Source organism: Pseudophryne corroboree, chromosome 3 (assembly GCF_028390025.1).
Source record: "Pseudophryne corroboree isolate aPseCor3 chromosome 3, aPseCor3.hap2, whole genome shotgun sequence".
Lineage (NCBI taxonomy): Eukaryota > Metazoa > Chordata > Amphibia > Anura > Myobatrachidae > Pseudophryne > Pseudophryne corroboree.
Window position 1 is genome coordinate 66,138,443 of NC_086446.1, and position 144,179 is coordinate 66,282,621.

At 48.0% G+C, this 144,179-nt stretch overlaps 1 protein-coding gene across 1 annotated transcript; it reads right to left on the reverse strand.

The window, feature by feature from the left end:
* Positions 1 to 18,553: 18,553 nt before the first annotated feature.
* Positions 18,554 to 107,614, reverse strand: LOC135054747 (gastrula zinc finger protein XlCGF26.1-like). Its single transcript, XM_063958052.1, has 3 exons — positions 107,447 to 107,614; positions 55,724 to 55,832; positions 18,554 to 24,821 (listed from the first exon to the last, which is right to left on the reverse strand). The coding sequence occupies exon 3, from the start codon at positions 24,675 to 24,677 to the stop codon at positions 22,935 to 22,937; it is 1,743 nt and encodes a 580-aa protein (XP_063814122.1). The 5' UTR covers positions 24,678 to 24,821; positions 55,724 to 55,832; positions 107,447 to 107,614; the 3' UTR covers positions 18,554 to 22,934.
* Positions 107,615 to 144,179: the final 36,565 nt, after the last annotated feature.

The following is a 144,179-nucleotide window of genomic DNA, read 5'->3' on the forward strand; positions in this document are numbered from 1 at the left end:
ACGGCTCGGTCCCAGTAAAAGAATCCGAGGTGCTGACCCCAGCGGGGTTCCCGAAGGTCACTGCCCCGGGTGGGGTTCAGAAAGTCACTGCCCCGGGTGGGGTTCAGAAAGTCACTGCCCCGGGTGGGGTTCAGAAAGTCTCTGCCCCGGGTGGGGTTCAGAAAGTCACTGCCCCGGGTGGGGTTCAGAAAGTCACTGCCCCAGGTGGGGTTCAGAGAGTCTCAGCCTCGAGTAAGGTCAATAGTGACCAGGTCCTAGCAAAGCACTCTAGTCAGTCAGATGGGAAGGAAACAGATCCTGACTCTGTTGATATCTCAACATCCATAATCTTTGATGGGGACTTAGTCCAATTTCTGGCGCTTTACAAACACTATTACATCATTATGTTGTCTAGACCATTTTTGGGCATCACTTCAGAGAACCTAGTGCTCTATCTGATATATTCTTTTAGAGAAGAGCCTTTTGAGTGGGCGACCAGCCTAATGAAAGCTGAAGATCCCATTCTTCAGGATCCCCCAGCATTCAGTGATGCAGTTATTAAAAGATATGGTTCCAAAGAAATTGGTTCAGGTTCCTCTAAGTCACCCGTCTTGTCTGCTGAGAGTCCACCAAATACTGAAAACTCGGCACAAGAGTCTCAGCCCATTGTTTTGACTGCAGGATGTGCTTTTCTGTCTTCTTCTAATAGTAGTACTTTGCCTGAAAGTTTAGCTCCCAAGGTTAAGAAACCAATCTCTGATTTGAATCCAGCCTTGGGAGGTACCACCAGTTCAGACAATGTTTGGGGAATTACCTTGGTCAGACCTCAAGAGCTTTGTAAAAAGAAGAAGAAAAAGAAATAATTATTGATTGTTGCCTTGATATAAAAAAAAAAAAGATTTTTTTATTTCCTTGTCTTGTGTCCAGTGGCCACCGTTAAGGGGGGGGGCACCGTTACAAGCTGTTGCCACAGCTTGTTTCTGTTAGACCAGTGTGTCAGTTTTTTTTGTGTGTATCCCTTGTTTTGAAAGTCTGAATTTTGGGGTCCTTTGACCCCTCCTCAAGGGCGGGGGGGTAATGTTATGATCCACGGCTGTGGCTCATTCCTATTTTTGCATTTTGGTTATGTATTTTATGTTATACTTCTGTTTATGTTCCCCGTGAGTGTCATGGGGTGCTCGGAGCTCACCCTTAAGGAGAGGATACTGTTATGAACCACAGGTAGTGGTTCATTCCTATTTTATGTTTATAGTTCTCTTGCAGGCCAGGATTTCCGTTTGCTCTGGTTTAGAAGATTATTGTTTGCTGTCAGTGGTGAGTCTGTGTAATTGCAGCCTGTTTCCATGTGGTTGGTCTCACCTGTCGATTCCTGTGTCAGTTCCTGTGTCGGTTCCTGTGTCGATTCCCGTGTCAGTTCCTGTGTCGGTTCCTGTGTCGATTCCTGTGTCAGTTCCTGTGTCTGATCCCGTGTCCTGCCGTGAAGCGTTCCTGTCCAGAAGTCCTGTGGCTTTGCCTGTGCCTGGTCGAGTTTCTAGCTTCTTGGTGTCCACCGGTCTGTCGTTTGGGATTCTGCCAGTCCTCCAGTTCTGAGAGTCTGTGTCGGCAGCATTTGGGGTTCCTGTCCGTTTGCCAGTATTTGTACCGGTTCCGTGAGTAGCGGCTCTGCCGCATCCGTCGGCCTAGGCCGCTGTATTCCTTGGTTATATCTGTCACTGGTGTTTTGCAGAGGGTTCTGCTTATGCTGTCACCACCAGTACACAAAGGTATTGTGTCGGCGTGTGGACAGCATTTTCTTTGTTGTTCTATTCCTTTGGCGGCAAGCCGCACATACATTTAGTTTTAGGCTAGTCAGTAGCCCCTGGCTTTGGTTGTTTCAGTTAGAGGGCCCCTTGTTATTACCCTGTCTCAGTTCACGCTTTGTCTCCCTTTAAGACCTGCGGGGGCATCGGAGTTGGGCAGACCTAATCCGCCCTTCAAACGCGGCTGCCATGGGCCCAAGAAACCATAGTCCTGCAAGCGTGAATTGACAACACGGGTAGAACAACGGAGGTAGGGTGCCAGGGGCTATTCCCGGTCCATTTCACCAAATCCAGTATTACGTCCTGGTGCTCTGGACTCGCTTCATAACATCTCCCTTATTCTGAGCACCAGGAACCTAACAGTGTGGAAGGGACAAGAACAACAAACAATGTGTAGTATCTTCTACATCTAATTGGAATTTTCTATCTATGGAACTGTTCTCATATGTACACACACCCGAATTGATCCACACACGTGTTAGGTCATTAATTGTGCACCATTGCATAAAGGACCCTCCACCGATCTTTAAAACAGGTTTGCGTACCCCCAACTCACACAGTAATCAGTGGGGTGACTTCTATAAAGGTATCTTTATGGTGGTTCAAAAAATGTCTTATGGGCGTACCCCAACTCACAGGTAGGTAAGCAACATAATTCCCATCAAGGTATCTTTACTGTGTCCTTACATGCAACAGATTTGACAGCAGAAACCAAGAAGCTTGTAGTCTCCAAAAAAAGTTTTAACAATTTATTAGTTCCTCAAGGGAACATATGAAGCATTACCAACAACACGTAGATGTGATGGTGGAACAATTCCATAAAAATCAAATGTTTAAAAATTACCACAAAAAATTACAAAAATTACATCAAACATAGTAAAGTCCGTCACTGTTAAAAAATAGGGCTACTCACACAGCAGTCTGCCGACGCATATCGGTCCTTAGACCTTTGTCAAGACATCACATCTTGACAAAGATGTCTTGACAAAGGTCTAAGGACCGAAATCAAGATAAAAGATTGGTGGAGGGTCCTTTATGCAATGGTGCACAATTAATGACCTAACACGTGTGTGGATCAATTCGGGTGTGTGTACATATGAGAACAGTTCCATAGATAGAAAATTCCAATTAGATGTAGAAGATACTACACATTGTTTGTTGTTCTTGTCCCTTCCACACGAGGTGACCCTGAGACAGGAGCGCACATCAGGAACCAGACCTTGGAATAAGAGGGAAAAGAAACCTTGATAGGAGTTCATATTTCCATAGTCGTGTGAGTTGGGGTACGATACCCAGGTTTATGTCTTAGATATTGAGACTGTGAATATCCAGATTGCGTGTTTAGAAGAACAAAGATACCTTGATGTATTTTACATACCCACTAGCAGCATGAGTGGGGGTACGCCAAATATAAAACTTTCACCCATTTGAATAGGAAAGTGACTTAATATTGTCAATATTTGTTTCCGTTTCATGCGCTTAATGAAATTATCGATCCTATCCTATTTTTATCTTCTGAATACAATGGGGTTGTATGCTCTCCACTGATTGGTTGGAGGGATGGTCGTTTACAGTACAGGAGGTCATTGGTCGGTTTGAAGAGATGGGCGATGCCTTGATCCAGGGGTGTGTACAGCTGGTCAGCTCTGGATTCCCACCGCATACCAAGTACATAATAAACACAAATATACCTTTAATCTGCCTTTGCGAATAACTATTCGCAACGACATGCGATCTTCTCCAAACCAACACCGGATTATTACTCATAATTATCCGAACACGTAGATACCATGCATGATGCTCTGATCAGTTACTGTCCCCTCGCATACTGTAAAGGTGTATAATTCCCTTGTTGTGCCTTGTAAATAAGTAAAAGTTGCATGAGGGGAAAGGGGAGACTATGTGTAATGTGTGTACTAAGTTTGGGAAATATGTAATGTGTGACAGATATTTCCATGTTCATTAGGTTACTTTGTTATGTCATCTCCAGGCAACATGATCCTACACATGAAATGACCAACCATTCTCAAGATACACACAAATATATATATATATATATATATATATGTATGTGTGTTTCCCTGCTATTATATCTATCTTTCAAAGGTTTTCTAGACTGCAGGCTGCCAGTAGTTAATAATTTGCAACCGCAGGCTTGTGTGTATCTATTGGGATATTTGTCTCCCATTGTTCTGGCCCCCACCAAACGATGTCTTGTTTGGTTTGTGTTTGTATTTCTTCACAGACCAGGGGGTCTGTTCAAATATTGGAGTGAACAAGACATTGTGTTGGAAGGATGTGCATGTTTGGTTAGATTAGTGTGTGTGTGAACAGTGACTCGACACAGGCTGGGCACTGTGGCATGTGTCTGTAATCATTTTCCATTGCAAGTAAGAATCTTTCTGTAATTGCTCATACCATGCTCGTACGCGCACTCCCGTGGGAGGCGATTGTACGCAATTTGCGAGTATGCGCACGCACGGCAGACAGTACATGCATGGATGCCATCTGTGTGGTGTTTGCATGTGGTGTGTATATTGCAATATTTTTCGACTTCGACAATTTCCTTTAACTCCTTCATCATCTCATGGACGACACTGGTGAGCACCCCCATTTGGTCCTGACCAGCTTGCGACTGTTACATGGCGGTTCCTCTGGAGACACAGGGTTCAGCCATCGGACTTAATTGTGAGTCTCCATACACTTCACTCTCAAGTGGCCCCGACAGTTTCATACTCGACATCTGTGTTTTGATTAAGGGCTAAGATGTCCATCATCGCCTCTGAAAAAGTGCAGACAGGGTTTTGACACCACCGCATACACAACTGGGCTCTTGTTGCTTACCCTCTAGCTCCTTCTATAAGCAAATTTATCATGGTCTCATCTGTTTCCTCGGTCTCTTTTGGATCTCTGACCTGTATCACCCGCATGGCCTCTTGTAGCCCCAATGCAAACTCTCGTAGGGACTCATGTGGTTGTTGCTTCCGGGCATACAGACGACCCTTTAACTCTGCAATTGTCTGTAAGTTTAAGATACCGGCCAACTTATTCAAGATGCAGTCAGCGGTCTTTCACTCATTATCAGACCAGAATCTTACTTCCCGTAATGCTGCACCTTTTAGTTGCCCGATGACAACCTCCGCTTTTTGTTCCTCGTTAAGTGGGTACAGCCTGAACATAGATCTTCATTTTTCTTTAAATTTTTTAAAAGAACTTGTTCCAACCGTTTTAGTATCTCCCGAGTATATGGGAAGCCACGGGGCCCCGAAATAAGGCATCGTGATCGGTGCAGCCTGTGATGACGCAGCTGGTGGTGACTGGCATGGTGAAGCGGGTAACCTCCTTCGGACAGTAGTTGATGCAGGCGTCTGAGGTTCCTCTGGTTCCGACATCCTGAATCCTGTTTGTGGACACCAAGTTGTAATGGGTAAGTATGAGGTGATATGTCAATGCAGATGTAGATGTTGTGGACGTACTTGGATTTGTCACCCAGAATCACCACTTGGACCAGATCTACTGCTGGAACCCTAGGCAGAAAGGCAAGGAACCCCAACCACAGAGGACCCAACACATACAGTTAGTCACCACACGTTAGGACGGTGACATAAAGATTTATTATTCAGGATCAGAATGGTCACTGCTGTTAAATGAATTAGTTAAGAGGCAAAAGCAATTCACAATAGGAAGCAAGTAATGCAAACTCGGATATACAGTGGTATTGCAAACATCAGCATGAAGTTTCCTTAAATAGGCATGAGACCACAAAATACTGTTCACATTTACACTAAGACATTAATCCTGTGAAGTGACCTTAAATATCCACTGGGTGGCAGTCTAACCCTTCCCAAGCTGCAAGTTGTTTAACTAATGCTTGTACCTAGTTCAGAGTTCAAGTTCAGAAGCAGTGGATATACTAGAGTTCAGAAGCGTAAAAGCTATATTAATTGCAGGCTCAAAGATAGCAGGTCAAGGTAGTTGCTGGCAGTCAATAAGCATTACGTAAGATTAAGTCAGGTAGTTTAGAGATAAAGCCGAGAATACCATTCAATTCAGTTGCTCCTATAAAGAGATGGGCATGCAGCTAGTTTACTACACAGGCAGGCGAGAGATGTCTGTTAATAGCAGATGAATAGCAAAGAGTGTCGCAGTTCAGTTCACAGCACTTTCCTCATAAGACAAACATAAAAGGGTCAGCTGATAAGCAGAAGACAGCGTGTATTCAAACAGCGAAAGCAAAGCCATGAAAGTTCTTGGGGTGTGCCGATAAGCTGGCCTGTATCATAAAAATAAGATTTTACTCACCGGTAAATCCATTTCTCGTAGTCCGTAGTGGATGCTGGGAACTCCGTAAGGACCATGGGGAATAGCGGCTCCGCAGGAGACTGGGCACAACTAAAGAAAGCTTTAGGACTACCTGGTGTGCACTGGCTCCTCCCACTATGACCCTCCTCCAGACCTCAGTTAGGATACTGTGCCCGGAAGAGCTGACACAATAAGGAAGGATTTTGAATCCCGGGTAAGACTCATACCAGCCACACCAATCACACCGTATAACTCGTGATATTATACCCAGTTAACAGTATGAAATATAACTGAGCCTCACTAACAGATGGCTCATAACAATAACCCTTTAGTTAGGCAATAACTATATACAAGTATTGCAGACAATCCGCACTTGGGATGGGCACCCAGCATCCACTACGGACTACGAGAAATAGATTTACCGGTGAGTAAAATCTTATTTTCTCTGACGTCCTAGTGGATGCTGGGAACTCCTTAAGGACCATGGGGATTATACCAAAGCTCCCAAACGGGCGGGAGAGTGTGGATGACTCTGCAGCACCGAATGAGCAAACTCAAGGTCCTCCTCAGCCAGGGTATCAAACTTGCAGACTTTTTCAAAAATGTTTGGACCCGACCAAGTAACAGCTCGGCAAAGTTTTAAAGCCGAGACCCCTCGGGCAGCCGCCCAAGAAGAGCCCACTTTCCTCGTGGAATGGGCTTTTACAGATTTAGGGTGCGGCAGTCTAGCCGCAGAATGTGCAAGTTGAATCGTGCTACAGATCCAGCGAGCAATAGTCTGCTTAGAAGCAGGAGCATCCAGCTTGTTGGGTGCATACAGGATAAATAGCGAGTCAGTTTTCCTGACTCCAGCCGTCCTGGAAACATATATTTTCAGGGCCCTGACTACGTCCAGTAACTTGGAGTCCTCCAAGTCCCACGTAGCCGCAGGCACCACAATAGGTTGGTTCACATGAAAAGCTGATACCACCTTAGGAAGGAATTGGGAACGAGTCCTCAATTCCGCCCTATCCATATGAAAATCAGATAAGGGCTTTTGCATGACAAAACCGCCAATTCTGATACACGCCTGGCCGACGCCAAGGCCAACAGCATGACCACTTTCCACGTGAGGTATTTTAGCTCCACGGATTTAAGTGGCTCAACCCAATGCGACTTCAGGAAATCCAACACCACGTTGAGATCCCACAGTGCCACTAGAGGCACAAACGGGGGCTGAATATGCAGCACTCCGTTAACAAAAGTCTGAACTTCAGGCAGTGAAGCCAGTTCTTTTTGGAAGAAAATGTACAGAGCCGAAATCTGGACCTTAATGGAACCCAATTTTAGGCCCGTAGTCAGTCCTGACTGTAGGAAGTGCAGAAATCGACCCAGTTGAAATTCCTCCGTTGGGGCCTTCCTGGCCTCACACCAAGCAACATATTTTTTGCCATATGCGGTGATAATATTTTGCGATCACATCTTTCCTAGCCTTAATCAGCGTAGGAATGACTTCCTCCGGAATGCCTTTTTCCTTTAGGATCCGGTGTTCAACCGCCATGCCGTCAAACACAGCCGTGGTAAGTCTTGGAACAGGCAGGGCCCCTGCTGCAGCAGGTCCTGTCTGAGCGGCAGAGGCCATGGGTCCTCTGAGATCATTTCTTGAAGTTCTGGGTACCAAGCTCTTCTTGGCCAATCCGGAACCACGAGTTCTTAGAATTCTCAGTACCTTGGGTATGAGAGGCAAAGGAAGGAACACATACACCGACTGGTGCACCCACGGTGTTACTAGAGCGTCCGCAGCTATCGCCTGAGGGTCCCTTGACCTGGCGCAATACCTTTTTAGCTTTTTGTTGAGGCGGGACACCATCATGTCACCTGTGGCCTTTCCCAACGGTGTACAATCTTTTTGAAGACTTCTGGATGAAGTCCCCACTCTCCCGGGTGGAGGTCGTGCCTGCTGAGAAAGTCTGCTTCCCAGTTGTCCACTCCGGGAATGAACACTGCTGACAGTGCTAACACATGATTTTCCGCCCATCGGAAAATCCTTGTGGCTTCTGCCATCACCATCCTGCTTCTTGTGCCGCCCTGCTGGTTTACATGGGCGACCGCCGTGATGTTGTCTGAATGGATCAGCACCGGCTGGTGTTGAAGCAGGGGTCTAGCCTGACTTAGGGCATTGTGAATGGCCCTTAGTCCCAGAATATTTATGTGTAGGGGAGTCTCCTGACTTGACCATAGTCCTTGGAAGTTTCTTCCCTGTGTGACTGCCCCCCAGCCTCGAAGGCTGGCATCCGTGGTCACCAGGACCCACTCCTGTATTCCGAATCTGCGGCCCTCTAGAAGATGAGCACTCTGCAGCCGCCACAGCAGAGACACCCTGGTCCTTGGAGACAGGGTTATCAGCCGATGCATCTGAAGATGCGATCCCGACCACTTGTCCAAGAGGTCCCACTGAAAGATTCTTGCATGGAACCTGCTGAATGGAATTGCTTCGTAGGAAGCTACCATTTTTCCCAGGACTCGCGTGCAGTGATGCACCGACACCTGTTTTGGTTTCAGGAGATCTCTGACTAGAGATGACAACTCCTTGGCTTTCTCCTCCGGGAGAAACACCCTTTTCTGGTCTGTGTCCAGAACCATCCCCAGGAAAAGTAGACGTGTCGTAGGAACCAGCTGTGACTTTGGAATATTCAGAATCCAACCGTGCTGTTGTAGCACCTCCCGAGATAGTGCTACCCCGACCAACAACTGCTCCCTGGACCTCGCCTTTATAAGGAGATCGTCCAAGTACGGGATAATTAAAACTCCCTTTTTTCGAAGGAGTATCATCATTTCGGCCATTACCTTGGTAAATATCCTCGGTGCCGTGGACAGACCAAACGGCAACATCTGGAATTGGTAATGACAGTCCTGTACCACAAATCTGAGGTACTCCTGGTGAGGAGGGTAAATGGGGACATGTAGGTAAGCATCCTTGATGTCCAGTGATACCATGTAATCCCCTTCCTCCAGGCTTGAAATAACCGCCCTGAGCGATTCCATCTTGATATATAGGTGTTCAAGGATTTCAAATTTAAAATGGGTCTCACCGAACCGTCCGTGAGACCCAAACATTGTGGAATAGTAACCCCTTCCTTCCTTGTTGAAGGAGGGGTACCTTGACTATCACCTGCTGAGAATACAGCTTGTGAATTGCCTCTAGCACTGCCTCCCTGTCTGAGGGAGTTGTTGGCAAGGCAGATTTGAGGAAACGGCGAGGGGGAGACGTCTCGAATTCCAGCTTGTACCCCTGAGATACCACTTGTAGAATCCAGGGATCCACCCGTGAGCGAGCCCACTGATCGCTGAAGTTCTTGAGACGGGCCCCCACCGCACCTGGCTCCGCCTGTGGAGCCCAAGCGTCATGCGGTGGACTTAGAGGAAGCGGGGGAGGACTTTTGTTCCTGGGAACTGACTGTATTTTGCAGCTTTTTCCCTCTACCTCTGCCTCTGGGCAGAAAGGACGCGCCTCTAACCCGCTTGCCTTTCTGGGTCCGAAAGGACTGTACCTGATAATACGGTGCTTTCTTTGTAAACCCCTCCTGGCAGAAATGGACATTGCACTTATTTTAGATGCCAGCAGGCAAATATCACTCTGTGCATCTCTCATGTATAAGACTGCGTCTTTAATATGCTCTATGGTTAGCAATATAGTGTCCCTGTCTAAGGTATCAATATTTTCTGACAGGGAATCTGACCACGCAGCTGCAGCACTGCACATCCATGCTGAAGCAATAGCTGGTCTCAGTATAATACCTGAGTGTGTATAAACAGACTTCAGGATAGCCTCCTGCTTCCTATCAGCAGGTTCCTTTAGGGCGGCCGTGTCCGGAGACGGTAGTGCCACCTTCTTTGACAGGCGTGTGAGCGCTTTATCCACCCTAGGGGATGTCTCCCAACGTGACCTATCCTCTGGCGGGAAAGGGTACGCCATTAGCAACTTTTTAGAAATTACCAGTTTCTTATCGGGGGAAGCCCACGCTTCTTTACACACTTCATTTAATTCATCAGAAGGGGGAAAAACCACTGGTAGTTTTTTCTCCCCAAACATAATACCACATTTTTCATTGCCGTAATCATGTAACGGGTGGCTCTATTGGAATGTACACTAGTCTCATCCTCGTCGACACTGGAGTCAGTATCCGTGTCGACATCTGTGTCTGCCATCTGAGGTAGCGGGCGTTTTAGAGCCCCTGATGGCTTTTGAGACGCCTGGGCAGGCACGAGCTGAGAAGCCGGCTGTCCCACATCTGCTATGTCGTCAAATCTTTTATGTAAAGAATTGACACTGTCACGTAATTCCTTCCACAAGTCCATCCATTCAGGTGTCGACCCCGCAGGGGGTGACATCACATTTATCGGCACCTGCTCCGCCTCCACATAAGCCTCCTCATCAAACATGTCGACACAGCCGTACCGACACACCGCACACACACAGGGAATGCTTTGATTGAGGACAGGACCCCACAAAGCCCTTTGGGGAGACAGAGAGAGAGTATGCCAGCACACACCAGAGCGCTATATAAAACAGGGATACACACTACACAGTGAATTTTCCCCTATAGCTGCTTATATAACACAGATTGCGCCTAAATTGAGTGCCCCCCCTCTCTTTTTTACCCTATGTAGTCTGGAACTGCAGGGGAGAGCCTGGGGAGCGATCCTTCCAGCGGAGCTGTGAGGGAAAATGGCGCCAGTGTGCTGAGGGAGATAGCCCCGCCCCTTTTTTGGCTGACTTCTCCCGCTTTTTTATATGTATATCTGGCAGGGGTATTTTACACATATATAGTCTCTATGACTATATTATGTGTTAATTTGCCAAGTAAGGTACTTATATTGCAGCCCATGGCGCCCCCCCCCCCCCCCAGCGCCCTGCACCCATCAGTGACCGGAGTGTGAGGTGTGCATGGGGAGCAATGGCGCACAGCTGCAGTGCTGTGCGCTACCTTAATGAAGACCGAAGTCTTCTGCCGCCGATTTCCAGGAACGTCTTCTTGCTTCTGGCTCTGCTAGGGGGACGGCGGCGCGGCTCCGGGACCGGACGACCGAGGCTGGGCCTGTGTTCGATCCCTCTGGAGCTAATGGTGTCCAGTAGCCTAGAAGCCCAAGCTAGCTGCAAGCAGGTAGGTTCGCTTCTCTCCCCTAGGTCCCTCGTAGCAGTGAGTCTGTTGCCAGCAGATCTCACTGAAAATAAAAAACCTAAATATTACTTTCTTTCTAAGAGCTCAGGAGAGCCCCTAGTGTGCATCCAGCTCGGCCGGGCACAAAATTCTAACTGAGATCTGGAGGAGGGTCATAGAGGGAGGAGCCAGTGCACACCAGGTAGTCCTAAAGCTTTCTTTAGTTGTGCCCAGTCTCCTGCGGAGCCGCTATTCCCCATGGTCCTTACGGAGTCCCCAGCATCCACTTAGGACGTTAGAGAAACTTTCTCATTATAATAGATTTTAATAATAAATGGGTATATATACTAAATGTATACATTAGGTCTGCCTCCCTAATATTATACACACCTTTTAGATATTACTTGAAGTGATTGAAGTAACTTCCTGTTACATGTGTTACTAATCCTCCTCATTAAGAAGGGTATATAAACCCCTATCTCCTATTGCATGGTATCCTTTGATAAAGCTGCAATCTTTTGGGGAGCAGTGAAACGCGTCAGGACCCCCCCCCCCCCCCCCCCCCTTCTGCACCACTTCAGTTTTTCAAGACCGCAATCCAGTGTCTGAACCAACCCTGGATCCACCACCAACCCCCTGCTCATCATAAAGAGGACAACTACAGCAATCACCATCCAAATGAGGACATCAATTTCCAATATGGAATCATCCGCATGGAAGCCTTTCCACCTCTAATACGGTGATCGGTAAATATCTAACAACCGAACTGTGCTAATTTATGAGCAATCCTCTGAGGGACTTGTGGACTTACCTGGGTATACATTCAGGAACAGACACTCATTGGTCTAAATATACAGATGTGTATGAACTGATTAAGATGCATGCATTTTACTACCAGTTAATTCTGAGCAGAGAATAATATCAATTGGTTTACTTGTTTTTTAATAAATTGACAAAGAATTTTAATATTGTTTATTTCAATCACTTCAACTGTAGCGCTGCCCATTCCATATATTTCTTTCCTCAGCGGGAACCGTCTGTTCAGTTTGAAATGGCGGGCGGCGGTGTTCAGCTCCGGCTTCCTTCCCCTCAGCGGCGGTTCCGCTCTCCACAGCGCACACCCTTCGCGCCCGCTTCTCATCACACATTGGCGCGAACCCCACCACCTGGATTCCCGCTCTGCTCCAGCCAATCCATGCTGTCAGCCTTCCCACTCTCATCTCAGTGACAGGTAAGCTCCAGGGTCCTAGTGCCTGCCAGGTTCGGATCGTGGTGCTGCTAACATCGCCCTGTCCAAGTCAAGGAGAGGCACCAACCCTCCTTGGGGTCACCAAACTAGCCAGTGAATGAGACTCCATCAAGATTACTTAAGGGGCTCAATTAATGAGTTATAGTACCTGCATGCATATATGACCCCCCAAACGTCCGTATAACAGGGATCCATTTTGAGTGTCACAGCTACTCGCCAGGTACAAAAGAATTGCAGCCATGCGATGCTTTTGTACCTGTGCGGGGGGGGTGGGGGTGGAGGGCCTGACATGCGGGGCGGACTAGGGTAAATGCGGGACATGTCAGAGTAAATGATCATAGCTGTGCCGATATTTTGGGACTATGCGTTTTATTATTCTGTATTTCGATAGGCAAGCTGTGTTTCCGGCTACGGAATCGGGGGTTAAGCGATTCTACAGTAAATGGGGCGTCTACATTAAGATTTTGGACCAATCTACTCAATCTAAGATTTTGCAGGTGTTCAACACTACTACCTGGTTTTTATACCGCCATGTTACTCAAACTGTTATGGACACTCCCTGTGCTGTTTAATCTACCCTGCCACTGTTTCCTTATTTCCATGTGGGCTTGTGATTTGGATTTATAGAAGGTCTCCTTGATATCACCGCCTGTCTAAATCACCCCCCCCCCCTTTTTTTTTTGTTCAATTTTTCTTGCATCCTAGAGGATACTAGGGTCCACAGTAGTACCATGGGGTATAGACGGGTCCACTAGGAGCCTTGGGCACTTTAAGAAATCAGTAGTTTGCACTGGCTCCTCTCTCTATGCCCCTCCTCTCAGACTCAGTTTAGAAAATGTGCCCGGAGGAGTCGGTCACGCTTAGGGAAGCTCCTGAAGAGTTTTCTGCATTTATTTTCTATTTGTTGTTTTCAGGCAGGTCTGCTTGGCACCAGACTGCCTGCTTCGTGGGACTTGGGGGGATACGGCCCAACTTCCTAAAGAGTTAATGGTCCCGTTTCTCCACTGACAGGACACTGAGCTCCTGAGGGAGTCATTCGCAAGCCCCAACTCGGCGAGTGTACCCTCCCGCAGCAGACCGCCACCCCTAACAGAGCCAGAAGATAGAAGAGTGGTGAGTATAGCGCTGGCGTCCCGGTTAGCAGGTTGCCGGTGGGAATGGCGGCACAAGGGTAGGAGTGCGCTCTGAGTGCAGGCTGCGCTCCAGGGGGCTCAGAGGACATACACAGACGTGTGTACCGCTGTGAGGGGCGCGCTGAGCCACCAATGCATACCCACACTGGCTATCATAACTAACAAGGGTTTTAACCGTCTGTTAGACATAAAAATTACCTCAGGCCAGTATAAAAATAGCGGGAAGCCAAGCGCCATTAAGGGGGCGGGGCTTCACTATGAGCGGATCCATCAGCTCACCAGCGCCATATTCCCTCTGCAGCTTACACGGACAGGAAACACAGGGAAGCGCAGCTCCTCCACAAGGACTCCACGTCTCCTCAGCGGTACCAGGGGGTCTTAGAAGGGGGGGGTTAGGGGGGAGGTTTGTAGTATACTAAGCCCTATTAAGGGACTAAGTGACACCCAGCTAAGTTACTTGGCTACAGGTGCGTGGGGTGGCTGGCTCCAATCTCTGTGTCTCCCTGAGGGCTCTGTGTGGGTTAAAATGTGTTTTCAGCTCCTGTGTGTCCCTTCACGTTACCATGTCCAGGGACTGTGTTTCCTGCACAGCTGAGTGTCTTTTCTCCCCCTGGAGACTCACTACCCTGTACTCAGGATAGTACTCATTCTCAAGCTAGTGGGGCAGAACCCCCATGGTTAGCTTCCATTAAAGGGATGATATCTAATATTTCTACTAAATTATCCCATAATGAGAAAGAGACGCAATTCTTAAGACAGTCTATGGATGACCTGGTAAATAGAGATTCAGTTCCCATACCAGCGTCTCAAACCCCCGCCATTTGCCCACAAAAGTATACTCTGGCCCAGCTCATGCAGGATGATACTGATGATGATACATCAGATCCAGAGGGTGAAGTGGATGCGAGTGGGGGGGATGCTGTCTTGTCACAGGGAATACAGGCCCTGATAGAGGCTATCATAAATGTCCTGCACATTCCTGACAGGACAGCGGAGGTAGAAGAGGAATCTTATTTTAATGTAAAAAAGAAATCCTCGGCTACTTTTCCTGCATCAAAGGAATTGAATGCCCTGTTTGAAGAAACTTAGGCTAACCCTGACAAAAAATTTCAGATCCCTACATCCTTTCCCTTTCCTCTGGATGATAGAAAGAAATGGGAAAACCCGCCGATTGTGGACGCATCGGTATCTAGGTTGTTACGTAAGATAGTCTTACCTGTCCCTGGGGCAGCATCCTTAAAGGACACAGCTGACCGCAAGATTGAGAACACTCTGAAATCGTTATACACTGCTGCGGGGGTGTCTCAGAGACCCACTATTGCTTGCGCATGGATCACTAAAGCCATTGCAAAGTGGTCAGGTACCCTAATTGACGAACTGGATACCTTACCCAGGGGGGAGATAAATTTACTCCTGCAGCATATTCAAGACTCTGCTAACTCTATGGTTGAGGCCATAAAGGAAATTGGTTTGCTTAACGCACGCACCACTGCCATGGCGGTGTCAGCACTCAGGGGCTTGTGGCTAGGCCAGTCGATTACGGATGCGGATTCCAGGAAAGGCATGGAAAACCTACCATTCACAGGTTAGGTCCTTTTAGGAGATAAACTGGATAAGTGGATATCCAAGGCTATGGCGGGTAAGTCTACGTACCTTTCTTCTGCAGCACCCCCAGCTAGGATGGCCTACCCTGCAGTCCTTTCGGACAGCGAAATTCAAAGGCAAATCCAAAGGTTCTTCTACTGCCTTCAAGGGTAATAGAGCTCGGTTACGTTATTTCAGTCACGTTTGGGCAACTTCTTGCCAGGATCCCTGGGTCACAGACCTTATCACCCAGGGATACAGACTGGAGTTTCAGGAACTCCCACCTCATAGATTCTTCAAATCAGGCTTACCAGCTTTTCCAGAAGCAAGTATGACTTTACAGGCAGCAATTCAAAAACTGGTACAGACTCAGGTCATTGTCCCAGTTCCACTTCAACTACAAAACTAGGGTTATTACTCAAACCTGCTTGTGGTACCGAAACCGGACGGTTTGGTAAGGCCCATTCTAAACCTCAAATACCTGAACCCGTATTTAAGGGTGTTCAAGATGGCGTCTCTGAGAGCGGTGATCTCAGGTCTGGAGGAAGGGGAATTCCTGGTGTCTCTGGATATCAAGGATGCGTACCTTCATATTCCGATTTGGCCACCTCATCAGGCTTATCTAAGGTTTGCACTACAGGACTGTCACTACCAGGTTCAGGCCCTGCCATTTGGCCTCTCCACGGCACCAAGGATATTCACCAAAGTAATGGCAGAGATTGTTTCTCCTCTGCAAGCAGGGAATGAACATAATACCGCACCTGGACGAGCTGCTGATAACAGCGCCTTCCAGGGAGAGGTTGTTGGACAGCATTGCCCTCTCAACCCAACTACTTCAGGAACCAACACGGAGGCTTCCGTTTCTGGAGATGATACTGGATACGGAGGAACAGAAGGTATTCCTTCCGTTGGAAAAGGCATTGATAATCCAGTCGATGGTGCGGGATGTCCTAAAACCAGCCCGGATATCGATGCATCTATGCATTCGCCTTCTGGGGAAGATGGTCGCCTCTTACGAGGCTCCTCAGTATGGAAGATTTCATGCGAGGCTCTTTCAGCTGGACAATTGGTCCAGATCACATCTTGACATGCACTAGAGCACAGGTTCTCAAACTAGGTCCTCAGGACCCCACACAGTGCATGTTTTACCGGGAAAAGGGAAAAGGTTCAAATTCTCATTGCTCCGGATTGGCCAAGAAGGGCCTGGTACGCGGATCTACTGGAGATGATCCTAGAGGACCCGTGGGCACTACCTCTTCGAGAGGATCTTCTACAACAAGGGCCGTTCATCTATCAAGACTTACCACAGTTACGTTTGACGGCACAGTAGTTGAGCGTCAGATTTTAGCCCGGAAAGGCATTCCGAACAAGGTCATTCCAACCCTGACACAAGCCAGGAAAGGGGTAACGTCTAAACATTAAAATGGAAAAAATGTCTTGTGGTGTGAAAATAGGAAATGTCCTGCTGTGGAATTTCAACTGGGATGTTTTCTCCTTTTTCTGCAGATGGGTGTGGATGTGGGTCTACGTTTGGGCTCCTTGAAAGTCCAGATTTCGGCCTTATCCATTTTCTTCCAGAAACAATTGGCTTCCCTCCCATAGGTTCAGACATTCTTGATGGGGGTTCTGCACATCCAACAGCCCTTTGTGCCTCACACGGCACCTTGGGATCTGATCATGGTGTTGCAGTTTCTACAATCGGAATGGTTTGAGCCTTTACAGGAGGTGGACATGAAGTTTCTTACGTGGAAGAACGTTACACTATTGGCCATAGCTTCTGCAAGGCATGTGTCCGAACTAGGGCGTTGTCTCACAAATGCCCCTATTTGATTTTTCATGAAGATAGAGCTGAACTCAGAACTCGTCAGCAATTTCTTCCTAATGTGGTGTCTGAGCTTCATATCAACCAACCTATTGTGGTTCCGGTGCTTACTGACACCTCTGCTACCTCAAAGTCCTTGGATGTTGTGAGGGCTTTGAAGATCTACGTGAAGCGGACAGCTCGTCACAGAAAATATGACTCACTGTTTGTTCTCTATGATCCCAAGAAAATTGGGTGTCCTGCTTCAAAGCAGTATATTACTCGCTGGATCAGGCTTACTATCCAGCATGCTTATTCATCGGCAGGATTGCCGGTCCCTAACATACAGGCCCACTCTACTAGGTCGTGGGTTCTACCGGGGCGGCTGTCCGGGGTGTCTCGGATTTGCAACTCTGCCGAGCATCTACTTGGTCAGGTTCGAACACGTTTGTTAAGTTCTACAAGTTCGATACTTAAGCCTCTGAGGACCTTCAGTTTGGTCAATCTGTTCTGCAGGAATCTCAGCACTCTCCCACCCAGTTTGGGAGCTTTGGTACTTCCCCATGGTACTAATGTGGACCCCAGTATCCTCTAGAACACAAGAGAAAATAGGATTTTAAATGACCTACCGGTAAATCCTTTTCTCGTAGTCCGTAGGGGATACTGGGCGCCCGCCCAGTGCTTCGTGTTTCCTGCATTGTTACTTCGTTAAGTAATGTTGTTGGTTCAGCTGTTGCTGTTCAGTTTTGGTTAGCATGGCTTTCCTCGTTTGTGTGTGCTGGTTCGAATCTCACCACTGTTCTGTCACATCCTTCCTCAGGATATGTCCGTCTCCACGGGCACAGTTTCTAGACTGAGTCTGGTAGGAGGGGCATAGAGGGAGGAGCCAGTGCACATTATTGATTTCATAAAGTGCCCAAGGCTCCTAGTGGACCCGTCTATACCCCATGGTACTAATGTGGACCCCAGTATCCTCTATGGACTACGAGAAAAGGATTTACCGGTAGGTAATTAAAATCCTATTTCTACCCTTAGACCTCTGACAACAATTCCGGATATGTTACTGAAAATGAACTCATTTTTATTTCTCTTAATGCTCACCTATGCTATTGTGTCCATGTTTTGAATACTTATTGAATGACATGAGTGTTTTTCTTTCTGGCTCATAATGTTTTATGATGACCCATTTGCGCTCATTGCATTGTTGTTCATGCTTCTACACATTTTCTGTATTTCATGCCCTGTACGTTTCTATTGTGATTCTGTTCCCTGTTTTCTTGCAGCAAAAAAATCAATAAATAGATTTTTTTAAAATTTTTAAAAGCTTAAAAAAAGCATCAGATTGAATTTTAGTATCACTTGTTCCCTAAAAGTATTATTAATTTATTTTGAATGTAAAATATTTCCGGCAATGAGTATGTATAGACGATGTCTATTGACTGTTTGTTAATATCGCCTTCGCTATCCCTTTGTTCCCCCCGATTTTTTTTAAATTTGTTGTGCAGAGAAAATTAATAAAAAATATTGTTGATAAAAAAAGGAAAAAAAAGAAATACAATATCTAGTCAGATTTCATAATATACAATTTAATATATGGAACAATTTATAAAGTGATCAAACGTGATCGTTACAATGCATGTATAGTACGCTGCAAGCCACATAATTCTAACGTCAATTAAAAATGATCCAATCTTATTAATATTCCTGCTGACATTAGACTAATCTAATCTTGCTTCTCGTTGGTTTGGACTTCATAGGCACCTGATGAAATAATACATATACTGCCGGGTTTTACATCTAGTGGCTGGCTTAGACATTTTGGCCAGGGTATTATGAAGTCCGAGTTCCGCGAACATGCGGGACGCCGGCCAATATCGGATGTTTTTTTAAAGTGGCAATCATTTACAAGGCATGGTTTTGCCTTGTAAATGATTGCTCCTTTAAAAAAAATGTCCACCGAACTCGGACTTAACTACATCCCACCCCTTATGTCTGCGTCAATTCAAATGAAATGATAAATTTAACAAGAAGTGGCTAGTAACGCGCCATGTTTAATATACTGTATTTACAAAAATGAAACTAAACAATTAACAATATTTAAATTGAATTAAACATGGTTTGTTTGTTTTTGGTAAACATTTAAAAAAGGCACAAATTTCTCGACATCCAAGATTTGCAATTTAAAACATTATAATTCACATTTACAGCCGTATGCCATAACTTTCAAAGCAATAGAATAAAAATTGATTCCATGTAAAATATTTTTGCGCAGGCAAGCTCAATATAGCAACTCTAATATGTATTATAATAACTGAAGCGTATGTGTGTGTGTATATACTTATAAGGTTTTAATATATAGCAATTAAGTATTGTCAGCGTAACCTTATCACCCATATTCATGGTGGTGTCGGCATCAGTCATTGGGCCTAATTCAGATGTGGCTGTTGATGTGATGGCTGTCGCTATCTTTTGACGTTCGCACCTGCGACTATATGCAAATATGGGCAGAAGCCAACCTGAGCACAGGGATACCCACTGCTGCCGCATCATTTCCTTTCCGACAGCATACAACTGCTGATACATCGGTACCATCATCACAAATCGGGTCATCACATGACCATGACATTACTCGACCACTACCAAACGCTATCTACCTGTCACTCACGCTGTCTACCTGTCAGTCACCTTGCAGCTAATTCATCGGTGCGACCGCCATCGCAATTCAAATCACATGTTGATGTTTACGTATATTTCTATAACAAGAACATATCACATCTATCCCTGTGTGATGACAGCCCATTGATGTATCAAAAAAAACACATGAAGTGATGGAAAAGGTTGAAAAATAACAAGATATTATGACAAATGGGGTCATTCAGCTCGCATCGTGATACCAGCGTATTTTTTGCGTCCTGCGCATGCGCCCGCAAATAATGCGGGTGACCCGCAGTAATTGTGAATGCATCTGCCTGATTGACAGGCAACTGGGTTCGCGGAGCAGCAAAACGCTCTGGGGGCGGAGCTTAACCAGAGGGGGCGTGGTGTCATCACACGCAGCCGCTCTGAACTAAAAAATGTCTACGGCTCTCCTGCCGTCACAGCCAGGATGCGCCGGTAGGAGGCATCCACAATTTCAGCGATCACGCTGTAATTGTAGCACGATCGCAATTTCAGCGTGATCGCAGTGGGTGGACTGCATGCTGGGCAGCCCCCAGCATGCGATTCAAAGGATTGAAAATTCTGCTAAAAAGCAGAATTTGAAATCCTTACTGAATAACCCCCAATATCCACAAAAACAGCACAAAGACATATTCCACATACCTCCATAGCATCATCATTTTTGCTCAGGAAAAAAAATAGAGTAGGGAATGCAGGGGTCTATTTACTAAGCTTTGGATGGGGATTGTTATGACCCACCAGGCGGGAAGCGTCAGGCGCAGGTCCCGGTCATTGCCAGGCGACCAGGATGTTGCATCCCTTCCGGCCCCCTGGACAGTCTCTCCCCGACGCCTGGCACGACGGGGATCCTAGAAACTGGGACGCTGGACACAGACGGCGTTCCTGGTTGCTGGAAATGGGGGAGCAGGCCCAGTGGAGTAGTCTAAACGTGCAGCAGCACATCCTTTAGGAAATCATAGTTTCTCCTGGTCCTCAGCTGGTGATTGATCAAGCTACCCTCTATATAATCCTTGCTGGCCACCCCCTCTGTGCTGGTTATAGTTTACCCTGTTACGAATCTTGGTCAATATCCTCTGGATACTCTGCCGGAATCCCTGCCTGTCAGTGTCCAGTATCTTGTCCTGCCTGCCATACCAAGGTCTAGTGTGGCGTTTTCCATCTGCCAACTCTAGCTCCCCAGCTTGGAGCTTGCATACTAGTGTTCACGCTAGGCTGTTTTAGCAGGGCGCTGCGCCCTGCCCAATTTTTTACGGGCAAAATCCGCCCTGCCCTTTCTGCGGGGCACTGCTAAAACAGCCGCCCTCCCAGGGTGTAAAGATGCAGTCGCATCCATTCACGCCGTCGGAGAGAGCTTGGGGGAATCCCAGCACCTCCGTAGGTGCTGGGCACGCCCCCAACAGTGACGCCGCTGGCCGCCCACGCCCCCTATAGCAACGTCTGTGGGCCGCACCACCCACTTTAGTGATGTTGCATGGCCACGCCTCCATTTCAGGTGCGCGCTCACGCATATGCCCCTGTAGTCTGATGCCTTGCCCTCTACAATTTCTAGAGGGAACACTACATACCACCCACACTATACACCTGCCCTGACGGAGGTTATTCCAGCTCGTGCCTCATATCTTGGGCAGCCGCGTACCCCACTCCAAGTTCCTACTCAGTGCAACTTGGGGTCTTCTGTCTATTGGGTGAGCTCCTACTGCTGGAGGTATCAAGTACCGGTGTGCGTGACAAGCACTAAGGGAACAGCAGGGGGGGGGGGGGGGGGGTTGCTCATTGTGAAAACCCTCTTGAGAGCTCTAAGAGACAGAGTCTCACCCCAATATTACTGGAAGTTCCCCACAAACGTCTTTTAAGTCCAAGTATCTCAACATCTATCAAGTCCAAGTGTTTGCACGCTCATCAAGTCCAAGAACCACAATTCTAAGCAAGTCCATGCTTCCTAACTGCAAGTCCAAGTTCCCAACAGTGATAAAGTGGACAGATATAAAGTACCGACCAATCAGCTCCTAACTCATTTTTCAAACACAGCCTGTAACATGGCAGTTTGGAGCTGATTGGCTAGTACTTTATCTCTGTCCAAGGCTTAGTAAATAGACCCCACTGTCTCAATATAGACACATATAGGAACTCCAACCATAGCTCCAGGAACATCCACATACCAGACAGTCCTTATTCCTCCCACTTGTGGTGCCCGGATGATGGCTCCACTAACCAAAGAACAATTTCTGTGGTTATCAGGCTTTTATTCTCTTTAGAAAATAGACCTTTGTCATCACAGTGATCAATTATGGCCTCACGTTTCTCTGGGAACCTTGTTGTATATATCAGATATTGCTAGTAGGGAGGTTTATGGACCATATATTCCATTACAAGTCCATAAGAATTTACCATCAATTAACCTTTTGAGCACAGTCAATGTCCTCCTACACTCTTAGGCAATTTTGGGTGATACCAAAATCGACCATAAATCCTGTAAAGTGATGAGTGGATATTATCTTGGGAGATGGATAGTAACGGAAAAAATAACAAAACAAACAAAATACAATTTTTTAACCAGAAACACAACTGATGCAAGCTCATCCCATTTTAGAATATGAGATGTGAATGCATCACTCATCTCAGGAAAAACATTATGCACAAGGGCCCTCATTCCGAGTTGTTCGCTCGCAAGCTGCTTTTAGCAGCTTTGCACACGCTAAGCCGCCGCCGCCTACTGGGAGTGAATCTTAGCATAGTAAAATTGCGAACGAAAGATTATCAAAATTGTGAATAGACACTTCTTAGCGGTTTCTGAGTAGCTCCACACTTACTCGGCATCTGCGATCAGTTCAGTGCTTGTCGTTCCTGGTTTGACGTCACAAACACACCCAGCGTTCGCCCAGACACTCCCCCGTTTCTCCAGCCACTCCCGCGTCTTTCCCAGAAACGGTAGCGTTTTTTCGCACACGCCCATAAAACGACCAGTTTCCGCCCAGAAACACCCACTTCCTGTCAATCACATTACGATCACCAGAACGAAGAAAAAACCTCGTAATGCCGTGAGTAAAATACCTAAATGCATAGCAAATTTACTTGGCGCAGTCGCACTGCGGACATTGCGCATGCGCATTAGCGACTAATCGCTCCGTTGCGAGCAAAAAATAACGAGCGAACAACTCGGAATGAGGGCCAAGATGTGCTCTTTAGCTAAAAATATTTTCCCTTTCAAAACAAAGTTTCCAGTTTAGATGCGTGTGAATGTTTCACAAGATTTAACTTCTCTCAGCATTATAACGACTTCACACCTGTGTGACTTTTCTCATGTTTAACAAGATAAGCTCTCTGTCTAAAACCTTTCCCACATTTGGCACATGAAAATGGCTTCTCTCCTGTATGAATTTTCTCATGTAGAGAAAGCGATGATTTTTGTGTAAAACATTTCCCACACTCAGCACATGGAAATGGCTTCTCACCTGTGTGACTTCTCTTGTGTGAAGTAAGAGTCTTTTTCTCTGAAAAACATTTCCCACACTCAGCACATGAAAATGGCTTCTCACCAGTGTGAATTCTCTCATGTCCATTAAGACCTGACTTATGTCTAAAACTTTTCCCACATTCGGTACATGAAAATGGTCTCTCGCCTGTGTGAATTCTCTCGTGTGTACAAAGAACAGTTCTGTCTGCAAAACATTTCCCACACTCGGCACATGAATATGGCTTTTCACCTGTGTGAATTCTCTTGTGTTTAGTGAGTTTTGATTTCTCTGTAAAACATTTCCCACACTCAGCACATGCAAATGGTTTCTCGCCCGTATGAGTTCTCTTATGTACAAGAAGATGTGATTTGTCTCTAAAACATTTCTCACACTCAGAACATGAAAATGGCCTCTCACCTGTGTGAAGTCTCTCATGTATAACAAGAGCTGTTTTCCTTGCAAAACATTTCTCACACTTAGCACATGAAAATCGCTTCTCACCTGTGTGACTTCTCTGATGTTCAACAACTTCTGATTTTGTTGCAAAACATTTCCCACACTCAGAGCATGGAAATGGCTTCTCACCCGTGTGATATTTCATATGTCTATCCAGATCTGATTTGTCTCTTACACTTTTCCCACACTCAGAACATGAAAATACTCTCTCTCCTGTGTGAAGTCTCTCATGTTTACGAAGATGTGATTTGTCTCTAAAACATTTATCACACTCAGTACATGAAAATGGCTTCTCACCTGTGTGAAGTCTTGCATGTAAAATAAGAGCTGATTTGTCTCTGCAACTTTTCCCACATTCAGAACATGAAAATGGCTGCTGACCTGTGTGATTTCTCTCATGTACAGCAAGATGTGATTTATGGTTAAAACGTTTCCCGCACTCAGAGCATGAAAATGGCCTCTCACCTGTATGACTTCTCATATGTATAGCAAGATGTGCTTTCTGTGTAAAACATTTCCTACACTCAGAGCATGAAAATGGCTTCTCACCCGTGTGAGTTCTCTCATGTTTAACAAGCTCTGCTTTGTCTCTAAAACATTTACCACACTCGGCACATGAAAATGGCTTCTCACCTGTGTGAACTGTTTGATGTTTAAGAAGAACTGACTTGGCAGTAAAACATATTCCACACTCAGAGCATCGAAATGGCTTCTCACCTGTGTGATTTCTCTCATGTACAACAAGAAGTGATTTCTGTGTAAAACATTTCCCACACTCAGTACATGAATATGGTTTCTCACCTGTGTGAGTTCTCTTATGTATAACAAGAGTTGATTTGTCTCTAAATCCTTTCTCACACTCGGAACATGAAAATGGCATCACACCTGTGTGAATTCTTTGATGTGCCACAAGAATGGATTTGGTTGTAAAACATTTTTCACACTCAGAACACGATAATGACTTCTTGCTTCTATTAGCTGGTTGATGGCCAATAACCTTTGTGCTCTGTGTAGAACACGTGGCTTCCCTATTATTGGGAAATAAACAATCTACTCCAAGACCTGTGCCGATATCGGCGTTATCAGGAGAACATGACATGTCAGAAGGTTCAGATGATATAACTGTATGCTGGAGAGCTGGATGGCTACTTAAAGCGACAGGGATTTCTTCTGGAGAATCTCGTCTGGTGAATTTATTTCAGAGTCTGGAGATTAAATTAGATATTCTTGCGATATATTTCTTCTATTACATCCATCAGGAATATATAAAAAAAAATAAAAAAAAAATTTGTTACTAAGAGATGCATTTAAATAAAAAAATAGGATTTTAATACCTACCGGTAAATCCTTTTCTCTTAGTCCGTAGAGGATGCTGGGGACTCCAAAAGGACCATGGGGTATAGACGGGATCGGCAGGAGACATGGGCACACTATAAGACTTTGAATGGGTGTGAACTGGCTCCTCCCTCTATACCCCTCCTCCAGACCTCAGTTATAGGAACTGTGCCCAGAGGAGACTAACATTTCGAGGAAAAGGATTTTGTTAAACTAAGGGTGAGATACATACCAGCTCACACCACACCACACCACACCACACCGTACAACATGGCATTTAATTAAACCCAGTTAACAGTGTGAACTAAAACAGATCAGCAACAGCCTGACCCTTACCAAACACAACCTTTATGTAACTTAAGCAATAACTATATACAAGTACTGCAGATAGAGTCCGCACTGGGACGGGCGCCCAGCATCCTCTACGGACTAAGAGAAAAGGATTTACCGGTAGGTATTAAAATCCTATTTTCTCCTTCGTCCTAGAGCAGGGCTGGACAAACCGGTCCTCGAGATCTACTAACAGTTCATGTTTTCCAGGCCTCCTGGAGATCTGTAGAATTGTCAGTTAGGAATGAATGCAGCACATCTTAATTAGTAATGACTACACCTGTGCACCAGCTAGGTGGTCTGGAAAATGTGTACTGTTGGTAGATCTCGAGGACTGGTTTTGCCAGCCCTGTCCTAGAGGATGCTGGGGGCTCCAAAAAGACCATGGGGTTTATACCAAAGCTCCAAACCGGGCGGGTCCTCATCAGCCAGGGTATCAAACTTGTAGAACTTTGCAAAAGTGTTTGACCCCGACCAAGTAGCTGCTCGGCAAAGCTGTAATGCTGAGACACCTCGGGCAGCCACCCAAGATGAGCCCACCTTCCTAGTGGAATGGGCTTTCACTGATTTCGGTAACGGCAATCCAGCCGTAGAATGAGCCTGCGAAATCGTATTACAGATTCAGCGCACAATAGTCAGCTTAGAAGCAGGAGCGCCAACCTTGTTGGCCGCATATAGGACAAACAGCGTCTCTGTTTTTCTCACCCGAGCCGTTCTGGCTACATAAATTTTCAAAGCTCTGACCACATCAAGAGACTTTGAATCAGCCAAGGCTTCAGTAGCCACAGGCACCACAATAGGTTGGTTCACATGAAACCACCTTCGGTAGAAAATGTTGACGAGTTCTCAACTCCGCTCTATCCTCATGGAAGATTAGATAGGGGCTTTTGTAAGACCAAACCGCCAATTCGGACACCCGCCTTGTGGACGCCAAGGCCAATAGCATGCCCACTTTCCAAGTGAGAAATTTCAACTCAACCGTTTGTAAAGGTTCAAACCAATGTGACGTAAGGAACTGTAACACCACGTTAAGGTCCCATGGAGCCACTGGGGGCACAAATGGAGGTTGTATGTGTAGTACGCCTTTCACGAACGTCTGAACTTCAGGAAGCGAGGCCAATTCCCTTTGAAAGGAAATTGACAAGGCCGAAACCTGCACTTTAATGGAGCCTTCAGGCCCGCATCCACACCTGCTTGCAAAAAATGGAGAAACCGTCCCAGGTGAAACTCTTCTGTAGGAGCCTTCTTGGATTCACACCAAGACACACATTTTCTCCAGATACGGTGATAATGCTTCGCCGTTACCTCCTTTCTAGCCTTAAGTAGGGTGGGGAATACCCTTCCTAGCTAGGATTTGGCGTTCAACCGCCATGCCGTCAAACGCAACCGCGGTAAGTCCTGGAACACGCACGGTCCTTGCTGTAACAGATCCTTTCTTAGAGGAAGAGGCCAAGGATCTCCTGTGAGTAATTCCTGAAAATCCGGATACCAGGCCCTCCGAGGCCAATCTGGAACAATAAGTATCGCCTGAACCCTTGTTCTTCTCACGATCCTTATCACCTTTGGGATGAGTGGAAGTGGAGGGAACACATAGACCGACTGAAACACCCACGGTGTCACCAGAGCGTCCACTGCTACTGCTTGAGTGCCCCTTGACCTGGAACAATATGTCTGAAGCTTCTTGTTGAGGCGAGACGCCATCATGTCTATTTGAGGAATTCCCCAACGACTTGTCACTTCTGCAAAAACCTCTTGATGAAGACCCCACTTTCCTGGGTGGAGATCGTGTCTGAGGAGGAAGTCTGCTTCCCAGTTGTCCACGCCTGGAATGAAGACCGCTGACAGGGCGATTGCATGTTTTTCCGCCCAGCGAAGGATCTTGGTGGCCTCTGCCATCGCCGCTCTGCTCTTTGTTCCGCCCTGGCGGTTTATGTGCGCCATGGCTGTTATGTTGTCCGACTGAATCAGGACGGGCAGGTCGCGAAGATGTTCCGCTTGTAGCAGGCCGTTGTAGATGGCCCTTAATTCCAGAATGTTTATGTGCAGACAAGCTTCCTGGCTTGACCATTTTCCCTGGAAATTTTTTCCCTGTGTGACTGCTCCCCAACCTCGGAGACTCGCGTCCGTGGTCACCAGAATCCAATCTTGGATGCCGAACCTGCGACCCTCTAGAAGGTGAGAACTTTGGAGCCACCACAGGAGAGAAACCCTGGTCCCGGGGGACAGTTATTTTCCGGTGCATCTGCAGATGGGACCGCCGACCACTTGTCCAGTAGGTCCCACTGAAACGTTCTTGCATGGAACCTGCCAAACGGAATGGCCTCGTAGGCCGCCACCATTTTCCCCAGCACTCGAGTGCATTGATGAATCGACACTCTTGGCGGTTTCAGAAGTTCCTTGACCATGTTCTGGATTTCCTGAGCTTTTTCCAACGGGAGAAAAATCCTCTGCAGTTCCGTGTCCAGAATCATGCACAAAAACGACAACCGAGTTGTCGGAATCAACTGCAACTTTGGCAAATTCAGGAGCCAGCCATGCTGTTGCAGCACCCGCAGTGAGAGCGCAACGTTTTTTAGTAACAGCTCCTGTGTTCTCGCCTTTATCAGGAGATCGTCCAAGTACGGGATAATTGTGACCCCTTGCTTGCGCAGGAGCACCATCATTTCCGCCATTACCTTTGTGAAAATCCTCGGGGCCGTGGAAAGACCAAACGGCAACGTCTGAAATTGGTAGAGACAATCCTGAACAGCGAACCTCAGGTACGCCTGATGAGGAGGATAAATGGGGACATGTAGGTAAGCATCCTTTATGTCGACTGACACCATAAAATCCCCCCCCCCTCCAGACTGGAGATCACCGCTCGGAGAGATTCCATCTTGAATTTGAAACTTTTCAAATACACATTGAGGGATTTTAAATTCAGAATCGGTCTGACCGAGCCGTCCGGCTTCGGGACCACGAACAGGCTTGAATAAAACCCTTCTCCCCGCTGTGACGGGGGAACTTCGACAATGACTCGCTGCTAACACAGCTTTTGTATCGCCGTACACACTACCTCTCTTTCCGGAAGAGAAGCTGGCAAGGCCGATTTGAAAAATTGGCGTGGAGGCACGTCTTGAAACGCCAGCTTTTATCCTTGGTTCACAATTTTCAGCCCCCAAGGATCCAGGCCCGAGAGAACCCAGAGCTGACTGAAGAGTTGAAGACGCGCTCCCACCGTTGCGGACTCCCGAGGGGGAGCCCCAGCGTCATGCGGTGGATTTGGTAGAAGCCGGGGAAGACTTCTGCTCCTGGGAGCCTGCCACAGCCGGCGATCTTTTTCCTCTACCCTTACCTCTTGCCGCAAGGAAAGATGACCCACGTCCTTTCCGGAATTTCTGCGACCGAAAGGACTGCATCTGATATGGGGGCGTTTTCTTTTGCTGTGGAGGAACAAAAGGCAAAAAAGAGGACTTACCCGCGGTAGCTGTAGAAACCAGGTCTGCGAGGCCTTCACCAAACAAAACTCCACCCTTGTAGGGGAGAGCCTCCATAGCCTTCTTAGAATCAGCATCAGCATTCAACTGATGAGTCCACAACGCCCTTCTAGGCGAGACCGCCATGGCATTGGCTCTTGATCCCAAAAGGCCAATATCTCTCGCCGTCTCTTTTAGATAGACTGCAGCGTCCCTGATATGACCCAGTGTCAAAAGCACGCTATCCCGATCCAGGGTATCTATATCCGATAACAAGTTATTGTCAAAGTCATAAAAATATCTCTATGCACACTGCCATATTTGCACCTCATACTGGTCCGCGCTGCCCATGCGTACGCTCTCCCGTGTGTGCGCATACTCACAGTCGCGGGCACCCGCAGGCGCACGGTATGCGTATTTACGGTAGAGTTTATGTAATCGTAGCGTGCGACTCATTCGTTACATATTTTCACTAATAATGTATTTTGTAGATCATGGTCCCTTTGATAGATTCTGAAAGTTTGGTTAACATAGCATGTTCCTGAACAGAGAGATCCCTCTTTGTATTGTACGAAGGGTCTAACAGGGGTCATACAGTGGTGTTTGGTACCGATCGGAAGAGTATTTAAATAGCAATATTCCGGTGTTGGTGTGGAGCGGATTAATCGCTCGTGCGAATAGTTATGGACATAAGAAGTTTATGTCCATTTACTATTATTTGTTCTTACTTAGTCATGCGGCGGGAAACCCAGTATCCCACCCACCTGAACAGTTGGAAACAGTCACAGCCCACCTGTATGAATCAACCTATGACCTTTTGTTATAATGCGAAGCCGAATTCCTGTGTCCAATGAACAATGAGATTGTAGGGACCATTGAATTGTATTGTGTGTGGAGCATAAATAAGACAAGCCTGTGGCATCCAGCACTCACTTCTCTTCAAACGGTTCTCATTGCTGATAATCGGGAGCTGGATGTCCAGAGGCGCTTGCGATCGTTTCCCCTTGTGCGTAAGTTTTCTCCGCAATCATATTGTCTTGATGTTATTGTGAGCCATTTCTCTCTCTCTCTCTCTCTTCTATTTCTCCCGTATTTTTCCCTTAATTGTATTGTATTGTATTTCCTGTGTAGTTATCTGGTTAGTTAGTCTATGTTATATTGTAGTGTATGCTTTGTACTGTGATTCTTTTGCAAGTATAATAGTCATAATACATATAATAGGTTTTGGACCCTAAGCCCAGGTATCTGTGTATTTCTTATAGTGTTAAGTATTCCCTGAGCGTCGGTGACGCTCAAGCAGCTTTGTAGTTAACCAGGTTACACCAGGTTGCACTTACACTCTGTCACCACACTAAGGTTTACTGTATATTTCGTTGTTAAAGGTATAGATATAAAGGTTTAACGTTATAAGCGTCTGCACCGCTGGTGATCTCCTCGTGGTCCCGAGCGTCCGCTACGCTATAGCGAATCATTACGTTAGTCGGCAGCCAATAGCGTGCCTGCCTGTGATCTCTGGGCCGTAAGCGAACGTGACGCTTGAGCGTCTCGACTACGGTTGAGCGATCGTTACGCAACTTGCGTACCCTTACGGTACTTCTTACGTAGATAGCGTACAGTGTTCTTAGACCTCTTAAAGTGTTTTATATACGATAAATATTTAGCTTTATCAATTGGGGGCCGTCCAGTCCTTCACATATCTGCACTAGGTAATATCAGCAGACATTATCCATCAGCAAAGGGCGGGAGGTTGTATCCCTCGTAGTGCTGACGGGATAAGCGTCTGCTTCGCTTAGGTAAAGGGTGCTGAAGGAATCCGGGAACCGGAGGTAAGAGCAAAACGCTAGTGTCTTTTAAAACTGTTTATTTTTCTGTCTTGCGTACACACGCACGCACACATATATATCTGCATTTCTTTTCCATTTGTGTATTTTCGTATATCACTCTCCTGTTTGCCAGGTTTATAGTTGATAAACGTGCTAAAAGAGATTTGCCGTTATTTCATAGTTTAAGAATAGAGGTAATATAGTTAAAGTGTAGACAAACACACAGTTTTTGCCTGGGAGATAAGGCGAAGTCAGTGTGGTGTGTGGTAGATGATCAAGGATCATCTACATTGATAAAAGTATAAATTGTGTTACGGTGGATCTTTGCTTTGCGTACACGTGTCTCTAACAAAGACTTGCGTACGCAATCCAAAGGCCGACGCACGCAGCGTATATTACGCAACGGAGCGTCTGGGTACGCCCACGTAACTCAAACAACAGGCGATAAGTAGAGCAACACGGTAAATAACGCAAAGCGATAAATAGCACAAATTGATTTCAGCTTTCCAAAACTTAGTTTAAATACCTTACTTTACTGCAACACCTCTGGGGAGAGCTATCAGACTACGGGAAATGATTTTTTTTCTGATCAGAAAACTATAAGAATGATAGTGGGTTGAAAACGGTATGAGTGTATTGAATCCCGCTTTGTGGACTTTGTGGTCTATGTGATAAAACGGTATTAAATCCCGCTTTGTGGACCTTGTGATCTGTGTGATCTATGAGCACGGCCTGAAGTGAAAACGTGCAACAGAGTGTGATAAAGTTTTCGTTGCGTTACGCTCTGGCTGTTTTGGAGCACAGTAGGGAGACTCCAATGATCCTACCATTTATGGGCAACAAGTGTCTATAAGTGGTACGATTGGACCGCACGGTTGTATGTGTGACCAATAACGCAACGTGATATGAGGTCGTATATCTTGCCCTCATACGTGTTGTAGGGAGCACATGCAAGCGTGATTTGTGTAAAGAAAAAGGAAGGGAATTTTCTCAGGAAAATCTCTAAAGATAGGGCCTGCAACGGCTACACGTGTCTGCTAGAAGGCGGACCGGAGATACCCGGAGCAGAAGAAGTTCAGTGGAAGAGCGTTAAGGATTTCCAACGAAGTTCTGTGTTTGGTGCATTTTAGGAAGTTTTTCTGTGTTAGAAAGGTCCACAATGGCAGCCAAGTGCACAATACAGAGACGGTCGGAGGTCAGGATTCAGACTCCAGAGGCTTGCAGACCCCGAGGGTCTGCTCGGTTAGTAATGTGGAGGAGGTATGGTCCCCACACTGAGACCTTTTGTGATGAATGGACACGAATGACTGCGGGGGATAAGGCACCATTTCCCGGGATAGGTAGTTTTGACTTAGAGGTGTTGCATAATTTAAGGCGGAGGATCGGTCTCATAAAATCCTGGAAACAACGAGTTAAAAATGATGATTGTTTGCAGATATGGCTACAGGAAAGTGATATGCAGAGAAATGTAACTTACATACCTAACTTTCATCTTGAGAGGAGAGACATGGCAAGGGAGAGAATTATGGTTGCGGAGAAAGGCACAATGGGGTGTGATAAAAATGCACTTAGTAACTGTGTTAAGAATGAAAGTGTAAAATGTAATAAGGTTTATAAAAATGAAAGTGTTAAATGTACAACTATTAACCCATGCAAGTCGCACCCCATGTTAAACTTTCCTCAGGAACACCAACAAGAAAGCGAGCCCAGAACGATGTTGGCACCTTTTCCAGCAGCCATCACACAAGACATCCAGGTGGACACGACCAAATCGGTAAAGACTGTAATCAAACCCCCTAACGGAGGGTCAGGTGAGGTCGTGTCCACAGGTACGTATGGTATTATACATTACGCACAAACAAATGTACCTCATATTGTAGAATCAATTCAGAATGACGTTACTGGACTTAATCCTGTCAGGGTAATTGCAGTACCAAATGGGAAAACTGACTCTTCAGGAGTCACCCCCGTCAGGAACATCGCCATGTACTGCCCTTTTTCCCGAACAGAATTAAGAACAATTCTGTCTGAATTTCCTGATCCCAGGAAAGACTTAGTTGCTTGTCAAAGATACATTAGAGTGCTAGGACACACTGCAGAGCCAAATAACAAAGATTGGAGGACAGTTTTGAGGGCATGTTTACCCCCCGATGTTGATTCATTGAAATTTATCGCTGATTGTAAGCTAGATGAGGAAGTGCCACTAACAAACGAGTATAACCAAGATAATGTAAAAAGAATCAATCTACAGTTGAAAGAATATTTTCCTACAGTAGTAAAGTGGAATAAAATCTTTACAATAAAACAAAAAGAAGGTGAATCCGCATCAGAGTATTTTCACCGGGCTCTGCAGGATATGGCTAGGTACACTGGTATAGATGACATTGAAACTAATGTACACCACAGAGAGGTAGCTGTGTCCGTATTAATGAACAACTTAAAAGACACACTAAAAATTAGGGTACAAACTTCCATACCACATTGGAGAGGTATCTCGGTGGCGGCATTAAGAGAGTCCGCTATCGAGCATGACCGAAATATCCAAAGAACCAGGGAAGCGCAGGGAGAGCGGTTGATGGCACTGAACATCCAAGCACTAGAGGATGCATCAAGTCGACCGGAATCCCAGGCCCCTAGCACATGGAGAAAGCCAAGGATTTGTTATCATTGTAGAAGAGAAGGGCATTATGCCAGCAACTGTAATAACCCACATAAAGTCAGACCCCCTAGACCAAGAAATGAGCAAAATTATAACACACACCATTATAATCAGAGATCAGACAGGAAGAATTTTGGCCCACACCCATGAGATATAGTCAGGAAAGGTGATTATTAGGACTGATGGTAAGCCTGAGGTAACGGTTAATAAATTGGGAGGTCATTCACTAAAGACACAGGAATGACCGGGTGAAAAGTTGTAAATGTATCTGTGAAATGTTTCTTTTTCTATCCCCATCTCTGACGATTATTGGTAAGAATTCAAACATTGCATATCCGCTTGGTCCTTGCAGAAGTCTACCAAACCCCAGCATGACCTATCCGCCACAATGTATTCTGGCCAGATACAGACAGTGGAGTAATGCAGGTGCTGGTGGGGAGGGACTGCTCAAGGAAACCATTTGACACGTAGATATGACATCCTGATAATCTGACAATGTTTTCTTAATGCTGACAATGTTTTAAAAATGCTTTGTTTCTCTTTTCCTATTGATGGTTATTGTCGAGTTATGTAAAATATATATGCATATGAATTGTTCTCTATCTCTTTTGTTTTTTTTTTCGTTTTCTCTCTCTTCTCACTCATGTTTTCATGGTTTAAAGATGGTATGTCACCCCTCAGTTGGACCAATGGTAATGCCAGATTTTTGCTCCTTACAGAAAGATCGCTGGTTAGGAAGGAATATTGCATCACCAGAATGTTCGTTTGGAAGACTGAGAGATAGCACCTTTGAGATGACAGCAGAACAAGAAGAACTACAAGACTAGAGAACTTATTATCGTAACAAGTTCTCTCCCCCACAAACTGTTTTCTTATACCCCCTTTACAAATTTCTTCTTTTCTCCTCCTGTAAGATGGACTTGCCCCAAGAGACTGTGATATGGATTTTCATGTTGACCCTGATGTTGACCAGAGCAGTCTGTTTCGGTGAGAGTACCAGTGAGGTCGAGAAAGGATCCAGAAAGGTTCTGATGACTGAGACGGAGGTGTAAAATAAGAATTTACTTACCGATAATTCTATTTCTCGGAGTCCGTAGTGGATGCTGGGGTTCCTGAAAGGACCATGGGGAATAGCGGCTCCGCAGGAGACAGGGCACAAAAGTAAAGCTTTTCGATCAGGTGGTGTGCACTGGCTCCTCCCCCTATGACCCTCCTCCAAGCCAGTTAGGTACTGTGCCCGGACGAGCGTACACAATAAGGGAGGAATTTTGAATCCCGGGTAAGACTCATACCAGCCACACCAATCACACCGTACAACTTGTGATCTAAACCCAGTTAACAGTATGATAACAGCGGAGCCTCTGAAAAGATGGCTCACAACAATAATAACCCGATTTTTGTAACTATGTACAAGTATTGCAGATAATCCGCACTTGGGATGGGCGCCCAGCATCCACTACGGACTCCGAGAAATAGAATTATCGGTAAGTAAATTCTTATTTTCTCTATCGTCCTAGTGGATGCTGGGGTTCCTGAAAGGACCATGGGGATTATACCAAAGCTCCCAAACGGGCGGGAGAGTGCGGATGACTCTGCAGCACCGAATGAGAGAACTCCAGGTCCTCCTTAGCCAGGGTATCAAATTTGTAGAATTTAGCAAACGTGTTTGCCCCTGACCAAGTAGCTGCTCGGCAAAGTTGTAAAGCCGAGACCCCTCGGGCAGCCGCCCAAGATGAGCCCACCTTCCTTGTGGAATGGGCCTTTACATATTTTGGCTGTGGCAGGCCTGCCACAGAATGTGCAAGCTGAATTGTATTACACATCCAACTAGCAATAGTCTGCTTAGAAGCAAGAGCACCCAGTTTGTTGGGTGCATACAGGATAACAGCAAGTCAGTTTTCCTGACTCCAGCCGTCCTGGAACATATTTTCAGGGCCCTGACAACATCTAGCAACTTGGAGTCCTCCAAGTCCCTAGTAGGTGCAAGGCACCACAATAAGCTGGTTCAGGTGAAACACTGACACCACCTTAGGGAGAGAACTGGGGACGAGTCCGCAGCTCTGCCCTGTCCGAATGGACAAACAGATATGGGCTTTTTTGAGAAAAAACCACCAATTTGACACTCGCCTGGTCCAGGCCAGGGCCAAGAGCATGGTCACTTTTCATGTGAGATGCTTCAAAACCACAGATTTGACTGGTTTTAAACCAATGTGATTTGAGGAATCCCAGAACTACGTTGAGATCCCACAGTGCCACTGGAGGCACAAAAGGGGGTTGTATATGCAATACTCCCTAGACAAACTTCTGGACTTCAGGAACTGAAGCCAATTCTTTCTGGAAGAAAATCGACAGGGCCGAAATTTGAACCTTAATGGACCCCAATTTGAGGCCCATAGACACTCCTGTTTGCAGGAAATGCAGGAAACGACCGAGTTGAAATTTTTTTGTGGGGCCTTCCTGGCCTCACACCACGCAACATATTTTCGCCACATGTGGTGATAATGTTGTGCGGTCACCTCCTTTCTGGCTTTGACCAGGGTAGGAATGACCTCTTCCGGAATGCCTTTTTCCCTTAGGATCCGGCTTTCCACCGCCATGCCGACAAACGCAGCTGCGGTAAGTCTTGGAACAGACATGGTACTTGCTGAAGCAAGTCCCTTCTTAGGGGCAGAGGCCATAAGACCTCTGTAAGCATCTCTTGAAGTTCCGGGTACCAAGTCCTTCTTGGCCAATCCGGAGCCATGAGTATAGTTCTTACTCCTCTACGTCTTATAATTCTCAGCACCTTAGGTATGAGAAGCAGAGGAGGGAATACATACACCGACTGGTACACCCACGGTGTTACCAGAACGTCCACAGCTATTGCCTGAGGGTCTCTTGACCTGGCGCAATACCTGTCCCGTTTTTTGTTCAGACGGGACGCCATCATGTCCACCTTTGGTATTTCCCAACGGTTTACAATCATGTGGAAAAAACTTCCCGATGAAGTTTCCACTCTCCCGGGTGGAGGTCGTGCCTGCTGAGGAAGTCTGCTTCCCAGTTTCCATTCCCGGGAGGAAACACTGCTGACAGTGCTATCACATGATTTTCCGCCCAGCGAAAAGTCCTTGCAGTTTTTGCCATTGCCCTCCTGCTTCTTGTGTCGCCCTGTCTGTTTACGTGGGCGACTGCCGTGATGTTTTTCCCACTGGATCAATACCGGCTGACCTTGAAGCAGAGGTCTTGCTAAGCTTAGAGCATTATAAATTTACCCTTAGCTCCAGTATATTTATGTGGAGAAAAGTCTCCAGACTTGATCACACTCCCTGGAAATTTTTTCCTTGTGTGACTGCTCCCCAGCCTCTCGGGCTGGGCTCCGTGGTCACCAGCATCCAATCCTGAATGCCGAATCTGCGGCCCTCTAGAAGATGAGCACTCTATAACCACCACAGGAGAGACACCCTTGTCCTTGGATATAGGGTTATCCGCTGATGCATCTGAAGATGCGATCCGGACCATTTGTCCAGCAGATCCCACTGAAAAATTCTTGCGTGAAATCTGCCGAATGGAATTGCTTCGTAGGAAGCCACCATTTTTACCAGGACCCTTGTGCAATGATGCACTGTTTTTAGGAGGTTCCTGACTAGCTCGGATAACTCCCTGGCTTTCTCTTCCGGGAGAAACACCTTTTTCTGGACTGTGTCCAGAATCATCCCTAGGCACAGCAGACGTGTCGTCGGGATCAGCTGCGATTTTGGAATATTTAGAATCCACCCGTGCTGTTGTAGCAGTATCCGAGATAGTGCTACTCCGACCTCCAACTGTTCCCTGGACTATGCCCTTATCAGGAGATCGTCCAAGTAAGGGATAATTAAGACGCCTTTTCTTCGAAGAAGAATCATCATTTCGGCCATTACCTTGGTAAAGACCCGGGGTGCCGTGGACAATCCAAACGGCAGCGTCTGAAACTGATAGTGACAGTTCTGCACCACGAACCTGAGGTACCCTTAGTGAGAAGGGCAAATTTGGGACATAGAGGTAAGCATCCCTGATGTCCCAGGACACTATATAGTCCCTTTTTTTCCTGGTTCGTTATCACTGTTCTGAGTGACTCCATCTTGATTTGAACCTTTGTAAGTGTTCAACAAAAATTTTTAGAATAAGTCTCACCTAGCCTTCTGGCTTCAGTACCACAATATAGTGTGGAATAATACCCCTTTTCTTGTAGTAGGAGGGGTAATTTAATTATCACCTGCTGGGAATACAGCTTGTGAATTTTTTTCCCATACTGCCTCCTTGTCGGAGGGAGACCTTGGTAAAGCAGACTTCAGGAGCCTGCGAAGGGGAAACGTCTCGACATTCCAATCTGTACCCCTGGGATACTACTTGTAGGATCCAGGGGTCCTGTACGGTCTCAGCGCCATGCTGAGAACTTGTCAGAAGCGGTGGAACGCTTCTGTTCCTGGGAATGGGCTGCCTGCTGCAGTCTTCTTCCCTTTCCTCTATCCCTGGGCAGATATGATCTTATAGGGACGAGAGGACTGAGGCTGAAAAGACGGTGTCTTTTTCTGCAGAGATGTGACTTAGGGTAAAAAACGGTGGATTTTCCAGCAGTTGCCGTGGCCACCAGGTCCGATGGACCGACCCCAAATAACTCCTCTTCCTTTATACGGCAATACACCTTTGTGCCGTTTGGAATCTGCATCACCTGACCACTGTCGTGTCCATAACATCTTCTGGCAGTTATGGACATCGCATTTACTCATGATGCCAGAGTGCAAATATCCCTCTGTGCATCTCGCATATATAGAAATGCATCCTTTAAATGCTCTATAGTCAATAAAATACTGTCCCTGTCAAGGGTATTAATATTTTTAGTCAGGGAATCCGACCAAGCCACCCCAGCTCTGCACATCCAGGCTGAGGCGATCGCTGGTCGCAGTATAACACCAGTATGTGTGTATATACTTTTTATGATATTTTCCAGCCTCCTGTCAGCTGGTCCTTGAGGACGGCCCTATCTATAGACGGTACCGCCACTTGTTTTGATAAGCGTGTGAGCGCCTTATCCACCTTAAGGGGTGTTTCCCAACGCGCCCTAACTTCTGGCGGGAAAGGGTATACCGCCCATAATTTTCTATCGGGGGGAACCCACGCATCATCACACACTTTATTTAATTTATCTGATTCAGGAAAAACTATGGTAGTTTTTTCACATCCCACATAATACCCTCTTTTTGTGGTACTTGTAGTATCAGAAATATGTAACACCTCCTTCATTGCCTTTAACGTGTGGCCCTAATAAGGAATACGTTTGTTTATTCACCGTCGACACTGGATTCAGTGTCCCTGTCTGTGTCTGTGTCGACCGACTAAAGTAAACGGGCGTTTTAAAACCCCTGACGGTGTTTTTGAGACGTCTGGACCGGTACTAATTGTTTGTCGGCCGTCTCATGTCGTCAACCGACCTTGCAGCGTGTTGACATTATCACGTAATTTCCTAAATAAGCCATCCATTCCGGTGTCGACTCCCTAGAGAGTGACATCACCATTACAGGCAATTGCTCCGCCTCCTCACCAACATCGTCCTCCTACATGTCGACACACACGTACCGACACACAGCACACACACAGGGAATGCTCTGATAGAGGACAGGACCCACTAGCCCTTTGGAGAGACAGAGGGAGAGTTTGCCAGCACACACCAAAAACGCTATAATTATATAGGGACAACCTTATATAAGTGTTTTCCTTTATAGCATCTTAATATATAAGCATATCGCCAAATTAGTGCCCCCCCTCTCTGTTTTAACCCTGTTTCTGTAGTGCAGTGCAGGGGAGAGCCTGGGAGCCTTCCCTCCAGCCTTTCTGTGAGGGAAAATGGCGCTGTGTGCTGAGGAGATAGGCCCCGCCCCTTTTTCGGCGGCCTCGTCTCCCGCTCTTAACGGATTCTGGCAGGGGTTAAATATCTCCATATAGCCTCCGGAGGCTATATGTGAGGTATTTTTAGCCAAAATAGGTATTCATTTGCCTCCCAGGGCGCCCCCCTCCCAGCGCCCTGCACCCTCAGTGACTGCCGTGTGAAGTGTGCTGAGAGGAAAATGGCGCACAGCTGCAGTGCTGTGCGCTACCTTTAGAAGACTGAGGAGTCTTCTGCCGCCGATTCTGGACCTCTTCTTACTTCAGCATCTGCAAGGGGGCTGGCGGCAAGGCTCCGGTGACCATCCAGGCTGTACCTGTGATCGTCCCTCTGGAGCTGATGTCCAGTAGCCAAGAAGCCAATCCATCCTGCACGCAGGTGAGTTCACTTCTTCTCCCCTAAGTCCCTCGTTGCAGTGATCCTGTTGCCAGCAGGACTCACTGTAAAATAAAAAACCTAAGCTAAACTTTTCTAAGCAGCTCTTTAGGAGAGCCACCTAGATTGCACCCTTCTCGGCCGGGCACAAAAATCTAACTGGCTTGGAGGAGGGTCATAGGGGGAGGAGCCAGTGCACACCACCTGATCGAAAAGCTTTACTTTTGTGCCCTGTCTCCTGCGGAGCCGCTATTCCCCATGGTCCTTTCAGGAACCCCAGCATCCACTAGGACGATAGAGAAATTTCCAATAGCAACCCAATCACCAAGCAAAGGCGAGTACCGGAAACGATCCAGCAGCCATGTTATCTGTAAACATTTTTCTTTTAAGGATTGTTGGCTGAAGAAAACTGTATCTGTAGGCTCTGTAACAATGTCATTGAGGATGGGTGCATTAAGAAATGCCAATCCAGTTTTAATATCCATATGGACCGGCATCCATTGAGTGACTATCACTCCTTAGTGGGTAGTGTGTTAAACAAAACAGATTGTTGGGTATGCTCTCAAGTACCTCAGGGTCATAGCAAATCAGGGCTAGTACCATTTCCTTTAACGATAGGGGAGGTACTTGAGTTAAATGGTGGGAGACCGGTGGACCGGAGGTTTAATATCTCCAGTCCTCCTAGTTTAAAGCTCCACCAATACCACGTGGATAGGTCCCTATTATGTTTCAACATCTCCAATCCCCGAAAGCCAGGAAATTGGGAAGTGTCATGGAGCAACCAAACCATGACCTTTTCGCATAGAGCAGATAGAATGCCTACAGATACAGAGCTTGTACGCCACATAGCCAGTAGAGGAAAATCTTTCCGGTATAGGTACACCTTAGGAAATAGAATTACGAGAGTTGGAGAAGTATCACCAGGATACTGTGCACATATCGTACAACCTGATACGTGTACTAAGCAGATGGAAGAATTAGGGTCAGGAGATTTCACATGGAAGGTGTGTAATATGGTTATGTCCTACTCCGTCCCATATGTTCTCCCCGATGATGCATATTTCATATGCGGGAGAAAGGCGTACAAGTGGCTTGCCCCAAACTCTGAAGGATTGTGTTATATTGGAAAAGTATTGCCTGAAGTAATGACTGTGTCACATGACAAAATGAAAGACATACACCGTGGTGCCCAAGCTCCTTATACTCACACCCATTACGAGCACGTTGTTAAAAGGCACCTGATAGAGAAGACAGAGCATCCGGCCTCTGATCTGATAAGTGAATCCACCGGGATTCAATTCTTAATCGCGTTAGATTTCACCCGCACCGCTAGAGGAGTGCTGAATTATAAATACATATCGGCGCTCGCAAATTTGTTAGATAATATCACTGAAATGTATGATGACACGTTTAGATATACTGGAAGGGAACTTCAAGCTTTTAAAACAGAACTGGTGCAGCATAGAATGGTTCTTAATTACCTCACAGCAGTGACAGGCGGATATTGTGTTACATTGGCAACACAGTATGGCGTGAAGTGTTGCACGTATATCACGAATAGCACCGAGGATCCGGTCGAGGTCATAGACCAAAAGATGGACGATATTCTCCAATTGAAGTGGGAATTTCGCCGAAAACACAATCTCACTCTTGCTGCTGTAGGTAATGAGCTGACTGGTTGGGTGTCATGGTTGAACCCGCGAAATTGGTTCTCCGGTTTAGGAGACTGGGCTCAAGGAGTCATAATGGATGTTGGGAAGTTTCTCCTATGTATCTTAGGTGTTGTCATATCAATTGGCTTGATATTTAGATGCGGTCAGGCTTTAATGAAGTGTAAACAAAGTACAAGAGTAATGAGTTTGAGGAGTGAGGAAACTGTAATTAACCTGGATTTGATTTATGACCCAACAATAGAAACAATGATGTAATGAAAATGCGATTATACGGTCCGTTTCTTTCACCTGTTTTTCTGTTTTTTTTCTCCAAGATAAAAAGACCCACTTGGACAAGGAAGTTGACGAGACGCTATACAGACAACGGATTGACCAAAGAAGAAGTTTTGACCACTGTAGATACGGACATTTGATGAACTTTGCCATGGATCCCCAGTTTCCCTAGAATTCTTAAACTTACGCTAGCCCAACATTTTTTTTGTAAATCTAATGGCATTGACAAAGCTTTTTGCTCGCACCTAATGGGCAAAACAGCGCAAAGAAGACGACTTTCAACTGATACCGAACAAAACTTCAACCGACAGATGTACATTAACCTGACATAGAATACCCCTGCATTTTCCATAAGTGTTCTTTATCTTCATCTCTACAACCCTCAGGTAATAACACACATAGTCGATAGGGAATACAGGCACAGATATCAGCAACCACATACCTCCCCTATTCATGTATCATCAACTAAAATGTGCTTCCCCATTTTGTTACAACTGAAAGCCGAAATGAGCTCGGTAGAGTTTGACAGCCCATCCACAGACCCTTAATACGGGATAAGAAGGAATTCAAATGTATACTTCGCAATACCTCGAAGCTTGATTTACAACACGTACGGCACGATGATACATGACCCCCCAAACATGGACTCATACACACATGCTTCTGCTATCTCACTAGGTCATACCCTCTTCCCACCTACTTCTCTCTCTTCCCTTACCCAACCATGGAAATGAATTAACCCCTGACATATATTTTTCTCCTTTTGAAATGTTTTAGAAGGTGGCAGTTATTATTGACTGCCAAAGGGTGGACTGTCAAAGTCATAGAAATATCTCTATGCACACTGCCATATTTGCACCTCATACTGGTCCGCGCTGCGCATGCGTACGCTCTCCCGTGTGTGCGCATACTCACAGTCGCGGGCACCCGCAGGCGCACGGTATGCGTATTTACGGTAGAGTTTATGTAATCGTAGCGTGCGACTCATTCGTTACATATTTTCACTAATAATGTATTTTGTAGATCATGGTCCCTTTGATAGATTCTGAAAGTTTGGTTAACATAGCATGTTCCTGAACAGAGAGATCCCTCTTTGTATTGTACGAAGGGTCTAACAGGGGTCATACAGTGGTGTTTGGTACCCATCGGAAGAGTATTTAAATAGCAATATTCCGGTGTTGGTGTGGAGCGGATTAATCGCTCGTGCGAATAGTTATGGACATAAGAAGTTTATGTCCATTTACTATTATTTGTTCTTACTTAGTCATGCGGCGGGAAACCCAGTATCCCACCCACCTGAACAGTTGGAAACAGTCACAGCCCACCTGTATGAATCAACCTATGACCTTTTGTTATAATGCGAAGCCGAATTCCTGTGTCCAATGAACAATGAGATTGTAGGGACCATTGAATTGTATTGTGTGTGGAGCATAAATAAGACAAGCCTGTGGCATCCAGCACTCACTTCTCTTCAAACGGTTCTCATTGCTGATAATCGGGAGCTGGATGTCCAGAGGCGCTTGCGATCGTTTCCCCTTGTGCGTAAGTTTTCTCCGCAATCATATTGTCTTGATGTTATTGTGAGCCATTTCTCTCTCTCTCTCTCTCTTCTATTTCTCCCGTATTTTTCCCTTAATTGTATTGTATTGTATTTCCTGTGTAGTTATCTGGTTAGTTAGTCTATGTTATATTGTAGTGTATGCTTTGTACTGTGATTCTTTTGCAAGTATAATAGTCATAATACATATAATAGGTTTTGGACCCTAAGCCCAGGTATCTGTGTATTTCTTATAGTGTTAAGTATTCCCTGAGCGTCGGTGACGCTCAAGCAGCTTTGTAGTTAACCAGGTTACACCAGGTTGCACTTACACTCTGTCACCACACTAAGGTTTACTGTATATTTCGTTGTTAAAGGTATAGATATAAAGGTTTAACGTTATAAGCGTCTGCACCGCTGGTGATCTCCTCGTGGTCCCGAGCGTCCGCTACGCTATAGCGAATCATTACGTTAGTCGGCAGCCAATAGCGTGCCTGCCTGTGATCTCTGGGCCGTAAGCGAACGTGACGCTTGAGCGTCTCGACTACGGTTGAGCGATCGTTACGCAACTTGCGTACCCTTACGGTACTTCTTACGTAGATAGCGTACAGTGTTCTTAGACCTCTTAAAGTGTTTTATATACGATAAATATTTAGCTTTATCATTATCTGCCCACTTTTCAATCGCGTTACTCATCCACGCCGAAGCCACAGCCGGCCTGAGCAGTGTACCTGTCGTGACATAAATAGATTTCAAGGTAGCTTCCTGCCTCCGATCAGCAGGATCTTTAAGGGTCGCCATTTCAGAAGACGGTAGCGCCACTTTCCTGGACAATCGCGATAGAGCTTTGTCTACCGTGGGTGTTGCCTCCCACCCAACCCTATCCTGAGAAGGAAACGGGTATGCCATAGCAATCCTCCTGGGAATGTGCCTCCTTTTGTCTGGCGTTTTCCAGGCTTTTTCAAAAAGGGCATTCAGTTCATGAGAGGGAGGAAACGTTACCTCCGGTTTCTTGCCCTTATACATACAGACCCTTGTCTCAGGGACAGCGGGGTCTTCCGTAATATGCAACATGTCTTTTATAGCCACAATCATGTACTGAATACTCTTAGCCACCTTAGGATGCAACTTTGCATCATTATAGTCGACACTGGAGTCAGAGTCCGTGTCGGTATCAGTGTCTGCTACCTGGGTAAATGAACGTTTTTGGGACACCGAGGGGGCATGAGTGTGTGGTACCACGTCTCCCATGGATTGCCTCCATGCTTGGTTCTGAGACTCAGATTTGTCCAACCTCTTATGTAACAAAGCCACACTGCTATTCAACACATTCCACATGTCAACCCAATCAGCAGTCGGCGGAGCCGACAGAGTCACACCTTCATTCTGCTCAGCTCTCACACTAACCTCCTCCTGGGAAGAGCATTCAGTTTCTGCCATGTCGACACACACGTACAGACACCCCCAAACACACTGGGCTAAAGGGGACAGACCCACAGTAAGGCCTTTCAGAGAGACAGAGAAAAAGAGTTTGCCAGCTCACACCCAGCGCCACACCTGTCTGAAAAATACAATGCCCCAGACCTATCAGCGCTTGTAATATAATATAACCAACATCAAAATTAAGTCCCGTCCCCCCCCCCCCTTTGTTTTCAACACCCTGTTACTTGTGACAGCAGAGGAAGGGCCAGGAGCAGCGTCTCTGCAGCCAGCTGTGGAGAGAAAATGGCGCTGGTCAGAGCTGAGGAGGAAGCCCCGCCCCCTACAAGGCGCGATTCGGTCCCGCTGAGATTATACTGGCGGGGGTCACAAATAATGCCTATGCACCTTAAAATAGCCAGATAGTGTCTAAAAGAGGTTTTTATTGCAGCCCAGGGCGTCCCCCCTGCGCCCTACACCCATGCAGTGCCTGTGTGAGCGGGAGCAATGGCGCGCAGCGCGACCGATGCGCGGTACCTCAGGAAGACTGGAGTCTTCTGCCGCCTTCCGACGTCTTCTTTGCTTCGGTGACTCACCTGTCTTCGATCTTCTGGCTCTGTGAGGGGGACGGCGGCGCGGCTCCGGGAGCGAGCAGCTAGGCGACCCAAGTGATCGGACCCTCTGGAGCTAATGGTGTCCAGTAGCCTAAGAAGCAGAGCCTATCAGTCTCACAGAAGTAGGTCTGCTTCTCTCCCCTCAGTTCCACGAAGCAGGGACCCTGTTGACAGCAGTGCTCCCTGAAAATAATAAAGCTAACAAAAGTATTTTTAGAGAAACTCAGTAGAGCTCCCCTAGAGTGTGACCAGTCTCCTCTGGGCACAGAATCTAACTGAGGTCTGGGCTGGTAGCCCGTCATGCCACTGGCTTGTCGGTAACTTTAGCGTCCTGACGACTTGTGTTGGTTTGTTGGAAACCACGTCCACGACCACGTCTACCAGGCGTGGCTGTTCCTCTGCCACGTCCGCGAAAGGACTGCGGTCTAAAGGATTTGAACGAAGGTCCAGAGTACCTCCTTCTTGGTACCGGTGGAGGCAATGGTAAGAAAACCGACTTTCCACCCGTAGCCTCAGAAATCCATGTGTCCAATTCAGGACCAAACAACTTCTTGCCATCGTAAGGTAACGCCTCTATACCTCGTTTGACCTCTGCCTCCGCTTGCCAAGAACGCAGCCAGAGTGCTCGTCGTGCTGTAACTAGCGACGATGAAATACGAGAAGTGAGCTGACAGACGTCAGTAGAAGCTGTACAGAGATACTCCGCAGCCTCACACATTTGATCAGCAAGAAGTATAAGGTGTTCGTCATGTAAGGCAGACTTAAGTTCTGTTATCCATACTATGAGCGCCTTAGTGACCCAGATACCAACCAAGCCAGGTCTCAGCAGCACTCCTGCTGCTACATACATGGACTTTAGCATAGTTTCTATTTTGCGATCTGAAGGGTCTTTAAGCGTAGTAGCCGCTGGCACTGGTATGGTTAATTTCTTTGTAAGCTTCGACACTGACGAATCAACTATTGGTGGATTCTCCCATGTACATGTCACCGAGTCTGGAAACGGGTAACTAGACTTAAATCTGCGAGGTATAGAAAACCGTTTATCTGGAGTCTGTCGAGTTTCTACTAACATCTTATTAAGAGACTCCGACACAGGAAAACCATACTTGCCTACTTTTGAAAACTAGTTTCAGGGAGATTCCAGGTGGTAGCAGAACACGCAGCGCTTTCCGTTGGGGGGGGGGGGGGGGTCATGCTCTGCCCTAAGGGTGTGTCTAGATCCACCTATAAGGGGACTTATTGCCACTCAGGGGTGTGTCCTGATGAAAACTATAGTACTAAAACCAGCCAAAAACAAAAAGAGTAATAATATAGGTACACTAGAGTAATAATTGGTGCACTATATATTACGGTAGTGTGTACTGTACACTGGTGAGAAGAGACGGACGAACAGAAAACCTAAAGTATATACTCTGGTGTGTGATTATATATATATATATATATATATATATATATAGCACCATAATGCATTACATTATATACACAGCCAGAGCGTAAGTAGACATTTTGGTGCGCTGTGCCAGAAATAGAAATGGTGCCCCCCGCCCAAACGTAAAATAGGGCCTGCACGCCCCAAAAAATATAGGGGGATGGTTTCATGGGAAAGTGGTATGACCACATAATTCACATTACATACCCTGTACAGTAGTGTACATTTGTCACATTACATCACACAGCAGTACCCCTTATACACATTACGCGTGACAGCCCCTTATATACACCATACGCCAGGTAGCCTCTTACGCACATCACGCCAGGTAGCCTCTTACACACATTACCCCAGGTAGAGTCCCTTATACACACTACGCCAGGTGGTGCCTCTATGCCTGAGAGAGAGACTGTGTGTGTGTGTGTGTGTGTGTGTGTGTGTGTGTGTGTGTGTGTGTCGCACCATGATAGACAGCAGCGCTTCAGCAAGACCCACAGCTCAATGTCTCACCCGCCTCTGCAAGCAGCTCTGGGACCCGCTGCTCCATGTCCCCCCATATTACCACAGTAACACCTTACATTACATTTTACACAGCCCCCCACCCCCCATATTACACACACATTACATTACACCACCCCATATTACACACACATTACACACACACCCATATTACACGCAGTAGCACATTACATTACATTACACCCCTCCATATTACACACAGTGGCACATTACACTACACCCCCCTCATATTACACACAGCAGCACAGTACAATACCCCTCCCCCCATATTACACTCAGTGGCACATTACACTACCCCCCCATATTACACACAGCAGCACATTACACTACCCCCCCCCTCATATTACACACAGCAGCACTTTACACTACCCCCCCCTCCCATATTACACTCAGTGGCACATTACACCCCCCCGTCCCCCGTCCCCATCCCCCATATTACACTCAGTGGCACATTACACTACCCCCACTCCCATATTACAGTCAGTGGCACATTACGTTACACCCCCCCATATTACACACAGCAGCACATTACACTACCCCCCCATATTACACACAGCAGCACATTACACTACCCCCCCATATTCCACTCAGTGGCACATTACACTACTCCCCCCCATATTACACGCAGTAGCACATTACATTACACCCCTCCATATTACACACAGTGGCACATTACACTACACCCCCCCCCCCCATATTACACACAGCAGCACATTACACTACCCCCCCCCCCCATATTACACTCAGTGGCACATTACACTACCCCCACTCCCATATTACACACAGCAGCACATTACACTACCCCCCCATATTACACACAGCAGCACATTACACTACCCCCCCCCCCACCCCCCATATTACACTCAGTGGCACATTACGCAACCCCCCCCCCCATATTACACTCAGTGGCACATTACATTACACCCCCCCCCCATATTACACACAGCAGCACATTACACTACCCCTCCCCCCCCATATTACACACAGCAGCACATTACACTACCCCCCCCCCCTCCATATTACACTCAGTGGCACATTACATTACACCCCCCCATATTACACACAGCAGCACATTACACAACCCCTCCCCCCCATATTACACACAGCAGCACATTACACTACCCCCCCCTCCATATTACACTCAGTGGCACATTACATTACACCCCCCCCATATTACAGCAGTAGCACATTACATTACACCCCCCCATATTACAGCAGTAGCACATTACATTACACCCCCCCCATATTACACACAGCAGCACATTACACTACCCCCCCCCCCCCCCGCCCATATTACACTCAGTGGCACATTACACTACCCCCCCTCCCATATTACACTCAGTGGCACATTACATTACACACCCCCATATTACACACAGCAGCACATTACACTACCCCCCCCCCATATTACACACAGCAGCACATTACACTGCCCCCACTCCATATTACACTCAGTGGCACATTACACTACCCCCCCCCCCATATTACACGCAGTAGCACATTACATTACATTACACCCCTCCATATTACACACAGTGGCACATTACACTACACCCCCCCATATTACACACAGCAGCACATTACACTACCCCCCCCCCCATATTACACACAGCAGCACATTACACTACCCCCCCATATTACACACAGTAGCACATTACACTACCCCCCTCCCCCCCCATATTACACGCAGTAGCACATTACATTACACCCCTCCATATTACACACAGTGGCACATTACACTACACCCCCCCATATTACACACAGCAGCACATTACACTACCCCCCCATATTACACTCTGTGGCACATTACACTAGCCCCCCCCCCCATATTACACTCAGTGGCACATTACATTACACCCCCCCATATTACACACAGCAGCACATTACACTACCCCTCCCCCCCCCCATATTACACACAGCAGCACATTACACCCCCTCCATATTACACTCAGTGGCACATTACATTACACCCCCCCATATTACAGCAGTAGCACATTACATTACACCTCCCCATATTACAGCAGTAGCACATTACATTACACCCCCCCCCCATATTACACACAGCAGCATATTACACTACCCCCCCCCCCATATTACACTCAGTGGCACATTACACTACCCCCCCTCCCATATTACACTCAGTGGCACATTACATTACACACCCCCATATTACACACAGCAGCACATTATACTACCCCCCCCCCCTCATATTACACACAGCAGCACATTACACTACCCCCCCTCCATATTACACTCAGTGGCACATTACACTACCCCCCCCCCCCATATTACACGCAGTAGCACATTACATTACATTACACCCCTCCATATTACACACAGTGGCACATTACACTACACCCCCCCCCCCCTCCCATATTACACACAGCAGCACATTACACTACCCCCTCACCCCCCATATTACACTCAGTGGCACATTACACTACCCCCCCCCATATTACACTCAGTGGCACATTACATTACACCCCCCCATTTTACACACAGCAGCACATTACACTACCCCTCCCCCCCATATTACACACAGCAGCACATTACACTAGCCCCCCCCCCCTCCCCATATTACACTCAGTGGCACATTACATTACACCCCCCCATATTACAGCAGTAGCACATTACATTACACCCCCCCCATATTACAGCAGTAGCACATTACATTACACCCCCCCCATATTACAGCAGTAGCACATTACATTACACCCCCCCTTATTACAGCAATAGCACATTACATTACACCCCCCCTTATTACAGCAGTAGCACATTACATTACACCCCCCCATATTACAGCAGTAGCACATTACATTAAACCCCCCCCCATATTACAGCAGTAGCACATTACATTACACCCCCCCATATTACAGCAGTAGCACATTACATTACACCCCCCCTTATTACAGCAGCAGCACATTACATTACATTACACCCCCCCATATTACAGCAGTAGCACATTACATTAAACCCCCCCCCATATTACAGCAGTAGCACATTACATTAAACCCCCCCCCATATTACAGCAGTAGCACATTACATTACACCCCCCATATTACAGCAGTAGCACATTACATTACACCCCCCATATTACAGCAGTAGCACATTACATAACACCCCCCCATATTACAGCAGTAGCACATTACATTACACCCCCCCTTATTACAGCAGCAGCACATTACATTACACCCCCCCATATTACAGCAGTAGCACATTACATTAAACCCCCCCATATTACAGCAGTAGCACATTACATTAAACCCCCCCATATTACAGCAGTAGCACATTACATTAAACCCCCCCCATATTACAGCAGTAGCACATTACATTACACCCCCCATATTACAGCAGTAGCACATTACATTACACCCCCCATATTACAGCAGTAGCACATTACATGACACCCCCCCTTATTACAGCAGTAGCACATTACACTACACCCCCCCCATGTTACACACAGCAGCACATTACATTACTACCCCCCCCCCCCCCCCCCCAAAAAAAAAAAAAAAACCCAGCAGACACAGTACACACCCGGTTTGTTGCTCCCTGAGTTCCTCCTGTGAAGAGCAGGGAGTGTGCGGTGGGGGAGGTAGCACAGGGCAGACACAACCAGGAGCAGGAAGGCTGGGCTGTGTCACGCTGCCTACTGTACTGTTAGTGTGGTGGGCGGGGCCAGCCACCGTCATGCAGAGCCCTGGCTGCCGGGTCATGTGCTCCTCTGTACACTACAGGTGGCTGCTGTGGTCAGTTTTCACATCCTGCTGCTGACTCTAACAGTCTGCAGTGCACAGAGCTCTCACAGAACAGTATGCCTCTCCCCTGCTGGCCCCGCCCCCCGCATTTCCGGACTTGCGCATGCGCAGTCCGAATTTACGGGGATGGAGACTTTGAAAACCGGGAGGGCAGACAAGGTACGCGGGGCAGCGGGAGGCTCATGCAAAAATCGGGAGCCTCCCGCTGAATGCAGGAGGGTAGGCAAGCCTGAGGAAAACTTATTGGAGTTCTCTGTCGTTTAGTAAATACGACCTGATCATTTGTCAGAGGCTCCTCAGTTTCTGTAAACTTCAGAGACTGACGCACCGCTCTGATGAGATTATCAATACCTGAGCTGTTAAAATCCTCACTATCTGACTCCACTTTGCCCTCCTCACCCTCATCTTGTGCCGTGAGGTCTGGCATGGAATCGTCAGAATGCAACATAGCAGAAACTGATAAATCATAAGACATATGAAATTTATCCCGTCTACCCAAAATGGATTTGGACCTTTCGCAAGGCTGAGACCCCTCTGGTAGTTCTGGCGGTCTCACCCTAGACTCAGATCTTGCCGTTTCCCGCTCCTGTCGAGCGGCGGTCAATTCTGATTGCAACCCAGCCAGTACATTGGCTAGCATTTCCCATGTAGGGTCCGAGGAGGAAATTGGCTGTAAAACCGGAGCAGAATTTTTATTCGGAACCGAATCCACAAAACATACTGTACATGTGGTAGATCCATCCGGTAACACACTGCCACAGACTTTGCAATTATGCTTTTTCATTTTTGCTGGTGCCTTACTCATTATGGCGACAGACAATACAATACACAAAAAACAGACACTTGCACGACTCAGTAAAATAGTACAAAGGTGTCTCTATATATATATCTGGCCAAGTGCAGTACACGTGGCCAGTACTATGAAATGTGATCCCAAATTCCCACTAAAACCCCTGCGCCTCCGGTGGAGTAGAGATGTAGTACTGGAACGTTCTGGAATCACAGCAGGAAGACACAGGAAGCATGGTTAAAATGGCTGCCATGCTTAAACTTATAATCACAGTACAGGTTACTAGCTCTTAACTGATACATATAACTCTGTATAAACAGCCTGTGTAAAATCCCTGCAGCCCTGATGCTGCTGCTTGTTCCCCCTTGTACCGCTGATCTTATGAAGAATATCCGTTATTAGCCACTGTAATGCCCCCCCCCCCCCCGTCTGCTCCGTTGTGGATGCAGTGCGGGGCGGGCAGCGGGTAGCGAGCTGTGGGGCCGCCAGCGGGAGCCGGGTAGCGGGACGGGGAGCGCGCAGTGAAGCGCTATGAGCAGCGGGCCGGAGCAGCGGTGGGGCTCGGAGAAGCGGCGGCCGGAGCAGCGGCGGCGGGCGGCCGTCAGTAGAGGGATCCCAGCGCCTGAAACCAATGTCCCCACACAGCGGGGCGGCAGCGGGAGCTGACCGCCCCTCAACATACCGTGACTCCTGCTGCTTGTGGTGAGGCTCCGACGGGGCTTCTCTGCAAGCGCCGGCCAGCCTGTGCAGGAGGATCTGTGTGGCTGTGAGGGTGCTCATTCAGTGAGGACCGACACGCCACAGCTGCTATTAGCAGCTTGCACTATCCTTGACCCTGCCTTTTGGAAGGGGGAAAGGGATGTGTAGGAAAAAAGAAAAGTCACTTAAAACAAAAAATATTCAAAAAAAAATCGTGGACCCAGCCACAATGACCTGTTGCTACTTCGAGCACAGAAAAAACACTGAGGTACTCGGGGATATGGAGGGGTGGAGTGTTCTAAATTTAAATATTCAGTGCCCTGTTTCCTACGGAAGCCGTCCATATCCCAAGAGTACTCCAGTGACCCCTAGTGGATGAAAAAGAAATACTTATTGGTAGTGTCTACCATAATATTATAATACTAGTAATGGAACCCTGCAAATGCTGGGTCACCTCAGTCTGCCCACCACGTCCCTGCTCTGTCCTGCCATACCTCCTCTCTATCCGTTGATCTGCCCCTTGTGCCAACTGCTGCTCTGTCCCAGCCCCTTCACCCCAAGCTCCTTCCCATCACGCTCGATCCCATACTTCTGTTCCGGGCTACCCAGCGGGTACTCCTCTCTAGTTAGGTCTGACCCATCTCTCTAGCAGTGGGAGAGGTTTCACAGGCATGTTGAAGATGGGACAGACCTCATAGAATTATTATAGAAATAACTTTACAGTTAGAGACTTGTTTTGTACAAATGGAAGAAATAAGAAGGTTGATAATGAGAAGGAGAGAAGATACACCAGATACAGTCTGTACCCCTGGGACACAATATCCTGTATCCAGGCCGGACGACACCCAGACGTGGTTGAAACCTCTGAGTCTCGCACTCACCAGCCCGTTCTCCAGGATTCTGGTCCTGGGAACCTGCAGGTGCAGGCTTCTTGGGTTTTGCCCGACCACCTCTAAAGAAGGTGGTAGAAGGCTTGGACTTTTTTGTCTTTGCGGTCCGAAAGGACTGCGATGTTGATGAAGAAAAGGGTTTCTTCGTAAAGGGAGCAGCTGAGGGAAGAAAGGTCGACTTACACGCGGTTGCCGTGGAAATCCACGCATCCAACGCTTCCCCAAATAGAGCCTGACCTGTGAAGGGTAGGTTATCCACACTTCTCCTGAATTCATTGCATTCAGAGTACCCAGGTCCTTCATGGACTCCACCATGAAACCCGCAGAATCCTGGATGTTACGTAAAAACAGTTCAATGTCACTTCTATCCATCGTATCTAAGTCCTCTAGTAATGTGCCTGACCACTTTAATATGGCTTTAGAAATCCATGCACAGGCAATAGTGGGCCTTAACGTCCCTCCTGAAGCAGTGTATATGGATTTGAGCGTAGTGTCAATCTTACGATCAGACGGTTCTTTTAACGCGGTAGATCCAGGGACAGGTAAAACCACCTTTTTAGACAGTCTGGAGACAGATGCGTCAACTATGGGTGGGTTTTTCCATTATTTCTTATCCTCCTCAGGGAAGGAAAAAGCAACCAGAACCCTTTTTGGGATCTGGAATTTTTTCTCCGGGGTTTCCCAGGACTTTTCAAATAATGCGTTTAATATCATTAGACGCTGGGAAGGTTAGTGAGGCTTTCTTATTGTCTGTGAAGTAAGCCTCCTCAACCTGCTCAGGTGGTGTGTCAGTAATGTGTAACACATCCCTAATGGCCTCAATTATGAGCTGCACCCCATTTGCAAGGGATGCCACCCCCCTCAGCACATCCCCATCACCGTCTGCTGTGTCAGAGTCGGTAGCCGTGTCGGCTTGCATAATCTGGGCAAGTGCACATTTCTTTGGGTATATGCTAGGGGATTTAGAAGTATAGGGAACAGAACCCGACCAAACTTCCATAGACTTCCTTAAAACCGGAGTTTCAGTCTCAGTATGGGCTACCCTAGTAGAAATCTGAGATAACATTCCCTTAATGGAAGCCAGCCATTGTGGCTCAGATTCAGAAGTCTGAGACATATTACATTCCCAGGTACATGGAATGAATTCCTCTGGAGAAGATACCTCCTCTGCAGCACAAGACAGAGTTCCTGGACATGGCTATGTGAGAATTTGCATGCATACGCGCGTTTTCCCCCCAAGTACCTTCAGAGAGAGACAAAGTTTGGAGCCAGCACACACAGCGCCCCAGAGACAGTTATATAAGAACTGCCTGGCGCTGACTGTGTACCCTTAATAGACTACACAGCGAATTTACAGCCTCCCCCTCTTCTACAACCCCCTGGTACCGCACAGTATAGCTGGAGTCGTGTGGAGGGACAGCGCTCCCTGTCAGCGTCGCTGGAAGTGGATCTGCAGGGAGAAAATGGCGCTGGTGAGCTGCTGGATCCGCTCTGAGGAGAAGCTCTGCCCCCAAACATGGCGCGTCTCCCCACACTATTTGAAATTTTATACTGGCATGAGGTATTATGCTAGCAGCGTTTAGCGGAGTCCCTGATAGCCTGAGTGACCAGTGTAAGGGTATTTGCGCTGGTCCAGGGCATCCCTCATAGCGCCGCACCTGCTGTACCGCTGAGCCTTCCGGAGCGCAGTATCAGTACTGCGATCCCACCCTGTTGCCGCCATTCACACCGGCTCCCTGCCCGTCGGGTCGCCGGTGACACACTCAGCACCAGACTCTTCTGGCTCTGTTAGGGGGTGGCGGCATGCTGCGAGAGTGAGCGGTCGCCTGGGGAGGCTAACGATCATCACCCTCAGGAGCTCAGTGTCCTGTCAGCGGAGATAGTGGCCATTAACCTCTCAGGGTTGGACACTACCCCCCCCCCCCCCCCCCCAAGTCCCACGAAATTACTCTTAGAAAAAAATAAAACTAAAGAAGCTCTAGGAGCTCCCCTAGCTGTGACCGACTCCTCCGGGCACATTTTCTAAACTGGGTCTGGTAGGAGGGGCATAGAGAGAGGAGCCAGCCCACACTATTAAACTCTTAAAGTGCCAGTGGCTCCTAGTAGACCCATCTATACTCCATGGTACTAATGTGGACCCCAGCATCCTCTAGGACATACGAACAATAGGGGCTGCTGGCTCCTGATGTATGAGATACACCAGAGAGTGTGGGGAAGAGACTGGTCAGATCCCTGGGCTGGTAACACACAGTGACATGATGTGTGGAGGAGAGCAGTAGTATAATAGAGGCTGATGTCTCCTGATGTACGAGATACACTAGAGAATGTGAGGAGGAGACTGGTCAGATCTCTGGGCTGGTAACACATAGTGACATGTTGTGAGGAGGAGAGCAGGAGTAAAATAGAGGCTGTCTCCTAATGAATGAGATACACCAGAAAGTGTGGGGAGGAGACTGGTCAGATCTCTGGGCTGGTAACACACAGTGACATGATGTGAGGAGGAGAGCCGGAGTATAATAGAGGCTGATAGCTCCTGACTCCCCTGCTGGGCAGATACATTTCCCTCATTAGATTGTACTGACATAGGAGGGTGTAGTATAAGTTATTGTTGCAGTGACAGAACAAGGAGAATATGGGACTCTCTCTGTAATAAGTGTGTATTGCTCACCTGTGCTGATATCTGTAGGGATTTCCTCCTCCTTGCACTGCTGATCAACCCCTCACATAGGTGTCTTCCTCTCCGTCTTTATCTTCTACCTCAAAAAAAGAGCTGCAACCTGAATCAACCACAAAACAATAAATGTAAAAATACCCGATTTCTTTAATGGAGATTAAACAGTATAATAAGTGTATAAGACACACATGGCTTCTCTACAGAAGACAGTAAAATGTCACTTTGGAATTAGGCGAGACTCTAAATCCCACCTACATGATCCTCCTGTGGGATCCTGTGATTCTCCTCTGAATGATCCTGACACTAAAGAGGACGGGGACATCTCTCTGGATCTATCACACAGTGAGTGAATGTATTGTTTTTTGCATAAGAGCAGATAAGATAATAGGTGGCCCTCAAAACTGCTTTTCACTTTATAATACAAAAGTCTCCTCTTGTACAGACCCGTGTTCCACTACATACTCCCCCTCCTCCACAAAGAGACAGACAGTGGCATCCTCACACCATATAAGAACTTGACATACACAATGATACAGTCATCACCCAGGGGTGTGGTATGACTTGTTGACAGTCATCAGGGCAATACACAAATGTCAGCAGAGTCAAACTGTTGACATGCAGCATGTTGGTATACTCGGAATGTTGACAGTGACCACGTCGACACATGTCTCTGACCTTCTGGCAGCAGTGGAGTCTTCTTCCGGGTCCCGGGTGGTGCTGTGACAGTTACTTCTGGCATGGATCTGTGATGCTCTTATATTCCCTTGAGTATTTCTCCCCTATCCCTAACTCTAATCTTAACCCTCCACCATAGCTAGCCCCACTCCCATATTATAACCCTAACCTCCACCTGCAGCCTAATCCTAACCATCCCCTTCCTCAGAATGTCGACATTTCTCATGAGGTCTGCTTAATACTACTTATACATAGGGATGGTTGATGTCGGGTGAGATTCAACTGTTTAATGGGCGCCCAAAAATGCATTTCCCTGTACTTTAGACGGGGTGGTACGCCCATTGTTTTATTGCACGGATCATGAATCGGGGTCTTAGCAACACTTACCAAACTTGGCGACGTCATAGCAGTGAGCTCTGTAAGTCCCCATGGCCGCACGGTCCTCATTATAGTTTCTGACGTTTGTAAACAAACCATCTGGCATCATGGCTGTGGCCATCTTGGATTTGCTCCATGTGATTCTCTAAGCCAATCCCAGTGCGGCAGTGGTCAGCTGACTCCAGTCACCAATGAACATTCACCACTTCCTATTTAAACCTGAGACTCCCAGCAAACCATGTCAGAGCAACACTTTCCCTCTGGGATAGCTTCTGATCACAGGTCTCTGTTACCTGAATGCTTTCTATGCCACATCACTGTTCCTTTCTAGTATCAGCGTGTTCCTGTACCCAGCTATCCTCAACCTGCTCAGTGCTGCCTCCACCTATTCGTGTGTCCTGGCATGTTCTGATAATCAGCATTTTCTGAAATCCAATTCTGTGCTTTCATCAGAATGTCCTAAAATCCAGCCCGGCGCTCTCATTCACATATCCTGAAATGTAGCCCAGGGCTCTTAGTAGCATATTCTGGAATCCGCCATCATCAACATGTCCTGGTTTCCTGGCCTACACTGCAGCCCAGTCTTACCGGGTGTACTACTTAACGGTGTTCCTTGCACAATGTCACGGCTGTAGTCGTTTGTGAACCCGGACTAAAACTGGACACTGGGTCTGGTCTTGAGCGCTGTGGACAGAACTGGGCAGGCTTAATAAATGATCTGCTCATGCAGACGTAGCAGGTTTGTCAAAAGGCTCTGGGTAGAAGGTGACCAGCTATGGGGTACTGGAACACTGGTGGTGGGAGCCACCAGTACAATAGGTAGCTGGGATGTCACCATGGCTGAGAGTCTCGTGAAGACTGGTGAGTATCAGGATGCTGGGAGTAGTCAGCAATGCAGGGAAGAGAAATGCTGGACAGAACCAGCACAGCCGGGTTTCCAAATGCTGGACGGGACCAGCGAGGTAGCTGGCAGAAGGCTGGGCGGAACCAGCGCAGCAGATTGTCCAGATGCAAGCAAGGTAGTTGGAAGAAGGCTGGGCGGAACCAGCGGAGTAGTCTGTAGAGAATGTTGAGGAGTCAGCAAGGCAGGTGTTCCTGTAGCTGGACGGAACCAGCGGAGTAGTTTGTGGAGAATGCTTGGAGTCAGCAAGGCAGGTTTTCCTGTAGCTGGCCGGAACCAGCAGAGTAGTCTGTAGAGAATGTTAAGGAGTCAGCAAGGCAGGTGTTCCTGTAGCTGGACGGAACCAGCGGAGTAGTTTGTGGAGAATGCTTGGAGTCAGCAAGGCAGGTGTTCCTGTAGCTGGACGGAACCAGCGGAGTAGTTTGTGGAGAATGCTTGGAGTCAGCAAGGCAGGTGTTCCTGTAGCTGGATGGAACCAGCGGAGTAGTTTGTGGAGAATGCTTGGAGTCAGCAAGGCAGGTTTTCCTGTAGCTGGACGGAACCAGCAGAGTAGTCTGTAGAGAATGTTAAGGAGTCAGCAAGGCAGGTGTTCCTGTAGCTGGACGGAACCAGCGAATAGTTTGTGGAGAATGCTTGGAGTCAGCAAGGCAGGTGTTCCTGTAGCTGGATGGAACCAGCCAGCAGTTTGTAGGGAAAAAACAAACAATTACAGGGAAATAACTCTGTAAAAAAGGAAGCGCTGCTAATACCTATCAAAAGAGACAATTCAATATCAAAATATCAGCCTTCTGCCAACTACCTTGCTGGTTCCGCCCAGCATCTGGACAATCTACTGCGCTGGTTCCGCCCAGCCTTCTGCCAACTAACTCGCTGGTCCCGTCCAGCATTTGGAAACCCGGCTGTGCTGGTTCTGTCCAGCATTTCTCTTCCCTGCATTGCTGACTACTCCCAGCATCCTGATACTCACCAGTCTTCACGAGACTCTCAGCCATGGTGACATCCCAGCTACCTATTGTACTGATGGATCACACCACCAGTGTTCCAGTATCCCATAGCTGGTCACCTTCTACCTAGAGCCTATTGACAAACCTGCCACGTCTGCATGAGCAGATCATTTATTAAGCCTGCCCAGTTCTGTCCACAGCGCTCAAGATAGGTATAGGCAGCCCTTCCTTTTTTACAGAGAATGATTTCCCTGTAATTGTTTGTTTTTTGGTTATTCATAAGTTATCCTTATAATTGGGAGCAGCAGCCTGTACCGTCATTATACCACTATTCTCTCAGTGGACACTAGCGCCTGATTGCATATGCATGTGCCGGTGCACTAATTAGTGTGTAGGCACCTGTATATGCAACATTGTGTTTTTGGGATTAAGTTTGTAGGGAATGCTGATGGAGTCAGCAATACAGGTTTTCCAGATGCTGAGCAGTAGTGTAATAGCGCAGTGGGTTTTCCGGACGCTGAGAAATGCTGTAACAGCACTACTGGTTTCTCAGATGCGGAGGATTGGTAAATCAGCAGCAGCAGGTTTTCTGAATACTGAGGTGCGCTGAGTTTGCACAGCTGGTTTTCTGGATGCTGGTAGGAACCAGCAGAGACACTAATGCCGCGATGGTATACAGTCTTTAGATCAGGCATGTCCAAACTGCGGCCATCCAGCTGTTGTGAAACTACATATCCCAGCATGCCCTGACACAGTTTTGCTGTCAGAGAATGCTAAAGGTGTGTCAGGGCATGCTGGGATGCGTAGTTTCTCAACAGCTGGAGTGCCGCAGTTTGGACATGCCTGCTTTAGATGCACTGGATTAGCACTTCCAGTGCACCAGGACACGCTGTGTTGTAAATAGCTGTATGGCCCTTTAAGACCAGCAAGGGAGTCAGTGAGTACTGTGGGGGAATAGTACTGAGTCAATATAGCTGGAGATACTGGAGCTCTACACAGACTGAAGGACATCAAAGCACTGACAGCTTGCCAGTGCTGGGACTTGGAATTTATACCCTGTGCTTACAGCTGACTGGATGAGTGGCTCACATGACGTGGAAGTGAATCCAGATTGGCTCCAGGAAGATCAGCTGACCAGAGACTGTCATGGCGCTGTCCATGGAACGGAACGGCGGGAACTTTGGCGTGGTGCGGCAGTGGATGGCCGCTTGGCAGAGAGGCGCAGACATGGAGTCCCAAGTGCCGTGGCCGGCAGCGCAGGACTTCAGGGGAACGCATGGATGAGGGATCACACCCAGGCTTGCAGTGGAGATAAGACAGAGCGCGGCTGGGGAGCGCGGATAACTTCCGTTTTGTGACACACAATGCTCTGCATAGCGCTGTCAAGCATTCCTGTCATATCTGGATATCCTGCTATCTGCATTCTACTTCAGAGTCAGTCCTAAACATCAGCCATCTGATCAGCATTGCTCTCTGTGACTGTTTAACCATTACTTTGCTTGAAAATCCTTTTTGCCACCATTATGCTGCCTCCGCATGTCACCTATATCATACTTGCCTACCTTCCTGGGAGCTTCGGGAGGCTCTAGAAGAGTAGGAGACTCTCCCAAATCCTGCCCGCTTCTGGGCAGGATGGTGTAAAAATCACCGGCAATCGTGGGGCCGCGTGAAGGGGTGGGGGCTAAATGACTGGCATATGACAGAATAATTCTCTGTGGTTTTTCCTTATATGTTGGTTTATCCATTAACTGCTGTAATTAATAATAATTGTCCTGTGTGGAATTTAGCCCAATTTATCGTAAAGGGAAAAACGGGGAAGGGAAATCGGTTGCACAGGAAGAATAAATACCCCTAATTTATATATAACATTGATTGTTCATAAACGTTTGGGGGTGCTACCACAGATCATGTCATGATACAAGATAAAGGAGAAAAAGAAACAAAAGGATCTGTTCTTAGTGCACAAAGATTTAAAATATAACTTAATTATTTGTTTAATAGTGTTCACTCTAGGAATTTTTTAGGGCAGGGTGCTGACCTTGGGGAAGGCACATTTTTGATTTGGGAGGGCACATTTTAATTTAGAAGGGCAAAGTGATGTACATTGTATCTTGTAAACCATCCTGGGACACCTTCGCTTCAATCTGACAGCACATTTTAAGTTTAAATGTGCCGTCAGATTGAAGCGAAGGTGTCCCAGAATGGTTTATATAGCGTTCATGTGCTGCCAGTTTATTTCTGAAGTGTCTCAATAGGGTTTATATAGTTTATTAAACTATATAAATCCTATTGAGACACATCAGAATTAAACTGGCAGCACATATTGCTATATAAACCCTATTGAGACACTTCAGAAAAGACTGGCAGCACATATTGCTATATAAACCCTATTGAGACACTTTAGAAAAGACTGGCAGCACATATTGCTATATAAACCCTATCGAGACACTTTAAGAATTAAACTGGCAGCACGTGTTGCTATATAAACCCTATTGAGACACTTTAGAAATAATCTGGCAGCACATCGTATTTTAAGTTTAAATGTGCTGTCAGATTGAAGCAAAGGTGTCCCAGAATGGTTTATATAGCATTCATGTGCTGCCAGTTTATTTCTTAAGTGTCTCAATAGGGTTTATATAGTTCATTAAACTATATAAACTCTATTGAGACACTTCAGAATATATCAGGGCCGTTTAGAGACTGGGAGCTCTCCAGGGTAAACAAGCAGGGGATATCCTCTCACATCTGAAGCCTAATAGGTTACATCAGTCATTAGATTGTATAAAGGGTGTATGATTTCCCAATGCTATCATAATGTTTTCTGCAGCTACATATACATGGCCATACAGTTTTTGGCAATTAGGAAAAAAAAAATAAACAGTCACCATTGTCTCCAGTGGAAGAAACCAGCAGTTTGTTAGGACTTAGATCTCTTACACATTTATTTGTAATTCATAGGTAATGTGTCACAATAAGATTAGTTGAGTGCTGCCAGATTAAAATAAGATTTTAAACCTACCGGTAAATCTTTTTCTCATAGTCCGTAGAGGATGCTGGGACTCCGTAAGGACCATGGGGATAGACAGGCTCCGCAGGAGACATGGGCACCCCAAGAAAGACTTTGGATCTGGGTGTGCACTGGCTCCTCCCTCCACGCCCCTCCCCCAGACCTCAGCTAGAGAAACTGTGCCCAGAGGAGACGGACAGTACGAGAAAAGGATTTTTGTTAATCTAAGGGAAAGATTCATACCAGCCACACCAATCACACCGTATAACTTGTGATATACTATCTAGTTAACAGTATGAAACAACAACATATCATCGGTCCAAAACCGACAAAACTATAACATAACCCTTATGAAAGCAATAACTATATACAAGTCTTGCAGAAGTAGTCCGCACTTGGGACGGGCGCCCAGCATCCTCTACGGACTACGAGAAAAAGATTTACTGGTAGGTTTAAAATCTTATTTTCTCTAACGTCCTAGAGGATGCTGGGACTCCGTAAGGACCATGGGGATTATACCAAAGCTCCCAAACGGGCGGGAGAGTGCGGATGACTCTGCAGCACCGATTGAGCAAATAGGAGGTCCTCCTCAGCCAGGGTATCAAACTTATAGAACTTTGCAAAGGTGTTTGACCCCGACCAAGTAGCAGATCGGCACAACTGTAGTGCCGAGACCCCTCGGGCAGCCGCCCAAGACGAGCCCACCTTCCTAGTGGAATGGGCCTTAACCGATTTTGGTAACGGCAATCCTGCCGTAGAATGCGCCTGCTGAATCGTGTTACAGATCCAGCGAGCAATAGTCTGCTTTGAAGCAGGGCCGCCAACCTTGTTGGCTGCATACAGGACAAACAGTGCTTCTGTTTTTCGGATCCTAGCCGTTCTGGCCACGTAAATTTTCAAAGCCCTGACCACATCAAGAGACTCAGAATCCTCCAAGTCACGTGTAGCCACAGGCACGACAATAGGTTGGTTCATATGAAAGGATGAGACCACCTTAGGTAGGAATTGAGGACGGGTCCGCAATTCCGCTCTATCCATATGGAAAACCAGATAGGGGCTTTTATGTGATAAAGCCGCTAATTCCGAAACTCGCCTAGCCGAAGCCAAGGCTAACAACATGACCACCTTCCAAGTGAGGTATTTCAACTCCACTGTTTTAAGTGGTTCAAACCAATGTGACTTAAGGAAACTTAACACCACGTTAAGGTCCCAAAGCGCAACCGGAGGTACAAAAGGAGGCTGAATATGCAGTACTCCCTTCACAAAAGTCTGTACTTCAGGCAGAGAGGCCAATTCCTTTTGAAAGAAAATGGATAAGGCCGAAATCTGGACTTTAATGGAGCCTAATTTTAGGCCCAAATTCACTCCAGTTTGTAGGAAGTGAAGAAAATTGCCTAGATGGAATTCTTCCTTAGGAGCATTCCTGGCCTCACACCAAGAAACATATTTTCTCCATATTCGGTGATAATGTTTAGATGTCAAGGCCTTCCTAGCCTTTATTAGCGTAGGAATGACCGCATCCGGAATACCTTTTTCCGCTAGGATCCGGAGTTCAACCGCCATGCCGTCAAACGCAGCCGCGGTAAGTCTTGGACCCTGTTGCAACAGGTCCTGTCTTAGAGGAAGAGGCCACGGATCTTCTGTGAGCATTTCCTGCAGATCCGGATACCAGGTCCTTCGTGGCCAATCCGGAACAATGAGTATTGTTCTCACTCCTCTTTTTCTTATTATCCTCAACACCTTGGGTATGAGAGGAAGAGGAGGAAATACATAGACAGACTGGAACACCCACGGTGTCACTATGGCATCCACAGCTACCGCCTGAGGGTCTCTTGACCTGGCGCAATACCTTTGTAGCTTTTTGTTGAGACGGGACGCCATCATGTCTATTTGGGGCAGTCCCCACCGACTTGCAATCTGCGCGAAGACTTCCTGATGCAGTCCCCACTCTCCCGGATGCAGGTCGTATCTGCTGAGGAAGTCTGCTTCCCAGTTGTCCACTCCCGGAATGAACACTGCTGACAGTGCGCTTACATGATTCTCCGCCCAGCGAAGAATTCTGCTGGCTTCCGCCTTCGCCACTCTGCTCCTTGTGCCGCCTTGGCGGTTTACATGAGCTACTGCGGTGACGTTGTCTGACTGGATCAGAACTGGTCGGTCGCAAAGTAAGGTCTCCGCTTGACGTAGGGCGTTGTATATGGCCCTTAGTTCCAGGATGTTGATGTGAAGACAAGTCTCTTGACTTGACCAAAGGCCTTGGAAATTTCTTCCCTGTGTGACTGCTCCCCAACCTCGGAGGCTCGCGTCCGTGGTCACTAGAACCCAGTCCTGAATGCCGAACCTGCGGCCCTCTAGAAGGTGAGCACTTTGCAGCCACCACAGGAGAGATACCCTGGCCCTGGGGGACAGGGTGATCCGCTGATGCATTTGCAGATGTGACCCGGACCATTTGTCCAATAGGTCCCATTGGAAGGTCCTTGCATGGAATTCGTAAGTCGCCACCATTTTTCCCAGGACTTGAGTGCAATGATGTACTGACACTTGTTTTGGCTTCAACAGGTTCTTGACTAGAGTCATGAGTTCCTGCGCTTTTTCTATCGGAAGAAAAACCCTTTTCTGGTCTGTGTTCAGAATCATGCCCAAGAACGGCAGACGAGTCGTAGGATTCAGCTGCGACTTTGGAATATTGAGAATCCAGCCGTGTCGCTGTAACACATTCAGGAAAGTGATACGCTGTTCAGCAACTTCTCCCGTGATCTCGCTTTTATGAGGAGATCGTCCAAGTACGGGATAATTGTGACACCTTGCTTGCACAGGAGCACCATCATTTCCGCCATTACCTAGGTGAAAATTCTCGGGGCCGTGGAAAGCCCAAACGGCAACGTCTGAAATTGGTAATGACAATCCTGTACCGCAAATCTCAGGTACGCCTGATGAGGAGGATATATGGGAACATGCAGGTATGCATCCTTTATGTCCAGAGATACCATAAAATCCCCCCCTTCCAGGCTGGCGATGACCGCTTTGAGCGATTCCATCTTGAACTTGAACCGTTTTAAGTAAAGGTTCAGGGATTTTAAATTCAAAATGGGTCTGACCGAACCGTCCGGTTTCGGGACCACAAACAGAGTTGAGTAGTACCCCTTCCCTCTTTGAAGCAGGGGAACCTCGACCACCACTTGTTGAAGACATAATTTGTGAATCGCATGTAACACTATCTCCCTTTCCAGGGGAGAAGCCGGTAGGGCCGATTTGAAAAACCGGCGAGGAGGCACCTCTTCGAATTTCTATTGCCCAGGGATCCACCTGTGAGTGAACCAAGATGTGGCTGAAAAGTCGAAGACGTGCCCCCACTGGAGCGGACTACCTCAGGGGAGCCCCAGCGTCATGCGGTGGATTTAGCAGAGGCCGGGGAGGACTTCTGTTCCTGGGAACTAGCTGTGTTGTGCAGCTTTTTCCCTCTGCCCTTACCTCTGGCAAGAAAGGACGATCCACATACTCTTTTGCTTTTATTTGAACGAAAGGACTGCATTTGATAATGAGGCGCTTTCTTAGATTGTGAGGGAATATATGGCAAAAAATTCGATTTACCTGCCGTAGCTGTGGAGACGAGGTCCGAGAGGCCTTCTCCAAATAATTTCTCACCCTTGTAAGGCAAAAACTCCATATGCCTCTTTGAGTCGGCATCACCTGTCCACTGTCGTGTCCATAAGACTCGCCTAGCAGAAATAGACATAGCGTTTATCCTGGAACCCAGTAAACTAATGTCTCTTTGAGCATCCCTCATATATAAGACAGCATCTTTTATATGGGGTGGTCTTCAGTTTGCCGAATGTCGGGATCCCAGCGCGCAGTATACCGGCGCCGGAATCCCGACACCCGGCATACATTCTCCCTCGTGGGGGTCCACGACCCCCCTGGAGGGAGAATAAAATAGCGTAGCGTGGTGAGCGCAGCGGGCCCGCAAGGGGCTCCTTTGCGCTCGCCACGGTGTTGGTATGCCGGCGGTCGGGCTCCCGGCGCCGGAATGCTGGTCGCCGGGAGCCCGACCGCCGGCATACCATACTACACCCTTTATATGCCCTAGGGTCATTAAAATGGTATCTTTATCAAGGGTCTCAATATCCGCTGATAAGGAATCAGTCCATGCTGCTACAGCACTACAAACCCAGGCCGACGCAATAGCCGGTCTGAGTAAAATACCAGAATGTGTGTAAATGGACTTCAAGGTAACCTCCTGCTTGCGGTCAGCAGGATCCTTGAGGGTAGCCGTATCTTGGGATGGGAGCGCTATCTTTTTTGATAAGCGTGTCAAAGCCTTGTCTACCCTAGGGGAGGATTCCCACCGTATTCTGTCCTGTGACGGGAAAGGATACGCTATTAGAATCCTTTTGGGAATCTGCAGTTTTTTGTCTGGCGTTTCCCACGCTTTTTAGCATAATTCGTTCAGCTCATGTGAGGAGGGAAAGGTGACCTCAGGTTTCCTTCCCTTATACATGTGTACCCTCGTGTCAGGGACAGGGGGTTCCTCAGTGATATGCAAAACATCTTTTATTGCGATAATCATATCGAATACATTTTGCCACCCTTGGCTGTAATTTTGCATCACCGTAGTCGACACTGGAGTCTGAATCCGTGTCGGTATCTGTGTCAACTATTTGGGATAGTGGGCGCTTCTGAGACCCCGAAGGTCCCGGCGACATTGGGACAGACATGGGTTGACTCCCTGACTGTACCCTAGCTTCAGCTTTGTCTAATCTTTTGTGCAATAAATTAACATTAGCACTTAAAACATTCCACATATCCATCCAGTCAGGTGTCGGCGCTGCCGACGAAGACCTAACATTCATACACTCCCCCTCCTCCGTAGGTGAGCCTTCAACCTCACCTCAGACATGTCGACACACACGTACCGACACACCACACACACACACACAGGGAAGCTCTTTTCTGAAGACAGGTTCCCCACCAGGCCCCTTAGAGAGACAGAGAGAGAGTATGCCAGCACACACCCCAGCGCTATATGACCCAGGAAAAAACACAGAATGTTTACCCAGTAGCGCTTTTGTAGTATGTATATGCGCCACTTATGTGCCCCCCCCCCCCCCCCCCTCTACTTTAAAACCCTCTTTCACCGTGTGTCAAGCAGGGGAGAGTCCGGGGAGCTTCCTCTCAGCGGTGCTGTGGAGAAAAATGGCGCTGGTGAGTGCTGAGGGAGAAGCCCCGCCCCCTCGGCGGCGGGCTTCTGTCCCGCTCAATTTTGTTAATAACATGGCGCGGGCTCTTTATACACATGTACAGTGCCCAGCTGTACATGTATATATATATGTTTGCCACAGGAGAGGTTTATATTGCTGCCCAGGGCGCCCCCCCTGCGCCCTGCACCCTTACAGTGACCGATGTGTGTGAGGTGAATGGGAGCAATGGCGCACAGCTTCACTGCTGTGCGTTACCTCTATGAAGATCAAGGTGTCTTCTGCCGCCTCTGAAGTCTTTTCCTCAATACTCACCCGGCTTCTATCTTCCGGCTCTGCGAGGAGGACGGCGGCGCGGCTCTGGGACGGACGGCGAGGGTGAGACCTGCGTACCGATCCCTCTGGAGCTAATGGTGTCCAGTAGCCTAAGAAACAGAGCCCTGAAACTCAGAGAAGTGGGTCTGTTTCTCTCTCCTCAGTCCCTCGATGCAGGGAGTCTGTTGCCAGCAGGCTCCCTGAAAATAAAAAACCTAACTAAAATACTTTCTTTGACAGGAAGAGCTCCCTGAAAGCACCCAGTTTCCACTGGGCACAGTATCAAACTGAGGTCTGGGGGAGGGGCGTGGAGGGAGGAGCCAGTGCACACCCAGATCCAAAGTCTTTCTTGGGGTGCCCATGTCTCCTGCAGAGCCCGTCTATCCCCATGGTCCTTACGGAGTCCCAGCATCCTCTAGGACGTTAGAGGAAACTAAAGGGGCACCAGGCGACTTATATACAGTAGGATAAATAGCTTAGTCTGGCAGCACTAGTCTTATATGATGTTTGTGTGTCAATACAACTTACTGGGGGCTGATGCTGCAGGAGTGATCGCACTGGTCCCCCCCTCACACATCGCGGAACTGGATGAAAATGGCCGCCACACTGATCCTTCCCGGCGTCCTCTTTTATAGGGTCATGTACACAGAGGAGGGCTGGGTTTGCCTCGACGGGAGAGGCAAATCCAGCCCTCCTCATCTCACCAGCAGCCTGCAGTATTAGCGAGAGCTGTGAGAGCATTAGCGCAACAAGCCTGAGGCAGCGGCAGGGAGGAGTGGCAGCGCGGCGGGGAGGAGTGGCAGATGCGGCGGGGAGGAGCGGCAGCGCGGCGGAGAGGAGTGACAGCGCGGCGGAGAGGAGTGACAGATGCGGCGGGGAGGAGTGACAGCGCGGCCCGGCGTGGCAGTCCTTTACTAATCAGCAGGACGGGCAGAAATGGGCAGGGCGCTTTTCTGACACTCAGAAAAGGAGCAGGGCGCAGCGCCCCGCGAAAGAAGGCTAGAGTGAACACTATTTAAAAATGGATGACATGTTATGCTTTTACGTGTCTTGCTAATTAACTAGTATGCGAAATATTAAAAAACACAAATAACAAATATGTGAAAGTATGACAACACTGAACTACAAACAAGAAAGAATAAAATAAGAATTTACTCACCGGTAATTCTATTTCTCGTAGTCCGTAGTGGATGCTGGGAACTCCGTAAGGACCATGGGGAATAGCGGGCTCCGAAGGAGGCTGGGCACTCTAGAAAGATCTTAGACTACCTGGTGTGCACTGGCTCCTCCCACTATGACCCTCCTCCAAGCCTCAGTTAGGTACTGTGCCCGGACGAGCGTACACAATAAGGAAGGATTTTGAATCCCGGGTAAGACTCATACCAGCCACACCAATCACACCGTACAACTCGTGATATGAAACACAGTTAACAGTATGAAACAATAGAGCCTCTCAACAGATGGCTCAACAATAACCTGATTTAGTTAACAATAACTATGTACAAGTATTGCAGATAAACCGCACTTGGGATGGGCGCCCAGCATCCACTACGGACTACGAGAAATAGAATTACCGGTGAGTAAATTCTTATTTTCTCTAACGTCCTAGTGGATGCTGGGAACTCCGTAAGGACCATGGGGATTATACCAAAGCTCCCAAACGGGCGGGAGAGTGCGGATGACTCTGCAGCACCGAATGAGAGAACTCCAGGTCCTCCTCAGTCAGGGTATCAAATTTGTAGAATTTTGCAAACGTGTTTGCCCCTGACCAAGTAGCTGCTCGGCAAAGTTGTAAAGCCGAGACCCCTCGGGCAGCCGCCCAAGATGAGCCCACCTTCCTTGTGGAATGGGCATTGACAGATTTTGGCTGTGGCAGGCCTGCCACAGTATGTGCAAGCTGAATTGTACTACAAATCCAACGAGCAATAGTCTGCTTAGAAGCAGGAGCACCCAGCTTGTTGGGTGCATACAGGATAAACAGCGAGTCAGATTTTCTGACTCCAGCCGTCCTGGAAACATATATTTTCAGGGCCCTGACAACGTCTAGCAACTTGGAGTCCTCCAAATCCTTAGTAGCCGCAGGCACCACAATAGGCTGGTTCAGGTGAAACGCTGACACCACCTTAGGGAGAAACTGGGGACGAGTCCTCAATTCTGCCCTATCCATATGGAAAATCAGATAAGGGCTTTTACATGATAAAGCCGCCAACTCTGACACTCGCCTGGCTGAAGCCAAGGCCAATAACATGACCACTTTCCACGTGAGATATTTCAGATCCACGGTTTTTAGTGGCTCAAACCAATGTGATTTTAAGAAACTCAACATCACGTTGAGATCCCAAGGTGCCACAGGAGGCACAAATGGGGGCTGAATATGCAGCACTCCTTTCACAAATGTCTGAACTTCAGTTACTGAAGCTAGTTCTTTTTGAAAGAAAATCGACAGAGCCGAGATCTGTACCTTAATGGAGCCCAGTTTTAGGCCCATATTCACTCCTGCTTGCAGGAAATGCAGAAATCGACCTAGTTGAAATTCCTCTGTTGGGGCCTTTTTGGCCTCGCACCATGCAACATATTTCCGCCATATGCGGTGATAATGCTTTGCCGTAACATCTTTCCTGGCTTTAATAAGCGTAGGAATGACTTCCTCCGGAATGCCCTTTTCCTTCAGGATCCGGCGTTCAACCGCCATGCCGTCAAACGCAGCCGCGGTAAGTCTTGGAACAGACAGGGGCCCTGCTGCAGCAGGTCCTGTCTGAGCGGCAGAGACCACGGGTCCTCTGAGATCATCTCTTGAAGTTCCGGGTACCACGCTCTTCTCGGCCAATCCGGAACCACGAGAATTGTGTTTACTCCTCGCTTTCTTATTATTCTCAATACCTTTGGTATGAGAGGTAGAGGAGGGAACACATAAACTGACCGGTACACCCACGGTGTCACTAGAGCGTCCACAGCTATCGCCTGAGGGTCTCTTGACCTGGCGCAATACTTCTCTAGTTTTTTGTGGACGACCCCATTGATTTACAATCATTTGGAAGACTTCTGGATGAAGTCCCCACTCTCCCGGGTGGAGGTCGTGCCTGCTGAGAAAGTCTGCTTCCCAGTTGTCCACTCCCGGGATGAACACTGCTGACAGTGCTAGTACATGATTCTCCGCCCATCTGAGAATTTTTGTGGCTTCTGCCATCGCCGTCCTGCTTCTTGTGCCGCCCTGTCGATTCACATGGGCGACTGCCGTGATGTTGTCTGACTGGATCAGCACCGGCTGGTGTAGAAGCAGGGATTTTGCTTGACTTAGGGCATTGTAAATGGCCCTTAGTTCCAGAATATTTATGTGAAGGGCAGTCTCCTGACTTGACCATAGTCCTTGGAAATTTCTTCCCTTTGTGACTGCCCCCCAGCCTCGTAGGCTGGCATCCGTGGTCACCAGGACCCAGTCCTGTATGCCGAATCTGCGGCCCTCCAGAAGATGAGCACTGTGCAGCCACCACAGAAGAGACACCCTGGTTCGTGGAGACAGGGTTATTAAACGATGCATCTGAAGATGCGATCCGGACCACTTGTCCAACAGGTCCCACTGAAAAATCCTGGCATGGAACCTGCCGAATGGAATTGCTTCGTAAGAAGCTACCATCTTTCCCAGGACCCGCGTGCAGTGATGCACCGATACCTGTTTTGGTTTTAGGAGGTCTCTGACTAGAGAAGACAACTCCCTGGCTTTCTCCTCCGGGAGAAACACTTTTTTCTGGGCCGTGTCCAGAATCATTCCCAGGAACATTAGACGTGTCGTGGGGACCAGCTGTGACTTTGGGATATTCAGAATCCAGCCGTGCTGGCGCAGCACTTCCTGAGATAGTGCTACTCCCACTAACAACTGTTCCTTGGATCGTGCCTTTATTAGGAGATCGTCCAAGTATGGGATAATTAAAACTCCCTTTTTTCGAAGGAGTATCATCATTTCCGCCATAACCTTGGTAAATACCCTCGGTGCCGTGGAGAGTCCAAACGGCAGCGTCTGGAATTGGTAATGGCATTCCTGTACCACAAATCTGAGGTACTCCTGGTGAGAATTGTAAATGGGGACATGCAGGTAAGCATCCTTGATGTCCAGGGATACCATGTAATCCCCCTCGTCCAGGCTTGCAATAACCGCCCTGAGCGATTCCATCTTGAACTTGAATTTTTTTATGTATGTGTTCAAGGATTTCAAATTTAAAATGGGTCTCACCGAACCGTCCGGTTTCGGCACCACAAATAGTGTGGAATAGTAACCCCGGCCTTGTTGAAGTAGGGGTACCTTGATTATCACCTGCTGGGAATACAGCTTGTGAATCGCTGCTAGCACCGCCTCCCTGTCTGAGGGAGCAATCGGCAAGGCGGATTTTAGGAAACGGCGGGGTGGAGTCGCCTCGAATTCCAGCCTGTATCCCTGAGATACTATTTGAAGGATCCAGGGATCCACCTGTGAGCGGGCCCACTGATCGCTGAAATTCCTGAGGCGGGCCCCCACCGTACCTGGCTCCGCCTGTGAAGCCCCACCGTCATGCGGCGGACTTGGAAGAGGAAGCGGGGGAGGACTTTTGTTCCTGGGAACCTGCTGTTTGCTGCAGCCTTTTTCCCCTGCCTCTGCCTCTTGACAGAAAAGACCCTCCTTTTCCCCGCTTGTTTTTCTGGGACCGAAAGGACTGAACCTGATAAAATGGCGCCTTCTTAGGCTGTGAGGGGACATGGGGTAAAAATGCTGACTTCCCAGACGTTGCTGTGGAAACTAGGTCGGAGAGACCATCCCCAAATAATTCCTCCCCCTTATAAGGCAAGACTTCCATGTGCCTTTTGGAATCTGCATCTCCAGTCCACTGGCGAGTCCATAAGCATCTCCTAGCAGAGATAGATAATGCACTTATTTTAGATGCCAGCCGGCAGATTTCCCTCTGTGCATCTCTCATGTATAAGACTGAGTCTTTTATATGGTCAATTGTTAGCAGGATCGTGTCTCTGTCTAACGTGTCAATATTTTCTGACAGTTTATCTGACCACGCAGCGGCAGCACTGCACATCCATGCTGACGCAATAGCTGGTCTGAGTATAATGCCCGAGTGTGTATATACAGACTTCAGGATCGCCTCCTGCTTTCTATCAGCAGGTTCCTTAAGGGCGGCCGTATCCTGGGACGGTAATGCCACCTTTTTAGACAAACGTGTGAGCGCTTTATCCACCCTCGGGGGTGTTTCCCAACGTAACCTATCCTCTGGCGGGAAAGGGAACGCCATTAGTAGCTTCTTAGGAATTACCAATTTCTTATCAGGGGAAGCCCACGCTTCTTCACACACTTCATTTAATTCATCTGACGGGGGAAAAACTACAGGTAGTTTTTTCTCCCCAAACATAATACCCTTTTTTGTGGTACCTGGATGTAAATCAGAAATATTTAACACCTCTTTCATTGCCTCAATCATGCAGTGAATGGCCTTAACGGGCATTAAATTTGACTCATCGTCGTCGACACTGGTGTCAGTATCCGTGTCGACATCTACTTGTGCCACCTGAGATAACGGGCATTTCAGAGCCCCTGATGACTTTTGAGACACCTGGACAGGCACGAGCTGAAGACTCGGCGGTCCCACAGTCGGCATGTCGTCAAATTTTTTATGTAAGGAGTCTATACGTGCACTCATTTCCTGCCATAATACCATCCACTCAGGTGTCTGACCCCCAGGGGGTGACATCCCTGCTAAAGGCATCTGCTCCCCCTCCACATCATTATCCTCCTCAAACATGTCGACACAGCCGTACCGACACACTCCACACACACAGGGAATGCTCAAATAGAGGACAGGACCCACAAAAGCCCTTTGGGGGGACAGAGTAAGAGTATGCCAGCACACACCAGAGCGCTATATATATATAGGGACTAACTGAGTTATGTCCCTAATAGCTGCTTTTTATATAATATACTGTATACAGTGCCAATTTTAATGCCCCCCCTCTCTTTTCCCTCTTACCGTACTGTAGAATTGCAGGGAAGAGCCAGGGAGCTTCCTTCCAGCCGAGCTGTGAGGGAAAAATGGCGCCAGTGTGCTGAGGAGATAGGCTCCGCCCCTTTTTCGCGGCCTATTCTCCCGCTTTTTATGGGATTCTGGCAGGGGTATTTACCTCATATATAGCCCCAGGGGCTATATATTGAGGTATTTTAGCCAGCCAAGGTGTTTTTATTGCTGCCTCAGGGCGCCCCCCCCCCCCCAGCGCCCTGCACCCTCAGTGACCGGAGTGTGAAGTGTGTATGAGGAGCAATGGCGCACAGCTGCAGTGCTGTGCGCTACCTTGAAGACAGGATGTCTTCATGCCGCCGATTTTCCGGACCATCTTCTTGCTTCTGGCTCTGTAAGGGGGACGGCGGCGCGGCTCCGGGACCGAACATCAAGGCTGGGCCTGCGGTCGATCCCTCTGGAGCTAATGGTGTCCAGTAGCCTAAGAAGCCCAATCCGGCTGCAAGCAGGCGAGTTCGCTTCTTCTCCCCTTAGTCCCTCGCTGCAGTGAGCCTGTTGCCAGCAGGTCTCACTGAAAATAACAAATTCTAAGACTATAACTTTCTAAGAGCTCAGGAGAGCCCCTAGTGTGCATCCAACCTCGGCCGGGCACGAAATCTAACTGAGGCTTGGAGGAGGGTCATAGTGGGAGGAGCCAGTGCACACCAGGTAGTCTAAGATCTTTCTAGAGTGCCCAGCCTCCTTCGGAGCCCGCTATTCCCCATGGTCCTTACGGAGTTCCCAGCATCCACTAGGACGTTAGAGAAATATAGATTTGTTTAAAAAAACCGAGCGTCTGTTTTGTGTCTGTCCTGTTTAATCACTGTCTTAGTATAAATCAGTATTGCTCTGTATTTGTTTACACTTTATATTATATATTGACACAATTGTGTCAGAGCTGCTACTTTAGTGCTTCTATAAAAACCTTGGCATATTGCCCAGACTCCTTAGGGTTTGGATACAATTATGTGTCTCAATCTTCAATAGTGTAACAAAGTGATCCTGTATGTCTCAGAATATCCTTAGTCGACTCAAATCATATCTTATAGAAACAGGTTTTTCTGCTTTGATACTGCATATTTTATGCAATAATAGCTAATAGGCACATCCCATCTCTACATTTTCATTTATGATTACAAATAACGAGTTTTATGGTAAGAACTTACCCTTGTTAAAACTCTTTCTGCGAGGTACACTGGGCTCCACAAGTCTGGACAATGGGGTGTAGAGTAGGATCTTGATCTGAGGCACCAACAGGCTCAAAGCTTTGACTGTTCCCAGAATGCACAGCGCCGCCTCCTCTATAACCACGCCTCCCTGCACAGGAGCTCAGTTTTTAGTTAACCAGCCCAATGCAGTAGCAGGAAAAGAGACGACAACGGTTAGTAGCCACATACACCACACTCTCACGACAAGAGAAGTGTCAGCGGCTAATGTCATATCAACCCAAAGAAGCTAAGTGCGTCAGGGTGGGCGCCTTGTGGAGCCCAGTGTACCTCGCAGAAAGAGTTTTAACAAGGGTAAGTTCTTACCATAAAACTCGTTTTCTGCTGCGGGGTACACTGGGGTCCACAAGGATAGACATTGGGGATGTCCTAAAGCAGTTCCTTATGGGAGGTGACGCACTGTAGCGGGCACAAGAACCCGGCGTCCAAAGGTAGCATCCTGGGAAGCTGCAGTATCGAAGGCATAGAACCTGATGAACGTGTTCCCGGAGGACCACGTAGCCGCCTTACACAATTGGTCAAGGGTCGCACCACGTTGGGCCGCCCAAGAAGGTCCAACAGACCGAGTAGAATGGGCCGTAATGTGAACAGGAGCTGACAGACCAGCCTTCACATAAGCATGCGCAATCACCATTCTGATCCACCTGGCCAGGGTCTGCTTGTGAGCAGGCCAGCCACGTTTGTGAAATCCAAACAAAACAAAGAGAGAATCAGACTTTCGAATAGAAGCAGTTTTCTTCACATAGATACGGAGAGCCCGTACCACATCCAAAGACCTGGGAGACAGATCAGGAGAAACAAGTGCCGGAACCACAATCTCCTGGTTAAGGTGGAACGAGGAAACCACCTTAGGTAAATATCCGGGACGAGTCCTAAGAACCGCCCGGTCACGGTGAAAAATCAGATATGGGGAACTACAAGACAAGGCACCCAAATCCGACACTCTTCTAGCAGAGGCAATAGCCAGCAAGAACACCACCTTAAGGGAAAGCCACTTAATGTCAGCTTGAACCAAGAGGTTCAAATAGAGGTTTCTGCAACGCCTCCAAAACCACCGACAAGTCCCAAGGAGCAACAGGCGGGACATAGGGAGGTTGGATACGCAACACACCCTGAGTGAAAGTATGATCATCAGGTAAAGTCGCAATTTTTCTCTGAAACCACACCGACAAGGCAGAAATATGAACCTTGAGGGAGGCCAGACGCAGGCCTAAATCTAGGCCCTGCTGTAGAAAAGCCAAAAGTTTGGCTGTACTAAACTTGGAAGCGTCATAATGGTTAGATGCGCACCAAACAAAGTAGGAATGCCAGACCCGATGGTAAATCCGAGCAGAGGCCGGTATCCGGGCCCGCAACATAGTTTTAATGACCTCTTCAGAAAAACCCTTAGCTCTTAAGACGGAAGCTTCAAGAGCCACGCCGTCAAAGACAGCCGGGCTAGGTCCTGGTAGACACAGGGGCCCTGAATGAGGAGGTCTGGGCGTTGTGGAAGTAGAAGTGGACGCTCTGACGATAGCCCTTGCAGGTCTGAGAACCAGTGCCATCTGGGCCACGCCGGAGCTATGAGAAGCAGATTTACTTTTTCTTGCTTGAACTTCCGAATTACCCTGGGCAGGAGTGACACCGGAGGGAACACGTACGGCAGCCGAAACCTCCACAGCACTGCCAGCGCATCCACGAATGCTGCTTGAGGATCCCTTGTCCTTGCTCCGAAGACCGGAACCTTGTGATTGTGTCGAGACGCCATCAGATCCACATCTGGAAGACCCCACCTTTCCACGAGCAGTTGAAACACATCTGGATGGATGCCCCACTCGCCGGCATGCACGTCCTGACGACTGAGAAAGTCTGCTTCCCAATTCAGGACTCCCGGAATGAATATTGCCAATATTGCCGGTAGATGGCGTTCTGCCCAACGTAGAATCCGTGAGGCTTCCTTCATTGCCAAACGGCTTCGAGTGCCGCCTTGATGATTTATGTAAGCCACTGTGGTGGCGTTGTCCTACTGCACTTGAACAGGATGGTTCTGAATCAAATGCTTGGCTAGGTTCAACGCATTGAAGACCGCCCGCAATTCCAAAATGTTGATCGAGAGGAGAGATTTCTCCTTGGTCCACCGCCCCTGAAGGGAGTGCTGCTCCAGCACTGCGCCCCAACCTCTTAGACTGGCATCTGTCGTCAACAGGACCCAGTTGGATATCCAGAAGGGACGGCCTCTGCACAATTGTTGGTCCAGGAGCCACCAGAGCAGCGACAGACGGACCTCCGGATTCAAAGAGATCATGTGAGACCTGATCCGGTGAGGCAGGCCATCCCACTTGGCTAGAATCAGCTTCTGGAGGGGGCGAGAATGGAATTGAGCATACTCCACCATGTCGAATGCTGACACCATGAGGCCCAGCACCTGCATTGCCGAATGTATCGACACTTGCGGACGAGAAAGGAAGCAACGAATCCTGTCCTGAAGTTTCAGGACTTTCTCCTGAGCCAAGAACAACCTCTGGTTGTGAGTGTCCAACAGCGCTCCCAGATGCACCATGCTCTGAGCAGGGACCAGGGAGGATTTCTTCCAGTTGATGAGCCACCTGTGGGCTTGTAGAAACCGGACCGTCATATCCAGATGACGCAGGAGAAGATCTGGGGAATTTGCCAGGATTAACAAGTCGTCCAGATACGGCAGTATCCTGACCCCTTGACGGCGGAGTACCACCGTCATCACCGCCATAACTTTGGTGAAGACTCGCGGAGCTGTAGTTAAACCAAAAGGTAACGACCGAAACTGGTAATGGAGGTTGCCAATAGCGAACCTCAGGTATTGTTGATGTGACACTGCTATAGGAATATGCAGGTAAGCATCCTGTATGTACAGGGAGACCATGTAGTCCCCAGGTTCCAAGGCCAGAAGTATAGAGCGAAGGGTTTCCATACAGAACTTGGAAACCTTCACAAATTTGTTCAGTGCCTTGAGGTTGAGAATGGGCCGGGAGGACCCATTCAGTTTCGGGACTAGAAACAGCGGAGAATAGTACCCCCGGCCCCTCTGAGCAAGAGGCACCTGTACTACGACTCCTGTATCTAGGAGGGTCTGTACCACCGAATGTAGAGTGTTTGCCTTTGTCTTGTCCAACGGGACATCTGTCTGGCAAAATCGATGAGGGGGTCGGTTTTTGAAGGCTATGGCGTAACCTCGAGTGACGACTTCCCGTACCCAGGCATCTGAAGTGGTCTTCAACCATTCCTGGGTATACCCTAGAAGCCTGACCCCCACCCTGGGATCCCCCAGAGGGAGGCCCGCCCCGTCATGCGGCAGGCTTATCTGTCTTGGAAGCTGGCTGACGGGGCGCCCAGGCTCTTTTGGGCTTAGGTTTACCAGGTTTGGAAGTGCGGGCCTGCTTGTTGTACGCCTGACCTTTTGCTTTACCTGAAGGATGAAAGGGGCGAAAAGAAGTACCTTTATCCTTCGACGCCGAAGGAGCGGTACTTGGCAGACAGGCAGTTTTGGCAGTATCCAAGTCAGCCACTATCTTATTCAAGTCCTCCCCAAACAGAATATCTCCCTTAAAAGAGAGTACTTCCAGGGTTTTTCTAGAGTCCAGATCCACAGACCAGGATCTCAGCCACAATATCCGGCGAGCCAGGACTGACGTAGTAGAGGCCTTAGCTGCCAGGATACCGGCATCAGAAGCTGCCTCTTTAATATAATGAGAAGCTGTGACAATAACAAATAAAGTTTTACTGTCGACGGTGTCTGTGTCCTGTTTTTATTTGGGTATTTTTTTTCCATTAGAACTACAGGTACCAGCGGGCCCGTTTTTCTCCCGCATGCTGGTACTTGTGGTTCTCCAAGTACCAGCTTGTGGGGGAGGCTTGCTGGGACTTGTAGTACTACTGGAAAAAACAATATCTTTTCATTTACAACAAAGGCTATCAGCCCCCCCATCCGCAGCCCATTGGATGGGGGGGGACAGCCTCGGGCTTCACCCCTGGCCCTTGGGTGGCTGGGGGGGGGAGACCCCTTGATTGAAGGGGTCCCCACTCCCCCAGGGTACCCCGGCCAGGGGTGACTAGTTGGATATTTAATGCCACGGCCGCAGGGCACGGCATAAAAGTGACCCCCGGCTGTGGCATTATCTGTCCAGCTAGTGGAGCCCGATGATGCTGGTGTGAAAAATACGGGGGACCCCTACTCGTTTTTTCCCCCGTATTTTTTGCACCAGCACCAGGCGCAGAGCCCGGTGCTGGTTTTAAAAATACGGGGGATCCCCTGTCAATTTTTTCCCCGCATTTTTAGAACCAGGACCAGCTCGAAGAGCCCGAGGCTGGTTATGCTTTGGAGGGGGGACCCCACGCCATTTTTTTCTGTGTTTTTCACATTTAAACGTTTATAAAGCCACTCTCTCATGTGTCTCCTGTGTTTTCCAAGCTGTTTCCTGGTTGTGGCTGGTGACATCACACATGGAGACAGCCTATCATCTTCTGGGGCTTGCAAATACCGTTTCAGACCCTTTCACACTGCACAGTGAAATGGGACTGAAACGGGTAGGACCCTTCTTTTTTACCGTTTCAAAATACCGGTATTTTGAAAACGGTAAATTGAAGGGGACCCTTTCACATCGCAGCTTGACCCGTTTAGGAAGCCAGTTAAAACGGCAAAATACCGGGTATAAGCTGCGGTGTGAAAGGGGTCTAAGACAAGCATTGTCTAGCATGGTCAGAGGAGATTTCAGCATCTAACTCCAAGGCCCATGCTTCAATGGCCTCTGCAGCCCAAGTAGCTGCAATAGTGGGCCGTTGTGCAGCATCTTCTTTTGAGGCACAAACTTCGTACCCGGGTTTTCCCAGGGTTCCTGACGTATATCAATTAGGTGGTCAGACTGAGGTAAAACTTGTTTAATCACCTTCTGACGCTTGAACCTATCTGGTTTCTTAGGAGGAACGGATGGCTCGGGATCATCTGTAATCTGTAAAATTAACTTAATAGCCTCCAAAAGATCAGGAACATCCACATGTGAACCACCTTCCCCATCAGCCGTATCTGAGTCAGAACCTGTGAGGTCAGTGTAAGTGCCGTCTTCATCCGACGAGGTGTCAGTGACAGCGGTGGATTGTGAGGAGACAAGCGCTCGCTTAGAGGACCCCTTGGACGTAGGCGAGCGACGGTCAGACTTTTTAGTAGTCAGGGACTGGTTCAACTTCTTTAATTGAGCAGATAAATCGTCCGCCCACGGCGGGTTAGCTGCAGGGACCACAAACGGTTGTACCAGCATTGGGGGTCCCATAGGGGGTGTTAGTTTATGAACTAGCGTATGCAGAAGCGTGGAAAAAGCGGCCCATGGCGGGTCATTATTTGTCCCCATTGCCACCGTCCCACTGGGGTGCAATGAGCCCCCAGAACCAGAGCCCAAAGCTGCTATATTCTCCTCATAGGTATCTGCAGCTTCAGCAACACCAACAGTGTGTTCAGCCCCAGAACCGTTACCCTCAGAAGCAGTGATAATGTGATAATATTAGGGATGTTAGGGACCCATGTGATGAAGTCACCTGGCCGCGGTACATGGGCCCACATATTTGCGCAAATGTGTGCTAAGAACTTCAATTATACTCCATGTTAATTGTGAGGGTTTATTTAAATTATTTTTATTATCAGTGTTCTTAGTGCTAAGAGTGTGCATCTGCATCTCTCTTCCCCCAGCATAGTATTAGAAGCCTCAGCATGATAGCACCTCTTGATATCTTTAGTAATAGGATGTGCAATCCAGGTTCCCCCCTTTTTTTTTTTTTAACACAGTACAATTTGTCAGCAGCACAATACCTCTAGCCCAAACCCCTACGCAGTGTAGTCAGCACCAGCAGAGATAAAGGAGAAATATGGTGACTACAATATGTAATACAGTATATCTTTGTGAAAATCCTATATCAGATAAAACCTGACGCACCAAGCCCCCTCAGGTTATAGAATATAGGGATAGCAGGTTGAGTGAAAGACACGAAATGGACACCACTCAGCTATCAAAATACATATAGTCACAGTTTGTACAATGCAGAGGTTATTACTAACAATAATACTGCACTGGACTAGCTTACACAGCTATATAACAATAGATATAACAGTACACAGTAAGAACTGGATGTATATCACAGGGTAATTGTACTAGAAAACCCTGACTAAATGCACTCTTTCTTAACTAACACTGACTAAAAAGGCAGGTAGAATACTTAAGTGTCTTGTAAAGTCACAGCACTGGCAACCAGGTGGCTTTACATAGGAGGATTTGCCCAAGCATTCCCAGGAACAGTGAGCTGAGGGATAATGGCGCCGCAGACACTGACAGGGAGTGAGGGAGAGACAGATATGCAGCTCCAGGGCGGGAACATTTGCAGAAAATGGCGCCCTGGGGCTGGGGCTTCAAGTCCAAGCTCTATCCCCCTGCTGGCAAAACCACCGGGTACTGCGGGCTCTAATAAAACGGTTTAGAGAGAAAACCTGACCTGCACCCATGCCCTGGTGATCTAGTGGGATCGCCTGTACTGCCACAGTGTTCACCGCCAGCGCGTGCGGCCCGCCTCCCACTGACCGCGCCGGATCGTGATAAAGACCGGAGTCCCGCAAGCGGGACCCACTCACCACCTCCCGAAGCGCGGACACGCGATCCCGGAGAGCCCCAGTCGTGTGTGCCTGACGTGAAGAAAACCGGAGCCTCCTATGGTAGTTACCCGGCAACCAGGGCTCGGGAGTGTACAGCGCCGCTGTGGAGAGCCGGAGCTGCAGCCGTGAATGTCCACTAACATGTAACACTGCTGCTGCCCTTGAAGTCTTCACTTTTTTCCTCAGAAAAAATAAGATTTTACTCACCGGTAAATCTTTTTCTCGTAGTCCGTAGTGGATGCTGGGGACTCCGTAAGGACCATGGGGAATAGCGGCTCCGCAGGAGACTGGGCACAGCTAAGAAAGATTTAGGACTACCTGGTGTGCACTGGCTCCTCCCACCATGACCCTCCTCCAGACTTCAGTAAGGATACTGTGCCCGGAAGAGCTGACACAATAAGGAAGGATTTTGAATCCCGGGTAAGACTCATACCAGCCACACCAATCACACCGTATAATTCGTGATAATATACCCAGTTAACAGTATGAACACAACAGAGCCTCTCAAAAGATGGCTCAACAATAACCCTTGTAGTTAACAATAACTATATACAAGTATTGCAGACAGTCCGCACTTGGGACGGGCGCCCAGCATCCACTACGGACTACGAGAAATAGATTTACCGGTGAGTAAAATCTTATTTTCTCTGACGTCCTAGTGGATGCTGGGGACTCCGTAAGGACCATGGGGATTATACCAAAGCTCCCAAACGGGCGGGAGAGTGCGGATGACTCTGCAGTACCGAATGAGAGAACTCAAGGTCCTCCTCAGCCAGGGTATCAAATTTGTAGAATGTTGCAAACGTGTTTGCCCCTGACCAAGTAGCAGCTCGGCAAAGTTGTAAAGCCGAGACCCCTCGGGCAGCCGCCCAAGAAGAGCCCACTTTCCTCGTGGAATGGGCTTTTACAGATTTAGGCTGCGGCAGGCCAGCCACAGAATGCGCAAGCTGAATTGTGCTACAAATCCAGCGAGCAATCGTCTGCTTTGAAGCAGGAGCACCCATCTTGTTTGGTGCATACAGGATAAATAGCGAGTCAGTCTTCCTGACTCCAGCCGTCCTGGAAACATAAATTTTCAAGGCCCTGACTACGTCCAGTAACTTGGAGTCCTCCAAGTCCCTAGTAGCCGCAGGCACCACGATAGGTTGGTTCAAGTGAAAAGCTGATACCACCTTAGGAAGAAACTGGGGACGAGTCCTCAATTCTACCCTATCCATATGGAAAATCAAATAGGGGCTTTTACATGACAAAGCCGCCAATTCTGACACACGCCTTGCCGAAGCCAAGGCCAAAAGCATGACCACTTTCCACGTGAGATATTTTAAATCCACGGTTTTGAGTGGCTCAAAACAATGTGACTTTAGGAAACCCAACACCACGTTGAGGTCCCACAGTGCCACTGGAGGCACAAAAGGAGGCTGAATATGCAGCACTCCCTTGACAAATGTCTGAAATTCAGGCAGTGAAGCCAGTTCTTTTTGGAAGAAAATAGACAGAGCCGAAATCTGGACCTAAATGGAACCCAGTTTCAGACCCATAGTCACCCCTGACTGTAGGAAGTGCAGAAATCGACCTAGCTGGAATTCCTCCGTTGGGGCCTTCCTGGCCTCACACCACGCAACATATTTTCGCCATATGCGGTGATAATGTTGTACGGTTACATCTTTTCTAGCTTTAATAAGCGTAGGAATGACTTCCTCCGGAATACCCTTTTCTTTTAGGATCCGGTGTTCAACCGCCATGCCGTTAAACGCAGCCGCGGTAAGTCTTGGAACAGACAGGGCCCCTGCAGCAGCAGGTCCTGTCTGACCGGCAGAGGCCATGGGTCCTCTGAGACTAATTCTTGAAGTTCCGGGTACCAAGACCTTCTTGGCCAATCTGGAACAATGAGAATAGTTCTTACTCCTCTTTTCTTTATTATCCTCAGTACCTTGGGTATGAGAGGAAGAGGAGGGAACACATAAACCAACCGGTATACCCACGGTGTCACTAGAGCGTCCACAGCTATCGCCTGAGGGTCTCTTGACCTGGCGCAATATTTTTCTAGCTTTTTGTTTAAGCGGGACGCCATCATGTCCACCTGTGGCTTTTCCCAACGGTTTACAATCAGTTGGAAGACTTCTGGATGAAGTCCCCACTCTCCCGGGTGGAGGTCGTGCCTGCTGAGGAAGTCTGCTTCCCAGTTGTCCACTCCCGGAATGAACACTGCTGACAGTGCTAACACGTGATTTTCCGCCCATCGGAGAATCCTTGTGGCTTCTGCCATCGCCGTCCTGCTTCTTGTGCCGCCCTGTCGATTTACATGGGCGACTGCCGTGATGTTGTCTGACTGGATCAGAACCGGCTGGTTTTGAAGCAGGGGCTTTGCTTGACTTAGGGCATTGTAAATGGCCCTCAGTTCCAGAACATTTATGTGTAGGGAAGTCTCTTCCCCGTGTGACTGCACCCCAGCCCCGAAGGCTGGCATCCGTGGTCACCAGGACCCAGTCCTGTATGCCGAATCTGCGGCCCTCTTGAAGATGAGCATTCTGCAGCCACCACAGCAGAGACACCCTGGTCCTTGGAGACAGGGTTATCAACCGATGCATTTGAAGATGCGATCCGGACCATTGGTCCAACAGGTCCCACTGAAAGGTTCTGGCATGGAACCTGCCGAATGGAATCGCTTCGTAGGAAGCTACCATCTTTCCCAGGACTCGCGTGCAATGATGCACCGACATCTGTTTTGGTTTCAGGAGGCCTCTCACTAGAGATGACAGCTCCTTGGCTTTCTCCTCTGGGAGAAACACTTTTTTCTGGACTGTGTCCAGAATCATCCCCAGAAACAGTAGACGTGTCGCCGGAACCAGCTGAGACTTTGGAATATTCAGAATCCAAACGTGCTGGTGTAGCACCTCCTGAGATAATGCTACACCGACCAACAACTGCTCTCTGGACCTCGCCCTTATCAGGAGATCGTCCAAGTATGGGATAATTAAAACTCCCTTTTTCCGAAGGAGTATCATCATTTCGGCCATTACCTTGGTAAATACCCTCGGTGCCGTGGACAGGCCGAACGGCAACGTCTGGAATTGGTAATGACAATCCTGTACCACAAATCTGAGGTACTCCTGGTGAGGATGGTAAATGGGGACATGCAGGTAAGCATCCTTGATGTCCAGAGATACCATGTAATCTCCCTCTTCCAGGCTTGCAATAACCGCCCTGAGCGATTCCATCTTGAACTTGAATTTTCTTAAATATGTGTTCAAGGATTTAAAATTTAAAATGGGTCTCACCGAACCGTCCGGTTTCGGTACCACAAACATTGTGGAATAGTAACCCCGTCCTTGTTGAAGTAGGGGCACCTTGACTATCACCTGCTGGGAATACAGCTTGTGAATTGCCTCTAACACAGCCTCCCTTTCTGAAGGAGTCGTTGGTAAGGCAGATTTGAGGAAACGGCGGGGGGGGGGGGGGGGGAATGTCTCGAATTCCAGCCTGTACCCCTGAGATACCACTTGAAGGATCCAGGGATCTACCTGTGAGCGAGCCCACTGATTGCTGAAGTTTTTGAGACGGCCCCCCACCGTACCTGGCTCCGCCTGCTGAGCCCCAGCGTCATGCGGCGGACTTAGCAGAAGAAGCGGGGGAGGACTTTTGTTCCTGGGAAGTGGCTGTATGCTGCAGCTTTTTTCCCCTACCTCTGCCTCTGGGCAGAAAGGACGCGCCTCTACCCCGTCTGCTCTTTTGGGGGCGAAAGGACTGCACCTGATAATACGGTGCTCTCTTTGGTTGTGAGGGGACATGTGGCAAAAATGCTGACTTCCCAGCTGTTGCTGTGGACACTAAGTCTGAAAGACCATCCCCGAACAACTCCTCACCCTTATAAGGCAAAACTTCCATGTGCCTTTTAGAATCTGCATCACCTGTCCACTGCCGGGTCCATAACCCTCTCCTGGCACAAATGGACAGTGCACTTATTTTTGATGCCAGCCGGCAAATATCCCTCTGTGCATCTCTTATGTAAAAGACAGCGTCTTTAATATGCTCTACGTTTAGCAATATAGTGTCCCTGTCTAGGGTGTCAATGTTTTCTGACAGGGAGTCTGACCATGCAGCACTGCACATCCATGCTGAGGCAATAGCTGGTCTCAGTATAATACCAGTGTCTGTATATATAGCTTTCTGGAGAGCCTCCTGCTTTCTGTCAGCAGGTTCCTTTAGGGCGGCCGTATCCTGGGACGGCAGTGCCACCTTTTTTGATAAGCGCGTAAGTGCTTTATCCACCCTAGGGGGTGTTTCCCAACGTGACCTATCCTCTGGCGGGAAAGGGTACGCCATTAGTAATTTTTTTAAATTACCATTTTTTTTATCGGGGGAAGCCCACGCTAGTTCACACACTTCATTCAATTCTTCAGAAGGGGGAAAAACTACTGGCAGTTTTTTCTCCCCAAACATAATACCCTTTTTTGTGGTACCTGGGGTCACCTCAGAAATGTGTAAAACATTTTTCATTGCCTCAATCATATAACGAGTGGCCCTATTGGACATTACATTAGTCTCTTCGTCGTCGACACTGGTATCAGTATCCGTGTCGACATCTGTGTCTGTCATCTGAGGTAGCGGGCGTTTTAGAGCCCCTGATGACTTTTGAGACGTCTGGGCAGGCACGGGCTGAGAAGTCGGCTGCCCCGCATTTGGCATGTCGTCAAATTTTTTATGTAAGGAGTCGACACTTTCGCGTAATTCCTTCCACAAGTCCATCCACTCCGGTGTCTGCCCCGCAGGGGGTGACAACACATTTATAGGCACCTGCTCCTCCTCCACATAAGTCTCCTCATCAAACATGTCGACACAGCCGTACCGACACACCGCACACACACAGGGAATGCTCTGACAGAAGACAGGACCCCACCAAGCCCTTTGGGGAGACAGAGTGACAGTATGCCAGCACACACCAGAGCGCTATATAATGCAGGGACTAACTGAATTATGTCCCCTATAGCTGCTGTTATATATACTGCGCCTAAATTTAGTGCCCCCCCTCTCTTTTACCCTTTTCTGTAGTGTAGACTGCAGGGGAGAGCCAGGGAGCTTCCTTCCAGCGGAGCTGTGAGGGAGAAATGGCGCCAGTGTGCTGAGGGAGATAGCTCCGCCCCTTTTTTGCGGACTTTTCTCCCGCTTTTTTATGGATTCTGGCAGGGGTATTTATCACATATATAGCCTCTGGGGCTATATATTGTGATATATTTGCCAGCCAAGGTGTATTTATTGCTTCTCAGGGCGCCCCCCCCCCAGCGCCCTGCACCCTCAGTGACCGGAGTGTGAAGTGTGTATGAGGAGCAATGGCGCACAGCTGCAGTGCTGTGCGCTACCTTGGTGAAGACTGATGTCTTCTGCCGCCGATTTTCCGGATTCTTCTTGCTTCTGGCTCTGTAAGGGGGCCGGCGGCGCGGCTCCGGGACCGAACACCAATGGCCGGTTCCATGCGGTCGATCCCTCTGGAGCTAATGGTGTCCAGTAGCCTAAGAAGCCCAAGCTACCACCAGTTAGGTAGGTTCGCTTCTTCTCCCCTTAGTCCCTCGCTGCAGTAAGTCTGTTGCCAGCAGATCTCACTGTAAAATAAAAAACCTAACATATACTTTCTCTCTAGGAGCTCAGGAGAGCCCCTAGTGTGCATCCAGCTCAGCCGGGCACAGGATTCTAACTGAAGTCTGGAGGAGGGTCATGGTGGGAGGAGCCAGTGCACACCAGGTAGTCCTAAATCTTTCTTAGCTGTGCCCAGTCTCCTGCGGAGCCGCTATTCCCCATGGTCCTTACGGAGTCCCCAGCATCCACTAGGACATCAGAGAAAAAGCTCTTCTTAGGGCTGCCTGGAGCAGCCCCTCTGTTAAGTGCCTGCTACTGCAGCACCAACTACAAAACTGAGATCCTCTGCAGGGAGGCGGGGTGATATAGGAGGGGGCACTATGCATTCTGGGAACAGTCAAAGCTTTGAGCCTGTTGGTGCCTCGGATCAAGATCCTACTCTACACCCCATTGTCCATTCCTTGTGGAGCCCAGTGTACCCAGCAGCAGAAAATAAGAATTTACTTACCGATAATTCTATTTCTCATAGTCCGTAGTGGATGCTGGGGACTCCGTAAGGACCATGGGGAATAGCGGCTCCGCAGGAGACTGGGCACATCTAAAGAAAGCTTTAGGACTATCTGGTGTGCACTGGCTCCTCCCCCTATGACCCTCCTCCAAGCCTCAGTTAGGATACTGTGCCCGGACGAGCGTACACAATAAGGAAGGATTTTGAATCCCGGGTAAGACTCATACCAGCCACACCAATCACACCGTATAACCTGTGATCTGAACCCAGTTAACAGCATGATAACAGAGGAGCCTCTGAAAGATGGCTCACAACAATAATAACCCGATTTTTGTAACAATAACTATGTACAAGTATTGCAGACAATCCGCACTTGGGATGAGCGCCCAGCATCCACTACGGACTATGAGAAATAGAATTATCGGTAAGTAAATTCTTATTTTCTCTAACGTCCTAAGTGGATGCTGGGGACTCCGTAAGGACCATGGGGATTATACCAAAGCTCCCAAACGGGCGGGAGAGTGCGGATGACTCTGCAGCACCAAATGAGAGAACTCCAGGTCCTCCTCAGCCAGGATATCAATTTTGTAGAATTTTACAAACGTATTTGCTCCTGACCAAGTAGCTGCTCGGCAAAGTTGTAAAGCCGAGACCCCTCGGGCAGCCGCCCAAGATGAGCCCACCTTCCTTGTGGAGTGGGCATTTACAGATTTTTGGCTGTGGCAGGCCTGCCACAGAATGTGCAAGCTGAATTGTACTACAAATCCAACGAGCAATAGTCTGCTTAGAAGCAGGAGCACCCAGCTTGTTGGGTGCACACAGGATAAACAGCGAGTCAGATTTCCTGACTCCAGCCGTCCTGGAAACATATATTTTCAGGGCACTGACAACGTCTAGCAACTTGGAGGCCTCCAAGTCCCTAGTAGCCGCAGGCACCACCAATAGGTTGGTTCAGGTGAGACGCTGAAACCACCTTGGGGAGAAACTGAGGACAAGTCCTCAATTCCGCCCTGTCCGAATGGAAAATCAGATAAGGGCTTTTTCAGGATAAAGCCGCCAATTCTGACACGCGCCTGGCCCAGGCCAGGGCCAACAGCATGACCACTTTTCATGTGAGATATTTTAACTCCACAGATTTAAGTGGTTCAAACCAATGTGACTTTTGGAACCCAAAACTACATTGAGATCCCAAAGTGCCACTGGAGGCACAAAAGGAGGCTGTATATGCAGTACCCCTTTTACAAACGTCTGAACTTCAGGGACTGAAGCTAGTTCTTTTTGGAAGAAAATTGACAGGGCCGAAATTTGAACCTTAATGGACCCCAATTTCAGGCCCATAGACACTCCTGTTTGCAGGAAATGTAGGAATCGACCCAGTTGAATTTCCTCCGTCGAGCCTTACTGGCCTCGCACCACGCAACATATTTTCGCCAATTGCGGTGATAATGTTTTTGCGGTTACATCCTTCCTGGCTTTGATCAGGATAGGGATGACTTCATCCGGAATGCCTTTTTTCCTTCAGGATCCGGCGTTCAACCGCCATGCCGTCAAACGCAGCCGCGGTAAGTCTTGGAACAGACAGGGTCCTTGCTGGAGCAGGTCCCTTCTTAGAGGTAGAGGCCACGGATCCTCCGTGAGCATCTCTTGAAGTTCCGGTTACCAAGTCCTTCTTGGCCAATCCGGAACCACGAATATAGTGCTTACTCCTCTCCATCTTATCAATCTCAGTACCTTGGGTATGAGAGGCAGAGGAGGGAACACATACCCTGACTGGTACACCCACGGTGTTACCAGAGCGTCTACAGCTTATTGCCTGAGGGTCCCTGGACCTGGCGCAATACCTGTCGAGTTTTTAATCATGTGGAAGACTTCTGGGTGAAGTCCCCACTCTCCCGGGTGGAGGTCGTGCTGAGGAAGTCTGCTTCCCAGTTGTCCACTCCCGGAATGAACACTGCTGACAGTGCTATCACATGATTTTCCGCCCAGCGAAGAATCCTTGCAGCTTCTGCCATTGCCCTCCTGCTTCTTGTGCCACCCTGTCTGTTTACGTGGGTGACTGCCGTGATGTTGTCCGACTGGATCAACACCGGCTGACCTTGAAGCAGAGGTCTTGCTAAGCTTAGAGCATTGTAAATGTCCCTTAGCTTCAGGATATTTATGTGAAGTGATGTCTCCAGGCTTGACCATAAGCCCTGGATATTCCTTCCCTGTGTGACTGCTCCCCAGCCTCACAGGCTGGCATCCGTGGTCACCAGGACCCAGTCCTGAATGCCTAATCTGCGGCCCTCTAGAAGATGAGCACTCTGCAACCACCACAGGAGGGACACCCTTGTCCTTGGTGACAGGGTTATCCGCTGAGGCATCTGAAGATGCGACCCGGACCATTTGCCAGCAGGTCCCACTGGAAAGTTCTTGCGTGGAATCTGCCGAATGGGATTGCTTCGTAGGAAGCCACCATTTTACCCAGAACCCTTGTGCATTGATGCACTGAGACTTGGCTCGGTTTTAGGAGGTTCCTGACTAGCTCGGATAACTCCCTGGCTTTCTCCTCCGGGAGAAACACCTTTTTCTGGACTGTGTCCAGGATCATCCCTAGGAACAGAAGACACGTCGTCGGAACCAGGTGCGATTTTGGAATATTGAGAATCCATTCGTGCTGCCGCAACACTACCTGAGATAGTGCTACACCGACCTCCAACTGTTCCCTGGATCTTACCCTTATCAGGGAATTGTCCAAGTAAGGGATAACTAAAATTCACTTCCTTCGAAGGAATATCATCATTTCGGCCATTACCTTGGTAAAGACCCGGGGTGCCGTGGACCATCCATACGGCAGCGTCTGAACTGATAGTGACAGTTCTGTACCATAAACCTGAGGTACCCTTGGTGAGAAGGGTAAATTTTGACATGAAGGTAAGCATCCTTGATGTCCCGAGACATCATGTAGTCCCCTTCTTCCAGGTTCGCAATCACTGCTCTGAGTGACTCTATCTTGAATTTGAACCTCTGTATGTAAGTGTTCAAAGATTTTAGATTTAGAATCGGTCGCACCGAGCCGTCCGGCTTCGGTACCACAACAGTGTGGAATAATACCCCGTTCCCTGTTGCAGGAGGGGTATCTTGATTATCACCTGCTGGGAATACAGCTTGTGAATGGCTTCCAAAACTGTCTCCCTGTCAGAAGGAGACATCGGTAAAGCCGACTTTAGGAAACGGCGAGGGGGAGACGTCTCGAATTCTAATTTGTACCCCTGAGATATCACCTGAAGGATCCAGGGGTCTACTTGCGAGTGAGCCCACTGCGCGCTGAAATTCATTGAGACGGGCCCCCCACCGTGCCTGATTCTGCTTGTAAAGCCCCAGCGTATACTGAGGGCTTGGCAGAGGCGGGAGAGGGTTTCTGTTCCTGGGAACTGGCTGATTTCTGCAGCCTTTTTCCTCTCCCTCTGTCACGGGGCAGAAATGAGGAACCTTTTGCCCGCTTGTCCATGAAAAGACTGCGCCTGATAATAAGGCGTCTTCTCATGTTGAGAGGCGACCTGGGGTACAAACGTGGAATTCCCAGCTGTTGCCGTGGCCACCAGGTCTGAAAGACCGACCCCAAATAACTCCTCCCCTTTTTAGAGCCCCTGACGGCCTATGAGACGTCTGGACAGGCACAAGCTGAGTAGCCGGCTGTCTCATGTCAACCACTGTCTTTTATACAGAGCTGACACTGTCACGTAATTCCTTCCAACAGTTCATCCACTCAGGTGTCGACCCCCTAGGGGGTGACATCACTATTACAGGCAATCTGCTCCGTCTCCACATCATTTTTCTCCTCATACATGTCGACACAAAAGTACCGACATACAGCACACACACAGGGAATGCTCTGATAGAGGACAGGACCCCACTAGCCCTTTGGGGAGACAGAGGGAGAGTTTGCCAGCACACACCAGAGCGCTATATATATATATACAGGGATAACCTTATATAAGTGTTTTTCCCCTTATAGCTGCTGTATAGTTAATACTGCGCCTAATTAGTGCCCCCCTCTCTTTTTTAACCCTTTCTGTAGTGTAGTGACTGCAGGGGAGAGCCAGGGGAGCTTCCCTCCAACAGAGCTGTGAGGGAAAATGGCGCCAGTGTGCTGAGGAGATAGGCTCCGCCCCTTTTTCGCGGACTTTTCTCCTGCTTTTTTATGGATTCAGGCAGGGGTTAAAATGCATCCATATAGCCCTGGGGGCTATATGTGATGTATTTTCGCCAGCCAAGGTGTTTTTATTGCGTCTCAGGGCGCCCCCCCCAGCGCCCTGCACCCTCAGTGACCGAAGTGTGAAGTGTGCTGAGAGCAATAGCGCACAGCTGCAGTGCTGTGCGCTACCTTGTTGAAGACATGACGTCTTCTGCCGCCGATTTTCCGGACCTCTTCTGCCTTCTGGCTCTGTAAGGGGGCCGGCGGCGCGGCTCTGGGACCCATCCAAGCTGGGCCTGTGATCGTCCCTCTGGAGCTAATGTCCAGTAGCCTAAGAAGCCCAATCCACTCTGCACGCAGGTGAGTTCGCTTCTTCTCCCCTTAGTCCCTCGATGCAGTGAGCCTGTTGCCAGCAGGTCTCACTGAAAATAAAAAACCTAAACTAAAACTTTCACTAAGAAGCTCAGGAGAGCCCCTAGTGTGCACCTTTCTCGTTCGGGCACAGAGATCTAACTGAGGCTTGGAGGAGGGTCATAGGGGGAGGAGCCAGTGCACACCAGATAGTCCTAAAGCTTTCTTTAGATGTGCCCAGTCTCCTGCGGAGCCGCTATTCCCCATGGTCCTTACGGAGTCCCCAGCATCCACTTAGGACGTTAGAGAAATATGGTTACAGATTTACAATTAAACAGGAAGCAGATAGATACAAAAGAATCCATTACAGCCAGCAATACTTCAACCTATTCGCTCAATGCACACTCCGCTCCATCTTTGGATCTGCCTCAACACCAACAAACAGTAACTACCAGCAGCAGCATAACAGAACTTCTTGTGTCTGTGATCAGCTATACACTGTGTATGTTGGGGAAGTACATGTCTTCTGTAATTGGTCCAGGGGAGGGAACTTTCTCATTCATGATGAGTCATTGGCCAGTGTGAGGGCTTTTGTTCTAGGTTGCCGGCCTCTGGTTTCCTGTCCATCTGCTTTCCTTGGAATGTCCTTTTGTTCCAATAAGAGCGACTTCATATTCCTACATTTAATCATAACTACTCATTGCCATGTGCTACAACCTAATCACAGGTATCAAACCAATCCACACATTCCTCCGATCATTTTGACACCAAGCACGACATGTCCATCTTGCTCCGCTCCAACAATACACATACATGATGTTATACTCCATTGTATAATTTAAAACCTTATGTCCAGTGCTTGACATGTTTAACTTATGTGTGGTATGAAATATGTGTTGAATATATCTTTGTGGCGTGTCTGTGTGAGTGCGTATGTTACAATATATCGCTGCGCGTATTCGCAAGCATAGCGACTCATAATGTGTGGAGTTTGTATGTTTTCTGTATGTAATATTTTTGACTTCGACACTCCTCAGGGAAAGGAAACGCCACCTGGACCCTTTTAGGGATATGGAGTTTTTTCTCCGGGTTTTCCCGTGCTTTCTCAAATATAGCATCCAATTCCTTTGACGCAGGGAAGGTTAGCGAGGCTTTCTTATTTTCAGTGAAAAAATAAGATTTTACTTACCGGTAAATCTATTTCTCATAGTCCGTAGTGGATGCTGGGGACTCCGTAAGGACCATGGGGAATAGAAGGGCTCCGCAGAAGACAGGGCACTTTAAGAAAGAATTTGGATACTGGTGTGCTCTGGCTCCTCCCTCTATGTCCCTCCTCCAGACCTCAGTTAAAGAAACTGAGGCCCTCATTCCGAGTTGTTCGCTCGCAAGCTGCTTTTAGCAGCTTTGCACACGCTAAGCCGCCGCCTACTGGGAGTGAATCTTAGCTTATCAAAATTGCGAACGAAAGATTAGCAAATTTGCGAATAGACAGTTCTTAGCAGTTTCTGAGTAGCTCCACACTTACTCGGCAACTGCGATCAGTTCAGTCAGTTTCGTTCCTGGTTTGACGTCACAAACACACCCAGCGTTCGCCCAGACACTCCTCCGTTTCTCCAGCCACTCCCGCGTTTTTCCCAGAAACGGTAGCGTTTTTTCGCACACACCCATAAAACGTCCAGTTTCCGCCCAGAAACACCCACTTCCTGTCAATCACATTACGATCACCAGAACGAAGAAAAAACCTCGTAATGCCGTGAGTAAAATACCTAACTGCATAGCAAATTTACTTGGTGCAGTCGCACTGCGGACATTGCGCATGCGCATTAGCGACTAATCGCTCCGTTGCGACAAAAAAATAACGAGCGAACAACTCAGAATGAGGGCCTGTGCCCGGAAGAGCTGACAGTACAAGGAAAGGATTTTGGAATCCAGGGCAAGACTCATACCAGCCACACCAATCACACCGTATAACTTGTGATAAACTTACCCAGTTAACAGTATGAACAACAACGGAGCATCAGAACAACCCTGATGCAACCAACGTAACCCTTATTTAAGCAATAACTATATACAAGTATTGCAGAAGAAGTCCGCACTTGGGACGAGAAAATAAGATTTTACTTACCGATAAATCTATTTCTCGGAGTCCGTAGTGGATGCTGGGGTTCCTGAAAGGACCATGGGGAATAGCGGCTCCGCAGGAGACAGGGCACAAAAAGTAAAGCTTTTCCAGATCAGGTGGTGTGCACTGGCTCCTCCCCCTATGACCCTCCTCCAGACTCCAGTTAGGTACTGTGCCCGGACGAGCGTACACAATAAGGGAGGATTTTGAATCCCGGGTAAGACTCATACCAGCCACACCAATCACACCGTACAACTTGTGATCTAAACCCAGTTAACAGTATGATAACAGCGGAGCCTCTGAAAGATGGCTTCCTTCAACAATAACCCGAATTTGTTAACAATAACTATGTACAATTATTGCAGATAATCCGCACTTGGGATGGGCGCCCAGCATCCACTACGGACTCCGAGAAATAGATTTATCGGTAAGTAAAATCTTATTTTCTCTATCGTCCTAGTGGATGCTGGGGTTCCTGAAAGGACCATGGGGATTATACCAAAGCTCCCAAACGGGCGGGAGAGTGCGGATGACTCTGCAGCACCGAATGAGAGAACTCCAGGTCCTCCTTAGCCAGAGTATCAAATTTGTAAAATTTTACAAACGTGTTCTCCCCTGACCACGTAGCTGCTCGGCAAAGTTGTAATGCCGAGACCCCTCGGGCAGCCGCCCAAGATGAGCCCACCTTCCTTGTGGAGTGGGCCTTTACAGATTTAGGCTGTGGCAGGCCTGCCACAGAATGTGCAAGTTGGATTGTGCTACAGATCCAACGAGCAATCGTCTGCTTAGACGCAGGAGCACCCATCTTGTTGGGTGCATACAATATAAACAACGAGTCAGATTTTCTGACTCCAGCTGTCCTTGCAATATATATTTTTAATGCTCTGACAACGTCCAGTAACTTGGAGTCCTCCAAGTCACTTGTAGCCGCAGGCACTACAATAGGCTGGTTCAGATGAAATGCTGACACCACCTTAGGGAGAAAATGCGGACGAGTCCGCAGTTCTGCCCTGTCCGAATAGAAAATCAGATATGGGCTTTTGTAAGATAAAGCTGCCAGTTCTGACACTCTCCTGGCCGAAGCCAGGGCTAGAAGCATGGTCACTTTCCATGTGAGATATTTCAAATCCACCTTTTTTAGTGGTTCAAACCAATGAGATTTTAGAAAATCCAAAACCACATTGAGATCCCACGGTGCCACTGGAGGCACCACAGGAGGCTGTATATGCAGCACTCCCTTAACAAAGGTCTGGACTTCAGGGACTGAAGCCAATTCTTTTTGAAAGAAAATCGACAGGGCCGAAATTTGAACCTTAATAGATCCCAATTTGAGACCCATAGACAATCCTGATTGCAGGAAATGTAGGAATCGACCCAGTTGAAATTCCTCCGTCGGAGCACTCCGATCTTCGCACCACGCAACATATTTTCGCCAAATTCGGTGATAATGTTGCACGGTTACTTCCTTCCTTGCTTTAATCAAAGTAGGAATGACTTCTTCCGTCATGCCTTTTTCCTTTAGGATCCGGCGTTCAACCGCCATGCCGTCAAACGCAGCCGCGGTAAGTCTTGAAACAGACAGGGACCCTGCTGAAGCAAGTCCCTCCTTAGAGGTAGAGGCCACGGATCTTCCGTGATCATCTCTTGAAGTTCCGGGTACCAAGTCCTTCTTGGCCAATCCGGAACCACTAGTATCGTTCTTACGCCTCTTTGCCGTATAATTCTCAATACTTTTGGTATGAGAGGCAGAGGAGGAAACACATACACCGACTGGTACACCCAAGGCGTTACCAGCGCGTCCACAGCTATTGCCTGCGGATCTCTTGACCTGGCGCAATACCTGTCCAGTTTTTTTTTGAGGCGAGACGCCATCATGTCCACCATTGGTCTTTCCCAACGGGTTACCAGCATGTGGAAGACTTCTGGATGAAGTCCCCACTCTCCCGGGTGAAGATCGTGTCTGCTGAGGAAGTCTGCTTCCCAGTTGTCCACTCCCGGGATGAACACTGCTGACAGTGCTATCACATGATTCTCTGCCCAGCGAAGAATCCTTGCAGCTTCTGCCATTGCACTCCTGCTTCTTGTGCCGCCCTGTCTGTTCACATGGGCGACTGCCGTGATGTTGTCCGACTGGATCAACACCGGTTTTCCCTGAAGCAGAGGTTCTGCCTGGCTTAGAGCATTGTAGATTGCTCTTAGTTCCAGAATGTTTATGTGAAGAGACGTTTCCAGGCTCGTCCATACTCCCTGGAAGTTTCTTCCTTGTGTGACTGCTCCCCAGCCTCTCAGGCTGGCGTCCGTGGTCACCAGGATCCAATCCTGTATGCCGAATCTGCGGCCCTCCAATAGATGAGCACTCTGCAACCACCACAGAAGAGACACCCTTGTCCTTGGAGACAGGGTTTTCCGCAGGTGCATCTGAAGATGCGACCCTGACCATTTGTCCAACAGATCCCTTTGGAAAATTCTTGCGTGGAATCTGCCGAATGGAATTGCTTCGTAAGAAGCCACCATTTTTCCCAGGACTCTTGTGCATTGATGTACAGACACCTTTCCTGGTTTTAGGAGGTTCCTGACAAGCTCGGATAACTCCTTGGCTTTTTCCTCCGGGAGAAAAACCTTTTTCTGAACCTTGTCCAGAATCATCCCTAGGAACAGCAGACGAGTTGTCGGCATTAACTGGGATTTTGGAATATTCAGAATCCACCCGTGCTGTTTTAGCACTTCTTGAGACAGTGCTAATCCCATCTCTAGCTGTTCTCTGGACCTTGCTCTTATTAGGAGATCGTCCAAGTATGGGATAATTAATATGCCTTTTCTTCGAAGAAGAATCATCATCTCGGCCATTACCTTTGTAAAGACCCGAGGTGCCGTGGACAATCCGAACGGCAGCGTCTGAAACTGATAGTGACAGTTTTGTACAACGAACCTGAGGTACCCCTGGTGTGAGGGGTAAATTGGAACGTGGAGATACGCATCCTTGATGTCCAAGGATACCATAAAATCCCCCTCTTCCAGGTTCGCTATCACTGCTCTGAGTGACTCCATTTTGAACTTGAACTTCTTTATGTACAGGTTCAAGGACTTCAGATTTAGAATAGGCCTTACCGAGCCATCCGGCTTCGGTACCACAAAAAGAGTGGAATAATACCCCTTCCCTTGTTGTAGAAGAGGTACCTTGACTATCACCTGCTGAGAGTACAGCTTGTGAATGGCTTCCAAAACCGTCTCCCTTTCGGAGGGGGACGTTGGTAAAGCAGACTTCAGGAAACGGCGAGGTGGATCTGTCTCTAATTCCAACCTGTACCCCTGAGATATTATCTGCAGGATCCAGGGATCTACTTGCGAGTGAGCCCACTGCGCGCTGTAATTTTTGAGACGACCGCCCACCGTCCCCGAGTCCGCTTGAGAAGCCCCAGCGTCATGCCGAGGCTTTTGGAGAAGCCGGGGAGGGCTTCTGTTCCTGGGAAGGAGCTGCCTGTTGCTGTCTCTTCCCTCGACCTCTGCCTCGTGGCAGATATGAATAGCCCTTTGCTCTCTTATTTTTAAAGGAACGAAAGGGCTGCGGTTGAAAAGTCGGTGCCTTTTTCTGTTGGGGAGTAGCTTGAGGTAGAAAGGTGGATTTCCCGGCTGTAGCCGTGGCCACCAAATCTGATAGACCGACTCCAAATAACTCCTCCCCTTTATACGGCAAAACTTCCATATGCCGTTTTGAATCCGCATCGCCTGTCCACTGTCGCGTCCATAAAGCTCTTCTGGCCGAAATGGACATAGCACTTACCCGTGATGCCAGTGTGCAGATATCCCTCTGTGCATCACGCATATAAAGAAATGCATCCTTTATTTGTTCTAACGACAGTAAAATATTGTCCCTGTCCAGGGTATCAATATTTTCAATCAGGGACTCTGACCAAACTACCCCAGCACTGCACATCCAGGCAGTCGCTATAGCTGGTCGTAGTATAACACCTGCATGTGTGTATATACTTTTTTGGATATTTTCCATCCTCCTATCTGATGGATCTTTAAGTGCGGCCGTCTCAGAAGAGGGTAACGCCACTTGTTTAGATAAGCGTGTTAGCGCCTTGTCCACCCTAGGAGATGTTTCCCAGCGCTCCCTAACCTCTGGCGGGAAAGGGTATAATGCCAATAATTTCTTTGAAATTTTCAGCTTTTTATCAGGAGCAACCCACGCTTCATTACACACGTCATTTAATTCTTCTGATTCAGGAAAAACTATAGGCAGTTTTTTCACACCCCACATAATACCCTGTTTAGTGGTACCTGTAGTATCAGCTAAATGTAACGCCTCCTTCATTGCCAAAATCATATAACGTGTGGCCCTACTGGAAAATACGGTTGATTCGTCACCGTCACCACTGGAGTCAGTGCCTGTGTCTGGGTCTGTGTCGACCGACTGAGGCAAAGGGCGTTTTACAGCCCCTGACGGTGTTTGAGTCGCCTGGACAGGCACTAATTGATTGTCCGGCCGTCTCATGTCGTCAAACGACTGCTGTTGACACTATCCCGTAGTTCCATAAATAAAGGCATCCATTCTGGTGTCGACTCCCTAGGGGGTGACATCCTCATATTTGGCAATTGCTCCGCCTCCACACCAATATCGTCCTCATACATGTCGACACACACGTACCGACACACAGCAGACACACAGGGAATGCTCCTAACGAAGACAGGACCCACTAGCCCTTTGGGGAGACAGAGGGAGAGTTTGCCAGCACACACCAAAAGCGCTATATATAACAGGGATAGCCTTATAATAAGTGCTCCCTTATAGCTGCTTTATATATATAAAAATATCGCCATAAATTTGCCCCCCCTCTCTGTTTTACCCTGTTTCTGTAGTGCAGTGCAGGGGAGAGACCTGGGAGCCGTCCTGACCAGCGGAGCTGTGAGAGGAAATGGCGCCGTGTGCTGAGGAGATAGGCCCCGCCCCTTTTTTGGCGGGCTCGTCTCCCGCTATTTAGTGAATCCAGGCAGGGGTTTAATATCTCCATATAGCCTCTGGGGGCTATATGTGAGGTATTTTTAGCCTTTATATAGGTTACATTTGCCTCCCAGGGCGCCCCCCCCCAGCGCCCTGCACCCTCAGTGACTGCGTGTGAAGTGTGCTGAGAGGAAAATGGCGCACAGCTGCAGTGCTGTGCGCTACCTTTAGAAGACTGCAGGAGTCTTCAGCCGCCGATTTTGGACCTCTTCTGACTTCAGCATCTGCAAGGGGGCCGGCGGCGCGGCTCCGGTGACCATCCAGGCTGTACCTGTGATCGTCCCTCTGGAGCTGATGTCCAGTAGCTAAGAAGCCAATCCATCCTGCACGCAGGTGAGTTCACTTCTTCTCCCCTCAGTCCCTCGTTGCAGTGATCCTGTTGCCAGCAGGACTCACTGTAAAATAAAAAACCTAAGCTAAACTTTTTCTAAGCAGCTCTTTAGGAGAGCCACCTAGATTGCACCCTTCTCGGCCGGGCACAAAAATCTAACTGGAGTCTGGAGGAGGGTCATAGGGGGAGGAGCCAGTGCACACCACCTGATCTGGAAAAGCTTTACTTTTTGTGCCCTGTCTCCTGCGGAGCCGCTATTCCCCATGGTCCTTTCAGGAACCCCAGCATCCACTAGGACGATAGAGAAATAGATTTACCGGTAAGTAAAATATTATTTTCTCCAACGTCCTAGTGGATGCTGGGGACTCCGTAAGGACCATGGGGATTATACCAAAGCCCCCAAACGGGCGGGAGAGTGCGATTGACTCTGCAGCACCGAATGAGCAAACACAAGGTCCTCCTCAGCCAGGGTATCAAACTTGTAAAACTTTGCAAAAGTGTTCGAACCTGACCAAGTAGCCGCTCGGCAAAACTGTAATGCCGAGACTCCTCGGGCAGCCGCCCAAGAAGAGCCCACCTTCCTTGTGGAGTGGGCTTTTACTGATTTTGGAAGCGGCAATCCAGCCGCAGAATGAGCTTGCTGAATCGTGTTACAGATCCAGCGAGCAATAGTTTGCTTTGAAGCAGGAGCACCCAGCTTGTTGGGTGCATACAGGATAAACAGCGACTCAGTTTTCCTGACTCTAGCCGTTCTGGCTACATAAACCTTCAAAGCCCTGACCACATCTAGTAACTCGGAATCCTCCAAGTCACGAGTAGCCACAGGCACCACAATAGGTTGGTTCATATGAAAGGATGACACCACCTTTGGCAGAAATTGTGGACGGGTCCGCAATTCTGCCCTGTCCATATGGAAAACCAGATAGGGGCTTTTATGTGACAGAGCCGCTAATTCTGACACACGCCTAGCTGAAGCCAAGGCTAATAGCATGACCACCTTCCAGGTGAGAAATTTTAACTCCACGGTTTTGAGTGGCTCAAACCAGTGTGACTTCAGGAAACTCAACACCACGTTAAGATCCCAAGGTGCCACTGGAGGCACAAAAGGAGGCTGAATATGCAGCACTCCCTTTACAAACGTCTGGACTTCAGGAAGAGAAGCCAGTTCCTTTTGAAAGAAAATGGATAAGGCCAAAATCTGGACCTTAATGGAACCCAATTTTAGGCCCAAAGTCACTCCCGACTGTAGGAAGTGAAGGAACCGGCCCAGCTGGAATTCCTCCGTAGGGGCCTTCCTGGCCTCACACCAAGCAACATATTTTCGCCATATACGGTGATAATGTTTAGCCGTCACGTCCTTCCTAGCCTTTATCAGCGTAGGAATAACCTCATCCGGAATGCCTTTTTCTGCTAGGATCCGGCGTTCAACTGCCATGCCGTCAAACGCAGCCGCGGTAAGTCTTGGAACAGACAAGGTCCCTGTTACAACAGGTCCTGTCTTAGAGGCAGAGGCCATGGGTCCTCTTTGAGCATTTCTTGCAGCTCTGGATACCAAGTCCTTCTTGGCCAATCCGGAACAACGAGTATTGTCCTCACTCCTCTTTTTCTTATGATTCTCAGCACCTTGGGAATGAGAGGAAGAGGAGGAAATACATAAACCGACTGGAACACCCACGGTGTCACTAGTGCGTCTACAGCTATCGCCTGAGGGTCTCTTGACCTGGCGCAATACCTCTGTAGCTTTTTGTTGAGGCGGGATGCCATCATGTCCACCTGTGGCAGTTCCCACCGACCTGCAATCTGCGCGAAGACTTCTTGATGAAGTCCCCACTCTCCCGGGTGGAGGTCGTGCCTGCTGAGGAAGTCTGCTACCCAGTTGTCCACTCCCGGAATAAACACTGCTGACAGTGCTCTTACGTGATTCTCCGCCCAGCGAAGAATTCTGGTGGCTTCCGCCATCGCCACCCTGCTCCTTGTGCTGCCTTGGCAGTTTACATGAGCCACTGCGGTGATGTTGTCTGACTGGATCAGCACCGATTGGTCGCGAAGCAGGTTCTCCGCTTGACTTAGGGCGTTGTATATGGCCCTTAGTTCCAGGATATTTGATGTGAAGGCAAGTCTCCTGACTTGACCACACCCCTTGGAAATTTCTTCCCTGTGTGACTGCCCCCCACAATCGGAGGCTTGCATCCGTGGTCACCAGGACCCAGTCCTGAATGCCGAATCTGCGGCCTTCGAGAAGGTGAGCACTCTGCAGCCACCACAGCAGAGACACCCTGGCCCTGGGGGATAGGGTGATCAGCCGATGCATCTGTAGATGTGATCCGGACCACTTGTCCAACAGATCCCATTGAAAGGTCCTTGCATGGAACCTGCCAAAGGGAATGGCCTCGTACGATGCCACCATCTTTCCCAGGACTCGCGTGCGTTGATGCACCGACACCTGTTTTTGGTTTTAAGAGGTCCCTGACCAGTGTCATTAGTTCCTGAGCCTTCTCCATCGGGAGAAAATCCTTCTTCTGGTCTGTGTCCAGAATCATGCCCAGGAAGGGCAGACGCGTTGTAGGAATCAGCTGCGACTTTGGAATATTCAGAATTCAGCCGTGCTGTTGTAATACTTCCCGAGAGCGTGCTACGCTGATCAGCAACTACTCTCTGGACCTCGCCTTTATGAGGAGATCGTCCAAGTATGGGATAATTGTGACCCCCTTGCTTTCGCAGGAGCACCATCATTTCCGCCATTACCTTGGTAAATATTCTCGGTGCCGTGGAGAGACCAAACGGCAACGTCTGGAATCGGTAATGACAATCCTGTACCACAAATCTGAGGTACGCCTGATTAGGTGGATAAATGGGGACATGAAGGTATGCATCCTTTATGTCCAGGGGATGCGGTCAGGATGCCGCCGGACGGAATCCCGGCGGTCGAAATACCGACGCCGGAATCCCGACCGCCACAATCCCGACATATTCTCCCTCCGTGGGTGTCCACGACACCCATAGAGGGAGAATATAATAGTGTGCCGAGCGTAGCGAGGCACCGTGCCCGCAGCGTGGCGAGCGAAGCGAGCCCGCAAGGGGCTTCGTTCCGCTCACCACCCCTGTCGGGATTGTGTGGTCGGGATTCCGGCGTCGGTATTTCGACCGCCGGGATTCCGACCGGCGGCATTTAGTACTGATCCCATGTCCAGAGACACCATAAAATCCCCCCCTTCCAGGCTTGCGATGACCGCTCTGAGCGATTCCATTTTGAACTTGAACCTTTTTAGGTATATGTTCAGGGCTTTTAAATTTAATATGGGTCTGACCGAACCATCCGCTTTCGGTACCACAAACATGGTCGAATAGTAACCCCTTCCCTGTTGAAGGAGGGGAACCTTTACCGCCACCTGCTGAAGATACAATTTGTGAATTGCAGCTAACACTATTTCCCTCTCTAAGGGGGAAGCTGGCAGGGCCGATTTGAGGTAACGGTGAGGGGGCATCTCTTCGAATTCCAGCTTGTATCCCTGAGACACAATCTCTATAGCCCGGGGATCCACCTGGGAGTGAACCCACTTGTGGCTGAAATTTCGGAGACGCGCCCCCACCGGGCCTAGCTCCGCCTGTGGAGCCCCAGCGTCATGCGGTGGATTTAGTGGAAGCCGGGGAGGACTTCTGTTCCTGGGAACTAGCTGTGTTGTGCAGCTTCTTTCCTCTACCTCTGCCTCTGGCAAGAAAGGACGCACCTCGGACTTTCTTGCCTTTTTGTGATCGAAAGGACTGCATTTGGTAATACGGTGCTTTCTTAGGTTGTGAGGAATCATATGGCAAAAAATTAGACTTTCCAGCCGTAGCTGTGGAGACCAGGTCCGAGAGACCGTCCCCAAACAATTCCTCACCCTTGTAAGGTAAAACCTCCATGTGCCTTTTTGAGTCGGCATCGCCTGTCCATTGCCGAAACCACAGGACCCTTCTGGCAGAAATCGACATTTCATTTATTCTAGAGCCCAGTAGGCTAATGTCTCTTTGAGCATCTCTCATATATAGGACAGCGTCTTTTATATGCCCCAGGGTTAGTAATATAGTATCCTTATCCAAGGTATCAAGTTCCTCAGATAAGGTATCTGTCCATGCTGCTACCGCACTACACATCCAGGCCGACGCAATCATCGGCCTTAGTAAGGTACCTGAATGTGTATAAATGGACTTCAGGATACCCTCCTGCTTTCTATCAGCAGCATCCTTTAGGGTGGCCGTATCCTGTGACGGCAGGGCTACCTTCTTGGATAAGCGTGTTAGAGCTTTGTCCACCCTAGGGGAGGATTCCCAGCGTAGCCTGTCCGTTGGCGGGAAGGGATACGCCATAAGCATCCGTTTGGAAATCTGCAGTTTCCTATCTGGAGATTCCCAAGCCTTTTCACATAACTCATTTAACTCATGTGAAGGGGGAAAGGTCACCTCTTGCCTTTTTTCCCCATACATATAAACCCTCTTGTCAGGGACTGGGGTTTCCTCTGTGATGTGCAACACATCTTTCATTGCTATAATCATGTAACGGATGGCTTTAGCCATTTTAGGCTGTAACTTTGTCTCATCGCCATCGACACTGGAGTCAGAATCCGTGTCAATATCTGTGTCAACAATTTGGGATAGTGGGCGCTTCTGAGACCCTGACGGCCTCTGCGACATAGGATCAGGCATGGGCCGAGACCCCGACTGTCCTAAGGTTTCAGCTTTATCCAACCTTTTATGCAAGGAATTAACATTATCATTTAAAACCTTCCACATATCCATCCAATCGGGTGTCGGTGCCGTCGGCGGCGACCCCACATTCATTTGTTCCTGCTCTGTTTCCACATAGCCTTCCTCGTCAAACATGCCGACACAAGCGTACCGACACACCACACACACAGGGGATGCTCTATTTGAAGACAGTTCCCCCACAAGGCCTTTTGGAGAGACAGAGAGAGAGTATGCCAGCACACACCCCAGCGCTATATGACCCAGGAATCACACAGTAACTTAGTGTTAACCCAGTAGCTGCTGTATATACTGTTTTTGCGCCAAATTTATGTGCCCCCCCTCTCTTTTTACCCTCTTCTACCGTGATTCTGCAGGGGAGAGCCTGGGGAGCTTCCTCTCAGCGGAGCTGTGGAGAGAAAATGGCGCTGGTGAGTGCTGAGGAAGAAGCCGCGCCCCCTCAGCGGCGGGCTTCTGTCCCGCGTTTGTGTGTAAAATAATGGCGGGGGCTCATGCATATATACAGTGCCCAACTGTATATATGCTGCTTTTTGCTAAGAGGTTCCTAATTGCTGCCCAGGGCGCCCCCCCCCCCCCCCCCTGCGCCCTGCACCCTACAGTGACCAGAGTGTGTGGGTTAGTGTGGGAGCAATGGCGCACAGCTGCAGTGCTGTGCGCTACCTCATATGAAGACTGGAGTCTTCTGCCGCCGATTTCGACGTCTTCTTGCTTCAGACACCGGCTTCTGTCTTCTGGCTCTGCGAGGGGGACAGCGGCGCGGCTCCGGGATCGGACGACCAAGGGTGCGATCCTGTGTACGATTCCTCTGGAGCTAATGGTGTCCAGTAGCCTAAGAAGCAGGACCTATCTTCGGTGAGTAGGGCTGCTTCTCTCCCCTCAGTCCCACGTAGCAGAGAGCCTGTTGCCAGCAGATCTCTCTGAAAATAAAAAAACCTAACAAAATACTTTCTTTTTAGCAAGCTCAGGAGAGCTCACCAAGTAGCACCCAGCTCGTCCGGGCACAGATTCAAACTGAGGTCTGGAGGAGGGACATAGAGGGAGGAGCCAGAGCACACCAGTATCCAAATTCTTTCTTAAAGTGCCCTGTCTCCTGCGGAGCCCGTCTATTCCCCATGGTCCTTACGGAGTCCCCAGCATCCACTAGGACGTTAGAGAAAAGCCGCTTCAACCTGCTCAGCTGTGGTATCATTTATATTTAACACATCCCTGATAGCCTCTATCATTAATTGCACCCCCTTTGCAAGAGGTAGACCCCCGCAACACATCCCCATTACCGTCTGTGGTATCAGAATCGGTATCCGTGTCATCTTGCGTGATGTTAACAAGCACACGTTTTGGGGGGTATATAGCGGGGCGTCCTGAGGTACCAAAATCGGGCCATACTGCCATTGAGTTCTGTAATACCTGGGTTGTAGACTCATTACTCGCAACCCTGTCAGAAATCTGAGTAATCCAAGATTTGATAGAGGAAAACCATTCAGGTTCCCTTGCTGGAATCTGTGCTAAACCAGTGCTATCCTGATTACATGGAATGGGATCATCCCACAGCATATGACACAGTGTCCCTGGAGATAGCTAAAGGAGACCAAACACGCTCCTACCCTGTTGCCGCCATCTTCACATCGACCCCCCGCCTGCTAGGGGGGGGGGGGGGGTCGGTGTCTCACTCACCACCGATTCTTCAGCTCTGCAAGGGGGTGGCGGCATGCTGCTGGGGCGAGCGGTCCCCTGTGGCGGAGAACGATCAGACCCCTCTGGAGCTCAGTGTCCAGTCAGTGGAGACAGTGGCTCAGACCCCACAGGGCGGACACTGCTCCCCCCCTCAGTCCCTCGCTGCAGGGAGGCTGTTGCCAGCAGCCTCCCTGTAAAATAATTAAACAAAAAACCTTTTACTAGAGAAACTCTGGAGAGCTCCAGGGAGGAGCCAGCCCACACTATTAAACTCTTAAAGTGCCAGTGGCTCCTAGTGGACACATCTATATCCCATGGTACTAATATGGACCCCAGCATCCTCTAGGACGTAAGAGAAAAAAAGTGAAAACCTCATGCTGACCTTTTTCCATGTCGACCAATAGTGGTCAACGTAACGATTATCGACCTAAGTGTTGTCGACTTAAAGACCGGTTACCAACATTTAGAGGGTGACTAACCTGAGGAACCTGTTCTAGATGCCTTTTAATTTCAACAGCCTTTATACTCCTGGCCTTTTTATATACAGTACAATATTGTGGCAATCCGACACATGTTCAGACAATAGAGTGCCAAGCATGAAACGTGTGCTATTCAAATTATTATCAAAATCTCCACTTTATATAACTTGATTACAGGGTGCTACATTGTTTCACTAATCCTGTCAACTGTTGTCCGATGTAATCATTTTTATTAGAAACTGTAGCAAATGTATTTATGACTTTACCACTTTCGCCTGGTTATGATTCCATATAATATACATGTTTATTTTGGAGATCGGGGAGGCATTTGGCATCCTGGTGGTTGGGATGCCGGTAGTCTTGTGACCCATGCTGGAATCCCGACACCACTCAGGAAACTGGCGACGGAACACCAACAACCGACACACCGAAGGGGAGTATAGGTGTACAGGTTAGGCACTAATGGGGTCGTTAGCCATAGCTGACACCCCCCCACCTTGGAGGATTAGGGTAGGGGACGGGGTAGAATACTTACGCCACCCGGTGTTGAAATGCCACTATTGGTCATGTGACCGCCAGCATCCCATCTGCCCGGATAACATACCCAACTCGGGAGATCTGCAGTGCAGATTAGGTTCTTGGAGGCCCTTTTGTAATTGAATTTTTGCTGCTTAATCCCTGAAAACACCCTTTTTCGGGGGTTAATTGCAAATATTATCATCATCTGAATGTATGACAGAGGGACTGCAGCAGGTGTCTCCAATTATCTGGTGTGTTTCCCTCCATTCCCGCTGGCAGCTGAAACCCCCATAGGATTCTTTGGGGGATGCAAAGCTATCCGATTTACCAGCTTCGGGAATGTAGTGCATTTCCGGAGATCAGCTCCCGCATCTACCCCCATACGAAGATGGCGGTAGCCCTCTGTAGCCTACGGGCTACAGATTGTGTAATAAACCGGCGGAGGGTTCCCCCGAAACCCTCCGCAGCGATGGCCGCTCTGCATGTGAGGGCAGCATGACTTACCACGTCGCATAATATTCAACCGTAGTCAGCGCATATTGCAATATGATTGTGGGCGCTAATATTGCGCCCTAATTGTGATCATTAATAAGGGGGTCCCTTAGTATTTCGGCGGATTGGAACATAACATTTTTAACTTAAAGATTTTAGCGTGTTTTTTGTTGTTTGGGAGTCAAAAGTAATTTTTTAAAGCAAAAGTAAAGATATTTGAGAACTCTTCCCCTTTGACATACCGCCCCCTGTATTACAGCAAGAACACACTATAGTGCAACCACTTCTATAATGATTATGCAGCACCAGAGTCTGCTCCAGCTGTGTAATAGCAAGGAACAACGGCCTGCTCCAGCAGTAGTGCAGCAACCCAACAGGACACCTGAGTCAGCTCAGCCTATAGGCCAAGCATAATAGCGATAATAATATCATTACCGTCTGCTTGTCTCAGCTTCTGCTTTATAACGGGAGTGATAAAGTTCAGCCCAGAACGAAATGGCCGCAGGCCGCACCAAAACTACACGCAAAACTTCCTGCGGTGCCGGGCCGGCCTGGTATACAAGAAAATGGCCGCCGCCTTATTGCGCAAAGGACAGGACAAGTATTGTACAATGAAGTACAACTCTACATTTGGAACAAAAACGACAGCAAATCGGACGTCAAGGCTCCGCCCACCCACGGTCTATATATTTGCAGCCATCGCGACGTCACCTTCAATTTATCACTAGAGGGAAAGCAGTATCAATAGTTCAACGGGAGAGGCCGTTACCCTGTCAAACTGACGCCACATTTCGCAAGTGACGGCGCAGAGGGGCGGGACTACAGGTAGGTAATTCAGCCGCCATTTTGGAAGTGTCAGGCTATGGTAGATGCTAAAGAATGGTAGCTGCTAGAATCAAGTGGGCTAAGGGACCTTTTCCATTTGGGGGAGGAGTTACGACACAAGGGGGAGGAGCTACGCCAGCGGGATAGTTCCTCTACTGTCCACGCCACCAACTATTACCTTTAGTAATTAGGTGGTGAGCGAAGCGGAGCGGAGCGAGCCACCGTGCCCGAAGCGTGGCGAGCGAAGCGAGCCCGCGAGGGTACTTTTCGGGTACCATGTTCGCCCGTAGCTCCTCCCCCTGGTGACGTAGCTCCTCCCCTAGATACGTCACAAGGTCCCTTCAGCCCCTCCGATATAGAACCAACCATGCTAGAATCAAGTAGGCTGAAGGACCTCTGAGGTCAGGGGGAGGAGCCACGACACTAGGGGGAGGAGCTAGGCCAGTGGGATAGTTCTTCTACTATTCACGCCACCAATTACTCCTTTGGGGGTCTATTCACTAAGAAAACGAAAACAGAATTGCTTTGATGCGATGTATAGCTGTAATAAGTAGCAATTCATGTTTACTCACCCTTCCGACGATGCGCTGCGGTGTCTGGGGCTCCTGCGGTGAGGTCATCTCCAGCGGTCCCTCCCTGCGATGCGCGGAGTCCAGCGGCAGGTCCCTTTGCGCATGCGTAGCTTGCTGACTGCGCGGCAGCCCGCATTACTTGCTGGGAGGTCGGGGGCGGAGCCAGTGCCAGGTGCCGAGCAGAGAAGCATTGAGCTTCCCTGCCGTCTCCGCACCACAGTTCAGCTTACGCCGTCAACACTAGGGTGCGAGCAGGATGCGGGAGACCTGCCTAGTCGTGCGGGGGGGGCTACTCCAAAAACCGGGATCCTCCCACAGCTTCCAGGAGTGTAGGTAAGTTTGCTCCGCTCACCATGCGTCTGGCCCGGTGGCGTGTTCTATTCCCACTTCATTGGTGGCATGGACCCACCAACCGAGTGGGAATTACGGTCAGGTGACGGTATTCCGGACGTCTCTAAAATGCCGGCTTTCAGGATCCCGGCAGCTGGCATTTTGAATGCATTCCGTGGTATTATATTATATAGAGGGGAGGGGACTCTACAGTGATATATGAAGGAGAATAACACAGCTCCAGGCACACAATGATATGTAGTAGTATTATTTTCTCATACATCCTAGAGGATGCTGGGGTCCACTTCAGTACCATGGGGTATAGACGGTTCCGCAGGAACCATGGGCACTTTAAGACTTTTCCAGGGTGTGAACTGGCTCCTCCCTCTATGCCTCTCCTCCAGACCTCAGTTTAGAAAATGTGCCCAGGCAGACTGGATGCACTCCAGGGGAGCTCTACTGAGTTTCTCTGAAAAGACTTATGTTAGCTTTTTTGTTTTCAGGGAGAACTGCTGGCAACAGTCTCCCTGCTTCGTGGGACTTAGGGGGCAGAAGTAGGAACCAACTTCCCGAATAGTTTCATGGCTTTGCTTCTGGCTGACAGTACACCATTAGCTCCTGAAGGGTACTGAACATTAGCTGCGGCTATGTGCTCACTCCCACAGCACGACATCACCCCCCTTGCAGAGCCAGAAGACAGGTGAGTGTTAGAAGAAAGGATCTTCAATCAAGGTGACGGCTAAAGGTACCGCGCGGCTGGCGGGAGCACAGCGCGCCATGTTGCCCACACATACACAGGCACTGCTGGGTGCAGGGTGTGGGGGGGGGGGTACCCTGGGCAGCATGAAACCTATTGAAACTGGCATAAATAAGGGACATAAGTTGCTGAGGCACAGTCCTACCCCCGCCAGTATAAAAAAATTACCTCATAAAAGCTGAGGAGAAACACGCCTCCTCAGTCAGCCAGCACACTGCTCAGCACCATTTTCTCTCCTTTCAGGCTGCAGAGAAGAACGCTGGTCCTCCACTGCTGAACAAGTATCAGGGTGCAAAACAGGGGGGGGGGGGGGGGGACACAGTGAATTTGGTGCTATATAATAACTTGTGTGAGTAACATTATAAAATCTCTGCATGTCAGTGGGCATTTTGTGTTCACAGACATTGTGTTACTGGCGCTGGGTTGTGAACTGGCAAATCCTATCTGTGTCCTTCTGACAGATTTTACTGTGCGTCTGTCCCCTATAAGTCCCGGAGTGTCTGTGGTGTGGTTGTGCACGTGTGTGACATGTCTGAGGCAGGGAGCTCTTCCCCTGAGGAAGCCATGTTAGGGACACAGAGTTGTAATATGACACCAAGAGCCTGACTGGGTGAAAGGTTACATGATAGTGTGAATCATATCAGTAAGAGGTTGGACTGAATCTCATGCAGAAAACTGAAAATAATCTGTTGAAGATGTGATTTTTAATAGTTCTGCCTTTCATCCACAGGGACCCCTCTGGGTCACATACAAATTTGCACAAGTAGTACAAACTGATACCGACACGGACTCTGATTCCTGTGTCGACACTAGTGATTCCAGGGAAATAGGTCCTAAATTAGCGAAAGGCATTCAAAACATGTTTTAGCTATAAAGGAGGTGTTAGAAGTTACGAAGCCCCCTCTTTTACCACAAGGAGAGGGTTTACTTTAGTAAAGAAGTAATGTAATTTTCCCTCCACCTCAGGAGTTGAACAGTCTCTTGGAGGGAGTCTGATTTAACCTGAAAATAAATTTCAGATTCCCAAAAGGAATTCAGGCAGATTACCTTTTTCCAAAAGGTGGGAGTCACCCCGCATTTAAGACAGGGCCCTGTCATAAAAGAGAAAAGGTGTTTCTCGCTGTGCCTGGAATGGCTTCACATAAGGAGCCGACAGACCGCAAGTTAGTGAGGTGATCTTTTGATGTGGCCAATGGGACACTACTCAGGCCTACCATTGTCTGTGCGTGGGTGAGTAGTGCTATTGAAAAGTGGTCAGAAAACTTGTCATTAGACATTGACACAATAGATGGAGACGAGATACTCCTAACGTTAGGTCATATCATAGATGCTGCGTACGTGCTAGAAACCATGAAAGATATTGGTCTCTTAGGATCAAGACCCGCTACCATGGCAATCTCAGCACGGAGGGCATTGTGGATTAGCCAATGGAATGCTGACGCAGACTCCAAAAGGAATATGGAGGCTCTCCCGTATAAAGGTGAGGCCTTATTTGGAGATGGGCTGGATGCGTTGGTCTCTGCGGCTACTGCAGGTAAGTCGACATTCTTGCCCTATGCTCCTGCACCGTCAAAAAAGACATCACTCTCAGATGCAGTCCTTTCGGCCCAACAAATACAAAAAGGCCAAAGGTTCCCCTTTCTTTGCAGGTAGAGGAAGGGTAAAAGGGAAAAAATCTGCAGCGTCTCCAGGATCGCAGGAGCAGAAATCAACATCTGCTTCTGCCAAATCTGCAGCATGACGCTGGGGCTACCTTGCGGGAGTCCGCTCGGGTGGAAGCACGTCTGAAACTTTTCAGTCAGATCTGACTTCAATCTGGCCTGGACCCATAGGTCTTACAAATAGTGTCCCATGGATACAAACTAGAGTTTCAAGACGTCCCCCCATGCCGATTTCTCAAATCGAGCTTGCCAGCTTCTCTTCCGGACAGAGAAGTAGTAACAGCTGCAATTCAAAAATTATGTCAGGATCAAGTCATTGTCCTGGTACCCATGTCACAGCAAGGAGAAGGTTTTTATTCAAGCCTCTTCGTAGTTCCGAACCCGGACAGCTCGGTCAGACCAATTTTAAACCTGAAAAATTTGAATCTCTACTTGAAAAGGTTCAAGTTCAAGATGGAATCTCTGAGGGCAGTGATTTCCAGTCTGGAGGAAGGGGACTTCATGGTGTTAGACATAAAAGATGCTTACTTACATGTTCCCATATATCCTCCTCACCAAGCTTATCTGAGATTCGCAGTACAGGATTACCATTACCAGTTCCAGACGTTGCCGTTCGGACTCTCCATGGCACCGAGGGTATTCACCAAGGTGATGGCAGAGATGATGGTCCTCCTTCGACAACAAGGAGTCAATATAATTCCTTACCTGGACGATCTCCTGATAAAAGCGAGATCCAGGGAACAATTGGTGCAGAACATTGCACTCTCCCTGTCAGTGCTCCAACAACACGGTTGGATCATGAACTTTCCAAAGTCGCAGTTAGAACCGACGACGAGATTGTCCTTTTTGGGGATGATACTGGACACAGAAGTACAGAGGGTTTTTTTTCCAGTAGAAAAAGCTCTAGAAATCCAGAGAATGGTAAACAAATTTTGAAACCAACAAGAGTGTCGATACATCAATGCATTCGGTTGTTGGGGAAGATGGTAGCGGCCTACGAGGCCATACAGTTTGGCCGATTCCATGCCAGAGTATTCCAGTGGGACCTGTTGGACAAGTGGTCCGGATCCCACCTACACATGCACCGGAAGATAATCCTGTCCTCTAAAGCCAGGATTTCGCTCCTGTGGTGGCTACACAGTTCTCACCTATTAGAGGGACGCAGGTTCGGGATTCAGGACAGGGTCCTGGTAACCACGGATGCAAGTCTCCGAGGCTGGGGAGCAGTCACACAGGGGGAAAGCTTCCAAGGAAAATGGTCAAGTCAGGAATCCTGCCTTCACATAAACGGTCTGGAATTGAGAGCCATTTACAACGGCCTTCTACAAGCGGTACATCTTCTTCAAGATCAACCCGTGCAGATCCAGTCGGACAATGTAACAGCAGTCGCGTACATAAACCGTCAAGGCGGAACAAAAAGCAGAGCGGCAATGGCAGAGGTGTCAAAAATCCTCCTCTGGGCAGAAAGACATGTAAGAGCTCTGTCAGCAATTTTCATTCCGGGAGTGGACAACTGGGAAGCAGACTTCCTCAGCAGACACGATCTCCATCCAGGAGAGTGGGGCCTCCACCAAGAAGTCTTTGCAGAGGTGACAAGTCTTTGGGGAGTTTCTCAAATAGACATGATGGCATCTCGTCTCAACAAGAAGCTTCAGAGATATTGTTCCAGGTCGAGAGACCGTCAAGCAATGGCAGTGGATGCACTGGTGACCCAGTGGGTGTTTCGGTCGGTATATGTCTTCCCTCCACTTCCACTGATACCAAAAGTTCTCAAAATCATACGGAGAACAAGGGTTCGAGCGAACCTCATTGCCCCAGACTGGCCAAGGAGGGCTTGGTATCCAGATCTTCAGGAGTTGCTCATAGAAGATCCTCGGCCTCTTCCTCCTCGTGAGGACCTGCTACAGCAGGGGCCGTGCGTGTATCAAGACTTACCGCGGCGACATTTGACGGCATGGCTGTTGAGCGCCGGATCCTAGCCCGAAAGGGTATTCCCAAGGAAGTCATCCCCACTCTTATTCAGGCCAGGAAAGGAGTAACGTCTAAACATTACCACCGTATTTGGAGAAAATATGTGTCTTGGTGTGAATCCAAGAAGGCTTCTATGGAATAGTTTGAGTTAGGACGTTTTCTTCATTTTCTGCAGGCTGGTATGGATGCGGGCCTTGGACTCGGTTCAATCAAGGTCCTGATTTTGGCCTTATCAGTTTTCTTTCAAAAACAATTGGCCTCCCTTCCAGAAGTTCAGACGTTCGTTAAAGGGGTTCTGCACATCCAGCCTCCATTTGTGCCTCCTGTGGCACCATGGGACCTTAATGTGGTGTTGCAGTTCCTTCAATCGAGTTGGTTTGAACCTCTACAGGAGATAGAGTTGAAGTTTCTCACTTGGAAAGTGGTGATGCTTTTGGCCTTGGCATCCGCAAGGTGGGTGTCTGTTGGGGGCCTTGTCTCACAAGAGCCCGTACCTGATCTTCCATGAAGATAGGGCAGAGTTAAGAACTCGTCAACAATTTCTTCCAAAGGTGGTTACGTCTTTCCACATAAACCAACCTATTGTGGTGCCAGTAGCTACTGACACTTTCACTGAGTCAAAGTCTCTTGATGTGGCTAGAGCTTTGAAGATTTATGTTGCGAGAACAGCTCGGCTAAGGAAAACGGAAGCTCTGTTTGTCCTTTATGCTCCCAACAAGATTGGGTGTCCTGCTTCTAAGCAGACTATTGCACGCTGGATCTTTAATGCGATCAGCATTGCTCATTCTACGGCTGGATTGCCGTTACCGAAATCAGTGAAGGCCCATTCTACTAGAAAGGTGGGCTCATCCTGGGCGGCTGCCCGGGGGGTTTCGGCATTACAGCTTTGCTGAGCAGCTACTTGGTCAGGGTCAAACACGTTTGCTAAGTTTTACAAGTTTGACACCTTGGCCGCTGAGGACCTCAAGTTTGGTCAATCGGTGCTGCAGGGTCATCCGCACTCTCCCGCCCGTACTGGAGCTTTGGTATAGACCCCATGGTACTGAAGTGAACCCCAGCATCCTCTAGGACGTATGAGAAAATAGGATTTTAATACCTACCGGTAAATCCTTTTCTCCTAGTCCGTAGAGGATGCTGGGCACCCGACCCAGTGCGTACTTTACCTGCAGTTGTTAATTTTGTAGTTACACTAATGTTGTGTTACGGTTATTTCAGCATGTTGCTGCAATTGTTCATGCCTGTTGGCGTGTGTTATGTTGAATGCCATGTTGTACGGCATGGTTGAGGTGTGAGCTGGTATAATCTCACCATTAAATTAAAAGTAAATCCTTTCCTCGAAATGTCCATCTCCCTGGGCACAGTTCCTATACTGAGGTCTGGAGGAGGGGCATAGAGGGAGGAGCCAGTTCACACCCTTGAAAAGTCTTAAAGTGCCCATGGCTCCTGCGGAACCGTCTATACCCCATGGTACTGAAGTGGACCTCAGCATCCTCTACGGACTAGGAGAAAAGGATTTACCGGTAGGTATTAAAATCCTATTATAATATAGGGGAGGGGACCGCACAGTGATCTATTATGGGGAATGATGCAGGTTCGGCTAGGGACAGCCATCTGTGTGGTTGCCACCGATAGCAATATGGCAAGTAACCATCAATGGCAGCCAACTATGCAGTGGATGACCATCGATGGTTCTCACTATCGATGGTCATCCCTGTATTTTCATCTGACTAGCCCATGGGCCAATCAGAATAGGGGGACAGGGTTTCATGTGTGTCAGGGTCCAGGCTATGCTCTGTCTTGACCCCTCATAAAAAAATTAATAATTTGGTTATACCTATTCATCGATGGAGGGAAACCATCTGGTTCTCCCCATTGACGGCAAAAGTATTCGACATCGGCCATAAACCATCAATGATTTTGAATCATCGATGGTCATCCCTAGCTCCAGCACACACTGATATGTGGTCAGGGCCAGATTAAGCCTTCGGGGGGCCCAGGGCACTTACATACCCTCCAACTGTACCTTTTTGGCAGGTACAGCACCTTTTTTTTTTTAATGGTCTGTACCGATTTTTGACTCTCTAAACGGTCACTGAAAGTATTGGAAGAGACCAGTGGCCACGCCCCCTTTTCACATTTTTATGTGTAAATTGTTGGAGGGTATGCACTTAAGACGGGGGCCCTCTCCCTCATGTCAGTGCCGCACCCCTGGCTTTATAATGTGTGTGTGTGTGTGTGTATATATATATATATATATATATATATAAACGTTATGGTAAGAACTTACCGTTGATAACGTGATTTCTCTTATGTCCACAGGTATCCACAGGATAACATTGGGATATTGTCGAGCGACAGAGAAAATGGCACCAACACGGTCACGAGCTTTCTAGCCTCCCAGGATGCATTGGGGCCTCCACCATATAGTCCCGCCCACTGACTCAGTCAGATCAGTTCTTTCCACAGCGATTTTAGGCAGGAACATTAAGTAGAGACCTGTACAGGCGATAAGAACACACATGCACACCCTTCCATACAAGAAGGAAGAGGTTTTTAGTGTTTGTCTAGATCCTCAAGTCAGATGCGTCAGGGTGGGATCCCTGTGGACATAAGAGAAATCACGTTATCAACGGTAAGTTCTTACCATAACGTTTATTTCTCTGGCTGGGTCCACAGGATTATCCACAGGATAACATTGGGATTCCCAAAGCCATTTTAGTGGTGGGGACGCTCCTGATTGCACAGGAGGACCTTTCGCCCGAAGTCTGCGTCATGAGAGGCAAAAGTATCCAAGGCATAATGTCTGATGAATGTGTTTATGGAAGACCATGTGGCTGCCCTACATATCTGTTCTGCTGATGCACCCTGTTGTGCTGCCCAAGAAGGACCTACCTTACGTGTAGAGTATGCAGAGACATTAGCCGGAATAGGGAGATCTGCATGAGAATAAGCTTCAGATATTACCATTCGGAGCCATCTCGCCAGCGTCTGTTTACTAGCAGGCCATCCTCTTCTATGGAATCCGTAGAGGATGAAGAGAGAATCTGTTTTCCTGATGGCACTAGTACGATCTATGTAGATTTTTAAAGCCCGGACCACGTCCAGTGACGCTTCTCCCGCCGATAGTCCCGATACCTGAAAAGCTGGGACTACAATCTCTTCATTCAGGTGAAACTTTGACACCACCTTTGGAAGATAACTAGATCTCGTTCTGAGAACTGCTCTGTCTGGAAAAAAAACTTAGGAAAGGAGACTTACATGATAATGCTCCTAAATCTGACACTCTTCTGGCTGACGCCATTGCCAGTAAAAAAAGAACTTTAACCGTTAACCACCTAAGATCCGCTCTCTCAAGCGGTTCAAACAAAGGACCCTGGAGAAATTTAAGAACTAAATTCAAATCCCAGGGAGCTGCAGGAGGAACAAATGGAGGTTGAATATGTACTACTCCTTGAAAAAATGTACGTACATCCTGTAGGTCAGCAATCTTCTGCTGAAACCATACAGTCAACGCTGAGACTTGCACCCTCAAGGAAGCAACCTTCAACCCTTTATCCAATCCTGCCTGCAGGAAATCCAAAATTCTAGCTACTTTAAAAGATCTCGGATTGTAATTTTTTCCAGAACACCAATGAATATAGGCTTGCCATATTCTATGATATACACGGGCCGAAGAAGGCTTTCTTGCTCTAAGCATGGTTTGGATTGCTTGCTTTGAAAATCCCTTAGCCTCTAAGATAGAGGTTTCAACAGCCACGCCGTCAAAGACAGGCGATCCAGATGACTGTGACAACAAGGACCCTGCATTAGCAGATCTGGACGTTGAGGGAGCAGTATCGGTGCTTCCACGGACATTCTCAACAGATCTGTGTACCAATGCCTTCTTGGCCAAGCTGGAGCTATTAGAATGATTGCTCCTTTTGCCTGTTTTATCTTTCTCACTACTCTGGGTAACAGAGATATTGGAGGGAACAGATACGCCAGCTGAAACCTCCATTCTACTGACAGTGCGTCTACCAGGACTGCTCCTGGGTCCCTTGTTCTTGATCCGTACCTCGGAACTTTGTTGTTTAGACGAGACGCCATAAGGTCTATCTCCGGTAGACCCCATCTGTTCACCAGTGTCTGAAACACTTCTGGGTGTAGTGCCCATTCGGTTTCCTGAATGGTGTGCCGACTGAGAAAATCCGCTTCCCAATTTAGTACACCCGGGACAAATACTGCTGACAATGCCGGGAGATGGAGTTCCGCCCATTTTAGAATGGGAGTTACTTCCTCCATCAGACTCTTGCTGTGAGTTCCTCCTTGATGATTGAGGTATGCTACTGCCGTCGCATTGTCTGAGCAGATCTGGACTGGTCTTCCTTTGTCAAAGTCGAAAAATATCATGCTTCACATTGCCATATATTAACCCCATGCACATGCCCGCTGCTCGTGCGTATAGTCTGCTGTACGTGCACATGTCCGCAAATTGCGTACGCTCGCTCCGGCGAGTACGTGCGGTATATGCGTATTTACGGTAGAGTTTATGAGCTTGTAGCGGGCGACTCGTGTATAGTATATTTAACCCACATAGCGTGTTTTGTAGGTAATATTCCCTTTAATAATATCTGTAAGTATGTTTAGTGTAACTGGTTCATGGACAAGGGAATTCCTCTTTGCATGATACGAAGGGTCAGACAGGGTCTGAGCGGTGGTGTTTAGTGTCTAACTGAAGAGTATTTTATTAGAAACAATCCGGTGTTGGTTAGGTAGAGATTAGTCGCTACTGCGTATAGTTATGTTTAAAAGAAGTTTATGGACATTTAAATGTATTTGCTGTTTTATTACACATGAGGTGGGAGTCCTGAGGATGCCTCCCACCTGAGCAGTTGGAGAGAGACACATCCCCCCCCCCCCGTACGAACCCACCTATGACCTTTTGTTATAATGCAGAGACAAATTCCTGTGTCCAATGAACAATGAGATTATAGGACCATTGTATTGTACAGTATACTGTGTATATAAAGACCCCCATAGCCAGACCAGCTCACTTCTCTCCACAAAGGTTTTCATCATTGATTAACTGAGAGCTGGTTTCCAGATAGCGCATGCGATTCATTCCCAAGTGTGTCCGTTTTTCTCTGTGGCCATTTCGTTACTCTGTATGTATGCAATTGTTCTTTTGTAGCTAACCTATAAGTATTTGCCATTTATCCTCTTTCTGTTTATTTGTATTTGCAATCGTTTGCTAGTGTTTGTATTTCTGCTTAGTTATTGTGTTTAGGTATTAATGTCAGGTCTGTAGTGTATAAACTGTATCTGTTTTTCCCCTTTTTACGTACTAAATATCGTCAGTAAAGGTGTTGGAACCTTAGCAAGGAGTGTGTGTTTCACTAGTTAGTATAAAGGGTTACAGAGCATCTCAATTGCTCAAACAGCTTGCATACTCACAAAGGTTCAGTGTTACACCATTATAGTACCACGGTATTAAGGATTACAGTGTAAGCATATTCTTTGTTTAAAGATTATAAAGGTTACTGTCTGTGTGTACGCTCGCTGTGTGTATTCCGTACACCCAGCGCAGCGTGTGTACGTAACTAGCGTACCACGTGTGAGGTCTTTGTACGCAAATAGCGTACAAAGTGCGTAGCACGTGCACGAGGTTTAGCGGCCATTACGGCTTTTCGGTATTAGTAAATAGCTTGTGTTATAAGATAAATAATTAGCTTTATCACCTTGTAGATTGTCCTTTGCCTGAACTAGGGCCAAGTAAATGGCTCTTATTTCTAACAGATTTATCGGCAGGCGACTTTCCCTTGCGGTCCATTTTCCCTGGAACCATAGGCTTCCGAGTACCGCCCCCCCAGCCTTGCAGGCTGGCATCTGTCGCCAGGACTTGCCACTCTTTTATCCAAAAGGGTCTCCCCTTGTTTAAATGGTCTGTCTGTAGCCACCATGCTAGAGACCTTTTTACATTTACTGGAATCTTTATCATCTGCTTCTTTATTGTTTGATGATTTCCGTTCCATTTGGTCAAAATGAGATGCTGCAACGGTCTGGAGTGGAATTGTGCATATTCCACCATGTCGAAGGTTGATACCATCAGACCCAACAGTCGCATTACTGCATGGACTGACATTGTCTGGGCTTGCAACGCTTCCTGAGCCATGACCTGCACCTTGACTATTTTCTTCTCTGGTAAGAGAACTCTCTGTAGGTCTGAATCCAATATGGCTCCCAAATGAACCATCCGCTGTGACGGTTTCAGGGACGACTTCTCCCAATTTATGAGCCACCCGTGTCTCTGTACACAAACTATTGTCTGTTGGAGATGGCTCAACAGTAAATCTTGCGACTGTGCTAAGATTAATAGGTCGTCTAGGTATGGGAATATTCTTATCCCTCGTTTGCGCAGACAAGCTGCCATAACCACCATGATCTTGGTAAACACCCTGGGTGCTGTAGCTAGCCCGAAGGGCAGAGCTTGAAACTGGAAGTGTTCCTTGAGGATGGCAAACCTGAGGTAACACTGATGTGATAGTGCTATAGGCACATGTAGGTAAGCATCCCGTACATTCAGAGATACCATATAGTCTCCCGGTTCCATAGCCAACATTATGGAGCGTAACGTCTCCATGTGGAACTTCGGGATCCATATGTAATTGTTCAACATCTTCAGATTTAGAATTGGTCGATATGACCCATTTGGTTTCTGGATCAGAAACAGATTGGAGTAATACCCCTGTCCCTTTTGTGATGGAGGTACTGGGACAATCACACCTGACTGCAGTAATCTTTGGACTGCTTCTTGCAGGGCATTGGCCTTCGACTCTATACGAGACGGGCTGGTGCAAAAAAATCTTTGAGGAGGCTGCCTCCTAAATGGGAACCCATACCCCTGAGATACTACCTTCTGCACCCAGGCATCTGTTGTTGACTGTTGCCATGTGTGTGCAAATTGCAGGAGTCGGCCCCCAACCCTGGAATCCTCCAGGCGGAGGCCCGTCTCTTCAGGCTGAGGGTTTCTGTTCAGGTTTGGAAGCTGGCTTTTTGCTAGCCCACTGCTTCCTACCCCTGAATTTAAACTGGGGTTGTTTAGGGTCCTCTTTACCTTTCGCTTTGCTTTGCCAGCGAAATGAGCGAAATTTTAAACCCTTGGACTTAGGGTTATAGGTAGCCGGAAATCTGACCTTCTTCGATTCAGCCTCTGACTCTAGGATATCCGATAAAGGTTTTCCAAATAATATATTACCCACGAAAGGCAATGCTTCCAATTCCTTCTTGGACTCCGCATCTGCCTTCCAGGTCCGTAGCCAGACTGCTCTGCGAGCGACTACTGCCAGGGCTGAAGCTTTAGAAGCAACAGTGCCTACATCAATGGCTGCTTCTTCTAAATACTGGGCAGATTGTCTTAAACGGCAAAGACGATCCTCTTGCTCCCTAGTAGGAGAGGGGATGTCATTCTCTAGTTCCTCTATCCATTCGCCCATTGCCTTTGCTACCCAGGCCGAAGCCATAGCAGGTCTTACCACTGCACCCACAAGAGAAAAAATATTTTTCAATAGGCTCTCTACCCTCCTGTCTGTGACATCATTCAAAGAGGTAGATGACAGTGGCAAAGCAGATTTATGCACGAGTCGCAGAACATGTGCATCTACTTTTGGAGGAACTTCTCTCTTCGAACAATCTCCAGCAGGAAATGGATAATAAGAATCCCATCTCCTAGGAATCTTATACATTTTACCGGGCGCTGCCCAAGACTCATCCATCATTTCAGTCAACTACTCTGACGCTGGAAATTCAGCTTTCACTGACTTTGTTCGTTTGAATACAGGTGCTTTTGCTTTTAACGCTGTCTTGGCTGGTTCTTCCAGAGAAAGCACAGCCTTTACTGCATTAATGAGTTCAGCTACATCATCTGAACTAAAGCTCTGCGACTGATCATCATACGGAGTTGAATCTATTGTTTCCGCATCATCATCCGATGTATCCTCTTGTGTAGTCTGCCATACCGACGTATCTGTCCTAGTCTTACCTGCCCCTTGGTTGCTTGTAGAAGCTACTGGAACCAAACCATAGGAAGGGAGCTGCATGTATGGGTTCATAGTGTAACCTAACCCTTGAGGTGGTGCTACTGGAGCTAACCTGTCCGCTATTGAAGACAGAGTCTTTGCGAACATATTCCATGGTGGCTCTACTGGAGGTTGAACTAACTCCTGTTTCTCTGACCTCCTAGTGGATGCTGGGAACTCCGTAAGGACCATGGGGAATAGCGGCTCCGCAGGAGACTGGGCACAACTAAAGAAAGCTTTAGGACTACCTGGTGTGCACTGGCTCCTCCCTCTATGACCCTCCTCCAGACCTCAGTTAGAATTTTGTGCCCGGCTGAGATGGATGCACACTAGGGGCTCTCCTGAGCTCTTAGAAAAAGAAAGTTTATTTTAGGTTTTTTATTTTCAGTGAGATCTGCTGGCAACAGACTCACTGCTACGAGGGACTAAGCGGAGAGAAGCGAACCTACCTGCTTGCAGCTAGCTTGGGCTTCTAGGCTACTGGACACCATTAGCTCCAGAGGGATCGAACACAGGCCCAGCCTCGGTCGTCCGGTCCCGGAGCCGCGCCGCCGTCCCCCTTACAGAGCCAGAAGCAAGAAGAGGGTCCTGGAAATCGGCGGCAGAAGACTTCGGTCTTCATCAAGGTAGCGCACAGCACTGCAGCTGTGCGCCATTGCTTCCCATGCACACCTCACACTCCGGTCACTGATGGGTGCAGGGCGCTGGGGGGGGGGGGCGCCCTGGGCTGCAATATTGAGTACCTTGGCTGGCAAATAACATATAATATAGTCATAGAGACTATATATGTGTAAAATACCCCTGCCAGATATACATAGAAAAAAGCGGGAGAAGTCAGACGAAAAAGGGGAGGGGCTATCTCCCTCAGCACACTGGCGCCATTTTCCCTCACAGCTCCGCTGGAAGGATCGCTCCCAGGCTCTCCCCTGCAGTTTCCAGACTACATAGGGTAAAAAAGAGAGGGGGGGCACTAAATTTAGGCGCAATATTGTGTATACAAGCAGCTATTGGGAAAAATCACTCAGTTATAGTGTTAATCCCTGTGTTATATAGCGCTGTTGCTGTGTGCTGGCATACTCTCTCTTTGTCTCCCCAAAGGACTTTTTGGGGTCCTGTCCTCAGTCAGAGCATTCCCTGTGTGTGTGCGGTGTGTCGGTATGGCTGTGTCGACATGTTTGATGAGGCTTATGTGGAGGCGGAGCAGGTGCCGATAAATGTGATGAGTGGATGGTTATGTGGAAGGAATTACGCGACAGTGTCGACTCCTTACATAAAAGGTTTGACGACATAGCAGATGTGGGACAGCCGGCTTCTCAGCATGTGCCTGCCCAGACGTCTCTAAAGCCATCAGGGGCTCTAAAACGCCCGCTACCTCAGATGGCAGACACAGATGTCGACACGGATACTGACTCCAGTGTCGACGACGATGAGACTAGTGTACATTCCAATAGAGCCATTCGTTATATGATTACGGCTATGAAAAATGTGTTACACATTTCTGATATTACCCCAGGTACCACAAAAAAGGGTATTATGTTTGGGGAGAAAAAGCTACCAGTGGTGTTTCCCCCATCTGATGAATTAAATGAAGTGTGTGAAGAAGCGTGGGCTTCCCCCGATAAGAAACTGGTAATTTCAAAAAAGTTACTAATGGCGTACCCTTTCCCGCCAGAGGACAGGTCACGTTGGGAGACATCCCCTAGGGTGGATAAAGCGCTCACACGTCTGTCTAAAAAGGTGGCACTACCGTCCCCGGACACGGCCGCCCTAAAGGAACCTGCGGATAGAAAGCAGGAGGCTATCCTGAAGTCTGTATATACACACTCAGGAATTATACTGAGACCGGCTATTGCTTCAGCATGGATGTGCAGTGCTGCAGCTGCGTGGTCAGATTCCCTGTCGGAAAACATTGATACCCTAGATAGGGACACTATATTGTTAACCGTAGAGCATATTAAAGACGCTGTCTTATACATGAGAGATGCACAGAGGGATATTTGCCGGCTGGCATCTAAAATAAACGCAATGTCCATTTCTGCCAGGAGAGGATTGTGGACTCGGCAGTGGACAGGAGATGCAGATTCTAAAAGGCACATGGAAGTTTTGCCTTACCAGGGTGAGGAGTTGTTTGGGGATGGTCTCTCGGACCTCGTTTCCACAGCGACAGCTAGGAAGTCAGCATTTTTACCCCATGTTCCCTCACAGCCAAAGAAAGCACCGTATTATCAGGTACAGTCCTTTCGGCCCCAGAAAGGCAAGCGGGTTAGAGGCGTGTCCTTTCTGCCCAGAGGCAGAGGTAGAGGGAAAAAGCTGCAACATACAGCCAGTTCCCAGGAACAAAAGTCCTCCCCCGCTTCCTCTAAGTCCACTGCATGTTGCTGGGGCTCCACAGGTGGAGCCAGGTACGGTGGGGGCCCGTCTCAAGAACTTCAGCGACCAGTGGGCTCGCTCACGGGTGGATCCCTGGATTCTACAAGTAGTATCTCAGGGGTACAAGCTGGAATTCGAGACGTCTCCCCCTCGCCGTTTCCTCAAATCTGCCTTGCCGACAGCTCCTCCGGACAGGGAGGCAGTGCTGGAGGCGATTCACAAGCTGTATTCTCAGCAGATGATAATCAAGGTACCCCTCCTTCAACAAGGACAGGGTTACTATTCCACAATGTTTGTGGTACCGAAACCGGACGGTTCGGTGAGACCCATTTTAAATTTAAAATCCTTGAACACTTATATAAGAAGGTTCAAGTTCAAGATGGAATCGCTCAGGGCGGTGATTGCAAGCCTGGACGAGGGGGATTCCATGGTATCACTGGACATCAAGGATGCTTACCTGCATGTCCCCATTTACCCTCCTCACCAGGAGTACCTCAGATTTGTGGTACAGGACTGTCATTACCAATTCCAGACGTTGCCGTTTGGTCTGTCCACAGCACCGAGGGTATTTACCAAGGTAATGGCCGAAATGATGATACTCCTTCGGAGAAAGGGAGTTATAATTATCCCGTACTTGGACGATCTTCTTATAAAGGCGAGGTCCAGGGAACAGTTGTTGATCGGTGTAGCACTAGCTCGGGAAGTGCTACAACAGCACGGCTGGATCCTGAATATTCCAAAGTCGCAGCTGGTTCCTACAACGCGTCTACTGTTCCTGGGGATGATTCTGGACACAGAACAGAAAAAAGTATTTCTCCCGGAGGAGAAGGCCAAGGAGTTGTCATCTCTAGTCAGAGACCTCCTAAAACCAAAACAGGTGTCGGTGCACCACTGCACGCGAGTCCTGGGAAAGATGGTGGCTTCTTACGAAGCAATTCCATTCGGAAGGTTCCATGCAAGGATCTTTCAGTGGGATCTGTTGGACAAGTGGTCCGGATCGCATCTTCAGATGCATCGGCTGATAACCCTGTCTCCAAGGACCAGGGTGTCGCTGTTGTGGTGGCTGCAGAGTGCTCATCTTCTAGAGGGCCGCAGATTCGGCATACAGGACTGGGTCCTGGTGACCACGGATGCCAGCCTTCGAGGTTGGGGGGCAGTCACACAGGGAAGAAACTTCCAGGGACTATGGACAAGTCAGGAAACTTCCCTACACATAAATATTCTGGAACTAAGGGCCATTTACAATGCCCTAAGTCAGGCAAGGCCCCTGCTTCAACACCAGCCGGTGCTGATCCAGTCAGACAACATCACGGTGGTCGCTCAAGAAGCAGGATGGCAATGGCAGAAGCCACAAGGATTCTTCGATGGGCGGAGAATCAGGTGCTAGCACTGTCAGCAGTGTTCATTCCGGGAGTGGACAACTGGGAAGCAGACTTCCTCAGCAGGCACGACCTCCACCCGGGAGAGTGGGGACTTCATCAAGAAGTCTTCACACAGATTGTAAACCGTTGGGAACGGCGACAGGTGGACATGATGGCGTCCCGCCTCAACAAAAAGCTAAAAAGATATTGCGCCAGGTCAAGGGACCCTCAGGCGATAGCAGTGGACGCTCTGGTAACACCGTGGGTGTACCGGTCGGTGTATGTGTTCCCTCCTCTGCCTCTCCCAAGGTACTGAGACTAATAAGAAGGAGAGGAGTAAGAACTATACTCATTGTTCCGGATTGGCCAAGAAGAGCTTGGTACCCAGAACTTCAAGACATGATCTCAGAGGACCCATGGCCTCTGCCGCTCAGACAGGACCTGCTGCAGCAGGGGCCCTGTCTGTTCCAAGACTTACCGCGGCTGCGTTTGACGGCATGGCGGTTGAACGCCGGATCCTGAAGGAAAAGGGCATTCCGGAGGAAGTTATCCCTACGCTTATTAAAGCTAGGAAAGAAGTGACCGCAAACCATTATCATATGGCGGAAATATGTTGCGTGGTGTGAGGCCAGGAAGGCCCCAACGGAGGAATTTCAGCTAGGCCGATTTCTGCACTTCCTACAGTCAGGGGTGACTATGGGCCTAAAATTGGGTTCCATTAAGGTCTATCGATTTTCTTCCAAAAAGAACTGGCTTCACTACCTGAAGTTCAGACATTTGTTAAGGGAGTGCTGCATATTCAGCCCCCTTTTGTGCCCCCAGTGTGGGATCTCATCGTGGTGTTGGATTTCCTAAAGTCGCATTGGTTTGAACCACTTAAAACCGTGGAACTGCCTCTATTGCAGAGTTTTTACGTGAAATTAATTTCCCCACTCTTACACCTGAAGAAGTCGAGTCACTTGAGAACCCCTACACTCTGGCAGAGCTTGAAGAGGCTGTCAAAGCCACCCCGAATGGCAGGAGTCCGGGCCCTGACGGCTTCTCTTTAGCATATTATAAGACATTTGGGGATGTTTTGCTACCTCTGATGCTTAGAGCCTTTAATCAGGTTTCAGACCAGTCCTTCTTCTCTCCCCAGTCTATGTTAGCACATATCACAGTGATCCATAAGGAGGGCAAAGACCCGTCACACTGTTCCAGCTATAGACCCATTTCCCTGCTAAATGTGGACTTGAAGCTCTTCGCCAAATTAATGGCGAATCGCTTAAAACTCTTCCTCCCAAAACTAATACACTCGGACCAGGTGGGTTTCGTTCCGGGCCGCGAGGCCAGGGACAACACCACGAAGGTGCTGGATTTAATTTATTACGCATCAACTTGTGAAACCCCCTCCATCCTCCTCTCAACAGACGCAGAAAAAGCGTTTGACAGAGTGGACTGGGATTTCCTGTTGGGGGTGTTGGAGCACATGGGCATGGGCAGGGTAGGCCTCCAGAGAATTAGGGCCCTGTACTCCGGCCCCGCTGCTCGCGTTCGTATCAATGGTGAACTATCGGACCCGTTCCAGATACGGAATGGCACTCGCCAGGGGTGTCCTCTGTCACCACTTATTTTTGTGCTTTGCATGGAGGCCCTGGCGAGGGCCATCCGCCAGAATGTTGACATCACAGGGTTGCAGGTGGGGACGAAGGAGTACAAGCTTGCCCTGTTTGCAGATGACCTCCTTGCAGTGATTTCTAATCCTTTGACCTCTATACCCAACCTTCTTAAAGAGTTCAAGCGTTTTGGAACTCTCTCCAATTTTAAAATTAATTTGTCAAAATCTACAGCAATGAATTTAACACTAGACCAGGCCAGCCTCCAAGTACTACAATCTATCTCGCCCTTTGCATGGCACCCAACACAATTAAAATATTTAGGAGTAATCCTACACAGGGATCTTTCCCAGATTTACCAATTGAATTTCCCCCCATTACTATCAAAACTTCAATCTGACCTCTCCAAATGGGGTGGGAAAAAAATCTCATGGATAGGAAGAATAGCGGTAATCAAAATGAATATTTTACCCAGAATTCTTTACCTACTACAAACTCTGCCGGTCACTATCCCTCGATCATGGTTCCTCTTACTACAACGAAAGATCAGAGACTACATTTGGGCGGGGCGTAAACCCCGATTTAAGCATGAGATCCTCTTTAGACGAAAACATCAAGGAGGCCTTCAGCTTCCCCACTTTCTATCCTACTACCATGCAGTACTCCGTACGAGGGTCATGGAGTGGAGTAGCGAACTCCACAGGAAACAATGGGTAGACATTGAACTGGCCTCTCTTCCCTCTCTTAGCCAGAACTCCCCCTGGCTTTCTAAGGTCCCCCAGATATTGCACCCATTAGCTGGCCCCATCTTCTCGTGCTGGCGTCTTTTACGCTCCCTCCCGCACCTTTCAGCACACCCCTCCCCACTCTCACCGTTGTTTGGGAATCCAGAGTTCCCCCCGGGGTGCCACTCCCTGTCGTTTTATTTGTGGCAGGAAAGGGGCATCCTGAGAACTAATCAACTGCTGGACTCATCTGGTATAATACCTTTTCCCGAACTGCAAAATAAATGGAATCTACCCAATAAGGAAATCTGGAGATATCTCCAAATTAAACATTATCTACAGACTTTTTGCTCTTCTGGAAAGGGTATACGAGCACTGACCCTATTTGAACAGATGTGCCTCTCCCACACATACCCTAGACACACTCTCTCCACGTTCTACAAATGGATCTTGAACCATAGATTTTCTTCCCAACCGAAATTTGTCAGGGATTGAGAGTTAGACCTAGGGGGTTTGGTGACCACAGATGATTGGGAGGGTATTTATAAAAATACCTTCTCACTAACTACAAATGTGCTAGTCTTGGAAACTCACTACAAGGTACTTACAAGGTGGTATAGATGCCCAAATATCCTTGCGAAAATTTATCCTGGAGTACCCAACACGTGCTGGAGATGCGGGACTGCATTAGGTACCCCACTACATATATGGTGGGAATGCTCTCTTTTGCAACCATTTTGGCGCAGGGTGGTGGAGACAGCTAGCATCATCCTTGGGGAAGACTTACCCTTTTGCCCGGGTTTTTGGTTATTAAATCACACGCGTACACCTAGATATCATCTCAAGAAATCACTACTTCGCCATATTTTGAGTGCCTCTAAGGCAGTGATCCCAGTTCACTGGAAATCAACAGTGTCCCCCACTATGAGAGAATGGACGGCCCGCTTAGATCACTATATGGCAATGGAAGACCTTATTCTATCTTTGGAAATGAGAAACACTTCCTTCATAGCTACTTGGAGCCCATGGCTGGAATACAAAGCCACAACCCATCACAAATCCTCTCTCTAAGAGAAACCCATCCGCCATGCCTCCAGTAGTTATATGATATGAATCACGGTTAAAGCTCCTTAGGTTAGGATGAGAACCCCCCCCCCCCCCCCTCCCCAAACCTTGTCTCTCTACGCTATCTTCCCTTTTACTTCTCTACATTGAGAGTAACATTACTCCTAATCCCTTTCTCCTTCTCCCTACTTCTCGCTACCCTTCTTTCCTCTCCTACTTCTACTCTCTCTCTTTCGCTTCAAGAAGTGGTAATCCACGAAATGTATAAGACCATACGCCTTTATGCCTTGTTTATATTTCTTTCTCTGGAGATGTGATGCATATGTGGAGGAGAGATATCCCCCTTCACGGGTCTTTCTGTTTTGCGTAGCATTGAGTATCTCCAGAGGATGTTTCTCTGATGGTACTAGAAGCTATTGTAATGTTTATGCAACTTCTTGTTTTTGCTCATTTCGAAACTTCAATAAAAACTATTTGCAAAAAAAAAAAAACCGTGGAACTAAAATATCTCACGTGGAAAGTGGTCATGCTGTTGGCCTTGGCTTCGGCCAGGCGTGTGTCAGAATTGGCGGCTTTGTCTTGTAAAAGCCCTTATCTGATTTTCCATATGGATAGGGCGGAATTGAGGACTCGTCCCCAATTTCTCCCAAAGGTGGTTTCAGCGTTTCATTTGAACCAGCCTATTGTGGTGCCTGCGGCTACTCGTGACTTGGAGGACTCCAAGTTGCTGGACGTAGTCCGGGCCCTAAAAATCTATGTTTCCAGGACAGCTGGAGTCAGTAAGACTGACTCGCTATTTATCCTGCATGCACCCAACAAGTTGGGTGCGCATGCTCGCTGGATCTGTAGCACGATTCAACTTGCACATTCTGCGGCTGGACTGCCGCATCCTAAATCTGTAAAAGCCCATTCCACGAGGAAGGTGGGCTCTTCTTGGGCGGCTGCCCGAGGGGTCTCGGCTTTACAACTTTGCCGAGCAGCTACTTGGTCGGGGTCAAACACATTTGCTAAATTCTACAAGTTTGATACCCTGGCTGAGGAGGACCTAGGGTTCGCTCATTCGGTGCTGCAGAGTCATCCGCACTCTCCCGCCCATTTGGGAGCTTTGGTATAATCCCCATGGTCCTTACGGAGTTCCCAGCATCCACTAGGACGTCAGAGAAAATAAGATTTTACTCACCGGTAAATCTATTTCTCGTAGTCCGTAGTGGATGCTGGGCGCCCGTCCCAAGTGCGGATTGTCTGCAATACTTGTATATAGTTATTGTTTAACTAAAGGGTTATTGTTGAGCCATCTGTTGAGAGGCTCAGTAATATTTCATACGGTTAACTGGGTATAGTATCACGAGTTATACGGTGTGATTGGTGTGGCTGGTATGAGTCTTACCCGGGATTCAAAATCCTTTCCTTATTGTGTCAGCTCTTCCGGGCACAGTATCCTAACTGAGGTCTGGAGGAGGGTCATAGAGGGAGGAGCCAGTGCACACCAGGTAGTCCTAAAGCTTTCTTTAGTTGTGCCCAGTCTCCTGCGGAGCCGCTATTCCCCATGGTCCTTATGGAGTTCACAGCATCCACTACGGACTACGAGAAATAGATTTACCGGTGAGTAAAATCTTATTTTTTTACTTCGCTGAAAAGCGAAACAGTTTGCACACAAACCCTCATAAGTGACCAATTGATTCATATCAATTACCTGATAGAGTCAGTTTTCTACCTTTTAACATAAGCTATTTCCTAATTAGAGACAACATACGCAATAGGCGCACGAGGTGCCGTAACGGTACGCACTTAGCGTAGCAGACGCTAGGCCGTGGTCGAGACGCACGAGCGGCACGTTCGCTCACGGCTTACGCTTGGTATCGAGCACGCTATAGGCGGCCGACTACCGTAATGCTACGCTACTAGCGTAGCGGACGCTGTGCCCACGAGAGGAACACGAGCGGCGCAGACGCTCACAGGATGACACACAGTAAACCTTGTATGCAACACACTGAAAGGCTAAGCTTATACTGTAAACCTTACTACTGAAATACTGTAATGATATAACGCTTCTTAACCTTGTTAATATAAAAGCTGCTTGAGCGACTGAGACGCTCAGTATACCCTTAGCAATGTAATGATAAACACACGATACCTTGTAAGGTTCCAAAACCTTTATCTAGATGATTTTAGTATGTAAAAAGGGGAAAACAGTAACAGCTTATACACTACAGTCCTAACATTAATAACTAACAGAAATATCTAAACAGAAATATACACAATAATGAACGATTGCAAATACAAATAAACAGAAAGTGAATATATGGCAAACACTTATAGGTTAGCTAAGAGAACAATTGCATACATACAGAGTAACAAAATGGCCACAGAGAAAAACTTACACACGTGGGAATGAATCGCCTGCGCTATCTGGAATCCAGCTCTAAGTTAATCAATGATGAAAATCTTTGTAGAGAGTCTGTGCTGCCCCAGCAATGGTGATCCTTATATTTACAGCCTACATTCACAATACAATGGTCCCTACAATCTCATTGTTCATTGGACACAGGAATGTCTCTTTGCACCATAACAAAAGGTCATAGGTGGGTTCATACGGGGGGGGGGGGGGGGGGGATGTGTCTCTCTCCAACTGCTCAGGTGGGAGGCATCCTCTGGATTCCCCCTGCATGTGTAATGAACTGCAAATACTGTAAATGTCCATAAACTACTCATAGACATAACTATACGCAGGAGCGACCGATCTCTTCCTAACCAACACCGGAATGTTTCTAATAAAATACTCTTCAGTTAGGTACTAAACACCACCGCTCAGACCCTGTCTGACCCTTCGTATCATGCAAAGAGGAATTCCTTTGTCCATGAACCAGTTACACTAAACATACTTACAGATATTATTAAAGGGAATATTACCTACAAAACACGCTATGTGGGTTAAATATACTATAAACGAGTCGCCCGCTACAAGCTCATAAACTCTACAGTAAATACGCATATACCGCGCGTACTCGCCGGAGTGAGCGTACGCAATTTGCGGACATGTGCACGTACAGCAGACTATATGCACGAGCAGCGGGCATGTGCATGGGGTTAATATATGGCAATGTGAAGCATGATATTTTTCGACTTTGACATACCCCTGACTTACAAGATAAGCATTTTAGGGCTATGGGAGTGCTTGACAAATTCTCCTCATCACTTTTGCCGCTCACAGACATTTTTTCTGATATTGACTACACAATTTTGTGACTGAAAAACACCCTATAATCAGTATATAGAGGTGAAATCAATCTGACCACAGTGCACCTGATTTGAGGGTCAGAACAGGACTGACATTACACAGAAAAGTCAGCACACATACTAGCAGTCAGTCACATGTTAAAGCATTAGACATTGTCATATGAGAATACAACCTCCATAATAACTTATACATAAGTAGGAAAATTGTACTTCTGTTTAACTGGTTCTTTTTTCAACACAACATGCAGAAAACACAGTAATATACAGGTCTCATATGCAATAGGTACTAAAAATTAACAATGCACACTAAGAAGTAGAATGAATTTTTAGTACTGTATACCCTGCCTCCAGAGAGCGGGATACAGGGAGACTCACCACACTTCCATATCTAAGCAAAGACGCTCAAAAGACGCTGAGTGGATTCAGATGCTACTGGTGTACACTGCCGCTCTTGGTAACTGATAACGGACACGGACGCTCACCAACGGACACGGACGCTGAGCGACTCCACGTGCATGCAGACGCTAAAGGCCTGCGACTCGGTCTGGGCGGGTTTATATCCAGTGTACACAACCGCAGCGTCTAAGCTGCGACTGACTACCCTCGTGGTAGCGTCTGAGCCAGAAGTGAGGTCATTCAGTTCATGAAACAAGAGACACGCGGGAACTGGCCATGAACTCAGAGGAGGGACGGCCAGGAGAGCGTCTGAAACCCCCTGTTGACTTAAACTCCCAGGATCGCGGCCTCACCTAGTCCTGGTGCCTATGATCCCCAGAGCGTAGCGCTGTCACACTCGAGATGTTCGGCGCATCAACACACTGTTTGCAGTCTCCACCAAATCAGTGTAGCTGTGTCCTGACCCCTCTAGTAAGAGGAAGTCCATAGACTCACCGTCTCCCCATGCTCCGGCCACAGCCTGGTAACGTCTGCTGGACCTGCTAGAACATCCGACACAGACGCCCGTCGAGACAGCACTGTACCGCGAAGGTAAGCGTTGTTGTGACCCGGTGGGGAGTTGTTGGAGCGACTTTTTCTAATATGCGTTTAAGACGCTGTTAAGAGAAGTCGCTCAAACCAAAACAGTAAGTCTATAAAAATAAAGTAATGAAAACTTGAGGCTGCTTTCACAGCAGCCCTGTGACCTTGCGGCTTCCTGCCGCACCAAGCAAAAAACTGATCTGACTGAGTCAGTGGGCGGGACTATATAGTGGAGGCCCCAATGCATCCTGGGAGGCCAGAAAGCTCGTGACCGTGTTGGTGCCATTTTCGCTGTCGCTCGACAATATCCCAATGTTATCTTGTGGATAATCCTGTGGACCCAGCCAGAGAAAGTATGCCTTTTTGCAGATAACACAAAGGTATGCAACAGGGTAGACACACCAGGTGGGGTAAAACAAATGATTGAGGATCTAGGTAGACTAGAGAAATGGTCAAGAGTGTGGCAATTACAGTTTAATGCCAAAAAATGCAAAATCATGCACTTGTCTCTCAAAAATCCAAGGGCTAAATATAGTATTAATGGCACTATACTGAAAACTACTGAGGAGGAAAGGGATCTATGAGTCACTATTTCAGGTGACTTAAAGGCAGGTAAGCAATGTAACAAAGCAATGAGGAAGGCTAGTCAGATGCTTGGCTGCATTGGGAGAGGAATCAGCAGCAGAAAGAAAGAAGTAATAATGCCACTGTATAGGTCATTGGTACGGCCTCATCTAGAATACGGTGTTCAATTCTGGAGGCCATATCCTCAAAAGGATATTAATACATTAGAGACTGTACAAAGAAGGGCAACTAAAATGGTGCATGGTCAACATCACAAAAACATACCCAGAAAGACTAAGAAATCTCAATATGTATAGTTTGGAGCAGAGAAGGGAAAAGGGGGACATGATAGAAACCTTCAAAAATATCAAGGGTTTTAACGAAGTCCAGGAGGGAAGCATTCTCCAAATGAAGAGAAGCAATATGACACAAGGACATGCACTGAGACTGGAGGGGGAAGTTCAGGGGAAATTTGAGGAAAAATTACTTCACAGAAAGTGTAGTGGACAAGTGGAATAGCCTCCCATCAGAGGTGGTAGAGGCTAAGACAGTAGAGCAATTTAAACATGCATGGGATATCCTTACAAAGAAATAAGGATCAAATAATGTTTGAGATGGAAATATGGTAAAAAATATAAAAATAAAAGGCAGGGCAGACTAGATGGGCCAAGTGGTTCTTATCTGCCATCAAATTCTATGTTTCTATGATAACAGCTCCTTGCACACACTGGCATGTGTTGTTGTTATAAAGGGAGGAGGGGGCCATGGGAGATATCCAATTAGCCCCGGTAATTTACCGGGGCTAATTGTACCACCGGGGGCTATCCTATTAGCCCCGATAAGCCGGCATGAGCGGCGGCTTATCGGGGGTAACCTGATGCTGCACCGGGTGCTGACTCCTGACAGCTCTGCAGTTCCGGCTTCCTCCGGTCACATGACTGCTCCCCATGGGACCAGGGGCAGGAAAAGATGGGGTATTCAGGTAATGGCACTGCCCCGGCTTTCCCACCGGGGACAGTGCCGAATACCGGCTCCAGGCCGCAGCTCCCTCCCTGCAGTCCCAGCCTGTCGCGGCGGGCAAGGGACACTGCAGATTGCTGCGGTTATTGGGACTTTGTTTCACCTGCCTCAGGCAGGCAAAACCAAATCCCCGAAAACAGCCCTGTTTTAAAGCGAAAATGGGGCTGTTTATCACGAAAACACACAGGTTTTACTGAACGTGTGTTTTCGGGAGAAAGGGCTTTTTTTTTTACATGTGATCTATTAAGATAGCCTGTAAAAAAATATAAAAATCTGTCAAACATCAGGAAGAATTGTAAAAAAATACGTTATTTCTCCTAAATCCACAGGATAACATTAGGATATGATGAAGCAACAGCGGATTTGCACCAAACGGTCAAAGCTTTTCAGCCTCCCAGCATGGAACAGGCCCGTCCATATATCCCCGCCTCCTACCTTAGGCAAATCAGTTGTTTTTCCAAAGCTCAAAGCAGGAGCATCATAGAGAGCCCTAATCAAGCGAGAAGAACACACATGCACACCCTTCCGTACAAGAAGGAAGAGGTTGTTGAGTAAAAGGATCCTCAAATCAGGTGCGTCAGGGTGGGATCCCTGTGGACTTAGGAGAATTACAGTTATCAATGGTAGGTTCTTACCATAACGTATATTTCTCCTGCAGGGTCCACAGGTTATCTACAGGATAACATTGGGATGTCCCAAAGCAATTTAGTAGTGGGGACGCTCCTGATTGGACAGGAGAATCCTTCGCCCTAATTCAGCATTCTGAGAGGCAAAGGTATCAATGGCGTAATGTCTAATGAATGTGTTAATAGAAGACCATGTGGCTGCCTTACATATCTGTTCTGCTGAAGCACCACGTTGTGCTGCCCATGATGGACCTACCTTACGAGTAGAGTGAGCAAAGACATTAGCTGGAACAGGGAGATCAGCTTGAGAATATGCTTCTGAAATAGTAATCCGGAGCCGCCTTGCCAGTGTCTGCTTATCATTAGACCATCCTCTCTTGTGAAATCCGTAGAGAACGAAGAGAGAATCTATCTTTCTGATGGCACTGGTACGATCCACATAGATCCTTAAGGCACGGACCATGTCCAACGATGCATCTCCCACAGAAAGGCCCGGTCCCCGGAAAGCCGGGAATACAGTTTCATCGTTAAGGTGGAATTTAGACACCACCTTAGGAAGATACCCAGATTTAGTTCTGAGAACTGCTCTATCTGTATTAAAACAAAATATCAGAAATGGAGGACGACATAATGCCCCTAAATCTGAAACTCTTCTAGCTGATGCCTGGGCCAGTAGAAAGAGAACTTTAGCTGTCAACCATTTAAGATCCACTATTTTAAGTGGCTCAAATGGGGCAACTTGAAGGGCCTTTAGGACTAACTTAAGTCCCAAGGCACTGTAGGATGAACAAAAGGAGGTTGAATGTGCAGCATTCCCTGGAAAAAAAAGTGCGCACATCCTGCAGGTTGGCAATTTTCTTTTGGAACCATACAGTCAATGCTGACACTTGAACTCTCAAGGAAGCCACCCTTAAACCTTTATCCATTCCTGCCTGAAGGAAAGCTAAGACCCTGGAAACTCTGAAAGACCTAGGGTCAAATTTCCGTTCACTGCACCATTGAATATAGGCTTGCCATATTCGGTGATAAATGCGAGCTGAGGAAGGTTTTCTTGCTCTGAGCATTGTTTGAAGTACCCTATTGTGAGAATCCTCTTGACTTCAGGATAGAGATCTCAAAAGCCACGCCGTCAAAGCCAGTCGATCCAGGTGTCTGTGATAACAAGGACCTTGAGTCAGTAGATCTGGACGTTGAGGGAGTAGGAATGGAGCATCCATCGACAGTCTCTGCAGATCTGTGTACCAATTTCTTCTGGGCCAAGCCAGAGCTATTAGTATCACGGCACCCCTTCCTTGTTTCACTTTCTCACCACCCTGGGTAATAAGGCGATTGGTGGAAACACATAGGCCAGATGAAAGTCCCATCTCACCGACAGGGAATCCACAAAGATCGTTCTGTGATCCTTTGTTCTTAACCCGTATGCGAGAACTTTGTTGTTATGACGGGACGCCATGAGATATGCATTGGGGCAAAAAAGTATTTGGACAGCCACCGATTGTGCAAGTTGACCCACTTAAAAAGATGAGAGAGGTTTGTAATTTCCATCATAGGTACACTTCAAGTGTGAGAGACAGAATCTGGAAAAAAAAAAAAAAAAACAGGAAATCACATTGTATGATTTTTAAACAATATATTTGTATATTCTTGTGGAAAATAAATATTTGGATACCTACCAAGCAGCAAGATTTCTGGCTCTCACAGACCTGTTAATTCTTCTTTAAGAAACTCTTCTATCCTCCACTCGTTACCTGTATTAATGGCACCTGTTTGAACGAGTTATCTGTATAAAAGACACCTGTCCACACTCTCAAACAGTCAGACTGCTACCTCTCCATCATGGCCAAGACCAGAGAGCTGTCTAAGGACACCAGGGACAAAATTGTAGAGCTGCACAAGGCTGGGATGAGCTAATAGGTAAGCAGTTTGGTGAGAAGAGATCAACTGATGGCACAATTATTAAGAAATACAAGATCACTAACAATCTCCCTTGACCTGGGGCTCCACGCAAGATCTCACCTCATGGGGCATCAATGATCTTGAGAACGGCGAGGGATCAGCCCAGAACTACACGGGGGGACCTGGTCAATGACCTCAAGAGAGCTGGGACCACAGTCTCAAAGGTTACCATTAGTAACACATTACGTCGTCATGGATTGAAATCCTGCAGCGCCCGAAAGGTCCCCCTGCTTAAGCCATCACATGTCCAGGCCCGTCTAAAATTTGCCAGTGACCATCTGGATGATCCAGAGGAGGATTGGGAGAATGTAATGTGGTCAGATGAGAGCAAAATCGAACTTTTTGTTATAAACTCCACTTGCCGTGTTTGGAGGGAGAAGAATGATGAATGGCATCCCAAGAACACCATACCCACTGTGAAGCATGGGAGTGTAAACATCATGCTCTGGGGCTGCTTTTCTGCAAAGGGGACAGGATGATTGATCCGTATTAAGGAGAGGATGAATTGGGCCATGTATCGTGAGATTTTGGGCAAAAACCTCCTTCCCTCAGTAAGAGCATTGAAGATGGAACATGGCTGGGTCTTCCAGCATGACAATGACCCCAAACACTCCACCCGGGCAACTAAGGAGTGGCTCCGTAAGAAGCATTTCAAGGTCCTGGAGTGGCCTAGCCAGTCTCCAGACCTCAACCCAATAGAAAATCTGTGGAGGGAGTTGAAAGTCTGTGTTGCCCGGCGACAGCCCCAAAACATGACAGATCTAGAGAAGATCTGCATGGAAGAGTGGGCCAAAATACCAGCAACAGTGTGTGCAAACCTGGTCAAGAACTATAGAAAACGTTTGACCACCGAGGTTATATTACAAAGTATTGAGTTAAAAACTTTTTGATTGTCCAAATATTTATTTTCTGCAAGAATATACAAATAACTTGTTTAAAAATCATACAATGTGATTTCCTATTTTTTATTTTATTCAGATTCTGTCTCTCACAGTTGAAGTGTACCTATGATGGAAATTAGAAATCTCTCATCTTTTTAAGTGGGTCAATGTGCACAATCGTTGGCTGTCCAAATACTTTTTTGCCCCACTGTATCTCCGCCAACCCGGGACAAACACTGCATGAAAGACTGGATGATGAAGTTCTGCCCAACGTGCGACTTGCCTCCTTCATTGCGTTTAGGCTGTGAGTTCCTCCCTGATGGTTGAGGTATGCTACTGCCGTCGCATTGTCCGGGCGGATCTGAACTGGTTTCCCCCGAAGGATGTCCTTTGCCTGAATCAGCACCATGTATATGGCCAGAAGTTCCAATATATTTATTGGCAGGCAGCTTTCTTCTTTGGTCCACTGCCCCTGGAAACAAAACCTTCCTGACACCGCTCCCCAGCCCTGAAGGCTGGCATCCGTTGTCAGATTTTCCCAATCCGATATCCAAAGGGTGGCCCTTTGTCCAGATGGGATGTCTGTAGCCACCAGGCTAACAAACTCCTTACTTCCAAAGTAAGGACCATAGTCTGCGTTTTTATTGTTTGATGAAAACCATTCCAATTGGTAAGGATCAGATGTTGCAGAGGCCTCGAATGGATCTGAGCATACTCTACCATGTCGAATGTTGAGGTATGGAAAAATTCTTATCCCCTGCTGGCAGAAATAAGCTGCCATTACCACCATAATTTTGGTAAATACTGTGGCCAATCCGAAAGGCAGGGCCTGGAACTGAAAATGCTGTTTGAGGATAGCGAACCTGAGATAGCACTGATGGGACAGTGCTATATGAACATGTAGCTAAGCATCCTGGATATCCAGGGATACCATAAAATCCCCTGGTTCCATGGCCAAAATGATGGAACGTATAGTCTCCATATGAAAATGAGGTACCCAAATGTACTTGTTCAGCACTGAGATGGAGTATGGGCCAGCACGAACCATTTGGCTTCTGAACTAGAAACAGGTTGGAGTAAAAACCCTGTCCTCATTGTGCAGGAGCAACTGGGATGATTACTCCTGACTGAAGCGATTTCTGAACTGCCTCTTGCAAAGCCCTGGCCTTCGTCTCTACCAGAGATGGGCTGGTAAAAGGAAAAAAAACAAAAAAACTTTGGAGTAGGGCACTTCTTGAAAGCAAATGCATAACCGAGGGATACCGCTTCTTGCGCCCAGGCATCTGTTGTAGACTGCTGCCAGATCTGTGCAAATTGAAGAAGTCGGCCCCCCACCCTGGGGTCCCCCAGGTGGAGGCCCGCACTATCAGGCTGATGACTTATCTTCTGCTTTAGAAACCGGTCCTCTGGTAGCCCAATGCTTTTTAGTCTTACCAGACTTGTTTTATTAAGGAAAAGGTGATGGCAAACTGTCCTGAGACCGAAAGGGCCGAAAAGCTGGAACTTTAGGTCTGAATTTGTATGTGGAAGGAAACTTTACTTTCTTGGAGTCTGCTTCTGACTCTAAAATACTGGTTAATTCTTTACCAAAAATAATATCTCCAGAAAAAGTTAACAACTCCATTCTATTCTGAATCAGCTTTCCATGTACATAGACAAACTGCTCTGCGAGCGGCTACTGTTGAAACTGATCCCTTAGAAGCAATTGTACCCATATCAAAGGCTGATTCTTCCAAAAACATTGCAGCCTGTTTAATATGTGCAACATGGGATTTTTGCTCTCTAGATGCCATTGAAAAATCCCCTTCCAATGCATCAGCCCAGGCAGCCACTGCTTTTGCCATCCAGGCTGAAGCCATGGCTCGTCTTATGACTGACCCAGACAGGGAAAAAAATGTTTTTTAGAAAACCATCCACTCTCCTATCCGTGACAGCATTTAATGATGTTGAAGGCAGAGGTAATGTAGATTTTCGCACTAATCGAATAACATGCATATCTACTTTGGGGGCCATCTCCCTCTTTAAACAGTCCCCAGCCAGAAGAGGATAATTGGAATTCCATTTCCTATTAATTCTAAACTTCTTACTGGGCGCAGCCCAAGCCTCTCCCATGATTTCAGTCAGCTGATCTGACCCAGGAAACTCAGTTTTAACTGTTTTGGGATGTTTAAACATGGGTGCCTTGGATTTTAACACAGGCTCTGCTGATTCTTCTAAGGATAGAATGGCTTTCATTGCATTAATTAACTCCAATATGTCCACTGAGAAGAGACCTTCTTCCTCATCTTCGTATGCAGAACCAGAGTGTAATGAGTCTTCATCCTCCGACGAATCCTCATCTGAAACATGTGTAGACTGTCAAGATGTTGTTTCATGTCTATGTGATTTACTTACCACTGGCCTTTCGGACCGTTTGTTGAGAGGCTTCTTGCACCTGTGTCTGCCTTGTATTTTTCAAAAGACCTTGGTGAAAGCTAAAACAATTTGCACACAAACCATCCTGAACCAGATCCAGAGAGGTTAACCCAGCTTTGCAAGAAAAACATGATATGAGTGCTGGTGCTGCTGTGAGTGTATTTTTCTCACCCTTGCCGCTCTTAGACATGATAAATAATCACACACTTGCAGTGTACTACACAATTTGTGACTGTAACCATTTTAAGTTTTGTAAAGTGACATACAATCCGACCCTACCCTGCTTTGCACCAGCATTGAGGATCGGAATAGACAGAAAAAACTGACAGAATTATAGTAAAGTCCGCAATCACACTAGCAAATCAGTCACAGGTTATACATTAGTATAATAAGCAATATGAGCACATAATCAACTACAAATACATTTCAGGTATGTAGGAGAAACATGTTACTGCATTACCTTATATTAAGATTTAACCGTATTCAGAAGCATAGCGAAAGAAAACAGTAATAGTTAACAGACTATATGCATTAGGCACTTATCAAACTATTCCTACTCAAAAGGTAGCTAGAGACTTAGGCGGTCATTCCGACCTGATCGCACGCTGCCGTTTTTCACAGCGCAGTGATCAGGTCACTGCTGTGCATGCGTATGCACCACAATGCGCAGGCGCGTCCTACAGGTACAAAGCAGATTGTTGCTGTGCAATGGATTTAATGAAGAATCCATTCGCACAGCCGTTCGCAAGGAGATTGACAGGAAGAAGGCGTTTATGGGTGTCAACTGACCGTTCCCTGGGAGTGTTTGGACAAATGCAGGTGCGTCCAAGCGTTTGCAGGGCAGGTGTCTGACGTCAATTCCGGGACCGGACAGGCTGAAGTGATCACAAGGGCCGAGTAAGTTCTGAGCTACTCAGAAACTGCACAATCTATTTTTGTACCGCTCGGCTGCAAAAGCGATCGCACCCTTGCACAGCAAATATACACTTCCCTGTGGGCGGCGACAATGCGTTCGCACGGCTGCAAAAAGTAGATAGCAAGCGATCAACTCGGAATGACCCCCTTAGTGCTGTATTACCCGTGCCCGATAGAGTGGTATACAGGGAGACTCACCCCGCTTCCAGGACCGATCAATACGTTTGCAAACGCTGAGTGGATCCAGACGTTAATAGTGTACAGTGCCGCTCCATGAACCTATAGTGAACACAGACGCCCTAGTGAACACTGACGCACCAGTCACACAGCCGCCTACGACTGGGTCCCCTTAGTACACAGCATCTCAGACGGAAGCTGGAAAACAGTTCATGGCAGGAGACTCAAAGGAAACTGGTCATGAATCGGGGGGAGGGGCGACCAGGGGAGCGTCTGACTCCTCACTGCTGACATCAACCCTAGGGATCACTGCCTCATATTACCCCTGGAGCCTATGATCCCTAAGGTCTAGCGCTGGTGCACCCTAGGTGGCAGCCGCATCAGCAACTGTTCGGTAGTCTCCTCCCAAAACAGTGCGGCTGTGTCTGCGTTCCCCCTCTAAGCGGAACCGATGCCTTACCTTCTCCCCGTGCTCCGGCCACAGCCTGGTAACGTCTGCTGGACCTGCTAGTATATCCGACACAGACGCCCGCCGAAACAGCACTGTACTCATGGGCAAGCGTTGTCGCGAATCGGCAGGGAGTTGTTGGAGCGACTCTTTCTAAGGTACGTATAAGACGGTTTTTAGAATGATCACTCAAAAAATTTTAGCAAGACTATAAAAATAAACTAAGGAAGCTTATGGCTGCTAAAAAAAACAGCAGGCGGGGATATATGGACAGGCCCGTTGCATGCTGGGGGCTGAAAAGCTTTGACCGTTTGGTGAAAATCCGCTGTCGCTTCATCATATCCCAATGTTATCCTGTGGATAACCTGTGGACCCTGCAGGAGAAAACATCTGTTTTTCGCACCCAATGTTTAACCGGAGCCAATTGGATATCCCCCCATATAGTGATGTGTTATTCTCCATAATACAGCTCCCGGCACACACAGATATGTGGTATTATATACGGGGAGTACAGCAAATTATGAGGGGGAATAGCGCAGCTCCCGGCACACCATAATATGTGATATTATATAGGGGAGAGGGGGCTGTACAGTGATATATGATGGGGGATAATACAGCTCCCAGCACACACTGATATGTGGTGGTATTATTACTGCTATATGGGGAGAGGGGACCGTACAATGATATATTTGGGGGAATAACAGCTCCTGGCACACATTGACATGTGGCATTATTAAGATTTTGAATGTCAGAATTGTCTTATAAAACACACGAGATACCACACTACATGGTCTGTAGAGCAGCTGCCACACTTATTCTCTTTCAGTAATGTCTAGCATTACAGTGATATTTAAGTGTTATTTTTTTGTTTTGTGGGTTATCAAGGTTAAAAGATACGACTGATATTAAAAAGGTAGAAGGTACAGATGGAGGAGGAGAGATATATATATGATGGATAAGGTAGAAAATATATAGAGTATCGGGAGATCGCCAGTCACTATACCGACGCTGAGTTCCCGAACATTTAACAGCCCGCTGGTCAGCATGCCGACCAACAGAGACTGTTCCATGACAACCATAGAGTGGGAATAGAGCCACCGAGCGCAGCTGGCCCACCAGGGACTTTGTTGCACTGCCTCCCCCGGCGGCTATATAACAACCGGGATCCCGGCATCGGTATGGTGAACCCGCCGGTCACCCAACCCCAACCCTGTGTCAGATATGAAAGTAGAAGATCTAGAGGGAGGAGACGTGACTGATATGAAGGTAGATGATACAGAGAGAGAAGAAGAGATGTATGTGAGGATAATAAAGTAGAAGATACAGAGGGAGAAGAGTCATGTGTGACTGACATGACGGTAGAAGATAGAGGGAGAAAAAGAGCCGTATATGACATATGAAGGAAGAAGATCTAGGAGGGAGAAGAGACGTATGTGACAGACATTAAGGCAGATGTTATAGAGGGAGAAGAGCTATATGATGGGTTCAGTATGAAATGCCGACACACTGGATCCCAGCGGTCATAATACCAACGCTGGTATCCCGATCACTGAAACAGTGACAGGGGGTGTGGGCTGTTCTCTCCTACCCCCTAACCTCCCCTTTAGTGCCCGGCCCCAACCTTCCCCCAAAAGTGCCTAAACCTAACCACCCCTCCCTTGCAGCCTTTAACCCTCCCTGGGGGCGCCTAACCCTCCCTACCTGCTGCCTTACCCAAACCTACAACACCCCCCCTACCCAGAATATATAGATGAAGAAGAGCCGTATATGACCGATATGAAGGAAGAAGCTATAGAGGGAGAGGAGCCATATGTGACTGATATGAAGGCAGAAGATATAGAGGAAGAAAAAGAGACATGTTATGGGTGAACAGCAGTGTAAGGAGGAGGACATACCTACAGATATCAGCACAGGTGAGTAATTCTCAATACAGAAAGTGTCACATATTCTCCTTGCTCAGTCACTACAACAGTCTCTTCTCCTACACCCTAATCTGTCCGTACAAACTAATGATAATAAAGTGGCATTTTCGTTCTTACCTGATAAAGCCTTTTCTTAGAGTCCATGGGAGACACTGGACCATAGGTGTTATGGTAGTTGGAAGTTTACCATTATTGTGCAAGGGGCTCATTAGCGCTCGCCCAGCTGTCGGTATGCCAGCAGTCAGGAGCCCGGCGCCAGTATGCTGGCCCCCGGGATCCCGGCCACTCATACTACACCCTGACAAAGTCTGTCTGCCCTGGACGTCTAGATGAGGGACTCAGATTCATTAATAAAGCCTAAATCTCAGCGTGTTCTGAGGCAAAATCACCAAAAGGAGGAGGACCTGGGTTTAGGATTTGGGTCTGAACTGAATTTCCATTAAATGAAATGGATTCTATGAACTCTTGGATTAAGAATCTGTGTGCAAGGAACGGAATCAGATTGCTAGCCTGTCGGCTGTTGCTGAAGCCTAAACCTTAGTGGAGAGGATGCTGGAATCAATCTTCTAGACTTTCCAAGTGGATGCTTCTCTCTTGAAGACCTAGCTGGAATCCAAAAGACCAATACACTTCTTCGCCTCAGATTTCCCCCACCCCTGGCTTTGGCATGGTCTAGTGATATGTCATAGGACTCAGATGAGAGCTCTGACATCACCTATGCTCATTTTCTGGCTAGAGAAACT

What these genes read in the sequence shown, in the direction of transcription:
- LOC135054747 (XM_063958052.1), bottom strand. Translation starts at nt 24,677, where the DNA reads ATGTCATGTTCTCCTGATAACGCCGATATCGGCACAGGTCTTGGAGTA.